A 102,024-nucleotide genomic window follows, 5' to 3' on the forward strand; every position below is an offset into this window, starting at 1 on the left:
CAGACACATACAGGTTCACACAACAGTTGCTTGAATGGAAAGTCTGCCTGAGATTGCATGAAGCTGAGGTGATAACAGAGTGATCGTCGTGTTTAAAACCTGTTTCAGATGCTGGAAAGCCGGAGTCCCTGAAGACCAACTAACTTTAGAGTCCTGACGTATGAGTTGTAGAAAATAAATGCTAAGCTTTAAGTACAGTGCAAAGCAGGATTTGTTTTATTGATGGCTCTGCCAGTGCTGTAATGCTGCTGATAACTGTACAAATGTTAAGTGTGTTAGTTTAATATAGATTATTAAAGGGTCAGTGTACATATTCGTGTTATTCTGGCTTTGATATTACGTTATTTTCTGAGATTACATATGTGTTTTTGAAGAAAATGCTGAGCAAAAAGCAAAAGACACAAAACAGCAAACAAACAAAACAGCAAAAAAGAGACTGACCTGCAAGTTTCACCAAACATGTTTTCTATCAGTACTATCACAGGTGCAACCAGTTAGGACCACCCAAAAGATTCAAGACCAGAGGGGATGCAGAGAGCATGACAAATTAAAAACCATGTTCACCCCATGGGAACCTCTGGTATCTGCAAAAATTGTGATGGCTGCCTGGTGGAGATATTTCTGTCTGAAACTAATTAACAATGACCAGCCAAGTCACCCGCACTGAAGGTAGGTGGAAAACTCATGAGCATATGTTTTCACAATTATTGCCCCCTTTGCTTTCAGAGACGCAGAACATTACAGGTTAATTTTACCCATTTTCACACAGTCTTTTCCACCAGTGACCTCAGGACTGTTTTATGTTCCTTATCTCTGTTTAATTCATTCATCCATCCATTTTTCTTGTCTTATCTGAAGAAAGGAGGCAACAGGATCAGAAAGGGAAACTGAGATATTCCTCCCCCCAGTGACACTCTCCAGCTCTTCTTGGGGGATACAGATGTTTTCCCAGGATAGAAAAAATGCATATAATTCCTCCAATGTGTGTTGGGTCTGCCTCAGCATTTCCTTCCATTTGGTTGTGCCCAACCAAAAGCAGGGCAACAAATGAGCATCAGTTCTACTCCCAGCTCATCCATGATGTTTTTTAGTATATATTGCTCCAGTTAAAGTAAGGAAGCAACAGTTTTGGTGCTGTATAATAATTAATGTGTAAAACAAAACAGCAAAACCAGAAATGAGACGAAGTACAACTGGGAACTTTCTCATATAACTGAGTGGAATTGTCCATGCCTCCAAAAAATGTCCATTTTTTCCAGTTTTGCTTTGCTTCTTCCATATTATGGAAGACATCTATTGCATGGATGTCTTCCATCATATCAATCTATTGACTGATTGCTGGAGCATTACTTTTTAACCCTTTCCTGGTGATGCTCTTATTACTGGCAGTGATCATTTTGAAGAAATACCTGTCCTCTTTCTTAGTTAGCCCTTCTGGGGTCAATCCCAGATATAAAGACCATGGGTCCCTGGGGAACTTATAAGATGCACTCCAGAAGTCCAACAATATGGTCCCAGAATAGCTGAAGTTTGACACAAAGCCAGAAAATATGACTGTGGTGGGCATGAATTTGTTCACACTGTCTCCAGCATTGTTGTTGTGTTCCAGTCTGTTTTTCTTTTCATTTGAGGGGTGATGAAGAAACACATTCGAAATTTTTTCAGCCAAATTGTCTCCATCATCTGGAGCTTTTTGAACCTGCACAATAAATGCCAATCACACTGATAACTCAGTCTATAATTCTTCTTCCCATTTATATATAATGAGGTATTACCATTAAAGTTCTGTGGGCATGCATACAGTTTAGTAACAGACAGAAACTGCTTATAGGCTTCTAACAGCGTCTTTATCTGCACATTACTTTCTGATATATTTGTTTTTGCTTGCATGTCATAAAATGTCTCAGTTGTAAGTAACAAAACAAGTCTTTATTTTGTAGATGAAAGGAATTTTTAACTTTTTTAAAAGATGGTCAGTGTGCTTATGGTTGTTCTGTCTTTTTCTATCTATTTAGTGAAGGTTTAATCAGTTTAAACTAGATTGAACAGAGATGTCTGTGAAGGCCACTGCAGCAACATACAGTCTCCTCCAATTTATATTTTTAATTATTTTTGTCCATGTTTTAGTGTTTCAGTAATAGTAGGATGGTCATCTTCCTGGTGTCTGTAGTCCTTGTCTTACCCCTATTTTAATTCTTTTTTTTGTTTGTTTGTTTTGTTTTGTTTTCCATGTGCTTAAGTTTAGCTTCCTATCCCTGTTTCATACATGGTTTCATGTGCTAATTATTGCACACATGTGTTATGTTAGTACTTACATTTCTAGGTCTATATATTGTCCAGTTTTCTACAGTATGTTCTTTAACAGATTATTGTCATATCTACAGGTTTAGTTTCTGCTCTGTTGCCCTCCCTGCTGCTTCTTTGTACTTTTGGGTTCTGTGTTTCATGGACTCAGGTGGATTACCTGCTACAGCAACACCTTTGGTGTTTGTCCTTTTTTATCGTGTCTTTAATATTTATCTTAACTTTAAACCTGCCTGCTTCCAATGATTCTGCTGTTGGGTCCCCCCCTGACTCCAAGCATAACAGCTGGAATATTTATAAATTGAATGACTTGATTTCTCACCCCAAAATTTACCCGCACTCAGTCAGTTACAGATCAAAGATCAAAGTAAATCATATACACAGCATCATTTCAGTTTACATAAGAAATTACAATAAATTAATTTGAGCTTCATGGAACATTAAAGCAGTATTTCCACTAATTTCTGAAAGTTTAGCAATCAATTGTTTAAATGCACAACATTTCAGTAAATAATGACTAGAGGACAAAAACCATGTGAAGTAAAACTCAACCTCACTTTTCATTTTCAACTTTTCAAATATCTTTCCAACTTATAAATTAAACCAAAACTACAAGTTATAGAGAAAATAACCCAGTCACAGCCTCCTGGTGCTACATTTCTAATGCTGATTATGGCCTTCTGGATAAATAAATCACTGTAGAGTCCTGGGGGAACTGTAGGTACTAGACTAAAAAGTTGTCATTGGAAGATAAACTTGAAATAGGGGTCTTACCTTAACAGAAAAGAATTTTTAGTGTTGTTTCAGCTGCAGGATTAACTCATTATCAGTTTGTATTTTTAGAAATGTGTTTTTCCTTTTTTGCCAAGAATAGTATGAAAAAATAGATAAAGTAATTTCTGCCATGTAGATAAGATTCTGCAGCTGGTTAGTTTAGCTTGACACAAAGGTGAAAACATTTATTTTACCAAATCAAGTTACCATGTTGTACTGTATCTCACTGGTTTAAAGACACCAAAATGTGATTTTACACAGCATGATGTGTGGTGCTTTATTTGTACTGACATTATCATGCCCACACACAGCTAAGTCTGATATATAACCCCCCATAAAATCAAATATTGTTGCTTCACACGCTGAAAACTCCTCACTATATGGGTAAACTGATTTTATAAGAAATTATTTAATTCTTCTTTAAAAATTAACAGGAAGCTACAGATTGCAACACAGTTAAGGTTTAAGGGTCAATCTACGGCCACAAGTGTGTTAAAGAAACATGTTGCAGAACAATTCAACAAATTTACTTTAAATGTGACTCACTGACCGTCTGTAAAGCTGTTTGGAAAGAGGAAATCATGCTTTGGCCAAGCAGGAAGCTGCCATGTGTCTCTATGGAATAGACACAAAGCTCACCACTGTAGGAATGATGGATTCCTGTTTGGCACTCTGCACATCTGCGCATTTACCTTAATTAGTTAATTAGGCATCTTCTCGGTTAAGCATTGTGATTTCATTCAAGTGTTTGTTGCTCCACATTGTGAAGAGAACAACACATCCACTGCATTTGGGACAAAAGTCTTTCTGTGGCCTGTTTTGTTTGTATCAAGCTATTGTTGTGTTAAAGACTCAGTCTTTGTTCTTTTGTTTCTGAGTGTGGGAATGTCATGAATTAATTCAATGCCTAAACCAGAGTAGGAAGGCAAAATATATAAGCCATGCACGTATGGTATTATGTGGAAGCTTGTATAAGGTGTAGCTTTATCTCCACTCTTGGGTAAGAAAAACAGAAAACAAAGCATAACATATGACAAATTAAAGATAACAGATTGATTATTGAAAATTTTAATTTGACTTCTTTTAAATAATCCCCTTTTAACAAAAATGGTACAAATTCAAGCACCTTGTGTTTGGCTATAAAAGCTACATTTGTCATAACAGCAAAAACATCTCTGGCTCCAGACTTTTAAAGCACCACCTCCAATGAAATACAAATACACTTTTCCCAGAGACCATTGTTACGTCATTAGATAGATTCACTTCTTCTAATCACTTTGCTCTTGGTCCTTTTAAAATAAAGTTTCATTAGCCTTATACCCATGAAGCTCCCCTTGGCAAAGCAAATTTGTTTGGCACAACATAACAACCAGACCATCATTCTGGTTGCTACGGTGCTTGACAGGACAAACAACGTTATTTAAAAATAAAATAAAATAAAATAAAATAAAATAAAATAAAATAAAATAAAATAAAATAAAATAAAATAAAATAAAATAGTTTTCAGTATATTATGCCTCGAAGCTACACATTTTGTCCACACAACTTGGAACTATCACTATCCAGCTTTCAACATGACAAACAAAAATAAATAAATAAAATAATATAATTTGTTTGGGGTCTTTTTTTTTAACAGTGTCAATTATTTGGCTCTCAAAATTGCATCTGTATTCAATTTAAATATGGCTAAATTAAGAGTCCATCCTTGATGTTTGTGCTTTTGTAAAAGAGCGCTATTTGCTTCATTATATTTACACATTTTCAATTTTTGTTGAGAAAACTAAAGCTAGTGAAGATGTGTGTCTCGATCAGACTCCTTTCTGTTTTGATTTAGAAAACATTTGAAATTCAAAAAGTGTTTCATCTTATGCAAAATTAGGTAAGGTCCAAAGTGTGGAATGGGTCAAGGCTCCATTGACATTTATATTTATATCTGAAAAAAACAAAACAAATTCTAACAAACCATTAAGAAAACCTACAAAACTGTTGTTGTTCATTGTTGGATCAGGTATGAGTGATCATTTTCAAATTAAAGCATAGAAACACTGTTTAGATCATTTAGATACAAGCATATTTTTGGTGCAAAGAGCAGGGCAGATAAAAACACAGTGAACTTGATTTCATAGTAAGTTTCTAAATCACGGAGATTATTTGATCAAACATGGCTTCTGGCACTACTTCAATACACAAACCAAACACAGCCAGACATGATGCAGTTGTGCTCCAGCTGTGTGATTCAGATACACTAACTCCTCACTTACCAATTAGGAAACTATTAGCAGCCATGTCCTTCTGCCAGAAAGTACAACCCTTCCTTTTGTTAAATAAACTCCATGACATGTTACTGTGTCAGACCTGGGTGTTGCTGTCATCCTGTTGCCCATAGATACACAAGCAAAGTGTTAACAGTGCTCAGCTTTGGACTTCTGCAGTCAAAGCTCTAAACTGTGTGTGAGTCATGGTGGTCTATTCACTGACAGATGTGTTTGTGTACATCCTCAAAGAGCCAGAGAGTATCTGGTTAGAGTGGAAGAAGCAGAAAGTGGTGAGTGATAAAGTAAACAACAGAGTATAAACTGTTTTCATAGGGTTGATGCTGATTTATGATTAATAGATTTTCATGTCACACAATCATTCGGTTTTGGGAATTTATTTATATTTACACGTATTTATGTGTTTATATGTACATTTTCAATGCACAATAAAAGACTTCACTATTTTTTGAGGATTTTGGGAGCACTACCGTCCTTTATTTGAAAGTAACTTGACAGAAAAGAGGTCAGAGAGAGACAGAGAGAGAGGGGAATGATGGCCCAGGCTAGAACAAATATCCGAGGTTAGGACTTAAACCTGAGCCTGCTGCATCAAAGTGCTTAAGGCCCTGTACACTATTTCAGTGGAACCACCCCCCAAAAATCTTGCTTGATAGAACATTAATGTTTGTTGTAATGATCGGTTTAATTCTTGTGAAGTTTTTGTGTTCTAGTAATTGTTCAGTCTGTTTGATGGTTTTCAGTTCAGGCCTTCTTCAAGATCAGGTTGAGTTTTCTGTGCGTTAGTTTTAGCTTCCTGGTTAATTTATAAGTATCCTGTTGTGTTTACATCCCATATATATGAAAGGAAATTATCTTTCTAATACACACACATACACTTGTGTGATAACTGTGGTCACATAAGAGAGACCTGAGAAATTAAACATGTGTCAATTAATAATCTGGATTCCTAAGTGGAAATATTTGGAACAAGTTCAAAAAGGTCAGTAGAAAGGCAAGTTGGTTGTTTTTGGGCACAGTATGTGGCACTTGATGTGGCAGTTCTGGTTTACAGTCTGGTGGTGGCAGTGGTAGACTGGCTCCTTGTATCTGACCACAATGACTTGCATGTTGGGAGTAGCAGGGCTGCTGACACAAGGATGGGGTCTGTCTTAAACCGAACTGTCCTTCTTTTTCACTAAAAAGTATTCACAAATATCTCCCTTTCTCTTTATTTTTATATCTTCCTATACAAAATAAGACTGGTTACACAATATATTTTCTCACATTTTTATGCTGTAGCTATCTTAAAAGTCAACTAGCAGCTTTGCTAACCTGTTTAAATTAAATCATGTAGCTCTGGCTTAGTCAGTAACTTAGATTTTGACGTTCTCTTTGAGAAGGGAGGTGGGATTTCTGTGGGTTCCATTTAATGGAGGGAGCAGAAGGCAATGAAGGAGTGAACTACTTGGCAAAACACGTGGCAAAGTAAGACAACAGGATTTTTTTCTACAGATAATGTGGAAATTATGAACAAGACATTAAATAAACATTGACAAAACTTATGGGATGATAGAAGGGGACAAGCACAGTTTACAGTAAGAGCAGAAAAGGGTCTGCTTGTTGGTAAAAGAAGAGATTTAGTTGTTGTTACTAGACTGAAACTTGGTCGCTGTGGGTTCAAAAGTGGGCTGGCTCTGGAAGGAAAACATCCAGATGGCAAATGTGAATGTGGGAGCACTGTAACCGTCGAGCTTGTCCTTATTGAGTGTAATAACTACACTCATCACAGGAAAAAAATGTTCAGGACTTGGATCAGGTGGTGCAAATGTGCACACACTTCTGAACCTGGACAGCTGGACAAAAACAAAGGATCTCTTGCCATATTTACACTGTGTTAAACCAGGCAAGCGTTGTCTGTTTATGTGTTTTTGCTTTATATTTGTTTCTATTTATAGTCTGTGGATTTCCCTGCCTCAGCACTGGACATTCCTCTGTCCACCCATCTCCTGTCCCCGTGTCCATCATAGGTTTTGACATTTGTATGAGTAATCACCCAATTCTGGTCAATATGTCAAGCTGAGGTGACCTCATGGTGATGTGTATAGAAAATAAAAATAATTGGAGCTAGTAGAATAATTGTTTTGGGAGCCATGACAGAGTGGTCAAAATGCTGTGTTCATTGAATTAATATTTTTATCAATCTAATTGAATAAGTGTAAACTTGATTAAATTTAGTTGATCACCTGTCTTACTGCAGTGAATGCCTTTTTATTAAATTAAAAAAACTTTAATGATAATACTTCAATCATCAAGTTTAAATAAATGAACTTTTTTAAAAAATTGCTTGTACTTGGGCACAATATTTCTAACAACTTGATTTGAATGCAACAGATTTGTTTTATAATGGTCATATATGACATATGGGACCTTTATGTGTGTTAAAGCATAAAATAATAGAAGACACTCATTTGTTTACAGTGTGGTTTTATTAAAAGACTGGATTACATTTTCCTACAACACTGATGTGGTTTTCACTCTAGAAACAGTTCAGGGTTGGCTGTTGCAGATCTGAGATGTTTCTCAATTCTTACACACCTGATTCAAATGAAATGGACTTCTTTAAAAGCTTGCCCTCAGGTTCTCTATAAGCTTGTTAAAGACCCAATTATTTAAGCAAGGTGAGAGTAAGCCAGAAAACATCGGAAGCCTGGACAGAAGCTCTCGAGAACAGGATTTGGACAAATCTGAAGTGGTGGTGAAATATATGTATATTTATATAAAAGGAAAAGCTAGTCATTTTACTGTATATGAAAAGTGGTGAGGATTTGCAATTAGTGGATACTTTTATGTTTGAAGACAACAAGACTATAAACAAACACAAATAGTAAGTGCACTTTAACTATAATTGTCTTGAATTCTAAAGTATGCAGTTTTCACATATATTCTTGCCAATTATTGCAACCTGCAGATAAACAATATTATTACAAGATCAAAAGCTAGCTTAGCATTCATCTAAATATTGTGTACACTCATTTAGCATGACTTCAAGTCTTTCAACTTTTGGAGCACGTAAAAATGACTGGTGATGAAAAGGCAATTACATCAGCTGCACTGCAGAAACAAAGTTCTCAAAATCCTAAATCCTAAAAATGTCTTGACTTTAAAGTCTTGGGTCACCACTTTATCATGACTCCAAATATCTAATAATAACTACTTTGTCGATTGGTGGTTTATAAAAAAAAACCCTCAACATCAAACTAACATATTAACATGCATTATATAAGAATAGAAAACAAACTAAAAACAACAAACAAGAAACATTTACTTCGGCTTTCCTTCATTTGTCAATATAAAAAAATGTTTGCAAGCACATAATACTTTTGGTTTTTTCTTGTTGGAGTCATCCACTGGAGAATCTGTGTCTTATTTAGTAAGTCTGAACAAAATATTCACAGAAAAACATACATACAAAAAAAGTACATTTTAAAAAACACAACCACTTAGAAGACAAGAAAAGATAAAACTCAACAGCAAAAAAAGGAATAAAAAGTCTTGGTGTTGGTGGTGTCTTGGTTTCTGAGATATCCCGTTCTTTTAAAATGTGTTTTTATGTTTTTTAGAATTTTTTCTGCTATGTTTTTTCTGTTGCAGTTTTCTGTCATGTTGTGTTTTTTGTTTTTTCTGTTTTCTAAAATGTCAAACTGTATTTTATGTATATATATATATATATATATATATATATATATATATATATATGTATATATATATAGTCAAGATAGACAGGTACCCGGAAGCTAAGCATATGAATGGAAAGCCTCTATCAAGGACATAACATGTAAACAAGCTGTTGATGTCAACCTCCACCCCCTTCGTTTTCATGCTAACTCTCTAGGATTCGCAGTAATGCAGTATACTTCTTACAAAATTAAATTTAGCACATCTACACAGGCAAAAAAAATTTGGTTTGGGGCAAGAAGAGCATGTGATTTGGATTTTGATCAACTTATTCTGTCAGTCTCTGAAATGTCTGATCCACTGCCTCTAATTTGTCCTTCTATAAACTCTTAGGCCACCTTTACACCTTTACTTTTGACTATGGCGCCTTCTGTTTTGTTCAGAGTGAATCCAGATGATGAGGACACTAGCATTTGCTTGCAGCAGTATGTTTGACAGCAGTTTTACAGCTTCTAATAAAGTGGCCAAATTCAATTTTATTTGGAGCACACCTCTTGCTATGCACCCTTTCTCCAGCCTCAAGCGCTGACAAACACCAGACGGGTGGAGTAGATGAGGTCGGCCAAATAGAGGATGAAGTTAACGGCAGTGAGCACTGCCACCGCCATGATCTTATCCCACACACACAACCCCTCTGTGGTTCTGCAGCTGTACGGCCTGTCTTTTGAACCGCCATGCTTGGGGTCAAAGTTGAAGATGGGCCAGATGATGGTCACTGACAGATATAGGACCACAGCCAGCAGGGCGTAGGCTGACAGGAAACGGGCAAACGGAAAGGGGAGACAACTGGTGCAATCGCCAATGCAGAGCAGGATGATGATTGCTGACAAGATGAAGCAGATGCAGTAGACGGACATGCAGTACTTGAGCACATCAATACGGTCGTACACCACCGGTTCACTGATGAAAACAAAAATGATACAGGCCACAAAGGTCTCGCAGACTTTCAGCAGGCCAGGAGCGGTGGCCATGTAGCCGGCCACCTCGCCTGGGCGCGCCTTGCTGATGCTCACCTCGCTCATATAGGCAATGGTGGCCAGGCAGGAGAAGACGGTTGAGACGATGCGGTAGTTGTGGACCTTGTCCTGGCTCATGGAACCCTTGAGGAAATACAGGGGGAAGATGATGGAGGCAGACAAACAGAGGAGGGCAGCATAGCAGGCAAAGGTGATGGGGAAGTTCTTCCAAGAAACAGGGGCTCTGGTCTGCAAGCCGAACAGCTCCACCAGGAGGACGAGAAGAGTGCCGCCGAAGCTGAAGGCCCAGCAGAAAATGCACCAATCTCCGGTACCGCGGTAGAGATTGGCACCGTGCACGGCCAAAGAGAAGGCCAGACAGGTGAATACCAGGGCTGCCAATCGTGTCCACAACAGAGGGCTGGAGTGCAGAACTATAGCCATGATGAGATTTCTTATATATGATAAAAGAAGCTGACCAGTTTCCTTACTCTCAGGAGTCACTCCCTTAGATTTTTATAATCAGCCACTTAGGCAGGAAAATCTGTAAGAAAAGACAAAAAAGAGATGTTACTTTCAGAGTTTTACTCAATTTTCTTTGACTTTTAGATCAACAACAAGGTACAACCACATGAGACCAACAGCTTTCAACTCTACTCAAACAGACTCCCTCCTCCTCCATACCGCTTTCTCAGACTCACAATGTTGTTATTGTATTATATGAATAGTAGACACAACAGCTCAGATCATGAAAACACAATTCAAAACCACAAATAATGACTGCACTGTGGTCATGCTGGGCACAGCACATTAGCATTTGGTCAAATTAGCTGGAAGAACACTGTCTTTTTATTTCCTCTGGGAGTTTCTGCCTTGTGTCAAACTGCAGACATAACAGCATTCCTGAGTTTTTTACTTTGACATTCCTCCACACTGGTGTCCTCTGTGATGGGAGTGGCGCCACAGACACTGTATCTGCCATCATGCTGTAAACATGGCCCTCCTCATTTATTTTACTCCCACTACTGGCGTGATATGGTGATTCAGTTCTGACCTTCAGAGTTTTCATTAATGGAAAATGTTATGTTATGCTATTTAGTGCTAGGCAGGGAGATAATGACAAATCCCATTTCTCGGAGTGTTTTACTTTGACTTTAATTATTGCCATTTTTGGATGTCTCTTGTTTCTTGTTTTCAGAGGTTTGACAAATAGTTTATCTAAATGAGTTTAGGTTTTCTACAGCAGGGTACAGTGTTATTGATCAGAATGGTACCTTCACTGTCTTTTCAAGTTTTTAAGTTAGTGATAAGCTGAAACGCAAGTGATTAAAAATACCTTACATCTACAATATTGGAGTGTAAAATATAAGAATCTACATTTTGAAACTGATTACTACTGCCATTCTTCTTGGCATCAAGATTTACAAGCTAAATTGTCCCAGCTACCAGTAAAGTGGACTAGCAACAGGCAACAAGAAGAAGAGGGACCTAGCCATAGTTGGCGTATTGCTTACAGTAGTAAGTAGTCTGCTGCATCCACTTTGGAAAAGCAGACAGCTGCTGTAGATGAGAACAGCAGTAAACTTTTTTTATTTTCCAAAGGCTCACCTCAATAAATAAATACATCTGTCTAATAATCTATATACTTTACTTGCTGTCAGGTCTGCTCCTGGAGAGTAAAGAGTCACTTAGCAGTGTTGCTAGACTGAAACAACTAATCAAGTCTATGAAAACAAGCCAAAAACAAGCAAATGTTTATTTTTTAAAGAAGCCCCAAGTGTGACCTTACCAGCCACTGTCATACTAAGGTTAAAGCAGGCTTGGCAGATTTTTTTTTCTTGATTGACCACTTTATTTGGTATAAAACACTTGTCCCTGTTCAACTTTTACTTGATTTTGCACTCACTTCTTAGCTGCCATCCTGAAAGCATATCCACCAAGATGGTACAAATAAAAGTTGTCGTCAGGCTACTTTACTTGCAAAAATGACTAATTCTGTTTTAAAAAGAGGCGCGCCTCCAAATGTGATGTCTGCCACTGTACCTCAGGGTTGTTCAAACTTTTATACATGCTTTAAGTTGCAACTTGTTGCATTGCTACTTTTGTTGGGATTACATGAGGCTGATGGATTTCTGTTGACAGCTTTTTTTTTTTTTTTTTATTATAATATTCTTTTCCATCGCCATCTTTCTAAAGCCTAAACATACTGAAACTGCACTGGAGGTTTTAAGGCACAAAAAGAATTGTTGGACATATTTTACAACATGGAAACACTGACCACCCTGGCTGTTTTTCTCCCATCCCTTTTAACACCCATCACCCACTTGGCTCCCCAAACACTGCACTCCTAGTTCCCAGTTTATAGAGAGGCAGATATAAACAAGAAGAAATGTCCTGTTTACATTAGTTCTATTAAATGTCTATGGAATAGTCAAGGCTGGGGAAGTGGACGCCTGAACTTGTGGCAAGGCATAGAAACAAAACATCAAAAGAAGCAGATATGGCAACGTAGAAATGCATAATCTCCTGCAGAATGCCTGAAGAGGTAGGGGAGGGGAGGATAAAGAGGGAGGAACATGGGGGAAGCCCTGTGCCTCTGCCACAGAATGACACATAACTTCAACACAGTGACGGAGTGGAATAGCAACAGAGTGAGTCAGCACCAGGCTTCTTCTCTTTCAGCACTTTCCTTTTCCCCCCTTGTCCTCCATTACCTCTTGATAAAATAGGGAGGATGTGTTCCAGATGTGCAGCAGCTTAGCTGCCGCTGAACAACTGGTAACCTTTTCATATTTGCCAAGTTTTTCCTTCTTGGATGTTTCCTCTTCATTCCTCCCTACTTTTTTTTGGTGATTGCACCCTCTCTTTTCCATTGGTTGTCTCTTTGTTCAATATTCCATCTCCAGGTTTATAGTCAGGCCACCAAGTAAACTTCTCTCGAAATAAACGTATATGCTGGAAATACCATGATGGAAAAAACAATCCTCTTGCTACTGCCACCACCATTGCTTGTGGCATTAAGCCAGGAAAAGAATCAGAAGAGGAAAATGACACAAGAGAGAAACATAAGTGTGGAAAAAAGGTTCTTTTCACAGCACAGCATGGAAAACATGACACATAGGAGTATATCCCCAAATGGAAAGGGCGGTGAAAAATGGTTTACACACACAGCAAACAGGATATTCTAACTTTATGCTCCTCTGACACAACCACTTTACATTCGCACACAAGGCTGAGATGTTCAGGAAACAAATGTTTGTCTTAGGCAGAGAGAGGTCATGTGCATTGTTTGTTTCGTTGCCATGACACAGCATCACTTACTCAATTTCACCTCTAATCTACTTAAAGCAGATCCATGGACTGAAACACAAGATGAGCTCTGTTGGCAAAGCATCCCAGTGTGTGTGAGTCAGAGCTTGAAGCAAGTAAATTAAGATTTGCACAGTGGATTCTCAGACATTTTTTGTCTTTTAATATTCTCAAGACATAAAAAGTGTCAAATGTTCAGTTTTTTCCCCACACAAAACAATCTGAACCAGCATTTACATAATCAGATATCAGCCGTTATTTTATTTTATTTTTTTTTATCAGACTGACCCATAACTTCCTCAGCAACGACTCGGATTGGACTCAATTCCTTATTTAAATTAAAAATGTCCTGATGAAAATAGCTAAAAGGCAAAAGAGAGGAAATCCTCTCTTCAGTTTGGAGTATTTGTGTCGCAGTGGAAGCTTTTTTTAGGCTCATGTAGCGGTTCATTCATTGACAGTGAAGGTGGGTGTGCCGCCTGCCACACCCTACTCACACCACACAGCATTATAGCCTACACTAAACAGATCTAACATGAAAAACAGATGTTTAAAACAAATAGCAGTTTTCTTTTTAAATGTTTACTCAGCACAAAAAAGACTAAAAATGTATGAAACAACAACAGTAACAAAAAATCTAATCCAGTTCAAGTCTGTAATAATCAGATTAAGTCAAATTGGATGCTCATAAAAGCATATTATTCTTGCATAATATTTTTATCGCATTCACTAAATGAAACACACTTTAAATAGTAAAAAAATAAAAAATAAAAAAAAAAAACGTTGCATTCTCCTGCAAGAAAATATTACTCTAACAAGTTGAATGTGATATTTTCCCTTGTGACAAACTTATTGTGTAAGCAAAACACTTTCCTTTACCGCAAACCTCTCCACATCACTTCAGTTTAATCCAGAAGCTGCTTACCTTTCTGATACTTGGCTGCAGCTCTTCTCTGTTCTCCAGAACAACCACTGGTAGAGTTAGGTCGTAGATTGCAACTCCTCAGCCCCCTGACTGGATTTACTAGCAGCACAGAAGAGAAGCTCTCCGCCCAGAAAACCAAATTAGGTATTAATATCTCCATCGTTTCTCACATCTGCCTGAACTCCACCTCCTCCTCCCTGCTCATGACCGCGTCCACTGCTGCTTACACCCAGAGTGCAGAAGTTTCCCCAGCTGTATAATTACAATAACTTTATATATTTTGCATTTTCATTGCTAATAACTGTTCAATATACGCCTATTTAACACTTTAAGTGATTTTATATCAACAGCATGAAAGCGTAAGTTACCTTTATTGACTAATCCAGAAAGACCAAAAAAAAAAAAAAAAAAAAATGCGATCACCTTAGAATATCTACATGAAAACTGAAACAACTTATAAATTAGCCTGTACCTTATTAATATATAACCCTAAACGAAAAGCTAGATAACATTTTGAGTCACTTAATTAACATTAAATCAAATTTTAAAAGCTTAGCAAATATGGAAAGAAATTAACACAGAAAAAAATGCCTTTGTGTGGTTTTGAAAAGCCCCTGTCAAACGTTACTAATAAAAACGTCAATATTTACCTCGTCACCATCGTTAATATCGATACGATCTAAATATTTATCAACGGATTGCTGTCGAATGATCTCATTCCGAAGTTATTTGTATGCGTTGCTTAGCAACAGCAGCAGCGACCCCTGGTAACCACAATTAAGTACTCAGAGTTTGTAAGAGGGCATATTTCCTGAGGAAATCCATTTTTATATGAAAAGTCTTCCACGACTGCTTTAGCTGTTCTTCGGATCTTCACTTGCATATACAAAAAATACAGTTTGACATTTTAGAAAACAGAAAAAACAAAAAAACACAACATGACAGAAAACTGCAACAGAAAAAACATAGCAGAAAAAATTCTAAGAAAGAAAAAATGAAAGAAAGAAAAGCAGTAACAAGAAAGGCATTTCTGGACCTGCACATGTTTATACCATATCTAGCCTACTATTAAGAAATATAGTTTTTGAACTCATAATTCATACCAATTAACTACGGATATCCATATATAAGCATGATGTTTGCCCATAATAATAACAGTTGTTTTTTTATACACTTTTTTTTCTTAGTTTGCCTTTATAATGTGAAAAAAATGCCTACAACAAGGAGTTAGAATACTAAATCAATTAGAAACAAACAAACAAACAAACAAAAGTAAAACAGATCAACAAAAACCTAAAGCGGCAACAACAGTCAACTTCAATCTACCTTACAGCTTCAAGTTAGCCTACTTTTTTGTCATTTTTACTCTGGCCACCTAGTGGCGATAGATTTCAAATAACCAACGAGGTGTGACGTAGAAGCGTCGGCGACGTTTTTTTGCAACAGAAACGTCAGTATTCTGAGACCTTCGCTAGGTGGCTGCTGTTTGGAGAGAGTATCATGGCGTCAGGAACGGGAGAGTCGTCCACTGGACACGATGCAGAATTAGACGAATTGTTGGACAGTAAGTTTTGACATTAAGGTTTGCCACAGGGGACCTCTGTTTATAGATTATAGCGGTATGTTCTCAGATATTAAATTAGCTGTATGCTGCTGGTACTCCATTCTGTCTCGCCTTGTCAGGTGTTCGGTGGGACCTCCACTAGAGTAATATTAGTTAAGTGACCGCTGACAGTTGGAGCTACAGCACAGGGTTAGACACTATACGCCATAACATATAATAAATAACGCAGAGAAAAGTCGCCGTTTTGTGGTCACTGTCATCTAACCGCGATAACTGTTGTCAGTTTGAAGTCAGAAGTTCTCTTGGAATAAAAGTCAGTAGGCCTAGTACGCTTGTACGGTACATTAACATAGAGTTACCAGTACTTTATTTGAGCATTATATTCCACTTTATTTCAGAGGGAAATATTAGATATTTTGAACCCCCCAATAGTAAATAGGTTCCTGTTTAGCTGTTTGCAAGGTCAGTTTGACTATGCGACACAATTTTATAAGAGATTGGAATAAGTAGATAATTACTGGCTCACTTTTAATGTTGTCTCCTTCCTTGAGGTGCGTTGGATGACTTTGATAAGGCGTCTGCCCCTCCAGCCCCTGAACCTGCAGCTGCTTCCTCTTCAGCCAGCGCTGGTTCAGTGAAGGTCTGTATCTGGTCCACTTTTCCTCCACCGTCTGTTGGCTTATCTGACTCTAACTTCTGCTCTTTGTTCAGATTTTGTAAGATTTTATGCTTGTGTTGCCACAACATGTTTGGTATTTAAGATATTTTAACATGAGGCAATTTTCAGGCTAAAGATCAGGAATAAAAAAAAAAGTAAAAGCAGCACAGATTACAAGCAGTGTGATGTTTTGAGTTTGTTTGTTTTAGAAAGTGAGGTCTGTTTTCTTGATTGATTACTTCATGTTTTAGCATCACTACAACTATGAAGAGAGGAAATGTTTCATTTGTATCAGTTCGTTTAAAAGCTCTTTTTGTCAAAATGCCTTTCCATCATTATTTTAGTAGAATGGTTTTATATTCATCTTATGAATGTAGGCCCCCCTGCTTGAGGACTCCAAACTCTTTGAGACTCTTTTTGAGGGGGACATGGCTACCCAGGCCAAGGAGGAGTGGGAGAAGGCCATGACAGAGTTGGCCCAGGAGGAACCAGAACTTATCCAGCATTTCCAAAAACTGTCAGAGGCTGCAGGGAAAGTTGGTAAGAGCTCTCAGTTATTTGTGGTTTTATGTATGTTCTTCATCATATTCTTTTGTTTGTATACCTTAAATACTGTTTGTGTATTCTTAACAGGCACTGACACAGCCTCCCAGCAAGAATTCACATCCTGTCTTAAAGAAACGCTCCGTGGCCTTGCCAAAAATGCAGACAACCTACAGGTGAGTTGAGTCAGAGAAGAGTAGTTGTTTTGAAGCTGCTAGATTTTGAAAATGACCTAATTTTTTTAATCTATTTTATTTTCTTTCAGTCAACTGGATTAGCTGGAGATGACCTGGTCAAGGCTCTAGAAGGTCTGGGACTGGATGAAGGTGGTGAAGGAGGTGCTGATGATGGGAACATCCTGCCTATCATGCAGTCTATCATGCAGAATCTTCTCTCAAAGGAAGTGCTTTATCCATCTCTTAAAGAGATCTCCACCAAGGTTCACCTCTGTTTTAATGACAGTTACTCTTCAGTGTACCTTTCTGCATTTGTATTAACCTCACTCACCTCCACAGTACCCAGAGTGGCTGGAAACCAATAAGTCAAGTCTCAGTGGGGAGGACTACCAGCGCTATGAGCAGCAGGCCAAAATCATGGGAGAGATCTGTAATCTCTTTGAGAGGGAGGGAGAGAGTGCAGAAGATAAAGAGAGGATGTTTGAAAGTGTCATGGACTTGATGCAAAAGGTAATGGAGCTTTATCTATTTCAGTTTTGATTTATGTGAAAAAAACAACTCTTTTAGTGACTTATTAATGTCTGACCCCTTTCAAAAGATACAAACATGTTAGATGCATCTTTTCGGTCAGGACAGTTCCAGTTTTGGTGCTGGAGTCCATTCAGAACAGGTCTGTTGTGTGATAGACTTAAGTGTTTCTAAATGTTAGGCTAGATTATGTAGTTTGTGTATAGGAACCAGTTCATAGTGCATTACTGTCATCGACTGTACCACTCAAATTTTTATCTAAATGAAGCATTTCTCACAGTAATCCCTCTCATAGCTGACCTTTAACGCTGGTACCAATCATTTTCTGGTGGAATTGTGAGACACAAGTGGTGAGACACAAGTGGGTAGAGTGGTCGTCCTGTAACCCAGTTACAGTGCCTTGCCTCCTGATGGATCGTGGTTGAGCACCTTGCATGGCAGCTTCCGCCGTCAGTGCGTGAATGTGTGTGTGAATGTGGGAATGTGATGTATATGTAGAGCACTTTGGGTAAAACCGCTATGTAAGTACAGACTTTTACCATTTCATACTATTCTGTTCTATGTATGGATAAAAAAATGGTTCTTTACAACTCTCGCTGCATACGTAGGGTCACTGTCTTTCAGCAGAATGAAAGAATCTAAATATTTTTCATGTTTACAGCTGTTTTCTAACTATACAAGTATTAAACTATTTGTAATTAGCTGATGAGCATCAGTGACTAATGCTAATGTTGTGAATTCCACTTCCATGTGTTACAAAAACTCCCAAAACAAACTTGGTCAGTTGATCAGATTTATAGATGGCTCCTAACTTGGGGTTAAAGAGAAGTAGAAGGTAATTATTGTTTAAAGCACATCAGTAAAGAAGATGGAGAGCGATGTTTTTGTTTAAGAATAAAAGCCATATAGGTGATTTTCTGTTTTGTTAGAATGAGACTGATCATAATTATTTTACTTACAGCTGCAAGATCTCGGCCAGCCACCAAAGGAGTTGGCAGGTGATGCGGTAAGTTTCAAAATCTGTTAGTAAATAGTTGAGTAAACCTACTTTGTATTTCTCCACATCATCTATAAAGCCCTGTGTTGCTTCTAGAGTTGGGGAAAAATGCCCCCCATGTATTACAATGAAGTGATCAACGGTGTCAGTCACATGACTTTTCGCTGCCCTTATCATTCCTATTCTCTCTTGCCCAGTCGGTGGCATGAACCTTATTCAGCAGTGAGTTTTAATATTTATGATGTTACTGCAAAAATAAGTAAACTAACATGCCAACCTACATCACCTATGAGCATCAGCTTCAAGAACTCTTTTTCTGTTTTTATCGCTATATATCTCACCTGGTAGCACAAGTCCACTGTCTAACCTAACTTCATGCAGTGTGTCAGAAATGGAAACTTTGGTTTAACCGTTCATGTTTGAAAGGTCCTAAGGATGTGTGATGAAAGTAAAGCATTTTAGATGCTCTCTCAATGGCTACAGTCTTCCTATTTATCTTTTTTTTTTCTCTTCAGCCTCCTGGCTTAAACTTTGACATGGACTCCCTCAACCTCCCAGGAGGCCCTGGAGCTGGAGTGGCAGAGCAGTGCTCCATCATGTGATCGGGCAGAGATACGGTCCATCAGAAGGTCTGGAGCCATGGTCACTCTCTGTTTGCCAGCAACAGGGAGGGATGACGGAGTGTGAAGCAATGGTCAGGCAGGAGTTTGAGCAGACCGTTAACACTGTTCTCCTTTTAAGACAGCAAGTTCAAAAATGAGGAGCCACTAAAAACTGGGAAAACACTCTCAATCTCACCATCTTTGTAAAATCATTGAAAACACAACTGAGAATATCTGAACATCTCTGCAAAAGTTAATAAGCAGTTGCCACAGCTCCATCCTAGTTCATTTTAAGAAGATATTAATGAGAGGAACGGACCACTGCCCTTCTTCATGTTGTTTTTACATACTGTTTAGCCACATGGTAAATTCTATCAAACCATTTTATGGGTTTAAACAGTGCCTTCTCATAATTTAAGTTATTATTTTAGGTCTTATAGGTGCATCCTTCTGCTATCATTCGCCTAAGCACTTTAGATTATAGTTTTTAAAGATATGAACTTGCAGTTTCATCCCAGGTTTTCATCAGGTAGATCCCATTGTTTGGTATTTAATACAAACTAATATCTGTATAGGTTTAAAGAAATGGACTGATTATTAACATGCAATATAATTGAAAAAAAGTAAGAGTACATCTGTTAATTATTTAAAAGATTTAAAGATCAGAGAGGAGTTTGTGCCTCAAGACGTTCCTGGCACCTTTAATGAGACCCATATCCCAAATGTCATTTCTTGTTCCCATTTATTGATTTGAAGTGATGTACATTATGATTCCTGGATGCCTTTGCTGTGGTGACAGTGATCATTGTGTGTTGAGTTACTGTGCAAAGTGCTTCCCATGTGTTTCCTCCTGTTTTTGATGTACTGTGATGGTTTCTTTTGATTTGGAGTCCCTGCTAGAAAAGACAAACTCCCAAAGTGGGATTTGAGGGTTCTAATTGCCTGATGACATTAATTTAAGTCAGTTAAAATTCCATTAATTTCCACCCAAAAAATAAATAACAGAGAAGTAAACATCACCGTGAGGGGAAAAAACAGGTCTTTATTTATGCAGATGTACTGCTGGGTAAGACACCAACAACCTGATGTTAGCACTTTTTAGCAGTGCTGGGTTTGTTTACCACAGCGGCCACTTTTCATCAGTTGCTGTTGCCAGTGGACAAAAGTTTACCTCTGTTACCATAGGGAGAGGTCCAGAAATGACCCGGTCATCAGGCCATCAATAACTACAATAAAAGGGTAGTGTCAAAGGATTTAGTCAGCTATGCACTGAAAAGAGATCAGATTTGCATCAAACACAGCTGAGGGGCAGCTGTGGTGGAGGATAATGAAGACCTGTGGTTTTTATCACAGGTGGGGGTGGTGCAAACTCACCTCACCATTACAGAATTAAAACCTGTAATTTGACACTTTTTTGTAAATGTGAATTAAAGCAATGATATAATAAAATTTATTTTGTCATTTCATTCATTCATTTCAAAGTTTATTTCAAACATGTTCTTTTATTTACAGTATTTACTTCTTCCATTTCATGTCTGGCAAAGAGTAGGCAGAAGTATGAACTTATATCACCCTACTTCATTTCTATAATACACTGTAACTCTATTACACACTTCAAATTTGCTACTTCACAATAAAAAATTTACACACCTCCCTCCTCCCACAAAAACAAATAAATGACACTGGCTTCAAACACTGACACACCATCATCACCGTCCTTTGTTAAATTGTTCTTCAAGCTTCAAGTTTATATTTATTTAATATTTGCATTTCTTTTAAACTGGTATATGTTTTTACTTTTCTTTAGTTGATCTGTTAAGCTCTTCTGATACCCTACGTTTTTAAATTATGCTTCCCTCTTAAATCATAACCCTCTTGTTGAAAACAAATTCTCAATATTATTTGGAAGTAAATTTTTTCTGGATCTGAATATTGTGCTGTTTTAAACTGAATCAAATCTAGATATTTTAGAGCTTGTATTTTTTAAAAATAGTTAATTTGTATGATCTCTATATCCTGTATTATTTATCAATCTAATGGCCATTTTATGCATTATATTTACTGTTTGTATATTACTTTTGTATGTATTTCCCCACACCTCTATGCAGTAACTATGTGCCATGTTTTACCCAAGACAGCAATACTCCATGCCAACTTCCCCCGAACATAATTAATGAGTGGTTTCCAACAGATTTTGTGGTCTAAGATCACATCAATTTATTTAATTTCATTACCTCTTTCTATATTTACATAATCAATGATTAATTTTACTTCTACATTTCTCTTATGATTTCCAAACAGCATAAAACTAGTTTTAATAAAATTCAATGACAATTTATTTATATCAAACCAATTTTTCACTCTGTCATTGTTGCTCTTGTATTAGGTTAAATATTCTTTATATACTTAAGTTCATCACATTCACAGGAAAATATTGTACTTTTCACTGAATGCTATTTTATTGGTTGCAACTATAATTAGCAACCAAATGCAGTCACCATTTTAAAAAATATCCTGATTTGCTATATAATAAAGATAATAATTTGCTGATAATGTAGAAAATATCAGAATAAATGCATGCCATATTATCACCACTGTAGAAAATATGCTTCATTGTTGTATATTAAAATCATTTTCTGATGTGGAAAATATATAAATAAAAAAAACCCAGAGTTGATAGCAGTGGACAAAACTATAAAACACCATGCACATAGTCACTGGAAATGGTAGAGAAATTGTAGAAAACATTTGAATATAGATATGTAAGAAATATTTTTTTTTACATTTACTATTGGACATATCTGCCTTTAATACACTGTTATGAGTCAAAAATTCTAGACAAAAACAATGTGACTAAACAGTTTTTAATATTTTTCATCTCTTCGTTAATACATTTGGTCAATCGCTTCATGCAGCCAGGATAGGTGAGTTATTATTGAGAAAGTAAGTGAGCTCTTAAATTTAGCAAAAATAACTCCTATCAAATGTTTCTGCATGTGAGCCACATATAAGACTCCCAAAGGATTAACAAGAAACAGTGAACCTTTCCTCCCAATAAAACCACTTAAGTTGATATCTTTTGGGGTGGCTTTATCGAACAGCTCTAATCAAGCCATCCCACAGCATCAATATAAACCCATACCATGATGCTTTCTCCACCATGCACCATAGTTTCATGGATGTTTTGTACTAGCTGTGCAGTGTAATTTATTCTTCTAAACACTGAGTGGTACGTTTAGTAAATAACCACAACATGCTGACAGACGTTAGTAAGAAGTTAGGCTCAAAGTCGTGTCTCTGTACTTCTATACAGCTTTTTCGTACTAAAATATATAATTGTAACAAAAGTTGCGATAAGCAAAACAAATTAGTTTTACTTGCAAATTTGTTACTGATTTTTCGTCCCACATGTTTACTGGAGTAGCGCCGTTGTAAAAGCGCTATAAAAAATATAGAGTAAAGCATTTAGATTAGCTGTGATCGCACAGTCTATGGCCAAGCTCGTGTCAGTGCAGGTCTGTTTATTGTATTTCTATACACCGCTGCCGTGGAGCTTTCTGCGTCAGCTCGTCACAGCAAAACTTTATTGTTCAAAACCGGAAGACAGAACGTACTACGTGTCAGGAAAAGGAGAATCGGCTAAATGGGCGAAGACGTTTAGGCCGTTTGACTTAACCTGTCTGCAACATTTGATTTGTTTTTGTTATTCGGTCGGAGGTGTTTTTTGTCACAGTTCTTAACTTTAAGTCCTTAGCGGTGGACCAGTAACGATGTTAACGAAATTTGAGACGAAATCGGCTCGTGTCAAAGGTAAGAGGTTACCAACAGTTAGCAAAGAAGCTAATTTTAGCGAGCTGATGCTACTGTTATAAGCAAGTTTACAAGTGACAAAAATACTAAATACAGTTTTTGCTCAAATCTATCTATCTATTGACGATCACTATTAAATAATTATTTGAGTAGCTTTATTTAAATGTAGTCAATCTTAACTGAAAGTCCTTTTACCTTTCTGTTGCTATTAAGCTAACGTATCAAGCCATTTAGACGTGACAACTTTTATAAGATTTTTTTTGTTTGTTTTTTAATAAAGACCCAGTTTTCTAAAGCGTGTGTTGTTGTAATTGGCCCACTGTGTTAACGTTTCAGGCCTTAGCTTTCATCCTAAAAGGCCATGGGTTCTTGCCAGTTTGCACAACGGAGTTATCCAGCTGTGGGACTATCGTATGTGCACCCTGATTGACAAATTTGATGAGCACGATGGTGAGACATTGACGTGGCCAGTGAATGGTTGTAATTTTGTGAAGTCCCACACTATTTTTTCTGATGGAAATCAATATATTTCACGTGGTCTTGCCTACAGGTCCTGTTAGAGGAATTGATTTCCACAAACAGCAGCCTCTTTTTGTGTCTGGAGGAGATGATTACAAAATCAAGGTGAGACTAAATGCACATCTATTGAATGTCACACTTTAGTTTGTATATTTCCATGAGACATCAGATATGTAATGGCTAGATGTTTAATGCTATTAAGCTTTAAAACGTTTTTGTGACATGTATTAAACTAGTGCTGAGTAAATGTAGCCGTCTTTGCCAGGTGTGGAACTACAAACTGAGACGCTGCCTCTTCACCCTTCTGGGACACCTGGACTACATCAGAACCACTTTCTTTCACCATGTGAGTTGTTCTGCCACTTCACACATGCTTGGTTTTAACATAGCTTTTTGTTTATTTCTGTGCATTCACCCTTGGATCTACATATGTACTTATTGATATACAACTCTGTAACAACTTAGAGATACATAATCTACATTATTAATATTTACAAAGATGAAATGCAAATCATTGGTAGGTCCAGTTGTGCAAATCCATTGTTTTCTGGACCTACATTGCTCAGTGTTAGAACCACTCCATAACAGTTAAAATTAACACCTGGATACACCTCATTTTAACAAACTCTGCTTTTACCTGCACAAACTGCCATTAGTAGAGTAAATTACCAGTTACGCTTGGATGTACCTTACCAAGTGCAGGCAAAAATAATTTCCGGCATTGTGAGATGTGCCACTACATTAAATACTATTTTCAGGGTTGCTCAGGACACATTCACCGTGCATCCAAGAGCGTGACCAGAATTCTTGTTTATGGTCTGAATCAGATGTATTTGTATCTTTTAAATATAAATTAACAAAAACCATCCTGAAGGAGTGGGTCAGGGATAGTCATTTATTTTCTGTCGTGCCAGAGACTGAAAGCCCTTTGAGCTGCTGAAAGTTTCAGAGTTGTGCTTTGGTTTTCTTTGTCTTACTGTGAGATACTTAGACTTTAGTTTATTACTGGTGTGCTTCCAACAGCTATATTATGACTATTTTACCTGTAGGAGTACCCCTGGATTTTGAGTGCTTCAGATGATCAGACCATCCGCATCTGGAACTGGCAGTCCCGGACCTGTGTATGGTATGACAACTGTTTTTGGTCATTATTAACACTAGTTAATATTTGATATTGACATAGAAATTACATAATCATATTAGCTGCAAACACTCAACTAGGAATACTAAGCATCACAGATCTGTACAGAGATTCTTTTATTCAAAACAATACACAACTGTAATCACTTTTGCAATAGAGACATTTGATTTGTCTCTTGAGGCATTAAATGCAGAATATGTCTGTTCTTGTGTTCATTCACAGTGTTTTGACTGGACATAATCACTACGTGATGTGTGCACAGTTCCACCCATCCGAAGACCTGGTGGTGTCAGCCAGTCTGGATCAGACCGTGCGAGTGTGGGATATCTCCGGTGAGGGCCTGGGGATGGCGGATCAGAGTGGACAGTGGGCTGGGTTTGGGGGAGGGGTTGGGAAAAGAGTGGTTTAAAGATCAAAGAAGAAGACAGGAGCAGGACCCATGTCAAGTCCTGAACCTTTTTTCTTCTACCTTGTACAGGACAAACCTCTGTGGGCTGTTTGCAGAAACACTTCTCCTTTTAGAGTAGAAAGACTTTAGATGTACTGCCATGGATATTTACAGTTTGGCATTTATAACTGAAATGCTGCACTATGATTACTGATCAGATAGTTGCAGTTGAATAAAAAAGAAATTGGAAAAGTGTTTCTGTGCCTCTGCATGCTCCTAAAAACTTTTTTAAAAAATTGTCTTTTTTTCTTTCCTCATTTCTCATTTTTACATTAACTAAGCCATTTCTTTGCTCATCTGCTTGGATTTATATACATATGAACATGCCTAAAATATGGATCTTCTACTTGCCTGTCTTGGATTTATGTGCTTTGACGTGTTTTGTGCACTGAGCATGAATGCTTCCATTTTTACTGTATTTATGATCGCTAAACCTCATGATATTAACAATGTCCATGTTTTACTCTCCATGTTTCATGCATGGCCACATCTAGCTTCAATATAAAACTCACTTTGCACTCAAACTTGCATCATAGAAAGTCAGTACTGCCTTTTTTTTAATCGACAGTTTAATATATTTTAAGAAAATTTGTTAACTGTAACTACTAACTGGTTTAAACACACTTAAACTACTTAATGATGTCAGAATATTCTCATACTACCCAAGTCATTTGCATGGTTGGTTCTACTACTCAAAATGTATATCATGGCCATTGTGACTATATTATTACTCATTACTTTCTAACCCATAAGTGTAACATTTCAGTGTTTTAACAGTGCATGTGACTCAAGCATCCTGACTAAAACATGCATGTACCTTTTAAAAAGGACAAACTGTCACGTTCCTGATATTCAACGCCCCATCAGAGCACGTCTTTACAACGCTACCCACCACCCCACTCCACCCCCTCCCATCAGCCAAGTCCCTTTATCCTACTTGTCCCATGCTCTCCCTGGAAACATCCATACCTGCACACGGGTTCCTAGTGCCATTTCTTTCCCCCATTTGTCACCTCTCTGTGCTGTTGAGCTATCTGTTCACCACATCATCTTAACAGGGTGAAATCATGAATACAACCTGTTTTCTATTCTTTTTCTTACCAGGTCTTATTTAAGTCTTGGAGGTGATCACTAATCTTGCTCTGCTGTCCAATCAGTTACCATGAATAATTTCTGTATAATGTCAGTAACCCAATCAACTGTGTCTGTACAGTAGTGATTGCTTCCAGACTTAAGTTGGGGGTTAATGATGGAAAAGCAGAGATTGTGTTGGTGTGTTTCAAACCCTGTGTGTGTGTTCAGTGGTCCAACAGTTCCCTCTATTTGTTATCCCTTTTTTTTTTTTGCCTCTCCTCTCTCGTGATATTGCACCACATTGGATTATTTGAATAACTTGCTTCTTGTTTTTTGTCTTTCTTCCTCCCCTGTACTGTGGTTGTGCTCCTGTGTAACATGAAAATGGCTTTTCCTCCTTGCACATGGTGCTCTGAATGATGGTTCCAGGTCTGAGGAAGAAGAACTTGTCTCCAGGGGCTGTTGAGACAGAAGTGCGCGGCATCTCTGGGGTTGATCTGTTTGGTGCTTCAGATGCGGTTGTGAAGCATGTCCTTGAGGTGAGCAACAAATTGTATGTTTTGATCTTCTGACATGTGTTTTATCAATTGTAATAGTGTTTTAAGAAGTGTCAGTGGGAACATTTTTAGTTTACACAGAAAATCTAAAGAGGTTGAATTTTTTAATAGATGGAGATTTTCCAGATTGTCTCCTTCCAAACTTAAGTCCTATTTGTGGGGAACAAATGGCTCTTTGGTATCATTTAGCAAAAGCTTTTCTCCTCATATGACATCAAGGCATTTTCTGGATTTTGGGTCCTTTTTAGGTTATTACTTAAGGCACAGAAACATCCTGCTAAAAGAACTGATATTACTTTGCATGGGTTTGTTTTTGCAGTGTCGTGGGAATTTTGTGATCACATTTTTCTGTACCTTTATAAAGTCCTTAAATTGAAGGTGTCTGTTTTGAAAGAAGCTGACATAAGATTTGGTGATTTTGATTTGTGTGATTTGAGCTTGTTTGTTTCTGCGTCTAGGGTCATGACCGTGGGGTCAACTGGGCAGCCTTTCACCCCAGCATGCCCCTCATTGTGTCTGGAGCCGATGACAGGCAGGTGAAGATCTGGAGAATGAACGGTGAGTGAGTTAATGCAGAGTTAATAGACACACAAAACAAGACCTGCTGATAAGAATCTTTAAAATAATCCCCTCTTTTTCCCTTTTCTGGCCCAGAGTCCAAGGCATGGGAGTTGGATACATGCCGTGGTCACTACAACAACGTGTCCTGTGCCGTCTTCCACCCACGCCAGGAGCTCATCCTGTCCAACTCTGAGGATAAGAGCATCCGGGTATGGGATATGTCCAAGAGGACCGGAGTGCAAACCTTTCGCCGTGATCATGATCGCTTCTGGGTTCTGGGGGCTCACCCAAACCTCAACCTGTTTGCTGCTGGTAAGTTGGTATACTGGCATACAGCTGGACTCATTTGAGCAGATTGTACAGAACTACCAGCTATCACTAGATGTGATGTTTTGTATTACAAATAGTTTACTGTGTGACAGGAGCTGATTAGCAGAGGTCTGCAGAATTTCGTGCTGAATCAGAACTTGTTTTATGTCCTTCAGGTCATGACAGTGGTATGATTGTGTTCAAGCTGGAGCGGGAGCGTCCTGCATATGCTGTACACGGCAACATGCTGTATTATGTCAAGGATCGTTTCCTCCGTCAGCTAGACTTTAACAGCAGCAAGGACACTGCTGTCATGCAGCTTCGCAGGTCAGTACAATGTCAGAGATGTAGATACAGCCTTCCAAACAGGTACAGAATTCATCTGATTTGTGTCGAAGTAATTCCAAAAAGGTTGCAGCCCAAATAAAAAAAAATCTGGACGCAGCAAATATTGAGGGGAAACAAGCCAAAAAATTAAACAGAAATGTACCACCACACACATCTCATAAATCATGAGAGATAACTGAGAGGGCTGCTGTTTAAGGAATATTTTGCTTCGTATCCCTCAAACTGTTTAACAGTTTATCCTTTAGTTTAAACACTTGTGTCACTTAAAGAAATTATTCAGATTTTTGGTACTCGCTGAAGTGGCCAGTGCTTAATACTGAGTGAGAGTAAGAAATGCAAAAAGTCTGGTTTTATTTAACTTTTTTTCTCTTTCTTTAGTGGTTCTAAGTTCCCTGTGTTCAGCATGTCCTACAACCCTGCTGAGAATGCTGTCCTGCTCTGCACTGTAAGTATTTCCCTTCTAGTAAATGTAGTGAGTTTTCAGTGCATGTTGTGTAAATGTTTATTCTTCCTGCAGAGAGCTACCAACCTGGAGAACAGCACTTATGACCTGTACTCTATTCCCAAAGAAAGCGACTCTCAGAATCCTGATGGTAAAGAAATACATCAATTAAGCTCTATATTGATTTGCAAACTGAATATATTTTTCCTGTTTGTTTGTTTTTTTTATGTGTAGTTGAATTTCATACCTTATTTTAGTTTATTTTTGCAGTAAGTTGTTTATACCAATAGTGTAAATATCTTTAAATGAACTTTGTTTGGTGCTTAAAGTAACCGTCTGTTTATTCTCAGCCCCGGAAGGGAAAAGATCTTCTGGTCTGACAGCAGTTTGGGTGGCAAGGAACAGATTTGCCGTCCTGGACCGCATGCACTCTGTGAGTTCATTTTTAGGTTTACCATGTGAGAAAGTGTCTTGGAAAGCATTAAACCAGTCGTTGCCAAAATGTTGAACTTTAGATTTTTTTTTAAATTTTTTTAAGTCTGTTATTTCATCATCCATATATCATTATAAATTAATGTGTTGAATGGACTTGGTCTGCATGATTGAGGGTGTTGTAGCTGATGGAAGGATCTAATTTTTCTTTTCTTCCAATATGGTACTTTCAAAACAGTACTAACTAAAAACATGCCTTCATGTTGTTGCAGGGACCAGTGATTAAAGCTATCCTTAAACTATGTAACTGGAATTATAAAATACTCTCAGATTTTGTGGGATAGGTGTTTGCTAGTTTTCTGTGTCTTCCTCTCATTTAATCTAATATTATCGCTGTTAATTTCAGCTTCTGATTAAAAACCTGAAGAATGAAATTGTAAAGAAAGTCCAGGTGCCAAGCTGCGAGGAAATCTTCTACGCAGGCACAGGCTCGCTGCTGCTGCGTGATGCTGATGGCATCACGTTGTTCGACGTGCAGCAGAAACGCTCTCTGGCCACCGTCAAAATTGCCAAGGTCAAGTACGTGGTATGGAGCGCCGACACCAGCCACGTGGCTTTGCTGGCTAAACATGGTGGGTAGATAAGAATATCTACTGGGTATTTAATGCTAAGCCTTATCTTTATCTCTTTCTGTTCTCAGAAGTTGTATTGCTGCCATAGTTGAAGTTGTAGCACATTTTAGCCCTTCTCAGGGGGGACTGAAGGGGAAAAAACTAGGGGCAGACAAAAAGCACAGTAATGCAATTTAAGTAAATAACTTTCTGGGAATAGTGATGATCCTTTAATAATCTGCACAAACTCACTAATAATGCATCAAAGTCTCTCACTCACTTAAGTGTTAGTTTGCTCCCAAACATCTAATTAACTCTAAATTGTAATTTATTTTATAGTATGTGCATTTTGATTGTTGTACTAAGAAACTTGTCATTTTAAATTTATTAATTCAGAATGATTAAACAGGGGTTTTATGGATGCAAGAAACCATGAGGGGAAAGGGAAAAAAAAAACATGCATCTCAAGACCACAAATGCTAGTTCTCATTTGACCATCGTGTCGTATGAATGAAATCTTCCTGTTTTCTTCATTTAGCTATTATGATCTGCAACCGTAAGCTGGAGAGTCTCTGCAACATTCACGAGAATATCAGAGTGAAAAGTGGAGCCTGGGATGAGAGCGGAGTCTTCATCTACACCACCTCCAACCACATCAAATATGCTTTAACCTCTGGGTAGGCTTTATTTTTATTTAAATTCAGTGCAGCAATTTGCACTTGTCTCTTATGAAGTGAGCAAACTGCTTCTGCTTTCACGTACAAGTCACTGCCACGTTATGCACACTGAGTCTTCTCTAAGTAGACTTTGAGAAACAGAAGATCTTTTTATGGTACCTCAGGAATCTAAAGAGGTGTTTGTATTACTGTACTGTTTAATAGGCAAAGCTGTGGCTCAGTGTGTTTACAGAAACATTAGATTAGAGCATTAGATTTGCTGGAACTCTATATTATGAGACATATTTTGCAGTGTACCCTTTTTTTTTTCTAAAAACATTTTTTGGTTAATTGTTTTTGTTTTTTTTAATAACATACTACTTTAATTTTGCTCCTGTAGGGATCATGGCATCATCAGGACCCTGGACCTGCCCATCTATGTGACCCGTGTGAGAGGCAACAGTGTATACTGCCTGGACAGAGAGTGCAGGCCTCGCGTCCTTACCATTGACCCCACAGAGTACCGCTTCAAGCTGGCGCTGGTTAACCGTAAATATGATGAGGTTGGTTCTTCATTAATGATATGTAAAGACATAATTGGAGTCCTTGGCTTCTTTAGGTTTACATTGCAACTCATTCAATCCTGAATTGTGACCACTGATTTGAATTCATCACATTCATGTTCTTTCCAGGTGCTCCACATGGTGCGTAATGCCAAGTTGGTGGGCCAGTCAATCATTGCCTACCTGCAGAAGAAGGGCTACCCTGAGGTTGCGCTGCACTTTGTCAAAGATGAGAAGACACGCTTTAGCCTGGCTTTGGAGTGTGGCAACATTGAGGTAAGCTGACTGAATTAGAAAACTGTAAATTGTGCTATACTCATTCTGCATCAAGAATGCATTATAGAAAACTGTTCTGCAGGAAAAACTGCAAAATCATTACATCTGCTCTGTATACTTTAAGGTGGCACTTGAGGCAGCCAAGGCCCTGGATGAGCGCAGCTGCTGGGAGCGTCTGGGTGAGGCAGCACTGCTGCAGGGGCACCACCAGGTTGTGGAAATGTGCTACCAGAGGACCAAAAACTTTGACAAGCTCACCTTCCTCTACCTCATTACGGGGAACTTGGCCAAACTGCGTAAAATGATGAAGATTGGTAAATTATGAGACTTAACTACAGAGTTATAATCAGTATTCTCTTTATTAGGTAGAATGTAATCTAATATACATCACATTTAATGTTTTTGTGTAGCTGAGATCAGAAAGGACATGAGTGGACACTACCAGGCAGCTCTCTACCTGGGAGACGTTAGTGAGAGAGTTCGCATCTTGAAGAACTGTGGACAGAGTGAGTTCATTTGTTAAATCATTTTCATTCCGATTGTCTTTACATGATTCATTCATATTTTCTTTACATGATTATTTACATAAAATTGGGTTTAAACTTATTCTTGCTTGCATATGTGTACACAGAACATTTTTACATGTAGAAACTTTTCATTTGGGTAAAATTTCTACAGATTATGTCAAATGAATGCACAATTAAAAATGTGGGAATTTTATGTTACCATCATCTTGACCATAACTTTGAATAATAATAATCTCAGAGTCTACAAAATCTTAAATGTGCTGTTTTATTTTTAATTGATGTGTTTGCAGAGTCTCTGGCTTACCTGACTGCAGCCACACATGGGCTGGATGAAGAGGCTGAGGCTCTGAAGGAGACCTTTGACCCAGAAAAGGAGACGGTGTGTTGACATAACATTCTCTACCAGACAAATATATATTTAATATTTAACAATAAAATCACTTGAGTGTAATCTTGTCAGTAAAATGATGGTTGATCTTACGTTTTGTAGGTGCCAGAGGTTGATCCCAATGCACAACTGCTGCAGCCTCCTCCACCCATCAACCCCCTGGACACCAACTGGCCTCTGCTCACTGTGTCAAAGGGCTTCTTTGAGGGAGCCATTGCAGCAAAGGGTGAGTCATCAAGTCTTGACACATGACTTTGCATGGCTAGACTTAAATATACTGAATGTGCTGTGCATTACGTCCATATATAGAAAGAGATTAAGCATGCAATGTGAGTAACTGAGGAAAGTTTGTCGCTTGTGTTCTACTAATTATATTTCAGTGAGAAGTGTTTTATTATTATTATTATTTTGGGTGTTGAAAGTAAGAATAATGGTATATTTCAGAAAGTTATTGTTGACAAGAGTGAGAACAGAATTCCTCTGCTGTTGTAGGGAAAGCAGGTCAGATGGCTGCAGATCTGGATATGGATGCTGCTGGTGGCGAAGGCTGGGGAGATGATGCTGAACTTGCTATGGTTGAAGGTAAATTTAAAATTAATTTAACAATATTTTCCTCAGAAATTACCTTTTAACTAAGCAAATTTAGACATTTATATGTCTCTTTTTCTTTTCAGATGGATTTGTGGATGCCCAGGATGGATTTGGGGATGAGGGAATAGTGAAAGAGGAGGGAGAAGGCTGGGAGGTTGAGGAAGACCTGGAACTTCCTCCAGAGCTGGTAAGAGGACTGATATAATCGTAAATTAAAGCCCCAAAAAAGCTGTACTAAGTTTTAATACCACAAGTGTCATCAAAATTTTACTTCCAATCAACAGGATGTGCCAGTTGGAGCAGGTGGAGGAGCTGATGATGGCTTTTTCGTCCCACCCACAAAGGGAACAAGTCCAGTCCAGATGTGGTGTAACAATTCTCAGCTGCCAGTGGACCACATCCTGGCTGGCTCCTTTGAAACGGCTATGAGAGTATGTTTATAATGTCATTTCCACTATTTTTGTTTCCCTTTTCCCTCAACTATTTAGATGTAAATTATTTTTGTGCAGGAAATCCTAACATTAGCTAGATTTATTTTCTATTTTACACACTAAAAGTTAAGTATCTTTTCCTTCCTTCCACAGCTGCTCCACGACCAAGTTGGAGTTGTGAACTTTGGCCCCTACAAGTCTCTGTTCATGCAGACTCTGTCCAGAGGCCGCACCTGTTACCTGGGTTTGCCTTCTCTGCCTTGCCTACGTGGTCATCCCCAGAGGAACTGGAAGGTACAGTTGTTATATTTGTGTATTTATTTTTGTCGGTTATCGGGCATTTTTAGATGTCTGCTTTAGTTTTGATTATGAAAGTCATTCTCCCAACCCACTTTAGTTCCAGCTTTTCGCTTAGTTTCTTCTAAAAGAAAAATCTAAAATTTTTATTTTTATTTATTTATGTTTTGTTTTTGTTTTTGTTTTTTAGGACTGTGGGGCAAAGCAGGGACTGCCAGCTGTTGGGCTTCGCCTCTCTGATCTCATCGCCCGCCTGCAACATTGCTACCAGCTGACCACGGCCGGACGGTTTGAAGAAGCTGTTGAACGTTTCAGAGTCATTCTGCTCTCTGTACCTCTGCTGGTGGTTGATAACAAGCAAGAAATTGCAGAGGTGAGCAACATGTTTTAATTCCAGTCTGTGTTTTTTTTTCCCCCTACAATTATGTTAAAAAAAAAGAAAGAATGAACCTAACAGGTATGACTCTATGTTGTTCATAGGTTGCTCATCTAGGTTGCTATGTCTTGTTTAAATGTTACCCATTTTATCTTTTTTCAGGCCCAGCAGCTGATCACAATTTGCAAAGAATACATTGTGGGTCTGACCATGGAGACTGAGAGGAAGAAATTGCCTAAAGACACGCTGGAACAACAGAAGAGGCTGTGTGAGGTAAAGACATCATGCAACCAGGCCTGATTGTTGGTCCAGACTAAATTATTTTAAAAAATAATCATTATTTATACCTTGGATGACTAATTTATGGTATTCTCCCTACAGATGGCTGCATATTTCACACACTGTAATCTCCAGCCAGTCCACATGGTTCTTGTTTTGCGCACAGCTCTGAACCTCTTCTTCAAACTTCGTAACTTCAAAACAGCTGCAGGTTTTGCACGACGCCTTCTCGAACTTGGGCCGAAGCCAGATGTTGCACAGCAGGTTGTACTGACTTCAATTTAATTCGTTTTTTTATAATAAAAGGAAAAGCAAAATATTGTGTATCTTGTATTAATCTAATTAATGAATCCCTGTCATTTAGACCCGCAAAATTTTGGCAGCCTGTGAGAAGACACTGACAGATGCCCACCAGTTGAACTATGACCCCCACAATCCATTTGACCTGTGTGCTGCTTCTTTCGTTCCCCTCTACCGTGGACGGCCCGTTGAGAAGTGCCCACTGTCTGGAGCCTGCTACTGCCCTACTTACAAAGGCCAGATCTGCAGGGTCACACAGGTAAGCTGATTCTCTCTTCAAAATAGAAACAGTAACATCATTTGCTAAATATTGAGGGCTTCCAGGTCATTCTTTGAATCACTGTCACCATCCATTTAAAGGAAAAATGGCAACTAAATGCAGAAAAAGGTTTACTGATTATCTAATTTGTTGTATATGAATTAAAATCTTTAACCTTTAATTTAATCTTATTTTCTAGGTGACGGAGATTGGTAAGGATGTGATTGGTCTGCGTGTGAGTCCACTGCAGTTCCGCTAAGAAGATGAGATGTTTTGCAAAACACGTCCATGCTTTCTCTGTGGGGTACCTTGTTAACATGAGTGGGATGCAGATGTGTTTGCTCACAGTGATGTTAATCTCTGTAGTCCTTTCAGCTATCTTATTCTATTCATTCATCCTGTCCTATTAAATAAAAGAAGCTTTTTTCTTGTAACTGCTGTTTCATCAGTGCAGCGTGCTTTATTAATGCTGTAAAAACCTTACTGTTCACTTTACCTGACTTGACTAATTCCAGATATTTGAAAATGAGTGCACATGATCTAAGTATCTTAAAAAAACTATAATAAAAGTACCCAAATGGAAAAAAAATGTGTGTGTGTGTGTGGTTTTATTGGGATTTATTTGATGTGGTATGATGCCTAGTGTGGTTTATTTGTAAAATATGAAACTGAAAGAAGATGGTTTCGGTCTTTGTGGAAACGTAGATTTAAAAATATTGAACATGCCCCAAAAGACTGTTATTGGGGATATAGAGCGGGTATAAAGATTAATCACTTGGTTTGTACCACTGTTTCTATCCACACACTTAATTCAGCAAAGACATATAGGTATATGTTGCCCGATTGAAAAAAAAAAATAGAATAGAAAGGAAAAACCTTACAGGACAGCGGGAGCTGTCATTTGATAGTTTGCGTCCAGTCTGTCAGGCTCCTTTACGGAGAGCGAGACCAAACAGCGGAACCCGGATGTTTCCCAAATATACGCTTCCTGTTTTTTTCCGCTTTTTAAACCAGGAAGATGGATTCGCTGTCGAACAAATGGATTGTTAATTTGGTAGTTGGCTTGTTTTTCGTTGGTAAGTTATAGTTAAACGCTGTTGAACTTCTGTCTCAACACATTTGTTAATGACCAAAGTGTGTTTTCCTTTCGACTGGTTAGCTTGATGGACTTCTTTGTGGTTAAGCTAGCTGAATGCTAGGCTAGTTAGCATTAGCAACAGCTGCCCAGCTTTCATTTAATCTGAGTAACATATACATATATTTTCCTAAACAAGTTCTACAATCAAGGATCGTGAGTTATTGATTCATGTTTGAAACATCATGAAAATGTTAAATTACTTTGTATTTATTTAATAAGTGTTAATGTTGACTTATTTAAGTCAGTCAGAGATGGGCTCATCCTCCAAGAGGAGTAACTCAGCATCAGCGTGACAGCTCGTGATTTCCCCGCAGCGGCCGGCCAGAGCTCCAGGAATTAAGTGCTACAGCACTGTACTATATATATATTACTTAATGGTATTACACATAAAGTAGTTAATAAATTAGTTTATGTTTTTCTTGGCATGGGTGATTTGATTGTGAGGAAAAAACTAAAACAAAGCAGAAACAGGTCAGCCAAGTTAATTAATATGTGCAAAGGTTTTATCCGCAGTAAGGACTTTTCTAAAGGATGTCCTAAATAGTCTTTATTTATTATTTAACTTAAAACCATTTATAGTGTAAAACAAAAATGAAATGATGAATTACTGGTGTGACTTTTTTTTAATACATTGAATTCAACTAATTAAGCTGTATGCTTTAAAGATCCATCCCAGATTTTTTTCAGGACTTTATGGAGCTATATCATATGTTAAAAGGTTTTTCTTGTTCCTGAAGATTCTCCTTTAGACTTTGGCTGTATGCTTGGGTTGTTGTGGTACTTCAAAATTAATTTATGACTGACCACATATCTTTTAGATCAGGGGTAGCCAACGTTGGTCCTCGAGGGCACCAATCCGGCAGGTTTTCCAGATTTCCCCGCTCCAGCACACCTGACTCAAATTAAATGGATCCAACAGCCTATAACGATCTCCACAATGACTCGTTAGTTTAAGTCAGGTGTGTTGGGGCACGGAAATCTGGAAAACCTGCCGGATTGGTGCCCTCGAGGACCAACGTTGGCTACCCCTGATGGTACTATATTAGAGACAAAAATCTGAGGAGCAGAAACGTCTCGCTTCTGTTTTTTAGTCTAGAAATTCGTAGCAGCATTAAATTACCCATCTATTTTTTTCAATATACGGTGTATAATGTATATAAAGAGAGAATATCATCTATAGCTTTGTATTAGATTTTATTTGAAAGCTATTTCTTAATACAAAATTTATCAAATGTAGAACAGAACATTTTCATAACACAGCTGGGTTTTTTTTAGACTTTTTAAAACAAACAAAAAACCTAGATATCTCATGAAATTCTCAAACACTGCAATACTATATGTATAAAATTATAGAGAACTAAAAACTTTATTTTCTCCCATTTCTCATCTTATGTTATAGGAAATGCCTGACCAGGCCTTTTAGAGAACCTCTTCTTTTTGTCACTTTTTGAGGATTAAACAGTACGACAAATTCTTATAAAAAGAGTTTCATTGTGATATGTAATGCCTGGAAAACAAAGTTTGATGACATTATTATAAAGAGATGTTAATGGTGAAAAATACAGCAGCTTAAAAGTGGAGAGATTTAAAGAATGTCCGTCTTTTGTTAATGGATCAACAAGTTTAATATGATTTACATCCACCATATTTCAAGATGCTTTAAAAATGTGCTTTTAAAAAATGGCAAAGCTGGCAAAAAAAAAAGATGATGCTAAAAGTTTTGATAATCAATTCCACTTGTGAAAGATAAAGAATAACACTATCATTTTTTGCTCTACTAATTATTAGTGTTTGTCCTAAATGCCCCAACATGAATTTCCTCTCTTGTGCATAGTTTACAGCAGTTTAATTATTTTTTTTCCTTGCAGGTGTCAGCTGTACTTCAGTGGAACAGAAGATTTACGTCCATCTCAATTACACTATCCCGTGCGTGCGATTGCTTAATGCTACACATCAAATAGGCTGTCAGTGTGAGTATAAAAAAAACTTCCAAGTAATCCAAATATGTTCATAATGCCTATGTTCTTAAATAATTTGTTTTGGTTTCTTTTCTGTCAGACAATCTGTCACATACACCTGACATGTTTTGACAGTAACCCCTCCGTCTTCATCAGAGGTGTTACTAAATGGAGAGTGACATACTTAAATAAAGATGGAAGTGTTACCATTGTAAAATGTCAGTTATGTGTGACAGAGTATGTGTCTGATAGAAAAGAAACCAAAAATTCTTTTAAAACTAAAGTTTTCTCCTAAACTGCCTTAGTTTTAGTAAGTAAAACTATTTACTGTAGTGTGTGGTGTATTAAATGCTTAAAACCAGTGTTTTCTGTGTGGCTGCTCTTGGCAGTTTATGTTGAAAACACATTTTTGCAGCTGTCATGGTTAGGAAGGGGTTTCTAAAGATGAAAGTACAGAATAAAACAAGCATTCCTGCGATGAATATCTGAGGATCTAAAGCTGTTAGAGTGCCTGCATGTTCTTAAACTACAAAAGCCTCACCAGCAGCAGCAGCAGCAGCTGTTTCTGCTGCTACAGAATATAAAACCTTTCCAGTAACAGAGACCCTCCTGGGGCTTTTTATTAAATAGCTGTCATGTTGTGTCATCAGTGCCATTTAATTTTCTCCTTTGGATTTTAGCCTCTTTGTCAGGAGATGTGGGTGTACTTCATTTGCTGGAGTCAGAGGCCAACCTAGACTGGGTCCTGAAGACTGGTCCAAACCCTCCTTATATGGTCATCCTGGAGTCCACGCTCTTTACAAAGTACAGTTGATGTCTTTCACCTTACAATAGAAATACAGTAACTCTTGATTAGAGTAAATCTCGCTTTCTGTCTTAGGTTATTTTTTTATGTATTGTTAAAACAATGTAAATAAATAAATTATTACCAGCAGTAGTAGCTCAAGGAGAATTACTTTAATTTCTGGAGTATTTTCTTTGTATGTAAAGAGAGAAATGGAGGCCAAATCATATTAAGCTGTCTGTTACAGAAATATATCCCTTAAATTTGACACATCCTACATGTCTAGCCTTCAGGAAAGAAACTTGAACCACTTTTCAAAAGGGTTTAACTCATTTCTGACCTGCTTTTTACCTGCATCATCTAATCTGCCCCGTGCCGACCGTCTGCCTGTCAGGTCCATCATGACGAAGCTGAAAAACGGCTCCAGCAGAGTGGCTGGCGTTGTTGTTGTGGCGCCAAGCACAAATCCACCGGAGGGCTTCTCTCCACATACCACCTGTCCCAACGAGAACACAGGTGGGTGGGGAGTTTCATGCTAAGGCTTGTTGTGAAGCACAGCACAAGTTAGAGAAATAAATTAAAGTGTGGTGATTGTTGGAGGGCACAGCGCCTGAAATCACTTGTCGTAGCAACAGCATGCTATTAAAATATGTAATATTTAAGTCATAGTCTTTCATTTAAACTTGAAAAGGACCAAAGTCACAAAAAAATACATTTTATTGACTCCTGTAATGTCGACTGTATTATAAGACCATATATTACTAAACCATATCATGTAAGGAGTTGTTGGTGAAGTTTTAGGATGTTCAAATGTGTTATGTTTTGATGTCTCATTAAAGATTAAAAGTAGCCCCACAGTTACGTCAGTCATAATCTTTGTTTATAGCATTATTTGATTTGCATGATGTTAGAGAGATTTCCACACTTAATAAGACCCCCATCTAATGGTATTGCTGTGGATTCAGGTGTGTATTCAGAGAGCTACGACCCAGCCCTGGCTCACTGTAACACAACAGTGTGGAACCCGCTGGGAAACGGTCTGTCCTACGAGGAGTATGACTTTCCCATCTTCTCCCTAAAAGACGATAATGACACGCAACTTATACGACAGGTAAAAGTTACAGCAGATATATAATCTTCTATTTAATCTAATATTTTTGTTCATGCAGAAAATAATACCTTAGTTTAAATCACATTTAAACTTTACATGTATTTTTCTAGAGGCATGAAAGACCATTATTTTTAGAAGTATATGGAATTTGGAGGTGTATTTTTTTTTGTCTGCCTTTGATTGAAATTGGGGTAGATGACTGAACTGACAGTTTCAGGTTTGATCCCCGTGGCAGCTACTGTATGAAACTAAACCCAGACAGTAGTTACAGTTTTACTGCACTCAACCCTGCCAATGTGCCCCTGAGCAAGACCACCATGCCCAGCTGTATATGCTCCAACTTGTTCAAAAGAACTCAAAATATTTCAGCTACTATGATGTAATTGTGGTTGCTTTTCTACATTTATAGTGTTACATGGACCATAACCGCGCTGCGGATAACAGCAGCAGTCCTCCGTACCCTCTGTGCGCCATGCAGCTGTACTCCCACATGTCCGCTGTCACTGACACGGCCACTTGCATGAGGAGGAATGACATTAACTTCAGCCTTACCCCAGGTATTTACACCCATAAGGAAAGATCAGAACCCAACAGGTTAATGCTTCATTTAACTTTCAATCTGTAACTGGAAAAATAAAAAAAGCTGAATGTTTGCTCCTCTTTCTCGATCTCCTGTTAGAGATGGTATGCGACCCACTGGGGGACTTAAATATTTGGGCCTCAACCAAACCTCTGAACAACACAGAAAAGGGCCATAAGATGGGGGAGAGTGTGGTCATCGCTGCGGCAAGAGTGAGTTTGATACCCTCACTCATCTTCTAAGTAAAAACTAAGTAGATCTTAACCAATGTTCCTTTACAGTTTAACATGTGTTATTTATCAGCTGATACTCATGTGAAAGACATATGTGCATTGATAAGATTAAGATGAAGATGTCTTGTGATGCATGTCAGGTGATATTGCAGTCACAACTACTGCTGCGAAATTTTCCCACTTGTAGTTGCCACCAACAGAAAGTTCAATTGAAACTAAATCCTGGTTTATTCTTATTTCTGATTGGCTCAAAACATTTGATTAGTGAAATCAGTGAATACAATGCCCCCCTCTTTAGATTCTTCTGAAATGAGTACATTTTTTGACATGTAATCGCTGTACTAAATGGTTAGTTAAAATGAAAAAGCTGTCCAAAAACAAATTATTCCTGTCTAAAGACCCTCTTCTCCTGCTCTCTCTGCAGCTGGACAGCAGATCTTTTTTCTTTGACATTGCTCCAGGAGCAGAGAGCGCAGTCTCAGGCATCGTCACACTGCTGGCGGCTGCACATGCTCTGCGCAACGCCACCCAGGAGGCTCTACTTACCCGCAACATCATGTACACTTTGTTCCAAGGGGTCAGTTCGCTCTGCAGCAGTTTTAAATGAACATGCAGGTTTTTATCAAGTTTTCTGTATGCCACTATTATTCATTTTCAAAGTGCTTTTTTTTTTCTTTTTAACACAGGAAACCTTTGACTACATCGGTAGTTCGAGGATGGTGTACGACATGGAGAATAACCAGTTTGCTGTGGACCTGGACAATGTTCACTCAGTGCTGGAGGTTGGACAGGTATGCCTCTGCAAATCATCATCCAGCACAAAGTATTAGATTTTAAGTTTAATACTCAGTCTAAAATGTATAAAACTTCTTTGAATTTTGTTCTACTTAAAATGCTAAAATACATTTTCAGCTTATTTAAATTCAATCTTGGTACTACTTGTAATTTTAACACTGTTAGAGGAAATCTTTGTTTTTAACACTTTTTACTACTATCACATTTTCGCTGTACAAAACAGTCTGACATTTACACCCATTAGACAATAAAGTAAATTTAACTTGTAGCTTCGAAAAAAAACTTTATATCTAAATGTTCATTTAATGCTTTAAACACACCAGTACAAAATTAATTGTACTAATTCTTTGTACTTGTCTTTCTTATTATTTGACTTAATAAATGTGTGGTGTATAAGTCATTACGGTTATTTGACTTTTCTCATTCAAGGTGGGATTCAATGCCGACTCCAAGCTCTGGCTTCACTCCGATCCTGTTTCTAGGAGGAACAGCAGCGTCCAAGAGGAGGTTTGTTTCTGCTCTCCTTAGACATACACTTTTCTACCATTACAAGACACAACAATCAATGGTAAAGAAACTGGGAATGAAAATCTGTTGCCATTGTAGCACATTATTGCTTGCTAAGAAAGGAGCATTCCACAAACACTGTTTCTAAATCATTCAGATCGAATGTCTCCATTGAGGAATTGCTTTAAATGTGAATATTATTTAAAAGTGTTCCTCTAAAATGTACCATAAATGTCACTGTCAATTAAAATATTACTTTCTCAGCCTCTGAAGAAATTATGAATATGAAATGAAAACTATTTAAAAGGTTAAACCTTCAGCTTTTATCGTAAATTGACTTTGACATTATGTTTATCAGTATTAAACAGACAGAGATTGCCTGTGCGTCTTCAAAATTATCAGAAACACAATTTAAAGGGAAGGAAAAACTACACTACATAATCTACAAATACAGTCTAGCAGTTTCACCTCAGAAGAGGATTTCTGAACATAACTATTTGGCTGCAAATTGATAGTACTTTAATCAAATGGAAATCATGACAGATGGTTTACATTGAAAAACAAAAATAGAATATTTTAGTTCACATGTTGCTTCTTTCTTTGCAAATGATAATAAAGCTTCTAAAATCTTTCATTAAAGAAGAAACAAACATGAAGACAAACTAGAGCCCTGTGTTTGCGTCACTGCCTGACATTTAGATTGTAAATTCTCTTTAATGACCTGTTTCAGGTGAGGAGCCTCATCAACAACTTGCAGACAGCTTCCGAAGGTCTAAATGTTTCACTGGATGAACCCAGCGTCACCCAGCCGCTGCCTCCCTCATCTTTCCAGCGTTTCCTACGAGCTCGGCCAATCCCTGGTGTTGTTATTGAGAACCACCAGTCCAGTTTCACAAACAGGTGATTTGTGTTTTTATATATATATATATATATATATGCTTTTAAATGATTTGGTTTGAAAGAGTGTTGATCTGTTACTCTGTTTTGTCTGCAGGTACTATGAGAGCATGTTCGACAATGCTGAGTATCTGAACGTATCTTACCCACCGGACCTGACACCAGAGGAGCAGCTAGAGTTTGTTACAGACTCTGCAAAGGTATTTCTGATAATTCCTTGTGTTTAAACAAGTTATTAAGCTACTTCAGCCAAGTCAGCCCACAGCTTCTCATCACTGTGGTCTTTAGACATTTCAGCATACATCACACCACAGTGTAAAACTCACACAATTGTTTTGGCTTTTACCTCCCAATTTTTTTGCTTTTAAACTAAAAATAGACTAGTATTTTTTTTTCATTTAAATATTTTATACTTGTACTTTTGTTTGCTTTCATGAATTTATTTTGATTTGGTAAGTGTCTGATTTTAAAACTGCACAGATGCTGAGGTAGATATGTAAACCTTGAAAGGCTGTCCCTTGAGGACAGAAAGTTAGGAGACGAGGAATAAAGCAGTTAAGATCTTTGATTGAAAACTTGTGTGTAACATCTAAGCTCTTTCCTCTGCAGCCTGTCTATTTTACCATGGAGAACTTTAGCAGCAGCTCTGAAAATATGATTTACTTTTCTCTACGTGCATCTTTTAGGCTCTGACTAAGGTGGCGACCCTGGTGGCCCGAGCTCTGTACGTACAGGCTGGAGGAGAAAAAAGCCAGCTGAACAGCATTCAGGCCGACCAGCTGCTGGTGAGACTATTTATCTGTGAATCAATTCATTCAGCACTTTTCCACAGTTTTTATTTATTCATCTTTATATACATGTTTGTGAAAATCAAGCTTGTTAATTTTTCTCCAGTGTCTTTGAACTTGCTTTATAGTTTCTTATCAGCAATCAGATTAATTGTCAGTGACTATTTTTGATTCATTAATGATAGAAAAGTTGGACTGAGTCTATCTTAATTTTGTCTTAGGTTAGCCAGATGCTGTACAGTTTCCTCATTAGTTCAAATAACTCCTGGCTCCAGCAGCTAATAACCGCAGATTACAGCAACCATCTAGGTAAGTTAAATCTGTTTTGCTCAGAAGAACCAAAAATGCTGTATTTGCATATCTTGCATAAATACCTCTTGTTACAGTCCTAGTTTTATTAAACGAGACAAAGGAGCAGTCCTTATAATTAAAGAAGTGACTCTTATAAATTAGTTCTGGTTGATCCTCAGCTGAAAGGAGGATGTATGTGTGTTTTGTTTTTTATAAAAAATGACCTAACTTCGATTTGTTCCTTTTAGCTGACAGACCCACAAACTTCTATGTCGGTGTGGCACAGCAGTCCAGTGAATCGACTTATCTGGTCCAACACATCCTGGCCAACCTGACCGGCAGTGTCGTCAACATCACTAAAGAAGACTGCCAGAAGCAGAGAGAGGATGAGAATGACAACGAGAACAAACATGTAAGAATCACTTTATATCTAAAAGTTGCTTAGATTATATATATATATATATATATATATATATATATATATATATATATATATATATATATATATATATATATATATATATATATATATATATATATATATATATATATATATATATATATATATATATATCAGCAACCAGGTAGAAGCAGCCTGTCCTTGCTTAAATTGGGTCAACAAACTGACCAGGTCTACTTATGTTTTAACCTATTAAACAAAAAAAATGTACGTCTTGAAACAGCCAAGATACTCATAGCTTGATACGCATTGTTTACACAAAAGTACACATATAATTGACATAAAACAGTACATATGCAGTGTGTTTGTATGGTGTGGACAAACTAGAGACAACAACACACATTTTCATTCAAAATAAGGGACATAAAAATATCAGAAAAGACCATCACCAGCATTTGCATGCTACTGTCTCCAAATAATGAGCACAGTCTTTGAGTTTGATCCTTTTTTTTTTGTTCTCTCTAATCAAGCTGGAGAAGCATATTTAAATCCAGATGTGTCTGGGACTTTGTCAAAGCATTGTGCTTGATTCAGAAGTTTGCTGTATCATTTGCTGTCTTTGTTTACTTGTACCAATGAACAACTTAAACATATGTTTATAATAATGAAATACTTCCTAAAGTCTTTGAATTAAATGGAGATTCAGGACCAAAACTGATGTCAGAAAAAAAAAGAGTAAAATTATTTAGTTTACTGGCAAACCAAAGAAAGAAAGCCGGGATATCATCAGGTTTGAGACAATTAAAACAGTATTTGTTTGGTTTTTTGGCTTTACTGTTTACTTGACTTTTTTTTAATCTGCTAATTGACTTAATATACTCTAGAAAGTTTATTATTTAAAACTTAATTTGCACTAATGTGTTCATATCCACATTTGTTTGAAAATGTTTGAGTCAAAGGACACTGATATAAAAAATAAATAATAGTGTATTAATTCTCCTCCCTCAGATGTTCTCCTACTTATGGGTTCAAGGTGCAGCTCCTCCCAACAGCACGGATCGGGTGGGGTTCTGCGTTCGTTCCACAGTTCGTAACTCCAAAGCGCTGTCTCCAGCCTTTGAGCTGCGGGAGTACACCTCCAAAGATTACTCAACGTGGACAGAGTCGAGGTGGAAGAGCATCAAAGGACGCATATTCCTTGTGGCCAGTCACGAACTGGAGGTAAAAGAATAGACAAGTAGATGTATGCCAGGCTCACCCACACCTGGTGTCCTTGGTGCTTCATACAGGTCATCAAAACGCCAGTAAAACTATCCTGTAGGCCGCTTTTGTTTCTTGTATATTGTTCCTTAGTTTTTTAATAAGAAAGAATCTCTGTTAGTATTAACATATATTCAAATTAACCCTGTATTATTATGTTCCATATTCATACACCCACTTGTATGTCCTGGGGATTGTGTTTGTGTTTTCACTGCCAAACTGGCCTAAACTGGCCAAGAGTGTTTCCATAACAATGGCCCAAAAAAGGAGCACTCGCAGCAACCATAGAGTTGGCTAAATCTTGACAATGATGGATCTCGTTTCTCCAGCAAGCTTCAGGTCTCTACATGCTCATCCCGCATCTTGCTGAAGGAAACCCATCTTCGTTATCTCCCAGTTCAAAGCTGCTGTGTAGAATTTCAGTGAGTTTAGAGCTTCACTCAGATTAAACTGTTAGTTTAGGTTTTACTCTGTTTATCTTTGTGTAGCTGTAAAGTCAAATGTTTGATCTGTTTACTACCACAAGTAAACTGTATGGGATGTGAGAAAGGTCTATTTGACCTCACTTCTTCTGAAGATTTTTTCAGCTCACTTGCATCCAAACTTATTAAACACTGTTTTTATTTTCTAAAGCCAACTGTACAATACCTGCTCAGCACCAAGAGACAGATCCTTGCAGCTGTTTAAGAGATCTTGAATAGCACTTAATTTATTTACATAACACTGGTCTTTCTTTTTTTAATTCGTGGATGCTTGAAATGAGTTCTCTTTACTTTTTTAGGTAGTAGGTTTCTGGTTTATGTGCATTGAGAAGCAACAATAATATTTATAGTATTAAGAGCTCTTTATTGTTAGACTGCTGCATGTCAGCTTGTGGTCTTCATCAGGGTCCGTGTGTCATCTGGTTGCATTAACATTACATCGTTTTGCTGTTCAATCAGCACCCAGTGTTTGTAGTAAATGATGAGCGTAGGTTATGTCATAAGTAAGAAGGGGTAGATCATCAGAGATTTTTCAGGACCAGTTAGAGTATTTGCAGCCTTTTATTGTAAAAATGAAGGTCTCGCCAGAATTACTTTTAACACAAGTTTCAACAAGAATCTTGTAAAATATTTAAATGCCAGTTAAAATTTTGCACATATTCAGTCATTTTTAGCCAATATTTAATAAAGCTGTGAGTGGTGCCAGCCACTGATTGGCCAGTGTGATGTCAGAGTCTCCACTGCAGCTCCAAAGTCCAGCACACACAAGAAAACTTCCTTGTTCTCATTTTAAAAATGTGTGGGCACAGATGGTAAAAATCATAGACGCTTGGGGAACCATGTGCATGGATTACAAATTTGCAAGCACAGATTTACAGACTTGTTTTTTTTGCTGCCTTTTTCTTTTCATTTATTAATGATTATACTGTAACTGGTACATTTATGCTTGTCCTTTGTCTCACATGTGGCCAAAAAGTTATTTTGACCTTTAATTCATAAATGGAACCAGTCACTAACTAAAACCATGTCGGCATTAATCCAAACACTCCTGATATATTTGGAAAAGTAGCAAGCAGTTATATGGAAGACTAAAATGTTGCTGTTCCTCTTCCAGATGCTGACGCTCGGCGTGGGTGTCGGTGTGTTGCTAATGTCCTTCCTCCTGACTTATATCATCAGCTCAAAAGCTGACATACTCTTCAGCTCGGGAAGGGAACCCACCAGCGCCACCTACTGATCCACAGTCTCAGGCCAGCGACCACTACCATAACAATTACTGCTACTACTTCTTCTATCCCAACAAACATGGACAATTTCACTTAAAACACACCACGAGTAGGTACACAGAAAGGCTAGACTCAGCATCAGACGGTTTCTTTTAGGCAACGACTCCGCGTTTATGGACTCACTCATGTGAGGCGTTAAGACTGGATTGGCCCGGATGGATCTGGACTCATCAGGGTCAGAAAACACTGGTCAGGCAGCAGCTGGGCCCCTGTCAGTGCAAAAGATGTTTATATTTCTTTCATTTTAGATTTTTCTTTTCTCTTTTTATTGTTAAAGAATGTTTTGTTTACTGTGTCATGGGATAGGCACTAAACATTGAGCATTATTTTCTGTGTGTATGATTCTGAAAATGTAAGATAACTGAGTGAGCATTAGCAGTGGACTGCCTGATTTAGTGTGTACGAACAATTATGAAGGTGGGTGTGCGTGTGTGTGAAGTTTGTATGGGGATTGCAATGGTATGTGCAATACTGTAGCTGTCTTTGTTGTCAGTGTAGTAACTTATCAATCAATTCTAATGATAAACCTATTTCTGAGTCAGTGAACAAGTTAGGAAAATTTCAGTTTTTACATCTGGAAATGTGCAGTGAAATATTTTGATGCATTCTAGGTCCTGGGAATTTATCAAAAAATATGTTTTATCCCAGCAATGACTCATCACTTTCACTGATTGTGATATTTGAGTGGAAAAAATTTCCCAAGAGTCTGGCGTGGCTGACTTTTTTTTTCTACCAGCTACCAAAATCTTTAAAAGCAGTCAGAAAATCTTATATCTATATAAAAATTTGGAGTTAAAACACTGAATAAGCGCTGGTACTCTGGCTCTGCACTCTGGTTCTTTTTTTCACAGTGTAATGATAGTTTATGATGACACGCAAGGTTTTAATTCTGTTGATGGATGTGGATAAAATGTCTGGAAACAAAGAGCAGTTGTGATGCCTTGAAATAAACATTGCTTCTTTTTCCAAAGCTGTTTTTAAGTGTGGTTTTACATTTTTAAAAAAAAGTTGTACATTTTGACTTTTTGTTATAAATGCTAAAGAAAAAATCATCAGTTTGCCACATACTGTAACTCCACTAACTGTTTAACTTCTTTTGTGAAATATAATAGATAGTATTTATGTTTTTCCCTTTTCCTAGTATTTTATAGATTGATGAGCATCTAAAAGGTTTGTAAATGTAGAAAAGTGGTAGTTGAACTACCTGAAGCACCTGTTTTTTTTATTTCTTTTAATATATGATGTCACCATGAATGTGTACAATTTAGTACACTTTTAATTATTTTTATTCCTATTCTGGGTGTGTGCTATAGTCACTTCTAAGCTGGTTTAAATCTAAAACCAGTTTTGTTTTCCGCAAACAGACACATTATTAAGTCACTTTAAACATTTTTTACATGTTTGAAACCCATTAGTGTTTTCTGAATTCCTGTAGGAGACCACGTCGCAGGCAGACACCTTACAAATCCCATTGTTTCTCTTAATTGTTAGACATCAAACTACACTCATTTTTAGCACACAGTCCAGCCACAGCAGTGAAACCAAAACACATACAGTTCAAAGCTAAGCTAGCCCATTATAATGAAACTGGTATATAGATGTCATTATCTATCTATCATCTGTCTATCTATCTATCATCTATCTGTCTATCTATCTATCTATCATTGTCTGCTACACAAAGAAATAGTGGACACAGCTAGGTAGGCTACGTTGTCAGGGGTCCCCCATCACCCTTGCTTACTATGTACACACAGATAATTGCAAATGTTTTTAATAATCTTTGCTTTAAAAGGTACTCATAAAAGTCTCAGTTTTTCTGGCTATGCTGAAACAAGGAGACACAACAGCAATGTACAGTGATATAAAAGTAAGTAGTAAACATTAAGTATGTAAACCTCATAAACAAATTCTGAACATCTAAATGAGCTTAATATGGGCTTTTTAAGACAGCAAAATAGGACATTGTCTTTAGAGGTTACTCTGCAAGAGACCTAATTTCATACCGATATGTTTAATCAAACCAACCTTAAATTAGAGCAACACACTTTTATGTAAAATAAGGTCTCATCCATCTGATGAAGGCTTCAAACTGTGTGTTAGATTAGAAAAATACAGACATGATTTTGACGGCTTTTTGTTCACATTTGGACTGCCACGATTTTATTTATAGCAGTCTGTCTGAATGGCTATTTGTTGTTTCATCCCAAGACCTCTTGCAAGGAATCTACAGCCCTTTTTCACATGCACTAAATCACAAAGAATCAAGTGATTTTCTCCTCAACAGCAGCTTAAAAAATAAATAAATAAAAGGATAAACTGCATTATATAGTAAAAAGATAGATTGATGTAATGCAAAATCTTATTTGGCACTGTATTTATTTTCTTTTTGAGTCTTAAAATTGGCCTCATGTGTTATAAGACTATGAAGGTGGTGCAAAAAAAGAGCTTTAAATAAGAAACTATGTGCTTTTTGTCAATAAAACATCAAATGTGATCAAATATTTGTGTTCCTTAAATAAAAAAAATAGCTCTACAAACTCTATAAAAATACTAAATGCTGCTTCTCATAATACCTAAATATTTCAAAATCCATGAAAGTCGGAAGTTTCTACATGTTATTTTATTTTATTTTATTTTATTTTATTCAGTCAACAGCTCCTGGACGGCTCATCTGTCTTAAAGGACAGCTCACTTTGTACTTTTAAAGGAGTGCAAATACACATAAGTATCACAAGTGCGTGATAATAAACGTCTTGTGGCTGAACCACAACGTTTCTCAGGCCTTGTCCCCCAGGGGAAGAAGCCGGAGGAGGGGCCAATCCGGAGCGGAGGCGGGGCACACGGGGCTACGGTTGAGTGGAGAGAAAGTGGAAAGTGAGAAAATACCTGAATGGACGATCTGGAATAAGTAAGTAGTATTTTTCTCTGGAAAATGTCTTGAAAGCTCGGTAGTGGTGACCGGAGTACTTGTGCGCCCGGCTTAACGCGAAGGGATAGGGGAGAGGATTTGAGGCGCCGGAGATCTCCGGTTTCTTCAAACAATAGTGGAGAGGACGCGATGGTCGCCTTTTTAATTTTTGAAACCACAGGGGAAGTTCAGGACCCCTCATCTTTCCTATTGTTGCTCATACGGAGACCACGTAGCTCTCCGGAGCGGTTTTAAACGTGCGAGGAAGCGCGTATCCTTTATTAATGTAACTTGAGGATGTGAAAGGAGGCACGGAAGATGCGCCTGGAAGGAAGGAGCGCGTCCAGTTTGATTGTAGGCCGAAGGGTTTGAATTTTCTGCCTGGTGGGAATTTCATTGCCTCCATTCATTTCCAAAGAAGGCGTCCCGTTTTGGAGAAGGAAAGGGGGATAAAGGGAACTAGCATTTGGATCATTTGGCATCAGGACGCTACCAGTGGGGCCTGGGAGTCTCCCATTGTCCTGCCTTTCTACAGCAACCCCCTTTTTGTATTTTGTAGGTTCCACAACACCTTATATTCTCCCAAAATGCTGCGGGTCCTCACAGTAAGTTAGCCTCCTAGGTGCTCTTTGTGCATGTGAAATAATGCTGAATTATTGATGCAGCATGACTGTTGATCCATGTTACCACAGGCAGCTCCTCAGCGCTAAAATGTGTCCGGGGTGCTGCCTTTTTAGTGGCTGAAATTCAAACTGAAACAGGATAATGGTGCTGCAGCACAAACAGGCCCTGATTACCTCAGCTTCAATGAGCCATTCAAATACCTGCTGGGTTTATAGGGTCCTCATTTCATAGTGAAAACAAAAAATGGGCTTTCTGTGAAACGATAGTGTTAAGACACTGTTAAGGTGATTTGAAAAAATGCTGCTGAGGGACTGTAAGCTGCTTTAATAGATACGATTTAATGATCGAGCATAAACGTAAAGGTTAAGGGCACTTAAAGAGGGATTTAAAGGATATATATGTATAAAAAAACTGCCATTTTTAAAGTTTAGTGATTAATTATCGCCAGCAGGCATTGAACACAACGCATTTAAATGTTAATTGAGGAGAAATTAAATGATAAAATGTATAAAACTAAATGAGAACAAGGTGACTCAAGTTAAAACCTAAATATGATTGTTTTTTATTATCAAAATTACATATCAAATCTTCATACAGAATGTGATGGACTTTTTTTCCACCACAAATGATTAATAATTAAAACTGATGCTAGTTTAATAGTCTGTTTACAGTCTGACCATCAGACCACTGACACTGTGTCTGTCAGCCTAGTCTATACTTAAAGGATCCAAATCACAAAAACACAGAACTGGATGGTTTGCTGATGCTTATAAACAACAGAAAATCCTGCAGAAGTTAATGTTAATCATGTGATGAGAACTCCTAAACATCTGACTTCTTAAATACTTGAACTTTAAAACAAAATGCTGTAGAAATATGTAATACATTTTCATATCATCCGGAAATAATCTGGCTGCAGAACATTACATTTTTCCCTCCGTGATCTTTTAGTTTTACATGAATGAATTAAATGGTAAAAACACTGTTATGACAAGCCCAATGGGATGTTTTCTACCCACAAGTATTCATTTAATTGATAAAAAAAAATCAAATACAGCCATTAAAAAACCTACATGTACATACTAAAGGCACTAATAGTTCAGATTTATATTCTTTAAGTCATTTACTACCCAACAGACCACCTGTTTGAAGACAAGTTAAGGAATTAGCAGTTTGTGTATTTAATCAGTATATATCAGTAGTTAATTTCTCAATAGTTTTCACCATTTTCCTTTGCAGAAAATGGTTTTAGAGTGAAATCTTGTCTGCTCATCATGAATTAGAAAAGAGGTGTTTTGTTTTTTTACCTTTTATTTTGTAATTATTAGAAAGTAGTGTGTTGTTGCAGTTCAACGTATTTCTTTTTTGTCATTATTTCTAAATGTATGTTTGACATCTTTTCCCTTGATTAGAATTTTTAAGGCAAGGCAAGAATTCAACATCAAATAGGCCGATCTAATAACCTATAATGATGACTGATGAGCAGATGAGTCGGTAGCGCAACATTTGCCCGTGGCTGTGAGATACTGAACCACATCTGTCTCAGCCACTTCCTGTGTCTGCAGCACTTTGTTTGGATTTGAAGACGAATGCATGCGGAAAGCGTTTTGAATCACAAAATGGGCTCGTTGATTCAACCACACCCTGTTAGATTTATACACACACACACGCACACACACACACACATACACACACACACACAGTTACACACCTGCTCAAGTTTGCTCCTCATGTGCTTTAACACTGACAGTAGCAGTTGTCCTGTTTTCTGCTGGTTTTACTGATGTTGTCAGAGGAGACCGTGGGTGGTGGTCATTCCTGTGTGTGTGTGTGTGTGTGGCATTGCTACGCTGATGAGCCTCTTCCTCTGTTTCAGCCTGGGTGTGTGCACGCTTATTTACACAGTTGTTATATCGGGCCTCAGATGGCTGTTGAGTGGAGCTGGACATTTCAGAGATGCCCCGGCTTGCTGTTCCTCCCTGACAGCTGCCAGCCGCTCAGACACCATGATGACAACTTGATTTAATTTCACCTCTGGGGAAACGCGGGTTGTAAATTGTTGCATCTGCTTATATTGAATGCTACAGGAATGAGGCTGCATATTTCTTGGAAAAAACCCCCATTAATGGCTTGATTTGATTAAATGAATAATTTTTTTCATAGAATCCTTATGACAACTGACCTGTTTTCAGTTTTGGTATCTAACCGTGATCTGTACAAAACACACTTTCATTTGCCTTTAAAGTGAAATTTTTTTAAGCAGTTTTACTTACCAATAATTACCTGATGAGGCAGATTATCTGTGATATTCCTGCTCACGTCAGGACGTTGATGAAACAGCGATGTCTCTTTAGAAAGATGTTGGGTATTAAATCTGATTAAGACTAATTTGGTGGTTGTGTAGCAGTGTATTGTGGCATATTGTTGCTATTTGGCTCTGCCACAAAGTACAGCTGGAGGAACATTGTTGATTAGCACTCATTAAGTTCTAAAACTACAGAATGACTTAGATTTGAACCTATTACTGATCGTAGAGTAAGAAAAGCAATGTAATAAACTATCAATTAGTGGTCTCAACTGATCAAAGTTTTGTAAAAACAGACTGCTGTTGCCGTCCTCAGAGATTATCTGTTATGGCTGAAAAGCAAAAGGGACAAAGATTTTATTTTCTATTACACATAGTTATGTTTTGAACTGATACTTGATTTTTAGGGAGTAAATATTCTGTTTTTATAAGTATATCTCACGAATTACAGACATACTTCATTTTGAATGAATAGGTGTATCTAAACTTTTTGATAAACTTGTAAACAGCTCTTGAAAGTTACCTTTAAGACAGAAAATGATGGGGTCGTTCTTTATTGGCTTTCCTGCCTTTATATGTAAAAAACAATATGAAAACATACTGTGAAGACACAACTTGTCTCAGCTGTGATGTTACTTTGCTACAAGTGGTCAAAGTTTGGTCAGCAAAAGTTATTTTTTTCTGCACTATGTTCTTTAAAATACAAGTTTTCTTGTATTATTTTATACCAATTTGTCTATAACAGGCCAAAAGTGATGACTGTTTTATTGATAAGGCTCTAATATGAACCTCTCAGCTTATTATTCATAATCAACGTGGCCTGAGAGGAGACTGGACGACTTCACTTCCTTTTGGTTCTATATTCTGGCTTCATAAAGCTGAACCCAATATGGGTGATTTTAATCAGTTAAAGTTGTTTTCTGAATGGAAATTCTCCAACTGGCTGATCTACAAACACTTTCCGTGGTTGGAAATCCTGTAAAAACAGTCACAGGTTCATCTCTGACTAAATCTGCAAACACTTCGAGGAACCATAGAGATTTCTAAAGGTCCTATTAAATGGTTACAATCATTGCAATCACTATGGATAATCATCTTTTAACACTTTCATTAGAAACAGCTGGATAAAACATACAGATGTGTAATAGTTTCAACTCATTTTCACTGCCAGATAGCAGTGAGATTTCAAGCCGAGCAGAAACCTTGAAGGAGGCGATTTATCAGATCCGAAGCAAAAAAGTTGGCAGGCGTTGCTAATGACTCTAATCATAGATTTATTTTTAGTCTTAAATAAGTCAATTGGTCAAATTATTGGCCCAGTAACCCGACCCTCCTCCTTGTCCTTACCCCTTTGATTTGTGGGGATATGTTACGCCTTTTCTTTTTGGGATCACGGAATAATAGTCAAGTAACCATCCAGATGCCTCCCACACATCAGTTGAAGGGTTAGATGAATCCCACTCCTTGATTTTTTTAAAAAACAGGGCACCTTTCCTCTGTAAAACAGAGGAGTAGAGCCAACGGGAGGAGTAAGGTTTGGGCTTAATTCAGTTTCATTTAAACTGTGTATGAAGTGTGTGTATATGTCTGAACTCGCCTGGTTGGTGGGGCTTAGGTTTTCCAGATTTCTTTCTGCCTCAGCTTTAATCTGCAGTGAATATATTTGAAATGTGAAATTTGATGAATGGAGCGTGGTTGCTGGCTCGTCATGAATAATGACTCCTGTGTATGGAGTCATGTGCCAGTGAGGTTAGCATCAGTTTATTTATTTTATTTTTTTTTCATATTTTGATGAAAATTTTCAGCTGAAGCAGGTAGATGTCTTTGCTCTTTGCTGATGAGGCATACTGCATTAAATTGCTTCGCAGACTCTTTGGTTGGAGCCGTAAAACTGCCCGGCCATATCGGCAGCAGGCCGGAAGCCCAACGTCATCACTGTTTAATTTCAGACCACACACATCACTGGACCGGCCGGATGTGGGCTGCTCCGTTGAACTTACTCAAGAATTTAGTAAAAAGTGATGATATTTTTACTCTGCAGAACAATTAAGCTGAACTGTGACAAATTGAATTTACAAAAGCATTAAGAACTCCACTGTTTACAGATCAGACCGAGTTCAGACCCCCTTTTACACTCTGAAGTTAAACTTAACGTTAACTTCAGCTGAAGAGAGGAGCCCTGTTGAGGTCCTTCAACTAGGCCATAGGACAGAAGGATGAATAGGAAACCTTATCCTTCCCACTAGTGGACCACACCTTTTGTAGATCAAATGTTTTATTCTCACTTACAGGCCAAGAGAAAGAGAAAGAGGTTGTCAGACAGGCTTGCTCAACATATGATGGTTAGGGAGACGCACAAAGCAAACTTATTCACCCTTTTAACCCTACATACTTCAAGACTGAGCTATATGTTTGGTTAAAAACTCCTAGCAACCACAACTTACATGTAAACTTTCTGGTCAGAAAAATGTATTGATCCCTTGTGATTTCACTCCAGTTTCCTTTGTTGAATCATTGCTTTGTTACCTTTGAGAGTGAGAAGCTTCAGACTGGCTTGAATTACAAAGACAAAGTGCTTTTTGGGGAATATGTGCGTCGTCACGTGAACAGCTGGGCAGATGCTGGTGATGTGATGTCATGTTGGCAAGAAATGGTCAGAGTTAAAACGTAATGTCAAACCACTCTACAAGAAAAACTGAAAAGGCTTGTTTCTTTAAGTAAGTGTCACAAGTTTAACTTTTTTTCTACGTTATGTAGCGGTGGCTTAAATTTATTCCTTTATTAAGATGATAGCATATTTTGGATGGATCATGTGCTTTATGGCGATTTGCATCAGTGTGCTTTTCACCTATTAGCACGATGTGATAACTATAATTAATCATGTTTATGTTTCTCAGTCTTGAGGCTAATTCAAGTGGCCATACTGTCTTTTGTGTGAGGGATTTCTTTGTCTCATAACCGTGCTGTACTGAGAGCAATTCTTAGAAATTTGGAAACTGAATTAGAAGTACACTGAGTAGGTTTAAAGCCGAACTAGGTTTAAAGTTGACTTAAAGGTTTAAAGTCAGAAGCAATGATAATTGTAAGATTTTATCCTAGAAGGAGAACACAGCCGCATAATTGCTCTGCCTGCAACTGGGCCTTAACTAATTCATCTAATTCAACAAAGCATCTAAAGACATGCTGCAGAGTAAGACTACATTTACATTAATGTACCATTATATTTGGTAATATTAGTGGTCCCCAGGGAACTTGTTGATACCATGACCGACTATCAAATGCCTTTATGTTTATGCATCATTACCCTCCCTCATTTCCTTTTACTCTACTTAAATTTTAAATTAAATTTACAACATGTTTCCCAGAGGAGCAATCCTCTTCTGTTTGGTTTTATTACCTGTAGTTATTGTGATGTCACTACTCTGATGTCTAGAACTACACATGAACTATATGTAGCTTTCATATTCTCCCGATGATGAATCTTTTCAATCTATAAAAAGTGTCAGCTTTAAAGAGAAATTGTGTATATATACACACATTTCCCAATCCAAACAGTTAATGTCATTTTTTGTTTTTCTGTCTTAACAAAAGTTAAATTTGTCAGCCATAATATTGGCTTTTTTTTAACTTCTTTGTGATGGACTTACAGAGATCATTTGCTGAGATTCATAGTCTTGGCCCTATAATTACTTGCTCAGGTATTTAAACAGATATGAATCCCCCTTGTGGAATTACTAATTTGTGTCTGTGAAGCCTGCTGAGCTGCAGTCATCATGACAATTATCTTAAAATGCAAACAGAAACCCTTCTGCACATCTGCATTACTACATGCAGGAATTTCAGCTGTATAGGTGTAAAAAGACTCGGCATAACTGGACATTATATCTTAATTTCTCAGTGCTGGTACTTTGAAATCCAGCCCAAACTACTGTAATTACCTAATTGTTATTTACATGAAGCAGATGGATAGCCGTTAATGTCAGACAGGATTGTTATTTTGCCCAGTTGTTCCATCTCTACTTCCTACTAAACTTCCATTATAATAAACCAGGGTTTAGATTAAATTTGTTGTCTGTCTGGAAAAAGATGAGGTTTGTCTGGGAATCTTAAAGTCCTCTTTGCATATTGTCCAGAATATATTTTTTCTCTTTATAAACTCTATAAAGCCTTTCCTCCTCAGAGTACTTGGTTAGCATACTAGACTTCCTTTTGGTCTAATGTCACATAGTTGGACATTTAGAGAGCAGATCTCCCCTGCAGTATGTTTACATGAAACATTTTTTGCCCTTTATATGACTGCTCATTCCTCTGCCATTACTTAAGATAAAAGCTGATGATTATACACCAGGAGGAGGCTGTTAGTCATTTGAATTTTGTGGTTTGGAATAATCATGTTGTTGAGGTTTTGCACATGGCTGCAGGGCTACAGAATCATCTCCGGTCTGGTGAAGAGAAATGCACATTAGTCTTGAAAAATTTGACTCTTTGTTAAATGAGAGGCTATTATAGTTGCAGAAATTCCGCAGACAGATTTGTACAGTATTTGGTTTGAAGGGAAGTGGATTTTAAATACAATGGTGCTGATGGAGTGTAAACGCCCCGCTAAGTAAAATGGCATCTTGCGTCCTTCTTCATTTCCCACAGAACGCCAGTCAAAGCCAGCAAGTCACGCCTATTCTTTATCAATTAACCGGCGTTTGACAGTCCAACATCCGTCATGACAACACTTAGAATTTGGAGAGTTTTTCCTCCAGTGTGGAGAACAGACTGGCAGAGGGCAGCGTGAGGTCAGGTTTCCACAGCAACTGTCAGCCTCCAATCACCCCCCTCCCCATCTCCTCCTTCCCCTCCATCTGAACACCCTCTTTCATCGCCATGGCAGTGGAGAGGCCCCGTTTCTCAGGGGATGAGGGGTGTGAGGGAGGGAATGTGAGCTGGCAAGAGGGAGGGAGAGGCCAAACAAGTTTAGTGAAAACACAGTAATCCAATATGGCCGCCATTGTGTTGCAGCTAACTGACGCTAAAGCTGGCTTCTTGGAGAGGAGATGCACTTGTGTGATGATTAACCTCAGCGGAGACCTGGAAGACATGATCTAAGCGCACACAGCGAAACCGAAGGCTCCGTTTAGGAGGGTTAATGGGTGTAAGTGTCAATGGATCACAGAGCTCATTCTGCCAGGGTGAGGCATTTGATTCCCACAGTGGATAATAAACGTGGACTTTTAAAGGATCATTTCACATTATAGTTGAATAATAAAGCTGACCATGTGTTTGAAACACCTTCTGGAAACCTAACACTGATCCTGGTTGTCTTTGAGGCTAGTTTTGCACAAATTCAACTATTGTTGAATGTCTTCTACTGTATACTTGACAAGTTGGAATTCTGAGATTGATAACTTTGTTATTGAGCCAAAGAAACATTTTGACCCTGCTGCTGTTGTAAATTGCTGAGTCGGGGAGATATGTGGTTAACACTGGAAGACCAGAATGGGTGAAATTTCTGCCATGAAGGACAGATCTTGTTTTGTTTTCATTTCTATCTTTGTAATTCTCCTATTTTTAATGTTTTGCACCACATTTTATACATGAAAATAAACAAATACAAATAATTTCTTCACTACAAATATTCGTCTCTTAGAGCTCATTCATGAATAGTACTCGTTTGAATGTTGTATGCTCCACCTGAAGGCTTCCCTCTTCTTAGTGTGTACATCCTTGAGTCCTTTTCTTACCTCTTCATAGTCCTGCTACTTACAGCGTGGAAGCCTTTGAACCTTTGTGATCTTTTCTAGACAAGCATTGTACATCATGGCATGTGTCATCTGTAGAAAGCCTCCTCTATGCTCCTGCTACATTTCAGAAAGTGAAACATTTTTCGGGGCGTTTTGCTTAGGTTGAGGAGGAGAAAGAAGATGAGGAAAAAATCCACTATAAGTGATGGGCTTCTGGATTAATTGGGATAATAGATTTTTGTAATCATGTTTGATCATTTTCTCACCTTGCTTTGGATCAATCTAAATCACCTGGTGTGAAAACTGTTGGAAACTCATGGAAGAAAATGAGAAGATGAATATGAAACCTGCTGCATATTTTTAGTTCAGTCCTTTTAGTTAATGGACTTAAGAGCACATTCAATGTACAACAAATAGTATAACAGTAGATATCATATTAATCTCACCTCCCTCTTTGCCTTTCTTTGTCAGATCTCAACAACTTCATCTCTCCCCTGCTGCAACTCACCTACCAATCATCATCATCATCTCCCACTCCCCTTCATCCTCTCCTCCTCCCCCTTTCTGTAGCCTCTCTGAGTCTTCCACCTCCCTTCTCCTGCTTCCTCCTCATCGACCTCCAAGATAGATTCCCTCAGGAGCAAGGTTGACCTTCTCAAGCTGCCCCTGGCTCTGTCCACTAAGTCCATCTCTGAACGCAAGAGCCAGCTGGGAGGAGTCTGCGAGCAGCTTAGCAGAGGGGGAGGAGGAGGAGGCGGGGCTCTTAAAGCCCGCTCACCGCCGACCCGAGACATGGACAACGAGTCGCAGTACTCGGGCTACTCATACAAGTCCTCCCACTCCAGAAGTTCCCGGAAGCACAGGTGAGAATAACACAGTTAACAGGGAACCAAAGAGACGGCTCTTTGTTTACAGTATTATTTAAAAACTTACTGTGTGTTCATGTATGACATGTTTCATTACTGGATACACTGAGGTCGGACACTTATTAGAGTCAATAACTAAATGCAGAATGTCTCACACACTTTTCGGTCTTATGAACAATCTACAGGACGATTGTAGGGAGCTCATGGATGAAAGTTGTCCTCTACTTCCAGTAATTATTCATCTTTGTGTGTTTGTCTTCAGAGATCGGAGGGACCGTCACCGCTCCAAAAGCCGAGATGGCAGCAGTCGAGGAGACAAATCAGTCACCATACAAACTCCCGGAGAGCCACTACTCGATGCAGAGTCAACACGTGGAGATGACAGGGTCAGTCACACCGTGTTAATGTTTTCTGTTTTAAAGGTGTATTTGTTAATCTGTGAACTCCAGTAGCGGTCAGTAGTAATGACACTGATGAGCGGTTAAAACATACTGTTTGTTTCAGATCCTATAAAAGCTACTTTTAGTGAAAGCTAAATTCATAACTTTTTGTTTTAAAGTGTTCAAGGATGTTCATTCAGCTTTTTTTTAAGATCTTTGGGGATTTGTAAAGGATGTCCAAAAGATTTTGAATAATATGTTGATTATTTTTAAACAAACAAAAATGAAAAAAAAAAAGCAACTTATCATAACTTGTACTTTGTTGCCCCTTTTCTGGCTTAACTTCTTTGAGGCATGCACTTCACAAACGATCAGAAACGATAATTTTTTCATTAGTCGGGTTCCAACAGATCAGCTTTACATAATGCAGCTTTGTCATGGACCCTTTTTCTCCTCCAGTTACCATGAAGTTTCAGTCAGTTTGAGTTTATTGACCTTGTCATTGAATTTGAATGTATTGGACAAAGTGTGAAGACTCTTTGCTCTGTGGGAAGATGCATTATCATCCTGAAAATCCTTTTTCTACCCTTTCCTTATTTCATCACTGTCCAGTGGTGCATTTACTGTAGAAGAATTCATCTCTAATGATCCTTTGTCTGGCATCAACCCTATTTTATCAGTTATCACAGATTTTTTGCTTGTTTTTCTTTAGGCAGTTGTCTAATGCATATTTGAGATTCATTACTAAGTATCAGGTTCATCCAATCATCCACAGTAATTGCTTCCTATCTTTAAGCAACTGTTTAGGTGTTTGTATTTGACCTCTCTGGATGTCAATCTCATTTCTTCCAGCTGGTTTCTTACAGTTGGATCAAAAATGTTTAATTCAGTTTTTAACTATTTGTTTTTCAAATCTTCTGTCATTTATTTTCTATATTCAGACATTTTACTTTGACTTTTCAATCCTCTAACCTGTTTGTTTTGCTTTTTCATCCTTCCATTTTGTTTGTAATTCAAATTCTAGACTCTGCTGCTTGGAAATAAACCAGCATCTTTTGCCACATTCTGAGCCGAATAACCTTGTTGAAGGAGTTTTATAATCCTTTCCATTGTTCCCACTGACGGCTCTTCTTGGGTGTCATGTTTCCTGCCAATCAGCCAGGAGCAGCTGCTCATTAAGCTCTGAAAACTGCAGGCTCATTTATATATTTAGACTTGTGCACGTATTGATTTGAGAAATACAACTTAGGCTACGTAAGTAATCTAAATTTGGTCTCTTGTTGATGCTAAACAAAAGCATGCTTTTTTCTGCATGGATAGATGGATCAGAGTTCTAGTTTAACCTGCAGCCCAGTCTTGTGTGTCTGTTTGTAAGTGCTTGTAAAAGTGGGCTCTTGCACTCTTTCAGCAGCACAGTTGTGTTTCGCTGGAGCGGTCAGTTGTTTTTAGATCTTGTCATCAGGACAAAAGCAGGTGTTGAAGTTCGCGGAACTGGAGTCTTTGAATGCTGAGCACTTTAAACATAGAGGTTCGTTTACATCAGGGAGCATGAGGAGACATGTTTGTTTCTGCATAAGCTGAAGAGGGGCCCTTTATTTAAAGAGCAAAGAGGCATTTATAATAAACTTAACCAAGCTGTCACCATCCCTGACAAGATGGATAAGGCTTCATTCCTTTCATAACATCAAAGACTCGTTGAGCATCTGGACTCCAACTGAAAATAAGGATTAAGATCTCCGAAACAATTTTATAGATGAGTTATCTTATAAATTATCCATATCTTGGGTTTGTGCCTTTATGCATAATCAAAATCTTTGACTAAAGATTCTGTTAACATACCAAAATAAACAACAGAAAAGCAGCAGATCCTCCTGTCTGAGTAGCTTGAACTTTGAAAGTCAATAATACAGGTGTTTAAATCCTCTTCGCTACAGTCTTCTTTCTGCTTGTCATACAGGATGATAACTGGGGGGAGACCACGACTGTTGTCACCGGCACCTCCGAGCACAGCATCTCAAATGAGGACCTAACCCGCGTCACCAAAGACTTGGAGGAATCAACCCCGCTGGAGTGCAAGCGCTTTGTTGGTCCGGTGCTGGGAGGCTGCCTGAGCTTCTTCGCGCTGGTCACACCGCTCGCCTTCCTCATCCTCCCGCAGGTCCTATGGCGTGATGCCCTTGATTCTTGCGGCACTCCATGTGAAGGCCTCTATGTCTCCCTTGCCTTCAAGCTCCTAGTCCTGCTCATCTCCTCCTGGGCGCTGTTCCTCCGCCCTCCCCGCGCCACCCTGCCACGTTTCTTTGTCTTCCGCTGCCTGTTAATGGTACTGGTGTTCCTGTTTGTGGCATCCTACTGGTTGTTCTACGGCGTGCGGGTACTGGAGCCCAGGGAGAGGGACTACAGGGGCATCGTGGAGTACGCTGCCTCGCTGGTGGATGCCCTGCTCTTCATCCAGTACCTGGCTCTTGTGCTGTTGGAAGTTCGACACCTGCAGCCGGCCTTTTGCCTTAAGGTGGTCCGGAGCACAGACGGAGCCAGCAGGTTCTACAATGTGGGCCACTTCAGGTTTGTTAGATGCGTCCTGGTACATGTTTAGCATTATAGACGTTTACAGCAAAGTTATTGCTCCTTGTGTTACAGTACAAATACAAAAAAGGTGTCATTCAGCAAAACAGAATCTAACTAGTTCTTAATGTTTTTTGCAAGAATGGTAATTAGATTACACTAAATGGTAATTACCCTAAATTACATTAAATTACATCTGTTCACATGTCATTATAATGGTTCATGGCTGATGCGTTTACAATATGTAGCTTTAGAAAAAATCTGTTTACCTCTGCTGAAAATATGTTTCCACATCTTGACTGATTTCTTTTAAACCTTCATCTGACTAAACCTGCAGATTTTGGTGAAAAGCAACCTGTTACATACAACCATCTTAAATGAATGCTGCTTGACAGATGATTGAATGCATACAGTTTTTATCTCTTCAGCATCTTTCATCGTGATATATGATTTCCTCAAATACCTAACCACACTGTTGGGATTCCTGCCAAGTGCTTCATTGATTTTTACTGACAGGATACATGGCAGTGAAGTAGGTTGTCTACTTCGTGGCGGCCCAGAACAGATCAGCATTCACGCTGCTGAAAAAATCTGTCCATAAATGGCCCAGACCACTTCTGAGTGTAACCGGAGTCATTGGGTCTGTACACCTGTTCTTGTACCACATGTGTGAATTACTTAACATACATGTAACTGCAAGGTGTGAACAGGGTATTAGAAATATGCTAACACATTTAAATATCCATCAAATAGCTTCTTGAATTTGAAGTAACCTGGTTGCTTGTTCATATTATAACTTAAATGTGATTCCTGGAGTTACTTGCATTCATAGGAGAAGACTAGCGTGTATAAAATGCAAGATGAGTGTTCAAACTGAGGTCACTTTGAAAAACAGATATGTATCTGTTGTAGGATGTGGCCTTGGTCAGGTGTTTAAAAAAATGATAGTGTTCAAACTGTCAGAAGAAATCAGATATGGGTCACATGCAGGCAAAAAAAGAAAAAAAAACAGATTTGTTCTACTTTTGCCTGCAGTGTGAATATTTGAATATTGATTTTTTTTAAGAACATCCTATTTTTGCATCTGTTTTTCAGCCATAGTTTGATGTCAGAAAGGTGCTTAACCTCTAATGTTTATCAGCAGCATCTTAATGAGCATTCAATGATCCCTGTTTTATTTATGTATTTTACTAGAAAGCTGGAAGTGTGAGCAAAGAGGCTTTAAAATGACACTGTGACCCACCAGTATGGCCGCAGTTTGTCCATTGTCTAAAATCCATAAGACTTCACCTCCCGGTTAATGCTGTTAATGATACTTAATTCTAGAGTTGCTGTTGAAATTATTTTTTTTCAGCTTTTATGTTAGTATTTATTCTTAGAAATAAATATTTTGGATATGTGATCAAGATAATTTCTGCATATCAGAGCTGATGTTTGAACTGATGAGTCAGCTTTTACATGAAGTCATCATCATTGTACAGAGATGTCAGTTCTGTATTGATGTGCATCTTAAACTAATTGTTTTGCTGCCAGCATCTGATGTTTGGTCTTTGTCTGGTCTCATTGTCTTACATCACAGTATCCAGCGGGCAGCTGTCTGGGTGCTGGACCGTTACTACAGCGACTTCCCTGTTTACAACCCTGCTCTGCTTAACCTGCCCAAATCCATCCTGTCCAAGAAGATGACTGGCTTCAAGGTTTACTCCCTGGATGGTAAATACTGCCCATTTTCCATCATTGGTCTACATCATGGGTGTTAAACTGCATCATTAACACATAAGATCAGCTTTACCTGAATCTACCTGTGATGGTTCAAATCTGAACCTCTTGTTCTAACTTGAACATGAGCATTTAATAGATACCTGAAATGTAATCCACCAAATCCTTCCTCTGCATGTGTTGTCTTGTAGAAAACACTACCAATAACTCCACGGGCCAGTCGCGGGCCATGATAGCGGCTGCTGCCAGGAGGAGAGACAACTCTCACAACGAGTATTACTATGAGGAGGCTGAGATGGACCGCAGGATCCGCAAACGCAAGGCCAGGTCAGATCCAGCCCATGCCGATCAGCTGCAGATTGTGTTGAGGGCAACATATGTCTGGTGTGCCCTGATGGCACTGTGAAAGCTGAAAGAGGCAGTAAATTGTGTTTGTAGAGACAAGATGTTAACCTCTCTGTGAGGAGTGAGGAAATACACACTAAGTCTGAACAAATTTTGATTTCAGAGGTGGGGGGGACAGAAGTGTTTTTTATAAAACTAATCTTTCAGCTCTACACTTTTTTTTTTTTTTGTAAAAGAAAAGTGAACAACGAGACCACAGAAGGGTCAACCTAATGAGCTCAACCAAAGTTTCCAAACACATGTTGTCTGCGGTCATTGGCAGAGATAAATTGCTGGCAGTTTTTTCCTGTTCAAGGCATCAACTCTGTCTTGATGTACAGACAAACTACCACATACACACATATGCACATTGGCACAGATTCAAATATTAATGTAAATGAAACTTATGATATTACAATCCTTCCAGCTGAGGTGACCCAGGCAGAACAAACGGCCAACTTACAGCAGCATATTAACTCCTGACCACAGACTAGCTTACCGGTGTGCAAGCAAGGTGGAGTGACAGTGGGGACAGCCAATCACATAAGACATGGCAGAGCCAATGGAGGAGCTTGTGGGCGGTCTAAACTAAGGGAAACAGACTTCATCTTGAGTGGCCGTTTTCCTCTTGGCCCTAGTGCTTGACCTGTTACTGTTACTGTTACTGTTTACTGTAGAGAAAAATTGTCTTTTTGACAATGAAAAGTGCAGGGGACCAAAACAGCCTTTTAAAAAAGTGCAAGGGACATGTCCCCTGTGTCCCCCCATAAAATTACGTACATGGTCTGAACCCACTTTTAATTTTCCAGTTGGGCAAAATGTATTCCACAATCTCAGAATTAGTTCATTTTAATGTTATTCTATATATCTTTATGTCTGCTTCTTGCAAAATTTAAATTGAGGAATGCTTTGTGCCATGCAGAGAGGAGAAAGCAAATATATGAAGGTGTGTTTGACAGTATAAAAAGTATTTCCAGCTCATCTATTCAGACTGTTAGACTTACCCCCCACCCCACCTTTTTTTTTTATTGATTCAAACCAGTCCTGTTTTTACATGTTCTTATTGTTCTGACTTTTAAGACATTAATCACCTTGTCAGCTGAATGGCAGAAACATTTATTAAATTGCAGCAGAGCAGCAGCAGAAATATTTCATAACCATCCTGGATGATTAATTTCCTGTTTATTCCAACATTGGCCCCATCTTTTAAAAAGCCGATTAAAATGATAGTTCTTCAGGAGCACTTCATGTTGCTTATGTTCGTTAAGGCATTTCACTACAATCTTTGGGTTTGGTGACCTGAGTCTGAAAAGCATAGTGTCCATTTACAACATTAAACTTCTGCTATAATGTCATGGTGCATTTAAATATTATTGAAATCTTAAGAAATTATTATAGGCATGCCTTCGTGTTAAGAAAATGTAAAAAAAAAAAAAAAAAAAAAACAACTAAAAAAACATTAAGAACACAATTAAAAAAATAAGATAATGGTTAGAAATGACAGATACAGTCTGCCAACCACAAGCATAAATCATTGGATGCCTGTTGCTCAGTGGGCTTGCAGCAAAGTTATCAGTTTTAAACAGTGTGTATCTGCCTTGAAAGTCTGCAGATGACATCTCTGTAATCCAAAAGTAACAGGAAGGTGGCCTCATTTATGTAATTTCTTTTATCTTAACTTACTCACAAAGCTTATATGGAATATAAATGTAAATTTTTGGTCCAATTAAAAACATGAGACTTTTTTAATAATGTCTATTGAGAGTGCTAATATGCATGGACTTCAATACAGTTCAAGGTTAACTTTATTATCCCCAGTGGGACAATTGGTTTTGCAGCCAGCAGCAAATGACAACCCAACAACAACACAACAATAAACAGTTAAGACTAACAAAATAAATAAAAAAATAAAAGTCACACAACTTTATTTAAAAGCCCAATGGCCACACAGAGAAAGGAGTTTTTAAATCCGTTTGTCTTTGCCCGTGGCATCACACATCTACGGCCTGAGGGAAGTAACATAAAATAGCCATGAAGAGGATGGCTCCAGTCTGCCAGAACAGAACTGGCCTTCGAGTGTCCTGATCTTCAAAATGTCCTCCGGGTTCACCAAGGGGGTTCCCACAACCTTGTTACAAAGCTTGACAATATCCTGGAGTTGAGTCAACATTATGCAACCAGTGGAGTTAGTCTAAGGGCATTTTTGGCATCTTTTACAGTAATTTTATATTTGTCTTTCATGACAGTGAGGATTTACTTCCCTCCATTGTATTTATGCTAAATCTGTTACAGCTCCCACTGCAACTCTTTACTGCAATTACCAAATGAAACTCTTGTCATAAGAACGTCATGTAAGTGCACAATGACCAGTTCTGCAAACGTAACAAATCCAATCAAATTTTATTTATAAAGTGCTTTTCATGCATAAAGCAACAGAAAGTGATTTATATAATTCAAACAAATTATGTATAATAAAAACAAATTTATTATTAAGCCAATATTCTGTTGTATTCAGCTGTATAATTTTATTAAATCTTTTTTTTTTTCCATACACTGACCACTGTGTACTGTGTTACTTCCCTTAAAAAAGGCTTTATCAGCCGATTGCTGCTTAGTATCTATATCTCTCATATTCAATGGTGATATGTAGAATTTGCTTAAATTACATAAATGTAGTTAAAACACTGAAGACAACAAAGTTTGTTTTGTAAATAACTCACAGCCCTTCTCTGAGCATGTGGTGCATTAGCGAACGGTAAAAAAGCTGTGCAGCTCATCTACTCCATAAAAGGTCTGTGCATGTGGAGCGTTCAGTGTTGCCAAAAGGTCATTATTTCCATCAGAGACTGACATGTTAACAAAACAATAACTTGCTCATTCCTGGCTGTGGTTATGGTTTTATGTCACTGTTTCTGACTTCATGCTCTACAAGCCTGACTGCCTGTCCGGTGAATTTAACCAGGACTTTATTGCTCTGCTGCAGGCTGGTTGTGGCAGTCGAAGAGGCCTTCACACACATCAAGCGTCTCCATGAGGAGGAGGTGGCCTCATCCCCCAAACACCCCAGAGAGGTGATGGATCCTCGGGAGGCAGCTCAAGCAATCTTTGCCCCAATGGCCCGGGCCATGCAGAAATACCTGAGAACCACACGACAGCAGGCCTTCCACAGTATGGAGAGCATCCTCACACACCTGCAGTTCTGCATCACGCATAACATGACGCCCAAGGTGAGTTTAATACATTTATTTACATACAAGTACCCCGCAGTCATACAGAGGAGGCCCACTGAGGCTGCACAAGAACACCAGCCACCTGCTGCAGTACAAGACATTAGGCTTACCTAGAGATATTTTAATAAATTTGGTTTGATTTTTTTCAAGGAGTATTTTATTGGTTAAATGCATTTTTTTTATTGGAGTACAATAAAAACAGAAAGTTTAACCTTTAAAATAGGTTTATTTAATGTAACTTTCCAAAGAACCTTCAGGTTTTACAGAATATTAAAACCAAAAATCTAATTAAATGTTAAAGCTAAAATCTTACTCTGAAATCTGATGGAGCAGAAAAGAAGAAATTTAGAAAAACAAAACTAAAAAGGTGATAAAAGCCTTTCCTCCAGCAGACAGATGAACATTAAAACTGCGTTATCTTTACGATTAAGCTCCACCTTTCTCCCTCTCAGGCCTTCCTGGAACGTTATCTCACCCCCGGCCCCACCATGCAGTACCAGCAGCAGAACGGCAGAGGGCGCCAGTGGACCTTAGTGAGCGAGGAGCCGGTGACCTCGGCCCTGCGTCAGGGTCTGGTTTTCTCCCTGCGTCGTCTAGACTTCTCCCTGGTTGTCACGGTGACGCCACTCCCCTTCCTTCGCCTCGGGGAAGAGTTCATCGATCCGAAGAGCCACAAGTTTGTCATGCGGCTGCAGTCAGAGACCTCAGTGTGAAGGCTTCCAGCTTATCTTCTCTTGTACTGACACCCCAATGTCATCCACCCTTCACTTTCATGAGAGGAGCGCTGCCTTGCTGGTCATCACAGATGCTCTAATATCAAACTGAGATCAGCTCAATAAGGGTCCAAACCCTGGAAATGAACAGATGCCTTGACCTCTTCTCATTCAGTGTTGTCTGTACAACACACTGTAAAAATTCATTTTATGTCTGTCTAAGGGGACTTTTTCTTCTTTTGTCACTGTTTTTGTTGTAACCACTGAACTACTTTACTGTGCTGACTCAAACACGAACACCAGAAGAGGGGGATTACATCACACTCATCACTTCCTCTCTGCGGTGTCTTACAAAATGGGCGGACTGGTGCCTCACTGCCTCCTGGTTCTCTTTGTTGTTTTCTCCGACATGATGAGAGCTTGTTTTTATATTTGAGGAAGTGACTTCTCATTTTAAACCTACAGAATGTAGCATTATGTGCAGTGAGATATTGTCTTTTTTATGTGACTTTTAAAGAAGAATGGATGTACATTCCTAATCTGTTGCTACTCCAGTCCGTATGTTCACACTGGCCTTTTTTTTGTTACTATCAGCATCCGTTTTAGCAGGAAGACTAAACATTTTCAACTGGTATTAACTCGAAGTCTGGATATTACTTGGACAAACATTTAAAACATCACTCTACTGTTCTAGATTTTTATTATTGTCAACAAATCCACCATAACGAAGGAAAACTTTATAAAAAATTTTAATAGAAGCAATATTATTGACCATTTGATACTGTATTTTTAGTGAATGTTATTGAAAAATGAGTAAATATTGCATTTACTCAAGGCTATTTAAAGCTGGTGACTATCATACTACAGTGAATAATTGTGGCAGCAGGATGTTGACCAGAATAAACTGTCACTCTGTGCGTTTTTAACACTTTTTCTTTGGACAATAGAAGTTTACGGAACAGAGCAATAAGCTAAATTCGACTCTTAAGCACACGAACAAAACCAGTTGGGCTTGTTGACAATACGAAAGACTTCCATAAGAACATCTACTCCATATGTTCAGGTGTCACCTGAAGCTTCCTCTTGCTGCTATCTCTGTGCAACATATGCAAAAAAAAGCTACAGATTTTCCACATCTTAAAGCATAACTTTGTAACCCTGAAAAGAAGATGGACTTCCATCTTCTTACCCCTTCCTCTCTGCTATGCTTCAACCCTGCACCACAAGCCCCTCCCCTGCAGAGGACATTTCATGCACATCCAGCTAGTATTAATATTTAGCTTTTTATTGTCAGATTGTCTCATATCAGTGACAAAAAGTTATTTTTAATCAAAATTGTAAGTTCTGCTTTAATAGATAAATGTGATTCTGATGATGTCAGTGGAAACTTAACACTTGTACACCAACTATAAGCAGCAACATCTATTTAAATGAGTCATAGTCTGATTTTGTCATGAAGCTGCATGATATTTTAAATGCAATCATCAGCTCTTTAATAGCTGGAAAGTTTGACCAATCAGCACATTTGGATGAACATCTTATAGCTGTGGCATTTCTCACCATTTTGGGCTTAATTTTGCTTTTATAAGTCAGCGCTCAATCTTCCATTGATTTAATATAGAGAATATAAACAAAGACAGGCTTTGCAAGCTCCCGATGAGACGCCTGTTTCTAAGAAAAACTTAGTTCATGCCCACCTGCTGGGAAAGGCCATAAAGGCCAGTGAATTAATATTTTTATTTGAAAACATCCTCATTATATATACATAGAAAAACTGCTGTAATGCAAAAGTCTGTAGTTCAAACAACATGCAGATAATCACAATATAATACCAGTTGTAAATGGGGTCTTTTTTTAATATATTTATATCTTTCTAAGGAAATCAGTCCTGATCAGGCAGCTGTGCTTTAAAAACGGGCTGACTTCCTCCAGTTTTTATATTTGATGCATATCTACAGAAATCCCAAACCAGACGTGTGATTGTAACTCCTCTGTGCCGCTCCACTGCAGCAGTAGCTGATCACCGCCTCGCCTTGTCCCACCGGCTGAAACCAGCCTCAACGCGGCCTTAACTCTGCAGACGTGGAGGAGCAGCAGGCTCCTCTTTCTGCAGCTGCCGTTGAGACTTGAACTGCCCTGTCGAACGTATCCCGCAGTCTGCTGAGCCACAACACGACTGTTTGCTTTTCTCTCCAGTGGAAATGTTTTTGGTCTTTTTTGTTTTGTTTTGTTTTTTTTTTTTTTTGCTTTTTTTTTTATATATATAAATTTCCAAACACTAGCTCCACAAAGTGTTTGAGATTTCATCTGAGGGATGAAAAAGAAGCATGCATACCCTTATTTTGGGCTCCAAAACAGTTTTTATAATGACTTGTTTTCTATCATTTTTAAGGTGACTAAGTTATGATGATGCAATGTTCTAAATGTTTTTACTTTATAAGAAACAAATGGCTTGTTTAAAAAAAAAGGTAGATTTGTTTCCTTTTAGTAACTGTAGCTTGTATAGTGTGTTAGGCATTTTTACATTATTAAACCATTTATTCCTTATAAGTCCTTCCTTTTGTCACTTATTTCTGAGCATGTTAAGTTGATAGAAGCGAAGCTATCTAAAAAAAATCTTTAGTCACAAGAAGAGGAAGCTCACTATTTTTTTTTTTTTTTTTTTATAGAAGAATACGATGTTCTACATTCGGATATTTATGGTTAGGATGCTCTTTTTAAAGGTCTCTGCTCCTCTCAATCCTGACGTGAAAATGTGGCATCAGTGGAATTTCACCAAAGTGAAGTTTTTCACCAGAGTTTTAGAGGAACTTCTGTGAAGGGAGGATGGTGATGTGGTAAGCGTGTGGTTTCATAGCTTCAAAACGGACAGAGAGCCCCTGACTTCCTGTTCACAGCTACTTACAGAGTCTCATCTCTTTGTTGAAGCGTTTCACTGACAGTCGACGAGGGTGCGACAGAGCCGATCCTTTATCTTCTCTGCAGGTGAGTTCTCACTGATCGGTCACCTAGAAAATGTCCTCTGACATTTAGAAGAAGATTGATATTTTGTTTCTGTGTACAGAGGCCATTGGAGAAATGTACATATGTTATATCCTGGATGGGATTCTCATCCTGTACGGCATCATTCTCACCATCTTGTACTGCAGACTAAGGGTAAGACAAATGGGAACAGCACCAACATGAATGCAAGAAAGAACACAATAAATATACAAACAGGATTTTAAGACTAGTTTAAAATTGTTCATATTTTTGCCAGAAAAACTCATGAGTAAAATTCAATAATTCTGTCACTGATGAATCATAACTTCTGTATTTCCGCAGATAAATTAATTTTACTTGTGTGCTGCTTGTCGCAGTTTATCCTGCAGCATTTCTTGCCAGTTATAAACTAATACTTCTTCTATGGTTTTGACTATTTTAATATTTTTTAAGCTTTCTACGTTTTTTAACATACTTCCCATGATGAATATTGACCAATAATTTTTGTTTTCCGGGTTTATGTTTGACAGATGCATTCATCCAACTCATCTGGTAATAACCAAGAGGTAAAATTAGTGTTTTTTATCTTTTTTTATTTTTAGGAAGCCCTAGAAAGCATATATAACTGACTTGAATGATTTTTTTTTCTGTTATTCTTGAATGCTTAGCTTTTCTTTTCTGGTATATTAAACCCGCAAAATGACAGTTCTGTTTTCAAGCCAACCTCACACAACCATTTCTTGTAAGCTCGAGCTGACCACCAACCTACATTACTTAAACACTTTTCACACTCATAGTTTCCACCAGTGTTTCTGGTGTTAAGTCCTATTTCCTGCTAAATGTTTTTAAAGCCCACACGCTGACAACTGGGTGGTCTTAAAAGTTTAGGGTAAATAAAATCAACAAAACATAACTTAGTACTCTGGAAGAAATTATTTATGTCTTCCAGAGCATTTAGTTATGCAACATGCATGCACTCTGCAACATTTATTTAAAAACTGATGAGATGCTGAAGCACTATTGATTATATCTCTGTTTCCATTCTACAGAAGCAGCCCGCAGCGGGAGGCATTTATGCGGTGAGACTTCTCATTGTAATGCTTAAAAAGACTTTTAAAAAGGCACATGAGGGAAAGGTGACAGCTTACCACACAGCGGATGGTAAAGGCCTATTTTTTTTTTTTTTTTAATGTAAATTCATCTACCATAGCCGGCTGTCACAGAATCTCAGACTTGGTGCCGAAAATACTCACAGAAGCATGTTTTTCTTTTAACTTCACATCACTATCTTTGACTGTGCTTGTGTTTGTGTCCTGCAGGGTCTGACCTCTCCAAGTAATGACACCTACGAGACCATCAGAGACAAGAGGCCGATGGTGTGATGAGCATGAATTTGGTTAAATGAGGCTACTGAGCACAACAAACAATCTTTATACTATGTGTTACTTTTATTGTCTTGTTGCAGGCCCCCTGTGCAGAGCTTTTAAATAGATAATATCCTCTTTTTGTATAAATTCTGTATCTCTACATGCATTTATTTTAAAGCTGCAAAACTAATATAATAATTTACTAATAAAGGCTGTGAGCTTTTTTGTTGTTTGCTTTTAGTTTTCTCCATGTCCTGTCTTGAAGTTGTTTTATACTAGATTAACTAAGAAAGAAGAAGTCTGAATGTATTTTCTGTTTCTGTCAATAAGTTCCTTATTTTATTTGAGCCTGAAATAAAAAAAAAAGTCATTTTACTTGTCAGAATTTTCTCTTTTTTTTTCTTCTGTACATGGCTGACGTTAATGATCATTTTCACTTAAGTGCATAACTGATGAATATCCACTGACTTCCCTACATTCTAATGATATTTATCTCACATATACTTTTTTACAGCTGTGAGTTTTTTTTATTTTTTATTTTATTTAAAATTTTTTTTGTCTTTTGTTTTGTTTTTTTGGGGGGGGCACTAATGTCATAGTTGCTAAGTCAGGTGGGGGTTTTATTTATTTGTTTTTAGGTGGAGGTTTTAGGGTTTTAAAGTTCTTTTGAGAACAACTGAAGGAAACTCAACCTAAGTTTCAACATAGTATTACACATTTCAAGAGAATTTTAAATGAGTTTGATTGAGTTTTCCAGCCAGAATGCATTTAGGTTCAAGAATTTTTAAGAACAAGATATATTTTATTGTGCAAGTACAATGAAAATGCCAGCAATGTTAAAGAATTCAAACTCGTGCACTCACACAGATCATTCACACACAAACCACACACAACATGCACAACATACATTAGATTAAAAAAAAAAGAATACTGTAATGTATAAGGCAGATAACAGAATAAAAATGCATAATGAATAATAAAAACAGTGCATTTATAGGTTATTAGTATTCAGGAGTTTTATGGCTCTGGGGATACAACGGTTCCTTAAGTTTGACTAGATGCACTTCTTATGCACGTCCCCCAGAGGCCAGCAAGTCAAAGAAATGGTGGCAAGGGTGAAAACAGACCTTTACAATATTCTTTGTTCTGGAAAGAGAGTAAAAACTGTGCATTTCATCCACGGTGGGGAGAGAAAGGCCCATGATTTTCTGTCTTCACTTCTCTCTGCAGCCTCTTCCTGTCAACCTCAGAGCAGCTGGTGTACCATAAAAAGATGCCAGCAGGCTCTGAATGCAGCACCTGTAGGAGACTTCCAGCAGCTCACTGTCCAGGTTTTCCTTTCTGACCGCTTTATTTGTCATGTGACATGACCCATTTTTCTCTGCCTCATGACTTGCTGTGTTCATAACATTGTAGCAAAGCAACATTTCTAAATAAAAAATTCCATCTCAAAATCTATAATATTGTCTCAGCATGCAGACTGAGAGCCAGCGATGGTTTAAAATGTCTGCGTCTCTTCAGTGTTTAGTGTTGATTTCATGGTGAAACTGATCAAGCAGGAGGAGTTACATGACAAATACTACTGAGAGACATTTGCTTGAATTTAATATAGCATCACCATGTCACTGATTTTACCACTTTATAAATAAATCTGGACAGAAATTATTACATTTTTCCAAGAAACACCAAAACACTACCCTACAAATCACTAACAAAATCAAACTGGATCCTGTTCAGTTTGCCTGTAAGGCACAACGTGGTGTAGAGGATGCTAGTCTCACAGTTAAACTTTCAGGTCCGTCCTCCATGGATCTTATGGATTAAGAGGGTTTTATATGGCAGACCAGAACAAGTATTTTTTTTAATGGCTTTAAATCCCTTAAGTTAGTTTATCTTTGGTTTATATCTCATGTAATGATGAAGGAATGAAACCCGTTTTAGGTCTGCAGATGACATTGCCCGGGTGGCTCACCTGACGAGTTAACAACCCTGTTCCAGACATTTAATAAAGATTCACTCAACCTCAATGTCACAAAGACCAAGGGGTTGTGCTGCATGGACAGAAAGACCACTCTGACATCTTTTTTTAATATCTGGAAGTAGAGGTAGAGACTGCAGACTGTAGAGGTGCAGATTGTTTATAAGAAACACCTTCACCTGCCGAGGAACTGAGGACTTTCTATGTCAGCAGATGCATTTTAACACTGGTTTACTGCTCACACAACAAAAAATCCATTCCACCTTTATAACCTGGTAAAACTCTCTTACATCTAAGCACAAAACAAATCTTTTCCCTGTAGTTAATCAGGCCAGAAAATACTCAGCAGAAGATTTAAATCCTTCTTCAGCTGCTGATTTTTGCAGAAAAATGATCCACGATTTCTAAAGAAACTTGTTTAGTTTTAACAAGGAGTGTTTCTTTTTTCTTTCTTTTATTATCTTCTAAAATTTTCAAACTTTCTGAAATTCTTCTTCTGAGCTCTAAGACTTCACCTGCAACATCTCCAAAAACAAGCAAAACAACAAAACAGCACATTCACTACAAGAAGATGTTTTTCTTTACAGTCCACCCGTTGTGTTTACATCAAAATGTGACTGGAAATCTATTTATACCACAAGTATGAGCTGCTTCTCCTCGAGACTCCACACAAGGACACAATACGCTCAGTCAGACTTCACCTCAGAGCCATTTCAACAGACAATACCTGCATTATGCGACGCAACAAAAGCGACTGGTGAAAGCTACTTAATAACCTCTCAATGCAGTGTTTGAGTAACTTCAACTACTTAAAGAAAATACTTTTTTTTTCCTCAATGCAAGGTTATACATTTACCTATATTTGTTTGTACTGCTGCACTTTATATTCAGTCATTGTGGAATATGTCTACAGGCAAGCAGCTGTGAGTAAAAAAGCATTTATATTTATCAGGGTGATAATTTAATATTAGAAGGATAGACCTGAGATTGAATGGGTGGGTGAGTCAGTGTAAACGTGGTCTGAAACAAAGACTGAACATCTGTATGAAAGAAGCAGCCTGTAAGCAAGCTTCTCCCTGATGAATATTCAGGCTATTTTGGAAAAAATTCATAATGTACCTGTTGAACTGGTGTTGCTTTTAATGCATCCTGGGAAATACCCAAAATTTGGGGCTGGCAAACTGAAACAGAAGTTTGGTATCAAAGAGGTTAATCCTCAGGGGGTGTTTTTCTTAGCTGACGTTGGAAACTATTTCAACAGATATTAACTTGTTCAAGAGACACTGCGTAATGAAGGAAACAATGAAGAAATCAGAAAAGAAATTAGGATAAAACATCTTTAGAAGCACAATAACCTCATTTACAACACCTACTGTAGGAAGGGTAACCAACCAGAAAACACAAAGGAAGTTTTTTTTAAAGCTTTCCAGTCTTGTATAAATAAAACTTACTCTTAAAACCTGCTTGTTAGACTCCTAAATTTCAAAGTCAAATAACACATTTAAATGTTATTGTGATGAATGGCCTTTAACTGTTTTCTCTTGTATTCCCACTGAAGCTAAGAATTACATTATTCTGATTTAACTTATATTTTAATTTATCTCTTTATATGTAACGTGTTTAAACCAGCTTTGCATATGAAAAAGTGCGAAGCTGAATTAAACTAATTGCTACTGACTGATGTTACCAACATGTTGTCAACTACAAGGGATGTTGAATGATTAGTCAATTAACATATAAATGTCTGCTAACTTCCACTCAGTTGGTCAAAGTAAATGCTAATCAATTTTCTTTATTCATGTGACAAGATGAATTAGTTTGTATTTTACACAGCTGGCTAGGAAGAACATGTTTAAGGTACTTTAAAGAAAGTCATGTACAATTTTCCCCAATAGCCATTTCTGTACTTTAAAGACAAATCCTTACAAATTGTGACAAATAATGAAATTGTGTTTTTACATTTATGGTTGTGTCCATAAACATAGGAGAAAAAAGAACTTTAGAAATGCTTTACACACGTTGTATAGTATTGACTTTTTTATTTTCTGAAACAATATTGACTGCAAACTATGAGTCCCTTAATTTCCGATTCTTCAGTAACCCTGAATGCAGCTGAGGCGTATCTTTTTCTAAGTAGGCGGAGCCAACCAACAGGTGTAGCGGTGCGTCAAACCTGTGGTTTAGGTTTTAGTAGGAGTGCTGGAAAGCAGGCGCGTCTCAATTGGATTAACACACTCGAATATAATTTACTATGTTTATACGTTTACACTTATCTAAAATGAACAGCAGTTTTCTGTGACGATATTCCTTTTATTTTTAGTATAGAAAAAAAGGGCATTTCCCCCCTTTTTCTTTTTCAACGTTACTCCTGAGGTGAAAAGTAAACACCTGCTGCACCTGCCTGCAGACTTTTTGTTGCCGCTGCTTACTGAACTTATTGCAGAACTCAATAATGAAAGCCTGATCAGATTTATTTATTTTCTTTTTTGTTTTTTTGTTTTTTTTGAAGAAGAAGAAGTAGCGAAGGAAATTGGCAAAGAATGCTTATTGTTTTTGGACTACACATGGAGTCGACCAGGACACAGGCAAGGGTTCTGGCACTGCTGTTTTTAATCGGTGAGTTTTAGATTATTGTATTGTACCTGACATTTAGCCTAACATAACTCATTTTTATGTCATTTCACTTTGTTATCCATGTATCTTTCATATCTAAATTGAACTTGTAACTGACTTGGCACACAGAATGAAACTTGGTTTAAATATTTAGTCAAAATATTACATGTTACAGTTCATTGACTGGATTATTTTAGACCCCTGTTTGCAGCTCAGAGTCAAGACTTCATCAAAATGATAAGAACCGGTTTAACATGTCACATCAGCATGCATTCAGTTGCACTATCATTTTATATTTAAAGCTTTTGGCTCCCTGCATGCTCCTGCTTGGGAAAGATCACATCTTGTAAAATGTTGCAACAAAGAGGTTTTTGCTTCTTGTTCCAGGAGTTTTGTCCCAGACTTACCTGCAGATCATCTAGTTTTTAATGATGTTCTTGAACTGTTTTATGTGCTTAGCTCTTTTGATGTTTGCACCCAGATTTATGATGACATGTAGGTAGGTCTGTGGTACCTTGAGGCTCCAGGACTGTTCCTTGTATTCATGGTCATTGTCCTCTTATCACCAACAGCTTTTTCCCAGGTGGTGATAATTATTTGATTACTGTAAATGTTTATCATTAAAAGCATAACCAATCAACCTCAGTGCTGATGATAAAGATAGTTTTAGTTATTTGACTATAGTTAGAAATTTGACTACATTTTCCTCAATATGTCTTTTAATCATTGTGGCCAAAAGGTTTCAACTGAACCTCATTGTTCCACAGGATATGTTTACACAATACATCCAGCTATTTTAGATTATCATTTATAAACTTATGATGCTGAGTTTTGTGATAAGCTTTTCTTTAAATGATTCTTTTATATAATGCTTCTTAAGATATGTCTGCTGTGCACCATTACTCAGGAAATTCTTCTCTTTTTGCAGCTTTCTCATGTTCTATGAATGTCATATTTTAATTTTGTGGTTGTTAAGAACTTCATTTTTGAAGTAATAGTACTTACTTAGGAATTTTTATAAACTGATCTATCCTAAGTGTGACAGTAAAGAACTTAGAGAAATAATTCATTTTTAAAAAGAGAAGAAACGCTTTAGTTATAATGGTGTTTTCAATTCAGTTTGTATTTAAATTGCCTATTAACATCATATGTGATCTCAAGGCGATTTAAAGAGAGAAAAAATAATTTCATGTGAGATCTGATTGGTTACAATCCAAATCAAGTTTTACACTAGTTATGTGCCCAAAGCATTTGCATGTTATTAATCTCGATTTACACATAAACTGCAGCTTCCAACTACAGTCCAAAAACATACAAGTTGGGTTTACTAATGAGTCTACATTGGCCCTATGAGTAAGTGTGAATGGTTGTTTGTGTATGTGTTGGCCCTCTGATAGACTGGGGACCCATCCAGGGTGTCCCCTGCCTTCTCGCCTGAGAGCAGCTGATAGCCCAACCCCCCTCAAAATCCTAAATTGGACTCATATTGCACATAAGAAAATCCTACAATAATATTGGTTAATGTGCAGTAAAAATTTTAAAAATAATACTTTATGTGTATCTTCACTTGCTGTTCACTTACAGAAAAGTTGACATGTTTGGTGCCCAAGCATTTGCCTGACACAAAATAATTTTTAGTTTTTCAAGTTATGAGATCATTTAAACTCTTTCGGTCTCAAATAAGACTGAAAATAAAACAGAATTTAATGTAAAATTTTGCTTTCTAGCATTGTGGCAACACTTTTGGGGACTGCTTTTCATTGTTACAATAATACATGCAAAAGCTTATCCTACGAAGAAATTGTTTTTACAACCTGGTCTGCACCGAACCTTGACTTCCAACACATTTAGATGAACTGGAACTCCAGCTGTGAGGAAATGATCACAGCCAGAATTATATGAAAAAGCCTCAAAGTGGAAAAGCAGAAGCTGAAATCATGCATTGCTTGGGTGACCACATACTTTTGATCCAGTTGCATATAAGTCTCTGCAGGTGTGGGGATTTAAGTGAAGGAACAGAATGTGGCTCAGTTACATTTTTCTTTCTTGTAAACATGAATCATAACTCATTTCTCAACTTGCGTCTTCCTGTTTTTGTGACTAACTCAGAATCTGTTTGTCTGCTTTTGTTTCCTCCTTTTGAGGAGATAAAAGTTGCTGACAGAGCTAGAACTCAGTGCTGCTCCATTTAGAAGTGCAAATGCACTTATCAGACTATTATTTTCACCACCAACTATGGGTGTGATTAAGTTACTATCATCCTGAGTAGACAAGAAAAGCTTGTATAGCAGCCTTCTGATGCTAAAGTCAACCCATGTTTGTCTAGAGTTTGTTTAACTCTTTCTTTCTATTTGGTGTTTATCTGCCATCTCACGCTCTCATTCCTGTTTGCCTTCCTCTACAATTGGTTTTAGTCCGAATAATTTAAGTCAATATCGTGTGCTTTTTCTCCATAATTAGGTCAACGACACTGTAGTTCTTTGTTGCCCAGATTGACATTTTCTGACTGTGCAAAGACACCTTTTGTCACAATTTTTGTCAGTGTCCTTGCATCGACGGCAGAATTTGTGGGAGTTTGTGTCCCACATCGGCTCCTTTTAATCATTGATCCAGATTGTGAATCAGTAACCACAGATGAAATAAACATGCTCAGCCCAAAAAATCAAAGTTCAAATGTTTGGCTTTTCCTGTTTGAGTAATTGATGCACCGCTCTCACCCCCACTTCGGTTTGTGTCCCACGGTTAAATGTAGTCTCTAAACCAGGTGTGATAAAAGCTTCAGTCATTAATCAGCACAGTGCAGAGCTTGTTGACAGCTTTGACTGTGAAGCTTGTCGCTGAGATGAGTCTAAAACAAGCCACTGCCTTTCTGTACTTTGTTGGTGCTTATTTAGTTAAACACACACAGTTTCTGTCGTTAGATTTGTGATGTAATACAAAAACCTTTGTATGGTCTTCACAGGAGAAACAAAGCTCATTCATAAATAAAAAAAAAACAAAACATGGATTCAATCTATATGGAGCTGAAATGCCATTTAAAAAACAAATGGAAATTAGACAAAAGAACACTGCTGTCTCAACGCATTTCTTTTGGTTACATCTGTGGTACAAAATGCACAGACAGGAGCTCAGATGCTGCAAAGCAGGTGGTTATCCTGTCTGCACAGAAAACAACACAGCTAACTGAAACCCTTCCCCCTGGAAAGTGTAATAACTAAAGTTAAGTCTCAGTGGCCCTAAATTGTATTTCCATGTGAACTAAAGACACAAACACATAAAACTTTGGTCAAAATCCCCATGTGTGGACTGTCCCTTGGCCAGGTTTTTTCCACTGGAGTGACAGATGTTTTGTTGCCAACCCCTTGTGGCAGTCAGAGGTAGTGCAGTTTAAGGTACTAAGGCAGGGAGCACCAACTCCGCACCTCTTAAGCCACTATCTTGCAGGTTTTAAATGTTGCCCTGCTGCAGCACGCCTGATTCACATTAATGGGTCATCAAGAGGCTGGTGCAGAGCCTGTTGGTGAACCATTTAAATTATGAGTCTTGCAGCAGGGACACATCTATGACCTGTAGAACACCTACCCAAGAGGTCTGGAGCTGGTGAACCCCATACTAAGATGTTGGCCACCATGCTGGAGATGTGAAGCCACGTCCATCTTTCACATGCCATGTGTCAGACTCACAAATTATGTGTTAAAAGCAAAACCATCAAGTTCCTAGACAAAACACTTTAATGTTAAATTATTGCAGGATATTCTTGGATTCAGATTCCAAAAAATGATGTCTCAAGTATATGTACCAAGTTTTTATTTAGCTGAGATATCACCTCATGTCCTGGGTTTCAGCTAATTTCAACTGGCTGTGCTGAACATTTGATTTTTAAGCAAAAAAAAAAAAGAAAAAAAAAAGATTGGTTTTTAGTGTGGGGACTGCTAAAAATAAACTTTAATAGAGGAAACAAATCATAAGATTGTGCTCTGACAAAGGCAACGACAACAGCCATTTACTAATAATGTAAAGTGTTATTGTTAATAAATCGGAAAAGCTTTTCTGCTCCTAAACAAATACTTGACTTTCTGAAATGTTGTAGTTCAGGTTTTGAGGTTCATCTCCTCACATTGTGAAGATACTTCATTCTGTTCTTTATTGAGCTGGTTGCTTTCTCTGTGTCGAACGTCAGAGCATGAGCAGGTTAGGTTACCTGAACAATGTTTATAGGTGTAAATGTGTGTTTCTAGGAGTGTGTCTGTGTATAAATATACCAACAGAGGCTTTACCTGATGTTTTTATGTATTCACTTTGGAAGAATTTTAAACCCTGTGGAGCTTACTGCTCGGCAACTATGAGTTATTAGTTTCAGTCATAAAGACAAACAAAACGTCATACAAATGTGGGAACAAAAGAATGTACATTTCAGTTTATGAAATAATGTGGGAAGATTGTGGAAAGAGGTCATTACCAGTACTCGGAGACCACAATTTTGTATCTGTAAAATGCAGTTTTTAGTAGTAGTAATTAGTCAGTAAAATGTAAAAATGCTAAAATGTACATGTCGAAGTTTTATATTAGAGCTTCATATCCATCTGACCATCAGCCAAACAATCCTGCAATTGTGAATTTTGTTCTCTAACTTGCATTAAAACTAGGTGGAGTACAATCCCTGCTTCACAACACAGAGTGTGTTATCTCTTCTCTGGTTCTCTTCCCTCTTCAGTGGCCTCCGTTCAGGCTGACTTTGTGGAGCCTCTTGAGCAGGACACCTCCCTGCGCTCCCTGGCTGATTCTCAGACCCGGTTTCCCTGCCACTACAAGGAGACAGAGGGAGAGAAGGTGGTGCAGGTCACCTGGTACAAAGAGCTTCCAGACGGCAGCAAAGACAACATCATCACCGCCCACTTCACCGACGGCCACACAGGTATGTCAGCGATGTATGCATGCTGAACGAGGAGAGGACAGAACAAGAAGCACTGTGAAGCAAATTTTGGATTTTAAATTAGCTTAATGATAGTTAAAAGAAATGTCATATATCCATTTGTCAAAGTGTTGTAGTGGGAGGTGCTTATATCTCTCATGTAAAACTAATGGTGGTATAAAAGTAACAGGGGTTCGCATACACTAATTCAGCTTTTGGAGCAGGACTTATACCTAAGTATTTAATATCACATCATGCAGTTTAATTCCCATTATGATCATGAAATCTGCTTTTATTGAAATATATCTAAAATAAACATCTCTTTAAGACATCATTCATTTCTATTTTCCCCTCAAAACAGTCTAACCTTCCTGTAACCTTTTAGAAATGTCTGTTAAAGACCTTCAGAAGGTCTTGCAAGGGTTTTACTCATTTTCAGTCCAGTTCTTGTACCTGACCATTTTCAGAGGAATGTATATTTAAATCCTCTGTTACCAGTGAACTTTCTTTTGCACCTATGAAAAATACCAAAGATAAAATAGTTTGACAGACATAAAATAATGTTTTTGTATGAACAAGATGATTCCCTGAAAGCAATTAGCTGAACATTTTATATATCTCTGCCTGGTTTGCAGTGTCTTTTAAAAACATGTTGGAAAACAGGACACATAGAAGACAAAAGAAGAAGTGTCAGGCCTAAAAAGCTGTCTAGGAAAGAATAATGGTATCTGAAAGGGATGCCCTTAAGAAATAGGAAAGTATCCACTAGAGTCCTGACACAGGATCTTAGAGATGCATGTGGACCTTCAGCTGATCCATCTACTGTTCACTGAAGCCTCATCAGAAATGGTCTCCATGGAAGGGCTGTCAAGAAGTCATTTTTAAGTAAGGAAAGAGGGGAGAAAAGGCTGAGGTATGCCACATGACACAACAACTAGACTAAAAATCAGTGGCAACAGATCTTGTGGAGTGATTATTCTCCTCAGAACCCACACCTCAACATTATCGAAGCAGTGTGAGATCATCTTGATCCATCTAAAGAAGAGCTTTGAAATGTCCTTCAAGAGGTCTTTAGAACTATTCCTAAAGACTACTTAAAATAAACTATAGGAAAGCTTGTCTAAGAAGGTCCACGCTGTGTTAAAGATTAAGAGTGGAGTTTGAACCTAATTGGTTGAATAAACTCTGTTTTTGCCTTATATGTTGTATTTCTGCACCGTGACATACTAATGACCCATCGTGTACTCTGCCTTTTATTTAATTGCAACTGGGATTGACTCCCAATCTCCATTTATATTTGAACATTTCAATAAATCTCTGGACCTATTATTTATTTTTTCTGGCAATGATATAAGTAAATGAGGGGTGGCTCAAGACTTCTGTGCAGTATTGTAATGTCACACTGTTGCCTGACCTTTTACATTTATTATTCTAATGGTCTTTTAAATATTTGAACTTCAGTTTTATAATCAATTTGGCTACTATACGAGTCAAAATTCATGCATCTGCATTACCAGGCTGCTTGTTTTCACCTCAAACTTTAAATGAGAGTCAAACAAAGTACTACAAAATACAGCAAAGTCAGTGCTTGTCAACATTTTAACTTGCTGTAGGAGGAAATGGAGGAGTTATTCATGCTATCAGTGGTGTTTGCATTTCATTCGTTGTGTGTACTCATCTTTATACATAACAGGAGGTGTTTTTTTCACCTGTTACTTTCCGGCTACATTATAGTAGGTTATTGTCCTTTTTAAGATGGTGTAAAGCTTGAAGCTTTTTTATGTTTAAAACTAAAATGATGAACAATCAGAGATGCAGGTTACTGGTGAGGGGAGTGAGAAGAGCTTCTACTGTTGCTGTGACTGTGAATTGTTCGCTGTATCAGGTTTGAAGCAGAATTTAGAGGCGAACCCATCTCTCCGCCTACACTTTATCCTTGACAGCATCAGACACTATAATTACTTTTTCTATTAGAGTGGCCTTAGCTGTCTGGGACACCAAACTTGAACTCAAGTCTGTCAGAAACAACTCCACCAGACACAGAAAGCAGCTCTCCAAAAGATCATTTTCACGACCAAATTACATCTACTTTTAGTGAACTGGTTCACTGCAGACATTCGATCTTTCCCTGCTTCAACACACCTAACTCAAATTAATGGCTCATTAGCAGACTTGTGCAGAACTTGTCAAAGATCCATTTAATTTGAGTCCGGTGTGTTGCAGTAGGGAGACATTTAAGACCTGTAGGATAGTGGGCCTAAGGTTGGGGACCACTGGTGTAGAGGGCTACTTTAGTCACATGTCATCTGTTTTGCGAAGGCCTCCTTCATATATGTGTAATTCAGCATGTTCCCTTAATTATCTCATTGTTACTGTTACTAACATACAGCTGTGGCTGAATGTTAGTAACAGTATAGACCCCCACAGACCCCTTAAGTTATAATAATTAGCTGCTTATTAGAACTTAAGGGGTCATCAAATGTTTTTCAGTGTTGATTTGTAGAGGTGGTAAACCATAGCATGCCATCTGTAATTATTAAGCACTTTAAAGCAACCATAGCCGAAACAAGTCAATAAAAAGCTGGTACATATACATTAGCCACACTGATAAACATTTTAGACTGTAATGCTGTGCAAACACCAGAATCTAACAAACTATGGCCTCCGTTTAAATAATTTAGTTCATATTTACTTCATAGTATTATAACCATCTTTCTGTCCACCTCACTTGCTTCCTCTTGCTGTTTTTCTTGTTTTCTTCTTCTTTCTCTACTACGGTGTACATTTTAAGACATCTTCGTAGTCAGAGTCAGGTGTCAGATGTCAGGACAAAAGTCATCAGGTATCAGGAAAAAGTTGTCAGATGCCAGTGTTGGAGTCAGACAAAAAATTGTCAGAAAAAAGTCTACTCTACATGGTCTCCACCCTACTCTGTGCTGTCAAAATCAGAACAAAATCTACTAGAGCAGGGGTGTCAAACATACCTGAATAAACCTGAATTCAGGTGTGTTAGATCAGGGAAACAATGAAAACCTGCAGGATACTGGCCCTCGAGGACCGGAGTTTGACACCTGTGTATTAGAGGGACAAACTGATTCAATTTAATTTTATAACATTGATCTAAGTCAGTGTTTCTCAATGGATTAATTCCTTGCATGTTTTAGAAGTTTCCATACTTTAAAACACCTGAATCAAATTAACAGGTTTGCAAAGAGCTTGACGAGATGTTTAGTTAATCTGAATCAGGTGTGCTGGAGTTGGAGAAAACTAAAACATGCCAGGCAGTGGTCCCAGAGGACCAGGACAGAGAAACGCTAATCTAAGTTGATATTAGCTGTTGTGGAAAATGCAAAGCCCACACTTTTAGCTGTATTGCTCATCACACTGAGGCACAATCCCTACAAGTTATGCCTTATTGTAAAGGTGATCAATCAGGCTTTCCAACGATGTATGACGCAACAGGAATTGATGTTATTAAGAAAAGAAATAACTGACCAAACACAAATTTTCTTACAATACATCTGAATGGAATTTAATTGAACTGATTATTAAACATTCCTGATGTTTTGCTGTTCTGTATCAATGACATGCTTTCTGCTGTACATGATGCATGAGGCTGTACACACAGCACAGAGCTCAGTGCGACTTATATCTTGAAAAACACAGAATTTTCAAAACATCAGGGTGGGCTTTCACAGGTGAAAAGTTGATCTGTAGTGGCACACGTACCTTCATAAAAAGGATCTGGCAACACCTAAGCCAAAATTAGCATTTCTATTCTTCTCTGTAAACCAGGTTGAACACATATAGAAGTGTTTACACAACAGTATCATTTGAACTGAGCTCACACCTGGAAACTGTTGTTTTGTATATGCTTTGTGTGCAGGGTGGGACACTGACATTTCTGTACAAGTGCAGGGTTATTTTGACAAAAGTCTAACCATTTATTTTCCTTTCTCCGAGTTGTTGTGGTATTCTGCTCTTTGTATAGTCTTTGTAAAGGTTGGAAGTACTCAGCCTAAGATGTTTTTTTTGCCAGAGTTTGGGCAGTACTCTCATCGGGTGAAGTTTGAAAGCACCAACCCCACCGAGAACTCAGCCCTGCTCTTCCCCAACACAGAGGTGTCGGATGAAGGCACCTACATCTGCCACATCTCCACCTTCCCCAATGGGAACTTCGAGAGGCGTATTGTGCTCACCGTCTGGAGTAAGTGTCACCCCCCCACACACCTTCTTAATCCTATTAGAGCTGCTGGAATGATGTTTAAACCATAATCATCTGTGCAGAGGAAGAGCTGCCAGCAGGGACAATGAAATAGTTGTATCATCATGGCCACAAAATCTCTTCAATGAGTGGAAACCCAAAAAGAATTAAAACTCATTTTATGATATTCTTCCGCTGTTGCTTTAAGTTTGAAATGGTTTTAAAAACAAAAACAATAAAACCAGCTGGGTTTTGCTCAAGAAGCAGGTTGGTGATACTTGGCTCTCAAATTCTTCTCTACTTGACCTTGTGCTCAAAGAAAGGTGGAGACATGTTTTATGGTTATGGAAAAACAAGTATGAACCACATGATTTAATGCAGTGTATTAATTTCCAACGTAGATCAATGTTATGCATTCCAAAACATTTGCTTTAATAAGTTTTGCACCTTTTAAGAAACTTAAGTGGAACTTAGATGTCAAATTGACAGAGAGACAACCAAGGAAACAAACTACAAACATATGGGTAAATATTCTAGAGCAACGGTGGAATCAAGTATAAGAAGTTTTCACATTTGTTAAAGTTCAAAACATGTACGCCTCTTTAAATTCTCACCTGCTTCTTGGGCTTTATTATTATTATTTTTTTATTAAGAAGGGGAAAAGTGTCCCAATTAGCTCTTCAGAGAAAAACCAACAAAAAACAACACTTCAGACTGTGCTTACAGTCTTTAAAAAGCAGGCAGTAAGCACATTGAAGTTGTGCACCACACCAAAGCAGTTAGTAATAAAAGGGCTGGATGCTTCAGTGCTGCTTTTATTTCCTGAGTGGATTATATTATGAAATAATTTAATTAGAATCATTGTAGCAGTCATGGGAATTTTTTATGTTTCTTCCAGATGTAAAACTTGGACCAATCCCATCACTTCTGATTAACTTTCTCCCTTTGCTGCCAGTCTTCAACAATAATGGTTCAGTTACAGTCCTGCCTCAGCATGTCTCTGATCAGGCAAAGCAACAAGAAAAAAGTAACTAACAACCTCTGGCACAAAATAATCTTATTGGTGAAACATTCAGCCACAAAGTGTTGACATTTTTGACAACAAAACTGAGATGTTGAAAAAATAAGCACTTCTTTTGCATTTATCTAAACATAGATTTTAAAATTGCTCAAACTAAGAGGATAGCTCCTCATTTGGTCCGGGTTTATAGATTTCTGTCAGTGAGTGCAGCTGGTTGTCCCTGCAGATTTGGGACGCTATGATGTCATGTGTTGTGGAGTTTCAACTTTGTTATGAATTAATCTGTAATAGCTGTTATTGCTAATGCTAAAAACTTGTTTAATAATCCAAACAGCAGTGGAAACACTTAACCAAGCAAAGAGCATTTACAACATAATGACTGCAGTGTGAATCACAATCATGTCAAACCAGTTGGGCCCAGTGGGAGGAGAAAAACAACTCTTTGGAAATATGTGAAGTGACATTCGCCAACATGATTTTGCAACATGATGTTTCTCTGTCGTAGTTCTGCTGAGCGTGGTATTGGTGGTAGGAAGGTGGAACCAGCTTACATATCACATTTCTGTAAATCCTTGAGAATTCTTTACAGTGAAACTGCAAACATGAAAGGTAATTGAATACTCAACTCCACAGAAACCGCTGAAGTGTAATTCTAGTTTTACTGAGTTGAGTTACAAGCCCATTTACATAGGAGCTGGGATAATTTGGTTTAGTTCATGGACAATATAATGAAAGCAAAAAATGTATTATCTTTGTTTTACTGTAATTGAGGGATGCTTGTTCAATTTGAATTTATTGCCAGCAAAAGTTTTCCAAAGAGATGGGACATGGGGATGTTTCAATTTCTATTTCCTTCACAGTTTAGAGATTTTAGCCATTGTTCATTATGTATAAAACCCTAGATGTTCTTACTTGGTGACAGATCTGGACTACAGAATGGATGATTTAACTACCACGTTCATGCTGTTGTTCTGAATGTGGTTTGGATTTGTGTTGCTGAATTAAGAAAGACCTTCCCAGAAAACGAGGCCCTCTGGATGGCAATGTATGTTGCTCCAAAACCTTTATAAACCATTCAGAATTAAAACTGTGTACAAGTTACAAAGGCAGTGTGCACTAATACACACACACACACACACACACACACACACACACACGCCATATTGGATGCTAACTTTTAAATTGGGTGCTGATAGCAGCACCTTTTCAGTTCATTCATTATTTCCATAAAAGAATTTCAGGTTGATTAATAAACCAGAGAACATTTTTCCAGCCTCAGTTCTGTGTAAATGATGCCCAAACATGCATTTTAAGACTGGAAAAATACATCTAAAAGATCATTTAAAAGAAGTGATGTATATTTTCATGGACTGTTTTTGTAAACCACCAATCTTAAACTCTCCCTCAACATTCTCTACTTAGGTCTACCCATTTCCAGCCTGGACTTGCTTACTCTGGTGGAGGGCCAACCGTTTGGTGTGGTCGCCTCGTGCCGAGCCGTGGGTCGTCCACTTCCCCGCCTCTCCTGGGACACTGATCTCCCGGGCCAGTCTCATAACCGAACCAGCGAAGCTGGGGCTGTGTCCAGCCACTACTCTCTCCACCCATTGCGGAGCATGAATGGAAAAAAGCTGGATTGCTTGGTTTGGCATCCGGGACTGGACAAACCACGCAGGATCTCAAACCGCCTGGTGGTTAATTGTGAGTACAACTGATAACGTGATAGAGCTGCACTGAAGCAGTAGCAACACAGACAGAGCTGTTCAATCTGAGGAAATTCATTTTCTAGCTAAGTGAAACACCAACATGCTGAAGACGAAAAAAAAACTCAAAATGAAAGCAACATTATTTTAGAAAAAATAAATGTGTCAACTTGGCATTCAATATTTATTTAAAACCAAACCCAAAATCATTTCAGAAAACAACCTGTGGACAGAAACATTTCAGTAAACCAAGTAATGTAATTATTCTCCACAGAATATAAAAACAAAGTTTAAATATGAAAGCATTTCAGCAAACCCACAAATCCAAAACACAACATTTGCAACGTACACACCTAAAACAGGGGAAATTTTAAAAAATTTAATTTTTTTTTTAAATTTAAAAAAAAAACACAACAGTGTTTCAGAAAATAAAAAAGGATAACGAAGATAAAAATGTTTAAAGTTTAAAGTGAGATTCCCTACAACCACAAACATAATAAGTTATCTTTCTGGTATTGTTATGGTTCTTATTGTTACAGATATTGTTTTGTGTTATTTTTTGTAGTTTTCTGAAATTAATTTGCTTTTTTGTTGTTTTGTGAGTCTTTGTGTCAGTGGGAGGTGAAACCAACTGTGTGTTGGAGTGAAACTTCTTATCTGGAAACGAAGAAAACGTGACATTCCAGATACGCATCTTATGCCAAAGTACATACTAGATGCTGACTCTACTTACTGTACTAAAGGTTTGATAATTGTTCCGTGGTATTATACACAACTTCTGTATATTTAATGCTATTTGGGAACATGAAAACGCCTGAAAATGTTCATCAGTGGTTTTGAATTGCTGCTGTAAAATGAATCAGAAAGAAGAAAAACTAAGTCAGTTAGAAAGACAAAGTTCTTCATGTGCTGATGAGCCTCCGCTGTCTGCCTTGATGCTCCAAGTACCTGCTCCATTTTCTTGTATTACAAGAAAATTGTGTGTACACCCACTGTCAAAGTGTCAGAACACATATTGAGCTTTATAAATGTATTTGTGAGAACACACTAAAAGTAACCTGTAGAGAATTTGTAAATTGTCTGGAAGCTGCAAGCAGCTTTCAATACACGTCTCAATAAGATTAAAAAAATAATTTAGTGGTAAGCAGATATATATAGTGATTTTATTCTCAAATTTCAAATAACTTGGAATTTACTTTCTTCGATTTTCTCTGTTTGTTAATATGTAAAGAATGTTAAGTTAAAAGCTCAAGTTGCAGACTAAACTATTGCTGCCCAGACCATCCTAATCTCCCCACTAGCAAGTAGCAAATGTATGTTCCAGCAGTTTTTACATTTTAATATGTGGTTAGGACACTTTGGATATATGTTTTACCTTTATGTTTACATTCCTTACATTTGTAGATCAGCATAAATACAGCAAAATGGACCATGTGCAGGTCATAATACAGGAAAATGCTAACAGTTGCTCTGATCTAAGACGTCAGCAGCATCCATGACTCTTAAAAGTGAAAGCTTGCAGGCTTAGTAATAGTCTAAATAGTTTAGATGTAAGCTACCAAATCCAGATGTGTCTGAAAGACAACAGCAATACAGAACTTTTATTTTTTGTTAAAGAAAATAAACCTTGCTTGTTTTATTAAAAATAAAATAAAAGCAGTGCTGGATATCATAAAAAAATGATTAGGTATGCGCACATCCAAGCCTTATCACGATTACCGGCACAAACATAGAGGCAATTGCTCAACTTCACTGTGACCCAAACTGGCAACAAAATGATTCCTCACACCTTGTGGAGGAACTACTGCACATTATTAACTCAGTCATTGTTCAGTTCAGTCCTCCTCCCTTGGCTACGGGCCAACCTTTTTAAAGATCATCCTACTGATACTAGATTCAGTCAGTGGACTTTATCAAATATTTGTATAACTTCACTGCCTACATGTGGACTAAACATTAAACAATATTGGTAAATTGGACCCTGAATTGTGAAGTGGCAGTAATAAACTGTCCTTGACTCAATGTGTTGTTGGCCTGAAGTCACGTAAAGATCAGGTTCTGTCATTGTTCAACAGTAACTCTTTGTTTCACCTTATGAACAGTTCAAATATCCAAAGGTTCAACTTGAGTCATGAATTTGACATATTTTGTCTTTCTGCTTTCAGAGTGACTCACAGTTTCAGTATCCTTTTGATTTGAAATAAATGATTATTCTCCATGAGAGGAAAAAATAAAATAAAATAAATAATAATAAGCTTGCATAAAAGCTGCATCAAATCAAAGAGCTGCTGTCGTCAGCAACACACAAAACACATAACTTAGAATCGTGTGTAATTTCTCTTTCACTGGAAATATGGTGGACCAAAATCAGCAGTCAGATCTCTTTTAAAGGTACAAAGTTTATTTAAAAGTATTTCATACAACATTTTAAAAGCTCATTCATTCATTCATTCATTCATTCATTCATTCATTCATTCAACTACAGTCTTGTTTGGGGGCCTACAGTTGTTAACCTTGGTTGCCATGAACCTTGGTCTAACCATCAGGTCTTCACGCTCCCAAAAGTGGTGCACTTGAAAAGTTGCACTAATTAAAGCTGCTTTACTGAACTTTGACAGATTGTCTCAGTGAAGAGGTCCCTAACGAAGGCTAATTCGGCATCCATCTTGCATCCCGTCTCTGCTCTGAGCTCTATCCAGTTAAAGTCAGTCTGATATTGACCCTTGCTTATCTCTTGCTCTGCCTCTTTTTCACTTGTCCTTGCTTCATTCAATAATGTCCTCTTAAGCTGCTTTGCTGAATCAACCATGATTGTTGTTCAAAATGGCCATTATGCTGATATCCCATTACTGGTGTAGTATGACGAGCCATAAAGAGAAATGCAGCTGTAAAGTGATAAAAAAAAAAATGAGGTGCAGTTTCTGCTCGGGAGGCTGCAGTGCAAAGGCGGCTGCAGGAATGTACATAATAAATGTCACTTGTCATCAAAATGAGTCAAATACATTTTTGATATCAGAATTTTACATTTTGCTTATTTAGAATTTGAAGAAATGGACTTAAAATATAAGATTTTACATTTTTTCATTTGCAAAACAGTTTTTCACCACGGAGACTATGACTGCTAGAAGCAACTGCCCCTGTTTTTAATTCTTGCTGGTATGGAAGAGTAGATGCTCCTCTTCTTTTCAAGATCAAGAGTATTACAGAACAGATTTAGTCATCCAAAGGCTTCCCAATGGCCTGGCTGAAGATGACTACTTCCTGATCTCCAAAAGCAAAAAGACAACTTACTCCTGAAAGATGGAGTAAGCTGTCTTGAAAAAGGGTGGAGCTGAGGCATTTTTTTAAATTTAGAAAATCCCTGCATCTGATGTGTTTTTAATGTGTGAACAGATATCTTTAACTCTGCTGCTGCTGCTATATATTGTTTTCTCCTTACAGCAAGTGTGTGTACATATTTTCTGGTTCTACACGCTTACATCTGTATTTGTGTCAGACCCCCCAGATGCCACCATCTCCTCCTCTCCTGGACATTGGTATTTGGGTCTAGAGAAAGCTGAGCTTGTGTGTGAAGGCAAGGGATACCCCAAACCTCAGAACATCACCTGGACACGGTACAGTCATCTTACTTTCTGCTGCTTGTATAAATCTACACTTTAACTCTAACAGGCTGCCAGAAACACTGCGACAATTGTACATTAATTCACCTCACTGTTACATTCTCTGAATTGCTCTTTACACGGTGACTCAAAACACAGATGAGCCTCATCCAACACACATGCACATGGGCTGCACACCCACCAACAACAAAGAGGTGCATTTGAATCTGAAGAAGAGGAGGGAGGTCGTCTTTTTCTGCTGGCTCAATTCACTGCAGAATAAAAGCTGTGGTGTCGCATTGCAAAATGTGAAGTTAGAAAATCTGGGAGGGAGATGCTTTCACACGAGGGAGGGAGCAAGCGACACAAGGAAGAAGAGGAGACGCACGCTAAGCGCTTAATCATAGTGCCATGCTTTAAGTATAACTCTAATTGTCTGGTAAAACACAGGGTCTGGCTTTAATTAGAGACGCTGTATCAGCTATTACAGCTCTACCTGTGCACAGACTGATCCAATGTTGGGTGCTGAGTGAAAAATATTTCACCCATAAGACCAATCTTAAGATATAACTTCTGTTTATTTTTTGCATACAACTTCCACTCCAGTCTTTTTAATGCTTCATATTCAATACACAGATATGAGTATAAATAGGCCTATATAACTCAGTATGTTTCCCAAACTCTGACTTTAATCTTCTAATCTAATCAGAAACTATTTACAAAGAAGTGTTTATAAAATGACTTTTTACTTGTTTATTTAACACAGCAACCCAAAAAAGTTACATAAACTATTGAAATCTAAAGTTTACTTCCTTGCTATTCCTGCAGCTGTTAAAACGTCTCATATCTATCTTTTTATGTCCAATATATATCACAGATGAGTGTCTTCAATACAGGGTTTAAAGGCAGACACCTTTCTTATTCTAATTTGTGAACTCAGTGCTGACAGAAAGTTTTCAATGTTTTCACAGAATTTATATTTTCTCCCTCATCAATTTGGACACATTTGTTCTCACTATATAATTTACAGAAGTGCTCAGGCTTTCTACTATAGTTAAAGCAACAATGATGGCCTCTTCTGAGGGAGAGGGAGGGTTGATCCTCTAAGATGTTATATCTTTGGACATTTTACACATTCTTTTTGACAGAAATGTTCAGGCTGAACCAGATTGTCTTGCTGTTCAGCTATTTTTCACTCTCCTGGGTTCAGACCCAGACTGATTGTCTTGGCTGTATGCTCCAGGTTGTTGTCTTGTTAAAATGTAAATCTTCACTCTAGCCTGAGTTCCTGAACATTCTGGAAAATATTTTTCATTTGGGATTGCTTCATATTTTTCAGCAATCATCTTTCTTTTTATACTGATCAGTCTCCGTGTGCTTCAAGTTGCAGACTTGAAGCACATCCCCACAGGATGATGCTGCCATCGCCGTGTTTGACTGTTAATCAGGTGGTGCTCAGTTTCATCCACACGCAGTTGGTAGTTGAGGTCAAATAGCTGCATCTTTATGTTTTAATTTAGCTTTATGTAGAGCTTATTTCACATTTAAAATTAGGTCTCTGTAGGCAGTGAACAACCCTCCACATGACTGAGAGGAAATGATTCACTTTCTCATTAATTCTCATTTAGATGATTGTGATTGTCTGAATGCTGGTTTTGACGAGTCGTCACTTCCTGCAGGCTGTATAGCAACAGCAGCTCATTTCCTGATGGAAAGCCAAACAGTATGATCACATCACAGCTTTCTGGTCAGTTTCAGGGTCCAATTTGACTTCTTTTTTTTTTTTTTTGGCCACAGACTCCAGCCATAGAAATTTATAGCTCCAGTCTCAAAAACATTGCAGAAGCTCGTACTTGTTCACATCTGAGCTGCCCCGACATTTGACTTTATTAAAACCTGTTTCTTCCTCCTGGTTGAACAAGATATTTGGGCTTTTCATAGTTTTATTTAATGGTTTCTTTCTTTGTTTTGTTTTTTAACTATTTTTAAAATTTATATTCAATTAATATTTATTGCTCATTCAGAAATGTCTAATTCTACTGCATAGTTTATGCAACACTTTGACCTGAGGTTGTTTTTAAATGTGCTGTTTAAATAAAGTTTTTCTGAACTTCCTTCTTTTTGACTGGGAATCGTTCAGGTGTCTTTTGGCAAACTCACATCAGACTGTGAGGCTTTTCATGTGCGTTTCAGTGAGTGTTGACCTCTATCTAATCACTCTAACATAAAAGTTTGACTGTGGAGTTTTGCACTGATAGTTGTCCCATTTGTAAAGTCTTCCTATCTCCACTATTGATTGCTAGTTTGTTGTTTACCTGTTTGATGAAGCCCCTTTGTGTCCTAATGCCACATTTAGCAGCAGATCTTTCATTTTAGAATAACAGGTTGTTGTTCTTTGGCTGTTCTAAATGCAAAATACATTATCTTGTATTTTTGTTTCTCTGATCTTTTCTTTTGACACAATCCTGTTCAGAAGATCTGTAAACATTTATTTCAGCTTCAGAAGTTGGTTTGCAACCTGACATGCACAACTATTACAGTACAGGTGTGACCCTTTTTAACAGTTTCCTCTGAATTCATTTAGGGGTTAATGAACTCCACTCAAGATGATAAAGGATCTCAAAGTGCACTGATAGAAGTAGGATGCACCAGAGCTTAGACATGGGTGTCATTTCAAAGGTTCTGAATACTGATGTTAATGGGAGGATTTAGGGTTTATTCATTTTTTAATCACTTCAAATACCTGCATACACTGAAGCCAAAAATGATTTAAAGAAGACTTGAAAGTGTTATGTTAGCAGTGGTTTTTATCTCAAGGTCAGTTGCTTCTCTTTGTCTCTAGTCTTCTAGTTTTAGCTTTAAAAAGTGTGCCGCAACTACTGTAGCTTCTCTCATTACACAAAAGTAGACTCACCACCTGACTGCTGGATGTGGCAATAAGTCACTCTGAAAGATTTAATCAGCTGACAAAGTTGGCGAGTCCACAGGTTTCATTAGAATATTTTTGGCTGCTGGGGGGGAATCACTTACCTTATCTGTATTTTTCATCCATGTAAGATAAAAAAAAAGACTGTCTGTAGAAGCTAGGCGGGGCTTTGAGAAAAGAAATGTGAGCTGAATCCAGTTTGAGGCAGCAGTTAAATAGCCGCTGTGGCACAGTGAAACCTCAAGCAACGTGACCCGTCTCAGTGGACTTGATCAGAAACTGAAGCTCCATTATGTGGCCTGTGATTCCTTCAGTTGTGCAGTGAGGGACTCTGTCCAAGCTTGCTTACATCCTCCAAATATACTTGATTTTGTTTGTTTGTCAGAAATGGGCATAAGTTGCAAGCCCAGCATGGTTCAGTTGCATGTAAACTAGTGGTGAACCACATCCCATTTAATTTCTGTAGAAGTCTAGCTTCCATGATGCCTGACTATGACTATTTTTCTTCAAAATTTTTCTTGCTGTTGCTTAAGAATAAAATGACTTACAATGAGAATGCATGTTTGCCCTTTGATTGTTCATTTGTGCAATTTTTCTAAATCAGGCACACCTTCTGCTTCAAGCAGTGAGTCATAGGTTCAGAATGGCTCACCCATCTATGACATCGCTGGAAATTAATGACATTTTTCTTTTATTATGTGCAGGAGAGATGGAGCTCTTCCTGATGGGGTGTCAGTCATTGGAGAAAAACTCATTTTCCAGCGAGCCCTCCGTGGCAGTGACAGCGGGATCTATGAGTGTGTGGTCAGAAATAGTGTGGGAGTTGGAACAACAGAGTATACTGTAACAGTCGCAGGTAAGTGCATGGGATCCCTTCATTGTTAGAAGTTGAAATGGCACTGGAATAAAATTAGATACCATCCTACCACCACTGTGTGATAAAAGATGGTTAACTCTCCTTTTGAGAGTTAAAAAGTATTTGTGTAAATGTGCTGCCCCCTTGTGGAGGCTATAATGCCCAAGATGGTTGGGTTTGAGCTTTATAACTCCGCCTATAAAGCTGTTTATAGCTGTTGTTGATGCAGAACTGCTTTGAATGTGTTTGGCAGAAAGATGATAACGGCATCTGATTAAATTTCTTTCTGTAACAGAGAAATCTATAAGCGACTATTCCACCAGTGATAAACTACTGATCATTATTGGATCTGCAGCCGGAGCTGCTCTTTTGATCCTGGTCATCGTCATCCTGCTGGTCAACCGCCACCACCGGCACAGAAACAGAAAGCTCAAGAAGGAGCTGAGTGATAAAACGTGAGCCGATACCACATTTCCTTAAAGAGGCCATGTTATGAGAAACTGGAGAACACCTTCATTAATAATCTCTGCTGTGATGACAGCTCGTCTGTGAATGTTTGGTTATGAGCTGCTGTATAAACTGCTAAAACGCTTGACCTGATTTCTGAAATTACATTTCTAGACACACTATTGTTTCATAAATCCTCTAAATATGCTGTCTTTTTTTTTTCCCAGGGACGAAGTAAACAGCCTCTCTCGACAAGCCTCCTTCAGGAGACTCAACTCTGTCAGCTCAGACCCTCGAGTGCAGGTAGAAACATAAACTAACAAAAGCTCTTCTTCTGAGAACAATAACCTTCAAGTCCTGAGAGAAGTGATTTTGCCACACCCGGACAGCTTGCGTGGAGCCTCTATGAAGTCAGCAGCCATGTCTGCTATGGAGGCTGATAATTACAGACTTCTGCAACTTCAAAACAAAAAATACACACATATAATACGTATCTCATTCTGAGTGACTCATTTTATACTTTATGTTGACATACGCTAATTTTCCTTACACTTTCTCTATTCTCTCCAGGCTGAAGATTACGCCCTGCTCAGAGTAAACAGCAGAATGAAAAACAGCCTAATGTCTCTGGTGAGTTTCTGCTTAAACTTGTTAAATGTCTCCAGTGAGGGTGGCCACAAATAAATATGGGTTTAAAAAAAAAAAAAAAAAAAAAAAGACCTGTGATACAGAAAAGTAATTATTATTAACTATAGCTAGATCAGTTTGGTAAAACAGACAGTTTCCAAACAGAATGCAATTATTTGTATTGATGATTTGTATTCAAACAAAAATAGTGCAAACACAAGTTATCTTCCAAAGGAGATAAAACACTGGGTAAGCTGGTAGACTGCACAGAAATTAGCTGTTTATGGTGGAATATTCTTGATTAATTAATTAATAAAGGAGACATTCATTAAAGTTAAAGACAAATCTTTAGTTTGGGATCTTTTTCATTTGTGTGCATACAGAATATTCCTCTTTATTTTATTAAAAGGACAAATTTTGTACTAAAAGATGCCAAAAAATATGCATAGTCACTGTTTTGACTAATTTAAACAGCTGGTAGCGTGTTTGTAACATCACCCTACTGTCTGCAGGAGCGTCCCATCTACAAAGGCAGCCAGTCTACTCTGGGTGGGAGGTGGGGCCCTGCAGGAGAGGTGGAGTTGGATGAACTAGGACGTCCCGTCATCTGGCATGATCTGGGAGCAGCAGAGATGGATGGGGAAAAGGAGGAGCATAGGAGGAGGGTGGAGTTGTTCCTGAAGAGCAGCAACATGTCACTGGTACGCGCCTGTATCTGATGCTTTAAGTTAAAATGGAATTTTATTTCTACTGTATAAATATTTTATTCACTACTGAGTTTGCATCATCACAAATGGTGTCATGGAGACAGAACAAAGGACTATAGAAAGATTAAGACAAAGAGTCTGAATGTGTTTGAATCTAGCTCTTTATAAGTCTAAATATGATCCTTTAGCCTTTTAGATTAGATTAGATTAGATTAGATTAGATTAGACTTTATTATCTCACAGTGGAGAAATTCACTTGTTACAGCAGCTCTTGTTATAGAATAAAGTACAGAGAGGCAAAATAAGGTGAACATGCATCACAGCAAGAAAGTGCAATAGAAATTATTTACAAGTCTAAGAAAAGCAAAATATGTACCGTTATAATATAAAGATATATATATATATATATATATATATACATATATGTACATATACATATATATATATACATACATACATACATACATACACACATACATACATACATACATACACACATACATTATATATATATACATATATATATATATATATATATACATACACACACACACACTACATCCATACATAAAATAAAATAAAATATAACAACAACCTCACAGACTATATACATATTTACATGGTGATGGTGGGATATGAAGAATATGATGACATTGATAATGGGGGGTATTGCACAGTAAAATATAAATAAATATTACACAGTATTATGACTATACAGATAAGTTGTACAGTCTGACAGCAGTGGGAATGAAGGACCTGCGGTAGCGCTCCCTCCTACACTGAGGGTGTCTCAGTCTGCTGCTGAAGGAGCTGCTCAGCCCCCCCACAGTCTGGTGCAGTGGGTGAGAGGTGTTGTCCATGATGGATGTGAGCTTGGCCAACATCCTCCTCTCACCCACCTCTTCCACAGAGTCCAGCCCGCAGCCCAGGACAGAGCTGGCCCTCCTGACCAGCTTGTTCAGTCTCTTCCTGTCCCGGTCGGTGCTGCTCGCTCCCCAGCAGACAACGGCGTAGAGGACAGCAGAGGCTACCACAGAGTCATAAAATGTCCTTAGCAGAGGCCTGCATACTCCAAAGGACCTCAGTCTCCTCAGGAGGTGGAGGCGACTCTGGCCCTTCTTGTACAGGGCGTCTGTGTGGTGTGACCAGTCCAGTTTATTGTTGAGGTGAACACCCAGGTACTTGAAACTGTCCACCCGGTCAATCTCCTTCCCCTGGATGTTCACCGGTGTGTGGGGTAGTGTCCTTCTCCGGAAGTCAATCACCATCTCCATGGTCTTACTGGTGTTTAAGCACAGGTGGTTGCGCTCACACCAGTCCACAAAGTCCCTGATGACTGACCGGTACTCCAGCTCGTTCCCCTCAGACACACAGCCCACAATGGCTGAGTCGTCAGAGAACTTCTGGAGATGACAGCTGCTGGTGTTATAGGTGAAGTCCGAGGTGTAAAGGGTGAAGAGGAACGGTGAGAGCACTGTTCCCTGAGGGGCCCCCGTGCTGCAGACTACCACCTCAGACTTTTAACAACCTAAAATCAGTGCATTTTTCTTTTGTTTTTTCCAGGACTCAGGTCTTCCTTCGTCTCTCCTGCCAATAAAAGTCCAGCAGGATGGTTGTATGGGGCCTAGAGAGCCAGACCTGGGTCATCTGCAGGATGGACACACTCCTCCTGAGGATGACAGCCCTCCCACCCAGTCTGTAGATGAGGGACACGAGGATGATGAGGACAGCAACTCCTACCAGATCTCAGCAGCTCTCAAAAATTATTTTGATTACAGCGATGGCTTCCTCAGGCCCAAGCCACACTCCAATGCCATTCTGCTGCACCCTCGAGCAGAGGTCATTTAAACCAGGCTGTGATCCAAAACTTGTTGAGGAAAGCCCATCTTTCCTTGAACTTATTCTTTCTAACCAGATGGTTATTTTGAACTCACTTCGTGTGCAGTTTGCCTGAGATACTATCAAGATGCTACTTCTTGCCTCCTATTTGGGAGATAATAAAGTTCTATCCTTATTTTATAATCATTTGAACGTTTTAACATACTCTGGGGTCTTTCTATGCCTTCACTGGTGCTTCAACATGCAGCAATGGGCCCAGTCAGACTATTGAGGATGTTGCAGTTCACACAAGGGCCGCTCCATATTTGGGAAATTTTCTGTCCTAAATATTTTGAAGATCCACTAACAGAGTGGTCTAACTGGAGGACTTTGTGTTTGACTTAGCATCAGGGCTTGTAAATAAAAGATTTATTCCAGCTTCCTGTTACACAACGTTTACTGTATTTGGTGTAAAGCTAAACTGTGTATCCAGTGTTTTTGATGAGTTAAACCTGAATATGCAGCTTTTTTTAAGCATGCAAAATAGGTTCCTGGTGAATCCTGCTTCTAACCAATGATACCAAGTTTACATCAGATATATTCAGGGAGGACAACATGGACAGAAAAACTGGGGTCCTGGCTAGGATCCTTTTATGGATGAGAACTTAGTGTATTTGTGCATCTGTGTAATTTATATACAGAAATAGTTTTATATTGACATCAATGGCTACCTTCAGTTACTAAAAGGTCAAAGAGTTCTTCCAACAAGGAATTGTAGAGACATGAGCAAAGCTATTTAACTAGAGGATGCTGATGGATACAATACAACGAACTGGGAATTGTGGCCAACTATTATTGTCTCCATTAAGGCTCAGTCACAGTTACACTCCTTGGCCCTCCAACTTCTGTTTTGATGAGGTAAGATTCCCCAAGGATCAATAAGTAGTGGGTATCTGGTTATCCAGATGTCCCTCAACGTTCTGGTTGAAGGGCTAGATGTCTGCTCTTTGATTCCCAAAAGAAAAGGAGCTCCTCATTTCTCCAAGACAGGGAAGGGCTGAGGGGTGGAATTGGTACTGGGCCTCAGTGTTAAGTGCTTACCACGGACGGACTGGATGGACTGAACACTGTAAAGAAGCGCTGTCAGGTGATGAGGAATATACTGTATTATTGTTTTTTTATGTGCCAGTTTTTTTCTATGAAAATGCAAGAGACTTGTAAATGTTAAAATGTTTATTCATAAAGGTACAGCATATTTGATTTTACAGTCACTGCTCTTTATTGAAACGTGGAGCATCAAAGCTGGTTTGCCATCCTCTAAGTAAGGTTAAATGACTCTGAAGTTCACAGCACAGTAAAACAGCAGCCATGTGACTGCAGTGTATTTTTTTTTTACATTTATCTCCTTATGATATTGTAACTTACAGACAAAACTCAAACTGAACTCATTGTAATGGATTCAGATTTTAGACAATATGAAGCTACATCCAGAAGACCTGAGCGGGACAAACAAAAGATATGGTTTTACAGCATGACACAAAAACTATTTAAACCTTTTCATTGTGAAGGATGAAATGAGACTTTAGCAGGTAACTGAGTCTACACAAGAAACAACCCAACATACAGTATATCACCCCATACATTTTTATCTTTTATTTTTTTACTAAATAAGTTAGATAGAACCTAACAAAATTTAGGTGAACCAGACCAGCTGCTCACCAGCTAAAGGTGACTGATATCAATCTCCTCACTATAAAATAACAAGCTGCTATTTGAGAAACTGTCAAACTATTCATTTAAGCTGCTG

At 38.0% G+C, this 102,024-nt stretch overlaps 7 protein-coding genes and 1 long non-coding RNA gene across 10 annotated transcripts; 6 read left to right on the top strand and 2 right to left on the bottom strand.

Moving 5' to 3' along the window:
• Positions 1-7,800: 7,800 nt before the first annotated feature.
• On the bottom strand, positions 7,801-14,464 carry myadmb (myeloid associated differentiation marker b). Its single transcript, XM_041993196.1, has 2 exons — positions 14,259-14,464; positions 7,801-10,568 (listed from the first exon to the last, which is right to left on the bottom strand). The coding sequence occupies exon 2, from the start codon at positions 10,466-10,468 to the stop codon at positions 9,587-9,589; it is 882 nt and encodes a 293-aa protein (XP_041849130.1). The 5' UTR covers positions 10,469-10,568; positions 14,259-14,464; the 3' UTR covers positions 7,801-9,586.
• A 1,244-nt stretch (positions 14,465-15,708) lies between these two features.
• Positions 15,709-20,314, top strand: pex19 (peroxisomal biogenesis factor 19). Its single transcript, XM_041993197.1, has 8 exons — positions 15,709-15,822; positions 16,374-16,462; positions 16,858-17,020; positions 17,114-17,199; positions 17,289-17,462; positions 17,539-17,709; positions 18,689-18,733; positions 19,240-20,314. The coding sequence occupies exons 1-8, from the start codon at positions 15,759-15,761 to the stop codon at positions 19,324-19,326; spliced, it is 879 nt and encodes a 292-aa protein (XP_041849131.1). The 5' UTR covers positions 15,709-15,758; the 3' UTR covers positions 19,327-20,314.
• A 2,614-nt stretch (positions 20,315-22,928) lies between these two features.
• copa (COPI coat complex subunit alpha) lies at positions 22,929-35,110 on the top strand. Its single transcript, XM_041993157.1, has 30 exons — positions 22,929-23,136; positions 23,473-23,586; positions 23,687-23,760; positions 23,921-24,001; positions 24,705-24,781; positions 25,019-25,128; positions 26,748-26,857; positions 27,334-27,433; positions 27,530-27,748; positions 27,922-28,072; positions 28,472-28,538; positions 28,611-28,686; positions 28,886-28,968; positions 29,374-29,599; positions 30,117-30,255; positions 30,635-30,797; positions 30,927-31,073; positions 31,198-31,387; positions 31,484-31,579; positions 31,891-31,979; positions 32,091-32,214; positions 32,481-32,570; positions 32,663-32,766; positions 32,864-33,010; positions 33,164-33,304; positions 33,498-33,680; positions 33,846-33,956; positions 34,065-34,226; positions 34,327-34,521; positions 34,721-35,110. The coding sequence occupies exons 1-30, from the start codon at positions 23,097-23,099 to the stop codon at positions 34,778-34,780; spliced, it is 3,669 nt and encodes a 1,222-aa protein (XP_041849091.1). The 5' UTR covers positions 22,929-23,096; the 3' UTR covers positions 34,781-35,110.
• A 382-nt stretch (positions 35,111-35,492) lies between these two features.
• ncstn (nicastrin) lies at positions 35,493-48,001 on the top strand. The gene is made up of 17 exons (XM_041993163.1): positions 35,493-35,597; positions 37,528-37,629; positions 38,298-38,421; positions 38,796-38,917; positions 39,367-39,512; positions 39,922-40,069; positions 40,192-40,304; positions 40,750-40,902; positions 41,012-41,116; positions 41,550-41,627; positions 42,358-42,527; positions 42,622-42,724; positions 43,211-43,309; positions 43,534-43,621; positions 43,852-44,015; positions 45,012-45,224; positions 46,860-48,001. Exons 1-17 carry the CDS (start codon positions 35,540-35,542, stop codon positions 46,980-46,982), a joined length of 2,109 nt encoding a protein of 702 aa, XP_041849097.1. The 5' UTR covers positions 35,493-35,539; the 3' UTR covers positions 46,983-48,001.
• LOC121644944 lies at positions 37,527-38,886 on the bottom strand. 2 transcript variants are annotated; one of them, XR_006011338.1, is made up of 2 exons: positions 38,753-38,886; positions 37,527-38,441 (listed from the first exon to the last, which is right to left on the bottom strand). It is a non-coding gene; the product is annotated as an uncharacterized LOC121644944 (long non-coding RNA). The 2 variants fall into 2 exon arrangements; XR_006011339.1 differs by having other exon boundaries at positions 38,742-38,886.
• Positions 48,002-49,870: 1,869 nt separating the features above from the next.
• On the top strand, positions 49,871-71,004 carry LOC121644913 (vang-like protein 2). Of its 2 annotated transcripts, none has more exons than XM_041993170.1 (8): positions 49,871-49,939; positions 59,072-59,463; positions 59,729-59,852; positions 61,804-62,411; positions 63,991-64,124; positions 64,322-64,457; positions 67,498-67,741; positions 68,197-71,004. In XM_041993170.1, the coding sequence occupies exons 2-8, from the start codon at positions 59,393-59,395 to the stop codon at positions 68,455-68,457; spliced, it is 1,578 nt and encodes a 525-aa protein (XP_041849104.1). In that variant the 5' UTR covers positions 49,871-49,939; positions 59,072-59,392; the 3' UTR covers positions 68,458-71,004. The 2 variants fall into 2 exon arrangements, with proteins under 2 accessions (XP_041849104.1, XP_041849103.1); XM_041993169.1 differs by lacking the exon at positions 49,871-49,939 and adding an exon at positions 49,989-50,544.
• Positions 71,005-71,396: 392 nt separating this feature from the next.
• Positions 71,397-73,181, top strand: LOC121644984 (high affinity immunoglobulin epsilon receptor subunit gamma-like; the record flags this gene model as incomplete). Its single annotated transcript, XM_041993257.1, has 5 exons — positions 71,397-71,442; positions 71,522-71,613; positions 71,970-72,005; positions 72,489-72,518; positions 72,759-73,181. Coding segments are annotated over 5 exons (267 nt in total), but the record flags the coding sequence as incomplete, so codon positions are not given.
• Positions 73,182-76,971: 3,790 nt separating this feature from the next.
• Positions 76,972-101,482, top strand: nectin4b (nectin cell adhesion molecule 4b). The gene is made up of 11 exons (XM_041993168.1): positions 76,972-77,400; positions 82,112-82,312; positions 86,349-86,516; positions 88,957-89,235; positions 92,734-92,851; positions 96,467-96,618; positions 96,914-97,073; positions 97,293-97,368; positions 97,636-97,695; positions 98,205-98,393; positions 99,963-101,482. The coding sequence occupies exons 1-11, from the start codon at positions 77,325-77,327 to the stop codon at positions 100,245-100,247; spliced, it is 1,764 nt and encodes a 587-aa protein (XP_041849102.1). The 5' UTR covers positions 76,972-77,324; the 3' UTR covers positions 100,248-101,482.
• Positions 101,483-102,024: the final 542 nt, after the last annotated feature.

The sequence above is a fragment of the Melanotaenia boesemani genome, chromosome 8, assembly GCF_017639745.1.
Source record: "Melanotaenia boesemani isolate fMelBoe1 chromosome 8, fMelBoe1.pri, whole genome shotgun sequence".
Lineage (NCBI taxonomy): Eukaryota > Metazoa > Chordata > Actinopteri > Atheriniformes > Melanotaeniidae > Melanotaenia > Melanotaenia boesemani.

Excerpts from the sequence above, each read along its gene's own strand:
- myadmb (XM_041993196.1), bottom strand. The coding sequence starts at position 10,468 with ATGGCTATAGTTCTGCACTCCAGCCCTCTGTTGTGGACACGATTGGCA.
- pex19 (XM_041993197.1), top strand. The coding sequence starts at position 15,759 with ATGGCGTCAGGAACGGGAGAGTCGTCCACTGGACACGATGCAGAATTA. Across the intron at positions 16,463-16,857 it reads CCAGCGCTGGTTCAGTGAAG|GCCCCCCTGCTTGAGGACTC; the intron begins GTCTGTATCTGG and ends TTATGAATGTAG. Across the intron at positions 17,463-17,538 it reads TTAAAGAGATCTCCACCAAG|TACCCAGAGTGGCTGGAAAC; the intron begins GTTCACCTCTGT and ends TCACCTCCACAG.
- copa (XM_041993157.1), top strand. The coding sequence starts at position 23,097 with ATGTTAACGAAATTTGAGACGAAATCGGCTCGTGTCAAAG. Across the intron at positions 24,002-24,704 it reads GAACCACTTTCTTTCACCAT|GAGTACCCCTGGATTTTGAG; the intron begins GTGAGTTGTTCT and ends TTTTACCTGTAG. Across the intron at positions 31,074-31,197 it reads TGGAGTGTGGCAACATTGAG|GTGGCACTTGAGGCAGCCAA; the intron begins GTAAGCTGACTG and ends GTATACTTTAAG.
- ncstn (XM_041993163.1), top strand. The coding sequence starts at position 35,540 with ATGGATTCGCTGTCGAACAAATGGATTGTTAATTTGGTAGTTGGCTTG. Across the intron at positions 37,630-38,297 it reads ACATCAAATAGGCTGTCAGT|CCTCTTTGTCAGGAGATGTG; the intron begins GTGAGTATAAAA and ends TTTGGATTTTAG. Across the intron at positions 41,628-42,357 it reads ACAGCAGCGTCCAAGAGGAG|GTGAGGAGCCTCATCAACAA; the intron begins GTTTGTTTCTGC and ends GACCTGTTTCAG.
- LOC121644913 (XM_041993170.1), top strand. The coding sequence starts at position 59,393 with ATGGACAACGAGTCGCAGTACTCGGGCTACTCATACAAGTCCTCCCAC. Across the intron at positions 59,853-61,803 it reads CAACACGTGGAGATGACAGG|GATGATAACTGGGGGGAGAC; the intron begins GTCAGTCACACC and ends CTTGTCATACAG. Across the intron at positions 67,742-68,196 it reads CGCATAACATGACGCCCAAG|GCCTTCCTGGAACGTTATCT; the intron begins GTGAGTTTAATA and ends TCTCCCTCTCAG.
- nectin4b (XM_041993168.1), top strand. The coding sequence starts at position 77,325 with ATGCTTATTGTTTTTGGACTACACATGGAGTCGACCAGGACACAGGCA. Across the intron at positions 77,401-82,111 it reads GGCACTGCTGTTTTTAATCG|TGGCCTCCGTTCAGGCTGAC; the intron begins GTGAGTTTTAGA and ends TTCCCTCTTCAG. Across the intron at positions 89,236-92,733 it reads AAACCGCCTGGTGGTTAATT|ACCCCCCAGATGCCACCATC; the intron begins GTGAGTACAACT and ends TATTTGTGTCAG.